Here is a 144179-nt window from a genome sequence, read left to right on the forward strand (position 1 = left end):
TGCACATACTCTAAAGTTGTAACTGTTTTTCTCTGGGTTGTGAGTAATAATTTTTTTTTTACTTTTTATTTGTTGCACTTCATATGTTATCTAAAACAAAAATTTGTATTTTATGAAAAGAATTATTAAGATGCATAGTGTGTCTGTATGTGTAAATATATGACTATTTAATTAATTCCTTCTAGGTATTTATCCAGAATAAATTATCAGAGGTACTGAGAATTATCTGGCTTACTGATTTTTTATGATGATATTATTCATAATAAACAAAATTTGAATATATACTTAATCTAGTAATTTGTTCCACAATTGTTTGTAATACCTATTTTATGGAATGCTATACAGTCATTAAAATTTATATTCTTCTATAATTTCATGGCTTTGGGAAAATCCTGAAAAACCATAAATGAGAATAATAAGTTCAAAAATAGTACAAATTTAAAATATTTTTTGAATTTTCAACACTTAAGTGTGAGACTAGACTCTCTGAATTGAGAGAGAAAGATGAAGGAAGGCAGAATGTGAGGAAGAAGAGGAGAAAGTGTGAAGTGGATGCTCTGCCCTGGGTACCAAGGCCCAGGTGTGGGAAAGGCTTCCCTGGGACTGGTCCCCACTTGAGAGGCCACCTGGAGAGCAGAGTCAACAGCACACAGTATTTGTGGAAAGAAGAAATACCATGAGAGGATTCGAATTTCAAAGAGAAGCACAGAAAGGTGGAGGAAGAGCTCTGCCTATCCTGCACACAGCCGTGGCAGCTGGAGAGCCCAGAGGCAGGACTCTGGGTCTCAGGAAAACCCTGCCCCTTCCTTTGCCTTCACATGGTAAAAGTCCATACTTGTATCGATGCCCAATTCCTGCCTGATTTTATGGCGTACTGTTTTCCCATCAGATGTCCTCCCAGGTAATCACAAGATGATACACAAAAGACACTAGCAACAGGTATATCTCCCCTTTACTATCAAACAGTGTGTGTTACTACACAGACTTTGAATATTGCCAGGTCTCCAAACCTACCAAGAATTCTTAGGGTTTCTTTCACTCCCTCTCTCCCTCCCTCCCTCCCTTTCTTCTTTCCTTTCTACTGGCAAAGGGGTGCTTTACTGCTGATCTACATCCCTAAACTCTTTTTTAATTTTTTAGAGAGAGGGTCTCCCTACATTGTTCAGGGTCTCGCTAAATTGCTCAACTGGCCTTGAACTTGTGATCCTCCTGCCTCAGCCTCCTGAGTCACTGCAATTACAGGCATGAGCCACTGTGCCTGATGGCATTCTATCTTTAAATGCCTACTCTTTACTGAAGGTCACCAGCTATTGTGGGACACCAGCACTGTTTTGTTTTGTTTTTAATTTAAATCTGAACTCTCACACATACTGCTTCCTGCCTCATGCATTCAATTCCCCTAGTTTTCATTTGCCTGAATTGCAGATCCCAGATCTTTACTTTTCTACTACTGAGGCCATATTTAAGCAGATATTTGGTGTTGAGACCAGTTCTGGAAAAATATCCTGAGCAGAATGAAGAGTAATTCAGTTGCATGGAAGTTTAACAAGGGAGTCCAGCTTTTGAAAGATGAGTTTAAACACACAACAAAAACAGGAACTTCTGAAATAAGCCAAAAAATCAAAACATGCCTACATCTACATACAGATGAGCAATGCTACCACATTGACAGTACTTCTGGTGGGAAAGCAGCAATTTTTGTCGCAGCATTTTCTCCATAATGATCATCATTTATCTTAAATACTGAATATGGATAGAATTCTCTAATACAGAAGCAATCTTTTCAGGAAAAACTTGCGGCTTCATTTTTTTATGGGGACCCTAACCAGTCAGAGAGATGCTATGGGAGGGTTTCTGTTGATAAACCTCAGATGCAACATGCCTTTCTGTTTTGCTTTTTGTGCTTTTGTGCCTCAACAGGGTACATGATTGTGATGTGCATGCTAACTCACCACAGCGCCAGGAAAAGACGCCAGATTTGCTTCTTGGCATTTGGCCACACATCGTTAACTACAGGGATATGTTTTAGGAATATGTTGTTGCATGATTTCATCATTGTGCAAACATCACAGAGTTGGTGTAAATCAACTACAATGGCGATAGTGTCACTAAGGCCCACTTTGACACAGGTAGTCCATGGCTGACCAAAGTGTTGTTACAGAGGATATGGCGGTTCTTAGTGCTAAAACGGAACGAGATAAAAGGATTCATCTCCGTGAGCCTGTTGTGCCATCTCTGCCCCCACTGTCCACACACTGTGCCATCCCATCTCTGTCTTCCCAAACTATCAGTAGCAATAACCACAAAAGGAACCGCAAAGATTTTTCAAAAGTTCCCAAAGTTGGCTAGCTGTCCTCTTAAACACATTCAGATCTATTCAATGGCAATTTTACTCATTTACCTCATCTTGCATAGACACTTTTCCATCAGAAAATTCGATCAAATGTCCTGTCACCGCAGCCAAGTAGTTCCCACCTTCATCTAACAAAAATCTCTCCCACTTTCATCTAAGTTCATTTCTTCTTGCAGTATCTCCCTGGAAGTTAGTTACTCCTGAAAAATAATTTAAAGACAGTCATCAGTTTATCATTAGCTTCTTTTTTCTTGATAAATCTACTTCATCCCCTTTTATTGTTATTCTTAAAAAATGAATCTCCTCTTCCTTAATCATGCTTTTATTTCTTGTTAACCCTCTTAAGGCTGAGTTAATCAAACCTGAACAAAATGCTCTCTATGGATCTCGCTTAAGCAGTGTATAAAAGAACTACGACTTCACGTTCATGGCTCATACTTCATTTTAATACATCTCAGAATTATGCTGGCTTTTCACAACAGCACTTGCGTGTAGCATGTTATCTTTAAATTTATATTCAACTCTGCATCCTACTTGGTACGGTTATAGATTAGGATAATGGGATTATGTATGGAAAGTCATCAGAGTGCCTGGCACATAGAGAGTACCCCAAAAACGGCACCTATCATATTCTTGATACTTTGGACTTGGGATATATGGGAGGACAGGACTTGTTCAAAATGTATTGTAAGATATATTTCAGTAGAGCAGAGTAAACTACCTCTGAGTCCTGCTTTAAGACCACTCATTATATGAAAATTGAAATCCATGCAACTAATATGACTTGGTGCTTGGGAATGAGGAGCCCAGCCCTTACTCAGGCTGTCCTGCATCATTTCCCAGGCCACTGGCTGTCCTTTTCCCAAATGTTAAGACTTTAGCAACCAGCACCTGAAACTATACCTCCCAGATCACCATTTGAGGGCTGGAGTTGTAGCTCAGTGGTAGAGCCTTGCCTAGCATGTGTGAGGCACTAGGTTTGATTCTCAGCACTGCACATAAATAAATAAATTAAATACAGGTCCATCAGATCACCAGGTGGATAAGCAAGCAGCCAGAAATGAAGTAATCCACCAGTGCCAGATATTAAGGATGATGGTACAGGATTCATATATTCCTGGAATCTTTATTATTATTTTCAGTTGTTGATGGACTATTTATTTGTTTATGTATATGTGGTGCTAAGAATCAAACTCACTGCCCCACACATGCTAGGCAAGCACTCTACCACTGAGTCACAACCCCAACCCTATTCTTGGGATCTGAGGCAGGTTCAAGTGGTAGCTGTATTTCTGGCTAAGGTTTCCATATCAAACAAATCTGAGATATGACAAATATTATAGCATGAAGGTTAATGACTCTAAACTGCGATCCATTTAAAAGAGTAGAACTGTGATCCAAGGCTAATAAAAAGGGAATTAATGTATGTACACATTATTACATGGAGGGTTTCAATGAATTATTAAATGCTTATCTAGTTCTACTGTGTGTAACAATTATAATGGCTTCACTATGTCATAACTCTGGCTTAAAATGAATAAAGTACCCAGAATGACAAAGAAAGAAACATTTACTTAGAGATATGCTTATATGTTGCCTTAGAAATTCTTTAGATGAGCCAGAAGTCCCAGGTTTCTTTCTAAAAAAAGCTTTGCAGAGAAATTTAAGGAGATGCCTCCCCTCTTCCACCCTGGATAAACTGACCAAAGCAAGCGGAAGCAGCACTACCTTCCTGCTGACAAACAAGCTGGGCTGAGCATTAGCACCTATAAATGTTTAATGACAGCAGTCTTCTTTCCATTGAAAACATGTCTTTTCTAAGAGCTGACTCTACACTTGCCCCTTCACAGCTTCCTCAGTTATAAAGCACTATGGCAGAGCTGCATGGCATTGGTAGGGCTCCCAGGGAATATTTGATGTTCTGTATCAAAGGTTCCTATGAGTGCTAAAGGGTTCTTGTCACATGCACCTGAAGAATGAAGTGCACAGATGACAAAAGGTGAGAATTCAGTAGCAGATTTATTACAAGCCAGTAAGGAAAGCACCTACAGCCTGGGAAGGGTACCAAAGAGGATGATTGGTGGCTCTCTGGGGGGCTCGTGGATTTTTATATTGTTTTGATGAGGAATTAACCTTTATTAGAAAGTACCTTTTGATTGTTCTCTTTTTCTGACTCAATTGAAAATGTGCATTCTTAATTTCTTATTCCCATAAAGGGATGGTCCAATGTGTTTATTAACCAGTCTCTCCTGTACTTGTTCCTTAAAAGAAAAGAATTGCGTAGGTTTGAAACGACTCTCTAGGGTTGACTCTTAGGGTTGTCCATTGGAAACCTGGGGCAACAAAAATTTATGGGCATCCAAGAGTGAGTGGGGCCTTCCAGTAAGACAGTCAAAAATCAAACAAAAAGACAAGCCTTAGTCTAGGGTTTTAATCTGGGGTGGTGGGACCCCATTCTCCAAGGTCCCCATTTCTGCCTATCTCCTGCTTCAGTTCCATCTATTTTGGTCCTAACTCCCGAGAAGTGACAATGTTTGATATCTCAGAGAAGGTCACACCACAGGGAAAGATAAAAATTTTCAGATTAATTTTTAGACATTACCTCTTCATAAAATATGTACTGAGGGACCAAGTATAGAAAAGGACAATGATCAGACTATTAAAAAGTCTATAAAAATAGAATTCTAGCACAATCTGGAGCAGCCTGCTCATGCCTTATCTACAATAACCAGCCCTAGAAGTCAGCCTGCTAAGAGTCAGACTTGCAGGGAGCCATGTTATTATCTCCAATAGTAATTTAGGAGGCTAAAAAATATTCCTTCAACAATTGGCCCCAAATGACCAGAAATGGACTAATAACCCACAGCTTTCCTAATTTCTATTCCCACTTCCAATTTAGGACCAGTCAGAAAGAGCCAAATAAGCTCCTCTAAGCAATCACAGAGGCTGCCCTGCTTCTACTTAGCTGCCTCAGTTTCCCCAGGCCAAGAGCCTCCTATAGCTGCCCCTTTTCTACCTGTGTCTCCACTCTCTTGCCCACCTTTGAGTGTCTGCAAAATTCAAGAGATGGTGGTGACCCCCATGCTAGGCACCCTCTGAATCAGAAGCCTTTGCTTTTCTCTTGCTTTGGTTGGTCTTCCTTTATTTTGTCTCCATGTGTGTAAGGCTTCCTACCTGCTTCTGATTATTCATTCCTCCCTGTCACATTGCCTTAAAAATCCCTTCGCATTCACTTTTCCAGTGGAGGCCTGCTTAAACCACCTGCCTTCATCCCTCCTCAGACTTCTAATGACAAAAATTCTCTCCTAAACGCCAGTCAGGCTTCTCCACCAGGCCCCAACCTTAGTCTATTTAAACTACCTACTCTCAGAACATGATTTTGTCCACCACTTTCCTCCTACATGAAAAGACTGAAACAAACACTAATGTAGTTTCTAACAGCTCAAGGCCAAATCCCTAGGATGACTCTAACCCCTTAGAATGCCAGGAAATCCAAGGTTGCTGGGGGGAAAAAAATCGATCCAACATCTGAGCTAGGCCCCTGATCACTTTCTCAGAGCTTTTACTAAAAAAAGGGCTTCCAATCTTAAATCCTTCCTATGTCCCTTTGAGATGTACATATATCTGCACTGCTCAGAAAGTGTCTTTCTCAAGGACCTGAAAGCCATTCCTTTGAAATGTATCCTCCACAAGGATAAGGGCCTATCTCTCTAGGTCTCTGTGGGAGGATTGAATCCTAACCTCAATAATTACCATCTAACAGACACAGCTGGCCTAATCTGCATTTACAGTGACCAACTCTTTGAAATTTTTTACTTCCCTGATTGCCTAAGCTTCCCCTAGTCCTTCCCCTTAATCCTTCATTCTCTCTTTTAAAAGGCACTGTCACCTCTACAAATGGAAGTTCAGTTCATGCCAGACCCTCTTCTTTACTGCAATTATTATTACTTACGTAATTATTATTGTTACTGATTAAAATCTGTCCTTACAGATTAACTAGTGTCTGGCTTTGTTTATTTTTGACAAAACCAGGTGCATCCCCCCAACCTGCCCCCACAACACCAGTAGCTAGTCCCTGGTCTTAGTTTCCTAGTCAGGGTGCTTAGGCCTATTTGGTTGTCTGAAAGGAACAGTCCCTCTCATCCTCAGCTCCCACATAGTTAGACCCCTAATAACTAGTTGTATTCCAGTTAATTTTTTCCATATTTAAGAAATCTCTCTAGGTGAGAACCTAGTCAAGACTCACTCCCCCACAGAACCCTCTCTGATTAACCAAGGCTTTTAGTCCTCTTATACAACTATCCTCATGTTTAGGCACACAGTCCTTAACTTCCCATCCCTACAACTAATCACATATGGTATCATTCAGGAGGTAGCAGATGTTAGATGCCAGAAGTGTACTATGTTCTGTTATGGTTTGAATCTAAGAATGTCCCCCAACAAACTCATGTGTTCGTCAATGCAGCAATGTTTAGAGGCAAAAAGATTGAATTATGAGAGCTGTATCTCACCAGTGGATTAATCCACTTGATGGATTAATCATTTAAATGGATTACTCTATGGTAACTGTAGGCAGTGGAGTGGGGTTGCAGGATGTAGGTTACTGGGGGTGTACACCTGGGGACTATACTTCGTCCGCGGTTATTCACACACTTTCACTGTTTCCTAGCTATGATGAGATGAGCAGTTTTCCTCTGCCACACCCTTCTGCCATGATGCTTCCAGTCATGGTTAGAATCTCTGAAATCATGAGCCAAATAAACCTTTCCTCTTCTAAGCTGTTCTTGTCACGTATTTTGGTCACAATACGAAAAGCTGATTAACAGTGTTAAACCTTGCAATTCCAAAGTGATTGTTACATGTAAAACGAGGAAGACAACAGCTACTGCATAGGCTGGTAATGACAAGCAAAATATGTCCCTCACATAGTTGGAGGTCAGTAGTTAGTGTCCAGTTAGTGAAGGAATGAATGCTGGAGAGCACATGGTACTTCATAAATCTAAGTTGCCTTTTGCTTTCAAAATGGCAAAACAGAAAGTAAGCCAGGTCCAATGTTTGGCTCATAAATGATTGTCTTTCATTTACGTCTGCTGACTCACCACCCACTAACCTGACTAGTTCGTTTTCTAGGTGATTCCAATAGATTGAAATTTCCTCTTCCTTTAATTCAAATCTGCATCCCTGTAATTTCTACCCCTGCATCCTGGCTCAGTTCAGGATGAACTTTTTATGTTTTAACAACATAAAATCAGGCGCCAGGCTTCCATTTCTTTACTTCTCAACACCTGGTTTGGCCTTGGGGTGGGCTCCTATCAGTTAGTTGGGGAAGCTGATGCCCTCGTGTACCCTCCCCGCTTCCCCCACAATATTAAAGCTAAAATACTAAAATAAATAAATAAATAAAAAAGTGCGTCCAAGTTTTACATCACAATTGTAGAGCAAACAGAAATGCTAGTAGAGAAAGGAAAGTGTGAATCAGTGGATCTCAAACTTGAGCACACGAGACCCCCCCTAGTGAACTGGTGTGAACAACTAATGTTGGGCACAGTTTTAGTGTGCCTCGGACGGAGCCCAAATGTCACATTTCTAACTAGTTTCCCAGGCTGCTACTGGTCTGGGTACCAACTTTTAAGATCCACCGGTCCAGACACTAAATAAAGTTGCGTGGTTTAAAAGGTTAGCGGCTGTAGAGCTGCCACTCCTTTACCACTGGACAAGAAAACGTGGTCGCGCCACCGGAGCCAGAGCCCCCGGCCCTCCAGCCAGAATGGCTGCCTCCCTGGGCAATGCCAGAGGGGCCATCCGCGTGCGCCGGAGGGTTTCGCTGTTCCTTCAAAGGCGGAGGCCTGCGGGGAATGGAATGAACTTGGGGACGGGGTTGTCCCGCTCGCCCCCGGGACCGCGCAGTCGTAAGCTGCCGGAGCCTCCGTCCTCTCACCCGCCTGGCCGCCCGGTCCCGTCGACCCCTCGCATGCCCGAGGCGAGGGCGGGGCGGCGGCGGCGCGCGCCGGGACCGGGACGTCGGGGTCTCCCGGGCGCAGGGCGGCCCCTGGGCGCCGGGGCTCCTCACCGCGCACGCGCGCCAGCGCCTCGGACGCCCGCGCGGAGGGGCCCGGAAGTGACCGTGCGGAGCCGCTGCCGTTCCTCCTGGCTGGGAATCGCGGTGCAGTTTCTCGCACACCCTCTCGGCCAGAGCTTTAGTAGCTGGAACGAATACTCCAGGACACTCTGGACGTGAGAGTCTTCTGAAATTTGAGTCCCTTCCGATTAAAACCAAAAACCTGGCTGCCGAAACCCGGGATCGAACCAGGGACCTTTAGATCTTCAGTCTAACGCTCTCCCAACTGAGCTATTTCGGCGCCTTTTTTGCAGGCCTTTGGCTAAGCTATTACTGAGCACTCCACGCCCAACTGTCGCACTTGCTCTTTCTCATAAGCACTTAGAAAGTTCCGGTTTTGTTCTTTGTCCTGTTCAAACGGTCACCGTTTTCCCGCCCGTCGTTCCCCAGCCAGGATTAGATCCGCACAACCTCAGCGCCAGCAGCCCCGGCAAGGGCAGCGAAGGCGGCGGCGCGGCGGGTTCCTGGGAGACCCGAGCTGGGGGTCCGCTAGGGACCCGAATTCCCAGCTACACATTCCTCACCATGCGGGAAAGTTCTAGGGCCCCACCGACGAGCAGTGTTGGTGCAAAACTGTTATCTGGAGTGGATGGGGCTTTGCAGGCAAGAATGATCAGCCGGCCTCCGGTGAGGAGTTTGCACACTGCTGTGCACCGGGGTGCTGGAATGCCCACCTTGATTACCATCCCTTTGCGTGGAGCCTGCTTGGCAAAAGCTAGGCCAGCTCATGAAGGACAAGTGCTCAATGTCAATGCTGCTTCTTAACACAAGTCGCAGATATTCCTCAAGTACCCCACTATGTGCCAGGCTAGGACATTCTGCAATTCCCAGCATCCTATTGTTATGTTCTGTTTTTCATCCTCTCCAATTACATTGGATTTATCTCAAAGCAAGAATCTTTCACGTTACCGCCCTTTTAACCTGCTCATTAGAGCTTTGCAATAAAGTGGAAGCTTCGCAACCAATTTGGATGAATGGATGGATGGATTCAAAGGGGAAAGAAAAAGAAGTGTCTGAGTCTCTGTTGTTACCACCAATTCTTCTCTCCTTCTGGAAAAGTCTCTTTCTGAGCTCCTTGGTTGTGCCATATCCACACACAAAGAGCCTGGGATTTAGAAGTTAGTGGCTAAAAGAGGAGAAACCCAAGAGAACTTAGAGCTGGAGAAGTTCAGAGAGAGGTTTAGGGGGCGTAGAGTTGAAGTCTGGAGTAGACGCCTTGGTGAGCACGGTACCTTTAAAAGGAGGCAGGAAAAGAGAACTTTTACAGGTTTTCTTGCATAGTCACAATGTCCCCTTCACATTCTGAAAATACTGCAGGAAAGACTTGAATTACTTTCAGCTACTCTTTGAGTTACCAGTTGGCAGCTCTTTACTGTTAACTGCCTGCCTGGATTGAATCATGCTGTAGCTGAGCTTCTTAAATTTTACAAGTCATGTCTTTCGGTTAACATCTAATCTAAGAATGCTGTCCTGAAAATAAGCATGTATGAGATGGAGGAGGGCAGTAATACACGTGGGATCCAGGACATTGTGTTCGTGTTGCCCTTTCTTGCTCTGCTAGTCACCCAAGCAAACAGGTAGCTTCACATGTTGTCACCTGGAAAATCAAATCCTGGGTGACTAAGAAAGTGGCAGGTGAGTTTTGATGTGATTTGGGGTGGGGACAGGAGAAAGAAAAAGTGCAGGGTCTGAGGACAGGAGTAAGACATGAAGAAGAAAGAGTATGACCAATAACATTGTGTTTTGCAGTTTAATAAGATCCTGTGGCAAATTATGAGACAATGGAAACTACATCACAACAGGGATCATATGTTGAGTAAAGGCTGATTTCAGAGTGTAAGGTTGTGATGCGTGTAGTGGGTAAGGTGGGTACCCACAGTGTTCTGGTTTCCCCAGGACACTCTTTATTGCATGGAGTGTCCCAGAATCCCGCTACGGTAGTACCCTTTCCCCACCAAAAGTTTAAAATGTCCTGGAATGACCAGAAAATAAATAGTATAATAGCTGATTTATACTGTGAAAAAGAACTTCAGTTTGGTATTATATAATGAATTACACAGGTTTTGTGAAGAGTTCAAAGATTTTTTTAATACCAAGCAAATATTTGCTGTTGCTATTTTACAAAGGAAACTGAAAGTTTCTGGGACTTAGCACTATGGTTCCTGTATTAGCCAACTTTCCATTACTGTAACAAATACCTGAGATAAATAAACCTGATAAGATAAAAGGTTTATTTTGGGTGACAGTATTGGAAGTTTCAGTTCATAGTTGGTGGACTCCTTGCTTTGGGAGTGGCTGTGCATCATGGGGGAGCACAGGAGGAGGAAGCCCATTTACCTTCTCTCAGAATGAAGAGGTAGGGTTTCACTATTTCCTTCAAGGGTAGGCTCCTAATGAGCAGAAGACCTCCCTCTGGGCCCTGCCTCTTATGGTCTATCACCCCCCAATAGCTCCATTTGGGAGAACAAGCACCTGCCTCTTATAGGTCTATCACCCCCCAATAGCTCCATTTGGGAGAACAAACACATGGGTAGTTTCAAACTATAGCAGTTCCCAAACTACCTTGCCATGCCCCCTGGGCTGCCGCAGTGAATCCACAGGGATTCTGCAGAACACCTAACATTTTTGAAGGAGACAGTCCTATTGGACATACTGGGGACCCTGCAAAGTTTCAGGCAGTTGAAATCTTCCACAGTAGATCACTCTACATTTCTTTCAGGGATGCCATTTCTTTGCAAAGCTAGGCTGTCTACAGTCATGATAAAAAGCAAGTGCCCATGAAAATCAATGAATGGGATATAGGAAATTCAGGTCGAGGTATTCAGTCCTCTTCCTTGAGAAATTGTGAAGCTGGCCTGAGAAGCTTTGTACCCAAGGTGCACACACATCCCAATGATAAGTAATTGTGGTTAAGAATTAAATGAAAATACAGCATTTCTTTCAATTTATAATTTTTTTCAAGAGGCTACATAGCTGTGGGATATAAATGCTTATTGGTTGGACCCAAGTACTTAATAAAAGGAAGTGTTGGGTATTTCTTTTGACCTGGGGGCATTGGAAAAAACATACCAAGATACTAAGAACATTGTGAGCAGAGAAAGTTTGTGAATGAAAATTGTTACTGAGTTAGAAAACTTGGCTTTACTCAGTTGCAGAGGCAAGAAGAACTATTAGAGTGTCTATGAAGACCAAATGCTATGTGCCAAGTGAAGCAAAAATGTGATCATGTGCACACGTCATAGTAAGAAGCGTCAGATGATAAAGAAGTTGGCATTCAAAAACAGGGTTAAGGCTGTAGAAGAAGACTCCAGGTTGGAAAGAAACTCATAGGCTGCAGTCCTGTCCTCCCAATTAGCCCAAGGATTTTGGCCAGTTCCAGTCTAATTACCTATGATAACTATGAAAACTATGAGAACTAACTAAGCAGATCTAATAAAAGTAAAGAGTATATTGTACATGGTTAAAACATCTGATAAACTTTTGAACTGTTGTCGAGTGATTATCCATCCTTAATTTTGCTCCTGAGACCCCACAGCATGTATACACACATACACACAGAGCACTTACTTTTTTTTGCCTCTGATATTAGCCAATATTTCTCAAAAAGTTTAAAAATATGATGTGGGTATGTGAGAAGGACAAAGAGCCAGTTTGAATGGCTCCTATTGGCTCAAACTGGGACTTTCTGAACATCACAATAAACAAGGAGAATAAACAAAATAAAGTGAGTCTCAACCCACGAGCACAAGTACAGTATCTAGGCAGGGAGTGCTTCTACTTGTCCCTGAGTTGAGCCAAGTGATATATGTGGAGGGAGTGGTGGCTCTGGAAATCATTATTTTCCAAGCACCAGGAAAGATTGATCTGTCCAAGAATCATCAGTGGATGTTAAGTCTGGGGTAGGAAGTTTTATGAGGCCATCAGTGCACAGTTTCAAGATGTCTCTCCATAACTTGCTTAATAACTACAAAGGGGAGCCAGGTTTGGTGGCACACAGCTGATCCCAGTGTCTTAGAGGCTGAGGCAGGAGGATTGCAAGTTCAAAGCCAGCCTCAGCAATAGCCAGGCCCTAAGCAATTTAGTGGAACCCTGTCTCAAAATTCAAAAATAAAAAGGACCGAGGATATGGCTCAGTGGTTAAGCACCCCTGAGTTCAATCCCTGGTACCAAACAAACTATAAGGTGGGAATAGCAGCTATACAGTGGGGAAACTGCACAAGCCTTGATCTGATCATCAGAATTCACATCACCATCAAAGGGGCATTCAAATAGCGTGATCCCCCTAATGCAATGCCCTAAAAAGAATACCACACACTTAGAGAGTATCCAACCAGGGAAGCAAAAGATGAATTTAATCAGGAGGTAACAAAACACAAATAAAGGTCATTTTAGTAAATAAGCAGCCTGTATTCATCAAAAAGGATTAAGATCATGAAAGCAAAGCTGAGGACCTGCCCCTATGCAAGGAGGCTAAAGAGACGGCGGGTCAGACCATTGCAATGTTTCATCCTGTACTGACTTCACTCCCAAGGGGAGATGTCTTTAAGGATGTTATTGGGGCAGTTGGTGAAATTGGAACATGAGTTGTGGATCAGATAAATATTATATCACTGTTCAGTTGCATGAAGTTGGCAACCACAAGCAGGAAAATATATTTGTTTTTAGGAAATACACGTGAAAGTATTCAAGGGTAATTATCTCCCAAATGGTTCAAAAAAATAAATGTGTGCATATTATGTGGAACTACATACTCAGAGAGGAAATATGAAAAAATAAATAGGGACAATATTAAAGTTGGCAAATCTGGGTAAAATCTGTATGGAACTTCTTTTCTCGTGCCATCTTGTAATTTTTCTGAGAATTTGAAACTCAGATTTTTTTAATACAAATATTTTTTACTATCTCCTGAAGCCAAGACTGTTTCAGTTAGAGCTTGAAGAAAACTTGGACTTATTTAGCCTGATCCACATATTTTACATATTAGGAAAGTGAGGCCCAGAAACATTCTAAGTAACTTGCTGCAATTTATTGTATTAGCTTGCTTGAGCTGCCATAACAAAATATCATAGACTGGGCGCCTTACACACATCAGAAGTGAAGTTTTTCACAGTTCAGAGGTTGGGAAGTCCAAGATCAAGAGCTAGCTGATTGGGTTTCTAGGGAGAACTCTCTTCCTGACTTACCAACAGTGCCTTTTCTCTTTCCATGCATGTGTGTGCACACAGAGAAAGCTACTTCCTCTTATAAGGCCATCATTCCTATTGGATTAGGACCCCACCTTTACCACCTCTTTAACCTTAATTACCTCCTAAAACCCTATCTCTAAAAATAATCACATTGAGGGTTAGGGCTTCAACTATGCATTGTGGGTGTGGGGGACACAATTCAGTCTGTAGTAGCTACACAATTTGCTACACAACTGCTCACCCATAAAACATACTCTTCACCTTACATCAAATTCTTTTCCTTTTTTTTTATAAAGCAGACTCTGTTTCAATTGATAATTGGCATGAGAATCTAACTCGCAAATTGGAATCTAGGGCTAGGGCCCAGCCTTTTTTTATAGATGCTTTTTTATGTGCATGACTATGCATTTCGAAGTTTGTTGCATGTAGAAAACAATACCTTTGCTTGATGGATGCAAAATGATTTCTCCAAAGTTATATATTAAAGTTGTGACTTATGGGAAAAGTATTATAAAAAAGTTAATAGACTGCAAATATCATCAGTGTGCTGAATTGATCCACAAGAAGTTAATTTATTTAAAGCCATTAAACCACAAGTCGATGAAGACCTTATTGTTTTTTATTTTTGTTGAATCACATGCATCAATATAAAGCCTCTGGGTATACTTACCAAGCCAGAAACAATTAAGTAAATTATACTCAAGAACAACTTACCAAGCTTTTTTAATGTTCTAATCCAATCCTCCCACATCCATCTACCAAACACCTAACCAACCATGTGGATTTTGCACAATGCCCTAAAGGCCAGAAAACTTGGATTCCAGAACTTAAATTTGAGAGACTCAGTGCTCTTTAAATACTGCTTAGTTTAATTGCTTGTCTCTCCCTTTTGATGAAGTGGGCCAGACTCCCAACTGTATTCCTCCCAACTGTCCCCATCTCCCCATCTGCCCACACTCAGCCACTGATTAAGTCCTCATTATTCACCCAAAGAAATCAGATGAAATAAACTTAATATAGGAGTTTCCTAAATCCCTTGATTTTTTAAAAAGTGGAAGAAACCATAATTAAATCAGTTTTTTCTTTTGTCCTAATAAGGTGCACAAGATGGTATTCACTTGTCACAGAGCTGGGACCTTCTGAGAAACTGAGGCAATGCAAAGACCTCCCTTCATACCCTGATTCTTGTGACCAAGTCATAAATTTTCAAATGTGTCGCTCAGAGTAATAGGCATGAATTTATTGAAGGGAGGGGATGCTCTGAGGGAGAGAGTGGGTCCTCTCAGAGAGGAGAGGGACAATGTGCCTCTCCTGTACTCCAATTTTATTGGGAATCCCAGAGAAGTTTCCAGAGAGTTCCTCCCAGGTCCACCTCTTGACTTTGGACCGACGGCAAGATGTCAGACTTTCAAGTACCCACTGCCATGGCAATTCTAGGTCACCTTGGCCCATGCTGACCAGTTCTAATTGGATTCTTAACCATACATTCTTACAGCTTCTATTTCTAGGAGAAATCATTCTTACTTCTCTGAGTTTCCAAATCTGGTCACAAAAGTCTCCTGGGCTCCTTCCATTGACATTATCTCAGACCTGCATTTCTCCTGCAGATAACAGGTAGTTGCAGAGCTTGGCGTAAATTGCTTCTTGAAGCTTGTGTGGGCCTGTTTTATGGAATTATTCTCTTAACCTTGTTAACCTTGTGTTCACACCATTTATATCTGTCTGTCCCTTAACACATTGACCATTGACATTGAAGCTCAAAAAGGAAGGTGCCTCACATTCCTTGACTTGTAGGGTCTCACAACCCTAAATGGTCTAAATATTACTTAAAACTAAAGACATCTGAGATGCAGACGTCTAGGCTTTCCTTGTAAAGGCACAGCCTTCCAAGAAGGAAAGCTGTCCTAAGTCTCCTCTCTGGGGAGCTTACAGCAAGAAAGGAGACTAATAGCAGCTGGATAAGAAATTGCATAAGCCAAATTGTAGTACTTTTCATTTATGCACCTAAAAACTGTTTGTCTCTCTTCCACTCTCCTCATTAAGTTGGTGCACAAACTTTTGTCCCTGTTTAGCCATTCTCTTCATTTGAATGATCCTATATGCATGTGAATCACAATTTTCTCCATTAATCCATCTATTGTAAGTTAATTTGCAAGCCCCCACTACTGTACCCTAAATTAGTTAGGAGGAAAGTTCTCCTCCCAACACTTGCCACTGCTTTCATTTTCTTCTACAGTTCTATCTTTTTGTATCCCTACCCCCAACTCCATCTCCTCCCATTAGACAAAGCTTACATCCCCTTGCACCTGGACTCAGAATGTAAAAGTTTGTTATAAAAAAACAGATAAGTCAGCTCTTCTCTACCCTTCCTCCCTGCCCTTGCACACAGAGTGTATCAAGGGGATGTCAGTGGATGGGTGGGATAGGTGAAAACAAGGAAGAGCAAACCTGTGCTGCTTCCTGCGGTCAGGATTTTTGCAGGAATGCAGGGTGAGGCAGGAGCCTCACCCGACAGACTCACTTTCCTTCTGTGGTTGGAGAGGTCAGGGCACAGGTCCAGAGCTTTCCCAGACTAGGAGGACAGAAAGCAGGGCTCTAAGCTCAGATTCCCCCCTCAGCATTCCAGCCCTGTCCCAACATTAACAATTGGAAAAGTTAGCTTAGATTTTTCCCAGAAAAAGCAGAAAGCTGCATACAGTTCCAAAGGGAATCAAGCTGGAGCCCAGCCCCATCATTCTGTTTTTCCCAAGGATGATGCAATATCTGATGCTTTCCTGACAGGCAGGTAGGACTCCATCACACCACGGACAAAAGCCCCTCTTCTGACAATACATTCTGCCCTGATGGCAATAATTGTCTAGATAACAGAATAAAGATCAATGTTTCAATCTGAGAATAATGGATACTTTCTTGCTTGTTCCACAAGGAATACAAGAAGCAAAATCAAAGTGCTATTCTTTACCTCACTAAGAAATATATCCTGGCATTCAATCATATTGGCGCTAGAGTAATATTTACAAAATAGAAGCAAAGCGTAGATCAGCTGAGACAGGGCCTCTACTCCAGGTGTGAATCCATGGAAGCCCAGAGAGATGAATGATTCCCAGAGACACACAGTTTTGGGGGACAGAGGTAGGACTAGAACTTAGGTTTCAGGTCCCAGTTCAAAGCTGCTATGCTGCACCATGCCTGGAATACAGGTTTGTTTAGATCTATGATCAATATATATTTTGGGAATAAAATTAGTCCTCTATAGCAGAGGGTTCAATTTCCTTGAATTCAACCAACCACAGATTGAAAAAATTTTAAAAAGTATGTCGATGCTGAACACGTACATTTTTTCTTGCCATTTGTCCATAAATGTTGCAGTACGACAACTATTTACACGGCATTTACATTGTATCATAAATAATCTAGAGATGATTTAAAGTATACAATGTGTAGCAGCGATATTTAATACAACATTGTATATCAGGGACCTGAGTAGCCTTATGTCCTTGGAGGTCCTGGAATCAATCGCCCTCAGACAGCAGTTGTCATGACCTTACTCAGTACTCAAGTTTTGCTACTTACACTAAACTGGCAAAGTCCCTGAGCCCCTAAAGAACTTTTATGCCAACTTTGCTCTGAGAATCTTGAGGTCTAATTGCTTCCAAATAAAAGTCTAGCCCCAGAAAAGGGCCTGCTAAGAATGATTTATATGTCAGTGTAAATAGAAGTCCTTCAACGTGACTCTGTGAGTCTCTGGATGTATTGTGTATAATACACACAACCCTATGAAGAACTCTCTGGGGGCTGGGCTTGTGGCTCTGTGGTAGCATGCTCGCCCCGCACGCGTGAGGCCCTGGGTTCGATCCTCAGCACCACATAAAAATAAAATATTGTGTCCATCTACAACTAAAAAAAAAAAAAAGAATCCTCTGAAGGGTTCTTGTTGAAAATGTTTGACCTGAAGCCACTCAAGCCTCTAGGTAGACCTAACTTCCAGTTTGTAAATGCGATTGATGACACCACAAAGAAATGACCAGATACACCCAGAATATGACATTCTCTAAGATAGCTGGCCTCCTGTCTTCAAAAGGTGGAGGATGGGTTGGGAGAGTGGCTTGGCGGTAGAGTGCTTGCCTAGCATGTGTGAAGCCCTAGGTCCCATCCTAGGCAAAATAAATAGTCAATGTCACGGGAAAAAACTAAAACATCAAAAAGATGGAAAGATAGTTTCTATATTTAATTGACCAAAAAGACATCACCAATAGTAATGTTTGGATCATTACTGGATACTGTGTGAGAAAAACAACAACAAATATGGGGAGAGCTGAACACGTGTATGAATAGTAGGAAATGACTCAATTTCTTAAGTATGAAAATGATGTGGTCATTATTTATGCTATTGTTTTGCTGAAGTATCTTGAATTCAACTGTCATATCTAACACTTTCAAATCACTCTCTTGCATATAGAGATAAAAGTCATTATAGCAAAATGTCAACATTGTTGTATCTAAGTGGAAACTATATCTCTCAATTTTTCCTGTATGTTTCAAATTTGTCATAACAAAATTTGAAAAGAGAGGCAGGTATGATGGTTCATACCTGTAGTCCAAGCTACAGGGTAGGCTGAGGCAGGGCTTCAAGTTTGAGTCTAGCCTGGGCAAATTAGCAAGACCAAAAGTGTTTTTAAAAAAATTCTTTTTAAAAGGCTGAGCATGGTGATAAAGCACTTGCCTAGTACATGCAAGGCCCTCAGTTCAATCACCAGCACTACCAAAAACACTTTTTTGAAAAAATATAAATATTAAAATATTAGTCTATCTTACAGATCCTAGGAATTTCTGAAATTTAAAAAAAAATATTTTAAATTATAGATGAACACAATACCTTTATTTTATCTGTTTATTTTTTGTGGTGCCGAGACTTGAACCCAGTGCCTCACATGAGCTAGGCAAGCGCTCTACCACTGAGCTACAACCACAGCCCCCCAAATTTCTGAATTTTAATACTACTTTTCATTAAAGACTGAAGAACACTGTTTCTTATTAATGGGATTTTAGGCATAGGAAGGTAACCAGGGATACATTTTGCAAGAGAGGCCTTTCCCCAAATACACAATCAGCCTTAGTAGCCTCTTTGTGCCTTTATTGCTAAGATTTGGTTATGTACACACAAAGCTGTATTTTTTAAATCATCAGATCAGAATATATAGTCTGACAAAAAAAAATTTGTCTTGTTTTTACTTTGGAAGTCTTCCAAAAGCATAAAAAATGTATATAAAGCTTTTTATTTAGTGTAAAATTAATCATCTTTCTTGAAAAATACAATTTATTGAAATATACAGTTTCAAGGATTTGGAACCAGAGTTTCCATACCTTGTAGTCAACTCCAATGTGATTTATAGCGAAATCTTTAACTTTACAAGGTCAACTTAATAATCTATCATGACATATGCTGAGTATAAAAATGTCGTCTTTTATTCTTAACTTTTAATTTCCTTTTTGAATCAAGCTTTCAGTTTTGACCTTCACAATTACTAAGGGAAATCAGATTGCAGTAATTAGAATATTGCAGTAACATCATCTAAAACTATGGTTTGATTAGTCCATTAACTTAGGCAACCACAATCCAAACGCCTGAGAATTTTAAACGGATTTAATTTTAGCTGTGCAGTACACTATTCTTTTTTATGACAACTGAAATATTTGGGGAGTAAGTCAGAGGTAGTATACTTATTTAGAATGTTACAAGGGCAACAGGAAAATTTGCAGAAGATTAATTTAAGGGAATATACATTTCACTAAAATTTTCATTTGATATGTAATAACCAAATAGCTCAAATGAACATTTTGCTGTGGAGGGCATTTTTTTCTGGGCAAAGAAAAATTGCTTTGTATTTTCACCCAATTTTATTTTTTTTAAATGTGGACGAAACTCCAGAGTCAATGATTCAAGTTTAGATTTTTTTCTAGAAATAGGTTTCTCAAGGGCTTATTTAATATTTATTTAATATCTATTATTTTTATTCAGCATTTAATCTGTAAATGTGTTTTCCCTCTCCTTACACCTCATATATATTTCTCACAACCATCTTCATTAAGAGAGCAATGTTTTCATTACAAATCAATAGATGAGGGACTAAGCAAAGTGCAGAAGTGTTATCACACATTGATTTGGAGGACTGTCCAGTATTTTAGAGTTGAAGGAAAGAAACCAAGAATTAAAATTGTTTTTTGGGCTCCTCCAAATTGACTTAAGTCAAGATGACGAAAGGGGCTTCCTGCTTTCAAAATTTAGGAAAGAAAGGTGGTTATGTTGGTCGAAGAGAATGTCTTCTGTCATTGGGGAGAAAACTTTTTAAAATTGTGGAGAGGTGGCACATGCCTGTAATCCCAGTGGCTGGGGAGGCTGAGACAGGAGGATTGTGAGTTCAAAGTCAGTCTCAGCAAAAGTGAGACGTTAAGCAACTCAGTAAGACCCTGTCTCTAAATAAAATACAAAATAGGGCGGGGATGTGGCTCTGTGGTCAAGTGCCCCTGAGTTCAATCCCTAGTACAAAAAAAAAAAAAAAAAAAAAAAAAAAAAAAAAAAAAAATTTTAAATGAAAACAAAAAAAGTTTAGCTACAAACACAGCAGTATTAGAAATACTTGGAATTGAACCATCATTTGATCCATCTACCCAACCCCTCAGCCTATACCCAAAGGACTTAAAATCAGCATACTATAGTGATAAGGCCACATCAATGCTTGTAGTAGCTCAATTCACAATAGCTAAATTGTGGAACCAACCTAGATGTCCTTCAATATATGAATGGGATAAAGAAACTGTGGTATGTATACACAATGGAATATTACTCACAATGGAATAGGCTTAAAGAATAAAATTATGGCATTTGCAGGTAAATGGATGGAGTTGGAGAATATCATGCTAAGTGAGATAAGCCAATCCCAAAAAACAAAAGGCCAAACGTTTTCTCTGATAAGTGGATGCCGATACATAATGGGGAGCGGGTAAGGGAAAAATGGAGGAACTTTGAATTGGGCAAAGGGGAGGGGAGGGAGTGGAGGGGTGGGAAAGATGGTGGAATGAGACGGACATCATCACCCTATGTATATGTATGATTGCACAAATGGTGTGAGTCTACATCATGTACAACCAGGGAAATGAAAAGTTGCACTCCGTTTGTGTACAATCAATCTAAATGCATTCTGCTGTCATATATAACTAAATAGAACAAATAAAAAAAGAAATACAATTAAAAGTAAGAAAGACTCAAATAAGAATTACTCAAAAGTTTCTACAAAAAAACCCCAAAGGGAGGAGTAAAGAACAGTCTTTCTAAATAATAATAACAAACAAATAGGAATACATAAAATCAGAAGCAAGCACAAGACTTGCTAAACTGGTTGACCTCTTTCATGAAATGAAAGATTTAAGGAAGAAAGTGAGTTTTGGGTACACAGCGGCGTGTAGAAAAGCAAAGTCCTCTGCCTGTGGTGGGGTTAGTGGGGGAGATGAGTTTATTAGGAGAAAGGACAGGGAGAGAGAGGCAGAGAGAAACCTAGACAGACAACAACAAAGACCCTGCTCCTTCACAAACCTTACATATGAATGAGCATGCTGAGCATGCAGCCCAGGGATGCAGAGGATTACACTCCCAAGCCTAGGAGGGCAAACAAATTATAAGCACACAAATGATATGAGTGAAGTGTGGTTAACACAAATGGTAGAACCTCAACATCTGCAGGTGAGGTCAAGTAATATTTAAACTGTTATCTGTTGCTATTACAAAATGCCTGAAACTGGACAACTTGTAAGGAAGAGATTTATTTAGCTCACAGTTATAGAGGTTAAAAGTCCAAGAGAGGGTAACTGTGTTGTTTGGGCCTTTGTTAAGGGATTTGTGACCCTTGTTATCACAATGGCAGGAGTGTGTACAGATCATATAGTGAGACAAAAAGTCAGAGAGGGGATTCAGGGACCACTTTCAGGAGCTTACTCTTTTTATAACAACTATTATGGGAACCAACCAGATTATCAGGAATTACATTAATTATTTCTAAGGGCAGTGCACCCAGTTACCTAATTGCCTCCTACTAGGTCCTATCTCTTAAAAGTTTCCACTCTTGGGTGTTGATAACCATTTAATTCTCAATTATACACATCTATATCTTAACCCTTGTCCACCAGATTGAGCTTGATTCATATATTTGACTGTTTGCTAGGTACCTCCCTTGGATGCCCCGTAGACTCCTAAAACTAACCACCTTCCAAAGCACAGCATCTTCTAAACTTACCATTCTCCACTCTTTCCAATTCAACATTCAAAATCTTAAAATACCACCCGGGTCAAGAAACATCATCTTCATGAACCATCAATCAACAAGTTTTTTAATCTAAAAGTTCTCACATCTGTCCCCAGCTCTATCCCTGTTTGTAGTGTTGTGCTTTAGGCCTTATCATTGCTAGCTTGATTTACTGCAACAGCTTCATAAGTTGGATCCCTGCAGGAATTCAATCTTTTCTTCCTTAAATTCATCTTCCATACTGTTCCCAGAATAAGCTATCGAAATGTAATTCTGCAGTCAATAAAAATGGCAAAAGTTCTCATAACATGTAAAAATGTTCATGATGTATTGCTAAGGGGGAAAAAGCAGGTTCCAAAACAGTATGTCCACAATGATCCCACATTTGGTTTTTAAAAATGTGCACATGTGCACCAAAAAGTGAACTGGAATACACCAAAATAATCAGAGATCACCTTCCAGTGGTACATTAAGGATGACTGTGTTAGTCAGCAGTCAGCTTTCTGTCATTAACCAAAATACCTGACAAAAACACCTTAAGAGGAAGAAAGATTTATTTTGGGTCATGATTTTAAAAGTCCACTCCACAGTCAGCAGGCTCCACTGCTTTGGGCCTGAGGTGACGCTGGACATAATGGCCAAAGGGTGTAGTAGAGGAAAGCTGCTCAGCTCATGTCACCCAAGAAGCAAAGAGAGAGGCAGGAAGGAGTCAGAGACAAGATGTAGTCCCCAGGGTATTCCTCCCAATGACGACTTCCTTCAGCCATGCCCACCTGCCTCTAGTTACTATCCAGGAATCCTTTCAAATTATAAGTCCATCAAAGATCAGGTTAGAGCCCTCATGACTCACTCCCAGAGGTTCCTCCTCTGGACATTACAGCATTAGGGCCATCTCTTCAACACATGATATCTGAGGGACATTAGAGATCCAAACCATTACGATGGCTTTCTGGTTTTTATTTAATTTTCCAAGATTTCTGCAAAAAGCACATGTTAATTAGAAAACAGATAAATCCACAAATCTGACAATGTCCATTTCTTCCTTAAAATCCAGAATCAGCACCTCACTGGCAAGATTAGCATCCTACCACATTCCCCTCTAGCGTTTTTTCCCCGTCTCACACTGCAGAGCAGAGGCTCTCAAACATTATGGCTCATCTCAATTACTAGGCCCTACCTCCCGAGGTTCTGATTGTCAGTCTGAGGTGCGGTCCAAGAATTTGCCTTCCTAATTAGTTCCCTGGTGATGGAGGTGACTGGTTTGGGAACACATTCTTTACAATTATTAACATGGTTAAAATGTACATATTGTAAAATTGCCATTGTATCTACTTTTAAGTATATAATTCAGTGGCATTAAATACATTTCACAACATTGCACGAACATCGCCATTATCCACTTCCATAACTTTTTCATTTTCCCAAACAAAACCTCTGTATACATTAAGCAATACCCCTTCTCTCCCTCTCTGAGGCTTAGTAAACCTCTGTCATATTCTTTGTCTCTATGCGTTTGCCCTCTCTAGGTAGCTCATCTATGAGGACTCATACCGTATTGCTCTTTGGCTCTGCTTATGAATAATGTCCTTGCTCAAGGTTCATCCATGTTTTTCATGTGTAAGGATTCCCCATTTTGAATAATGTTCCCTCTGTCTGTACATAACTGCATTTTATTCATCCGTTCTATCTATCCATGGACACTTGTGTGTTCCCACCTTGTGGCTGTTGTGAGTGACGATGTTATAACATAATGATGTTATAAGCCCTGGTGTGCATGTATAGTTGGGTCCCTGCTTTCAGTTCTTTTGGATATAGACCTATGAGTCAAACTGCAAGATGATGTGGTAACTCAATTGGACTTTTGGGGAACCACAACATATGATTTTCCATGGTGGCTACATCACTTGACCATCACCAACAATGCATTGGGATTCTACTTTCTTAATGTCCTTGACAACACTTGTTAATTTTTTTTTTTAATGACAGCCATCCTTATGGGTGTGAAGTGTTATACTTTCAATTTGCATTTCCCTAATGACCTGGGGACACATTTTGAGAATGACTGCTAGATACTGAGGATCTGCTATTGCCTCAACAGTATTATTCACCACTTGATGTTTTCACTCTATTCCCTCTGCCTAGACTCACCCTCTGCTTCCTCTTCTAACTCCCTTCCATCCTTTAAGACCCACTTTAAATATCATCTCCAGAAATCCTTCTGGGAACCTCAACCTCATAGAAACCAGAGAGGCTCAGGACAGGGCCATGGGAGGTACTCACATGGGAGGTGCTGGCAGGAGGGATGGGGGAGAGTAAGGTATTGGACTAAAAGATAATGGTTTGGTTGAAAATCTGTACTGAGAGTGAGTAAATCCCATGATCCACTTCTCTACTACAAACTGGTGGCAATTATAAAGGATTTCCTTGGAGAAAGAGCTTGCCACTCCACTGCCAAGAATGCAGTTGGCTGACAGCCTCACCCTGCCAAGCATTCTGGATTAGCACCTCAGCTGCTGCTGAGCTCACGTAGCCGTGAATGAGCATATCCAGGAGCCTGGCCATTTCTGCCCAGTGGGGAAACTCACCAACAAGTGAGCTGGCTCCAGGGCTCCCTGTTGGGTTATCTGACATCCTGTCAGACCTGCAACAGCTGGAGGCTGTCTCTACCAGCCCTTCTTCCTCTCCCTTCTCTTTACAGCTGTTAGATCTGTTATGCTGCCTCAAGATTTCTCCTGCCCATTAAACATTCTCCCTCCCTGTTAAGAAACCGCTGTGCCTTTAACTCTGTCTCAGTCCCTTCTTTTCAGAGGATCCAAATGACACAGTTGGTTCCAAGAGTGATACAGCAAGGCAGTTGGTAAGACAGATTTGGAACTGAAACACTCCCTGCCTGGCTGTTCAAGAGTACCATCCTGTGTATGAGGTACAAGTAGTCCCACATGCAAGGCAGTCACCTGACTGCTAAAACTTTCAAGTATGGTGACTAAGGAGGATGTCCCATAGAGGGGACCATACTGCCAAGGCTGGTGCAGTAATTTGGGCTTTTGAAAAGGTCAGGAGAACAGGTCAGACAAGGGTAATGGCATTGATTGGTCTTTAATAAGTTGTACTGGTACCTACAGAAGGGACAGGAAGAGAAGGTAAAGGAAAAGCTGAGTGTAATTAACAAACAAGTGACAACTAAATGAGTACCTTATCACCTGAGGTATAGAGAAGACAAAGTCCAACACCAAACTCAGGACTTACTAGTTAAAAAACTTCAGTTAAAATCTTTAAAGGCATCCATCCAAATACTTCCATGCACATATCAGGGTCCTAGGTTTTCAATCAGTGCCCTGACCTTAGCTTAACAGCCTTGCCTCTACTGGCCACTCCCCTGGCCAAATAGTAAATCAAAAACAAAATGCATATTCCAGATGGTGAGGATGAGGTCACCCTTGATGATGTCAAGGATGCAGGGGTGGGTCCTCATCACATCTCTATATATCTCATTAATCTGGTCCCTGCTGAAACCGGGTATCCTGGAGAACAATTGCAGACAACCGCAAGCTGAATCAAGCAGCAACTCTCATGGCAGCTGTGATGCCCATGTAGCATCTTCCTAGTGAGGGTACATGGTATTCAATCACTGATTTGGTGAATGTGTACATTTCCAGCTTGATCACAAAAGATAAGGAGACAGATGCACTCAATTACACCTAAGGACTATATGAACTAGTTCTCTTCTCCTGGGAGACTTGAATCTTCTGAACATCCTGTAGAGTGTCACATGGATCTATCACATTGATGGCATCAGGCAGGATTAAGGGGAGGTGGAGAGCACATTCATGCACTGATAATTCACTTTCGACCTGATGATGATTCAGGGGTTTGCCACTTCAGTAATGTTTTTAGGAGTCTGATGATCCGGGTATGCCAGGGCACACGCTCCAAAGTAAGTCAGATGGCTGTTTCTTACATCCTCTTCCACAAAGAAGAAGTGGTACCTTGTAGGCTTCTTGGGGTTCAAGCAACAGCACATTCCACATAAAGGAAAACTGCTCGAGCCATATGTCCAGTGATCCAAGGTGGCCAGTTTTGAAATCTGTATTCTTGATAATTAGAGGGTCAATCAGCTTCCTCTCCCTTTCCCAACCTGATGTCCAGTCAGTTATTTTCAAGTCATCTTATGGTCTTTAGGGCAGAGTGATTAAACATACATAATCAAGCATTTTTTTAAATTCCTCTAAAGCAAAATAAAAATATACATTACTTAAAAATGTCTCATTCTACATTAAATACATTAAAATACTGATTTTATAAATAAAATAATTATAAACAGTAAATACATGATAAAATTTCCCTGATACAGGTTATATATGGGTCAACAACTGATTTTGAAAATACAAAAATTTTATATCCTTTTTTAAAAAGCATTTTACTTAATTTTACAAAATTATCCAAAGTTAAAAAGTGCTAGATATGCTTCCATTTTGTTCCATTTTTAAAGCAATTATAGCACAATATCATATCTTGAGAAAAAGCTGAATTATAGCACAATACTCTCCTACTTTGCCTATAAATGAGAACTTGGAAGACTTTCTAGGCACTGGCAAAGGCTGGGAAGCCAAATGAGTTCCAAGCCAGTCAAGGCTGCCATCCACCTACTGCTGCTACCTGACTTTGTTCTCAGAACCAGGAGCCTCCCTCCTGGCCCACCCCTAGATAGTCTATGCCTACTATTTCCTAATTTCCAGGAGATGTTTTCTGAGAGGATTCTGATAATTAAATCCTGTGCCAATCAAAACTCTTCCAAAGACCGAGGCACTTTGCATTTGAATTTAATACAAAAAATGATGAATCTAATTCCAAATGAAAAGAGGGCACTTCATTTGGTCACTTGATTTCATACCACTTGTTGAGGTAGGATAATTTTCTTCTTCTCTGAAAACTACGCCGAGTATATAAATGCTGACTATACAGGAAAGGGTTCTAGTGCCTTTTCTGCATTCTTCCAGTTGTGAAAATTCTCTCTGTACCACTCAACTGATAGAAAAACAAAAGACAAAAATAAAAAATGAAAAACTAAACATTAATTAATGTTTACTGAATTCCTGCTACATAAGTTTTGCTCATCAGCTCAGCAGCAAAGGCTGTACATTAACAAAGCTATTTTGAATTTAACAATGAAGTTAGAAGACATTTTATTGGCTGAAAATCTGCGAATTTAAAATTAACTCTTTTCTCTTTAACTTAAAAAGTCCTATAATACTGAGCTGGCTGATAGCAACTGTTTAAGACATTTTAATTTTAAGGAATTTGAGGTAAGGGGGAAAAGTCATTTGGTTTTACGAGTTATTTTATAAAAACGTGTAATCTCTGTTCCTATAAATATGGTAATACTGCATCAGAGGCAGAGTGAGATGATGTTGAATGTTCTTTTACTAATATATGAAATTATTTCATGCCATACTATCAAAAGAAGCATTTTCAGTTAAAAGACATCTAATAGTTTAAAGGTTTCTTTGATTTTGCTTTGTAATATTCAATCCAAGTTTATTATATTTCAAGTTTTTTGTTTTATTTTTTTAAACTGGGGATGGACCCCAGAGGCTCTCTACCATGACTTATATCCCCAAACCTTTATATTTATGTCGAGGCTGGATCTTGTGAAGTCATCCAGGCTGGCCTTGAACCTGCTATCCTCCTGCCTCAGCCTCTGAAGGAGCTAGCATTATAGATGTGTACCACCATGCTTAGCTATATTCAAGTTCTTTTTTTCTTTGTTAGTTAAAAAATTTTTAATTTGTTCTTTTTAGCTATTCATGACAGTAGAATGTATTTTGACATATTGCACATACATGGAGTATAATTCCCATTCTTGTGGTTGTACCTGATATGGCGTTGCACTGGTCATGTGTTTATTATATATGAATATAGGATCAGGTTCTTAGTCAAGCCTTTTTTCTATTTGGATAGATCTTTTCTTATGAGTACATTTCTAAATAGAACTTTTTAACACAGATTTTCTATTTATTTCAATAGATTTTTCTGCATATACTGAATTTGTTTGTTTCAATATAAAATGACTCAAGATACTCAAGGATTATAACTATTTATATTACATGAAATCTAACATGCTACTGACCCAAAGATGGATGATTACTTAACACACCACTAATAAAGGGAAAGAAAGCTGCAATAATAATTATAAGACATCAGCAATTATAAAACAAATAGATATCATGAATATGAAGAAAGTAAAAAAAGTGTGTACCTCACAATCAATTAAATAGGTATTTGATTTAATGCTGATAAGATAAAGAAAGACTCATAAGTTAATCTATGAACTTCAAAATGTTTAGGAAACAGTGTTGTTAGAAGTATATTAAACATTACAATTGGAAAAGTGCTAGTAATTCATCACAATATTTTGTTGAATTTGTATGGTGTTCTAAAAATGCATTACTTTTACTTTTTTTGAATTGCTCCCAGAATATCAAGTCATAACATACTTGTTTTCTTTATTCCTTCATTCCAAGGCACTTTAGGTTTCCATCCTAATCCATGAATTTTTTCTGACTTCATTGGATACCTCATATCATTGGTAGGTCTTAGCAAACAAAAGAGATTTAAAATAACACTGTAAACACTGTAGCTATATATTTACAAATTTAAATACTAAGAAATATAATGTGTTTTCATGCATCTTTACCACAATAAAAGTTTAAAATAATTCCCTCTAATGATGTGCTTATTGTAGAAAATTTATTTTAAAAAAACCAAAACATAATCCCCAACACTTAACCCTCTCCGTGGTTTATCCTTTTTGTGATTTATTTCAGCCACAATTTAATTCTAGTGCCTGGCACACAGAAGGAATTTAAGAAAAGTGTGATGAATGAAAAAATAACTACATATAACTTAAGGTTCTTAAGTGCCAGGCCCTGATCCAAGTACTTTATATACATAATTAAACCTTAAAATACCATCATAAGTAAGATCTTATTATCCCTATTTCACAATGAAGGACACCTCAGACTTGGAAAGGGTTGATAACTTTCTTGTCACATAGCTAGTAACAGTGCTGTGCCTAATCTATATGACACTTAAAATTAGGAAAAAAAAAATTTTTACCAGAAAATTAAAAACAGATAAACTAGTTTTTGGTTAAGCCCATATCATTTATAATTTTATAAGTACCTAAAATTTCACAACCTTTCCCCAATGTTTTAACTTGTTACTCACCTATCATTAACATAATCAACCCAATTTTCCATTTCAGACTCTGAATTGGTTTCTTTGATCTGTCAAAATGGAGAAGGCTTTAGAGTCAAATAATACAAGGAGACTAGAGAATAACAATGGTATTTAATAGTAGATTAAAAGACAAGAACAAACAATTGCCTCAAAGCAGGGGAAACAGGAAAAATACTTTTTACACCTTATATAAAAATGTTTCCTATACTTCATAACCTAAATTTTACCTGAAGCCCAAAAATAATACACATTATATAAACCATGGGAGAAAATGAATTTTCTTGACCTCTGGTTACTACCTAGTTCCTCTTTCTACTAAATCCTGATTTATAATTGATGACTCTCTCTCTCTCTCTCTCTCTCTCTCTCTCTCTCTCTCTATATATATATATATATATATATGTATATTCATATGCCTAGATATATTACATATCATTGTTTTTTGGTTCTAGGATACACAGTCTGCGCTTACAAAATTGTGTTGTCTTACAATTAGGACATGTACATTTAATGAATTATCTTTTTCCAAAAAAAATGTTACTAAATGAATGATAGAACTTCAAGTGAAGACACATATGGGATACAAAATTATGGATTTCATTTTCCATTTGCTCATTTTATAATTAAATCAACTGTAAATTATTGCTACTGACTAAATTAGTGATTAGTTACAGTTGTGCAAACACTGTCTTTTTACAAAAAATACATACCAGTTGGATTAGTTCTTTGGCAAGCTGGACAACTGACATTTCAAAATTGGTTCCAATGTTGTAAATTTCACCTGGTTTTCCCTTTTTGAGGACAGTAAGAAAGGCTTCTACTACATCAGTAGCATAAAGGAAATTTCTTGTTTGAAGTCCTGATCCATGAATGCAGCTAAACAGATTAAATGAAGCAGAATCATGAAGTATAAAAAAATAAGCTCTCCCAAACCAGGATGAAACAACAACTGGGTACAAATACAGAGAAGACAATTCCTACCAAGATCCTAGAAATCTGTTACGGAAAACACAAAATCTTAATAGCTTTTTTAAATTTTTTTTTCTTTTTTTTTTTTGTGGTCCTGGGGATTGAACCCAGGGCCTTGTGCTTGCAAAGCAAGCACTCCATCAACTGAGTTATCTCCCCAGCCCAGCTTTTTAAAATTTTAACCTTAGTTTTCAATAATGTCCAAAGCACCTGAGATTACTCAGTAAAAAAAAAAAAAAAAAAAGGCAGCAAACATGGATACTTGATGATATTTGTCAATTTTACACTACAAGTTCATTTTGAAGAAATATCTATAGTTCTATATAAATTAATCTCTGAAAAAGTAATATTATGTAAGATAGATACCAAATTTTAATGCTATAACTCAAAGTTCTATAAGTCATTTAAAAACAAATTATTTTAGTAAATCATGAAGATAAATTACAGTTTATAATTATTCAAAAAACTACCACACTAAATGAAGAAGGGATTCTTAAATTTGGTGGGACATTCAATTCTATAGCCTCCAACTCTAAGACTATGATTTTCAAGAGAGACTGTTACCAAATACTATCAACATATCGGAAAAGCATACAGATACAAAAGTAAACAACATACCATTTCCTGTTGTGTTGCAGTAAAGATATAAATTTTGGAATGACCTAAAAGAATATTTAAATATCATTTTAAATGATGGATATTCATTTATTAATATAAATCTGAACTCATAAGATTAAAAATTATTATTAGAAAAATAGATATATTGATAAATTTGAGTTCTTTTTAACAAGGAACTCATGAAAGAAGCCTAAAATACTCAATAGGTGAAAGAACTCCAAAATACCTTGCTATTTCATAAAAACCAGTTCCCTGAAGATAAAATGATATCAACAGTGGAAAAACTCAGAAAGTCTTCATAGACAGTTTTCTGTCATCTCAAAGTTCACTTCTGTGTTGATTCCCCAAGAGCAGGAATTGAATCTTATCACTTTACATGTAAGCACTCACTCAATAAGTGCTTGTGGAATTTATAAAAAGTCAATTCCAGTGCCCTTGAACTCAAAGAAATGTTAAATGTGGCAAGCAAGAAATTACTAAATATATATTAAACTTGCTAAGGATAATCCAAAAATTAAACAATATGAATAGGAAGACCAGCACACCATGATACGGCCCTTTTTTCTGAGCAAATAGATCAAAACAACCGGTGGAAGTGAGAAAACCCAGAATCCAAATTTAGGCAGGCAGGCAGGCAACAGTTACCTAAAAACAGGCTGAATGATACAGAACCAACTGCACAGGGATTCCCAGCCACTTAACTACATTTCTTTATTCACTACTTTATTATTTTCTGGAAGACATTCAGACATATCACAGTCAAACTGAGTTGGGAGCTGAGCATGGTGGTGCACACTTGTGCTCACAGCTGCCCAGAAGACTGAGGCAGAAGAATGGACGGCATGTTTGAGGCCGGCCTGGGGCACTTAGTGAGATTCTGTCTCAAAATCAAAAACAGAAAGGTCTGAGGATGTAGCTCAGAGAGTTCAATACCCAGTTCTAGAAAGGAAAAAAAAAAAAAAAAGAGCTGGGGCACAGTTAACCTGACAATATAATCCAAATTTACCTATAAGCTTCTGTGTCAATAATTAGCTTTCCACTTTCCTACATCCTGACATAATGGTGTGACTGCAAACTGAGAGCATTAACTGCAGCGTGGTGGAGGGGAAACTGTTGTAGTGCTTTAGAGTCCCAGGAAGTACAAGGCATGTTCACATACATCACCTCACTGGATCCTTCAAAACCCTGAGCATTTTCATTATCCCTCAATTGAAAGACAGTGCTCACAGAGCCTTAGGTGATGGCAGCTGGTGAGTGTCAAGTTGATACTTAAACTCAAGTCTTCACACTCTAAGTCAGAGGAGATCTGCCTAATTCTGTAGCCTGAGCAGAATAATTATGTATAATGACAGCATAAATTTTTTGGACAAATAACTGACGAGAAGTTATTTGAAATACTGAGAAATTACAATCACTAAATCACCATGAATTCAGAATAAAATTACCTTTTCTGGATATTGATGAGGTCCATAAACATTACTGCTTCTTGTGATGACAACTGGAAACTTAAAAAGAGTATTCAACATGAAGGCAATTATAACAGTGATTATTTGAAAGCTACACAGAATTTTAAAATAGAAACACCTTTGCCTAAATAATTTCACACATCCTGAAGACAGAGCAAAGACACTCTTTCTAACGTATGGTTCCTAGAAAGGCAAGAGAGGTTCAGATAAGAGCAGAGGGTCCAAAAGGAGGACAACGACATGTCTTCTCATTGGGACAAGGGAGAACAGGCATAAATGGATGTGGGTTTAAAATTCTGCTAGCAGAATACTGGGGACTCTTCCATCTGACCATTGCAAGGACCACCTCTGGGACTCGAAGCTTAGCTAGGTGGTAACCAAGCTGGCTTTCTCCACTGTATCAACCCTTTAGAGCTACCACAAATGGGAAAAGGACCAATGCTACCAAAACATAAAAGGCAGGAGGATCTTGAATGCCTTTCTGATCTAGTCCCTAACAACTCAAAGATCAGTGCGAAGCCAAATGTAGGAGCAAGGGAGGCCTATCTCCCGTGAGAAGCCAAGAATGTTGAATCACGCAGAGAGAAGCACACAGCAGGAAAGAGAATCTCTCCTCCCTCTCTCTGTCTTCCTCTACTCATGGGCTTCCAACAGAGCCCTTTATTATACCTGTAACACTACTTATTACTGAAGTAAGAAAAAATATATACTCAAATTATTCCTTTAATAATCAAGGAACTGAACAAGGAGTTAAGTTGCATCTTGGCACACAATATAAAAATCAATTATCTTACGTTCCTTAGTATGTAAGGTTTCGCAAGCTGTCTTCTACTCTAAAAATAAAATGCTGCTAGAGTTGAGTTGGAATTTTAACATTTAGATCCAACATAAAGCAGTACAAGAGTTTCTACAATCAGTTCTTACCTTGTATCGTTCCCAGTAAGACTGTACAAAACACTCAGCAGCTGCTTTGGATGATGCATAAGGATTCGTAGGTTGTTTGGGTGATGATTCATCAAATTCCTAATGTTAAAAAGATGTACTTAAGAGAGTAAGTATTATACATACTTTCTAAGTAGAAAACAAATTACAAACTTGAAATGTTAACTACATTTTAAAAAAACATTTCCTGACCCTATGTATCTGGAATCTTTCCAGGCATCCATAATAACTTCTTTAATGGTCACAAAAACCCCCGTAAGGCAGGCAGAGAAAACAGCCAGTACCAAGACTCTAAGACAGAACTGTGTCCAAAGGACTTACAGGAAGGCTGATGTGCAGGAAGAGATGGGAGATGAGCTTAGAGAGCTGGATGGAGGGCAGGGTACCCTGAACCCTGGAAAGTCACTGTGAAAATACTGACAGATTTTGAAGAGAATACTGCCATGGCCTGACTCCTATTTTAAGAATCATCCTGGCTACTGTGCCAGATCTGATACAGAGTGGAAAGGGTATCAAAAGGAAGAAGTTTATGTGATTAAAAACTGCAGAGTTGAAAGTGATCACTTTTCAGAGAACTAGGGATCCAGAAGTGGTCAGGGTCTCCTTTTTGTCATTAAAGGACTTTTTAAATTTGGATTTTTTTTTTCAATATGTATGTGTTTTGGTAAAATTAAAAATATATATATTAAAAAATAAAATGAGTTCCCTATCAACACTGATTATAAGGAATAGAGCTTTCTGCCCATGGTTAAGTCTCTCCTCTCACGAAGCCATGTCTGTCACCGTCTCCTGGAGATCATGGGAGGCCTGCACTTTTGAAACAACCTATGGGAGCTGGAGGAGCCATTCTGAACAACGTGGACCACTCAGACCGTGCGGTGATGAGACACAGACATGACACGCTCCAGGGGCTTTGGATTTGTTTGTCACTGACACCTCTGTGGAGGAGGTGGGTGCAGCCATGAATGTGAGGCTCTATGAAGGAGATGGGATTGTGAACCCAGAGGGCTATCTCAAGAGAATATTCTCCAAGGCCAGGTGCCCATGTGACTATGGAATAGATCTCTGTGGGCAGCATTATAAAAGACACTGAAGAACATCGCCTAAGAGATATGTGGGGAAAACTGAAGCCACTGAAATCAGGACTGACTGAGGCAACAGCTAGAAAAAGGGCTTTGCTTTGATAACCTCTGACAGCCAAGACTGTGGATCAGTCTGTCACTGAGAAACACCGTCCTAGGAATGGGCAGTGTGAGGGGAGGAAATCTGTTTGGAAATGAGATGGCTAGTGCTTCATTCAGCCAAAGAGGATGAAGTGGATCTGAAAACTCTGGCGGTGGCTATGGAGGTCATTTTGGAAGTAGTAACAACTTCGGTCATGGAGGAAGCCATGGTGGTCATGGTGAATTTCATGCCAGCCATAGTGGTGGCAAATATGGTGGCAGTGGTGAGGTTACATGGATCTGGTAAAGACAGAACAATTCTGGAGGTGGTGGGAACTACAATGATTTTGGCAAATGCAACAATCAATCTTCAAATTTGGGATCCAAGACGGGAGGTCTCCCAGACACTTTTCATCTGTGGACCTGTGGGGCAGCATCAGCCAGCTGCTAGTTTCTACTCTCTGGCAGGGCTTTGAACTTGTGCTGTGACAGACACATTTAATATTATCACCCATTGTAGTGGTCAGTACTTTGTCAAACCATGAAACCCTGATGGCCATTAGGTTTCAATTCCTGCCAGGAAATGAAGCTTAGTAGAAGAGGTGAGAGGAGTGACAGGGAAGCTACAGGTTACAGCGGACTTGTGAACTCAGTAAGCACAGTGCTGACAGGGCCTCGTTGCTACAGAGATATGTCTTAGATAATCCTCATTTATCGGGGGCGGGGGGGGTATCTTTTGAGGACTGTATTTTTGACTACTTGTATAACAGGTTATTTTAGTTTCTGTTCTATGGAAAATGTGAAGCATTCCAACCCAAGGTTTTAATGTGGTTTTTTTTTTTTTTTTGTACCCACGCTGACTGCTAAATGTAATAGTTTGAATAAGTGTCTCTTTTTGTAAATGTCTCTTTTATACACGTGCTGTGTGTAAAGTTAGTCTACTTTGAAACTACCTTAGTAACCCTCCCCAACAATGTGAAGTAAGAATTTCTTTGGGGTGATGCTAGATTCCATTTGAAATTTATTTACAATCTGCCTGGTGGAGAAGTCACTCCCTCTAGAAATCTTGGTGTAGTTGAACTGATAGTTACTGTTGGGACATTCTGAAGTTCACCAGTGTCGGGGTCACCCAAGCAAAGTCAGAGAATGATTTGGTGGTAAAAATGATTGTTGGCACATCCTATGCAATACATCTAAATTAAAAAATGGTACTAAATATATGATATGTGGGAATGAAGCTTCTGTCCCATCCATTATAATGTATAATCAACGAATAATTTAAATCTCTTGAAAGAAATGACAACTGTAGGAATTTGGGACTGGAAGAGATTTGGACGTTCCCTATCCACTACCCTGATAATGTTGAATGCTTCTATCACAATGCAAGTTCAGAGCTCTGCCAAAGAGTAGAAACCTGTAGCTGGCTGATGCCGCCTCACAGGTCTACAGATCAGAAGCATCTGGGAGACCTTTTAAGTAGACAAGCACCAGTAAGAAATTCAATTAACATAAAAATAGGCCTACTTGATAGGAAAACTGCAGTTTTTACTGGGTCAAGGCTACGTGGGTCTTAAGAGTTTTATAGGTCAACAACAGTAGTTATTTGGAGATTAAAACTGCAGAAATATGGGGAACTTCATGTTTTCTACATAATTTCATGTTACCTGCAGTTTTCCTTTAAATATGGCACAAGAACACACAACCATCCTAAGTATTAACTGTAAAAAGATAGACCTTTAAAACAGTTAATAACCTTTAACAGTTAATATCCAATAATGTTACTTGTACATATTCTTTTGAGATTTCCCTTTGGTACCTTCTTAATTTCAGTGCCTTTGTACCTAGTAGCATAGATATTTGTTTATCAACAGGACTGTATGTTCCCCAAAAAATGAGAGAAAAGAAAAAAATATAAATTGGAGAATGGAGTCATCTTTTGTGCAAAACAGTATAATATTTAGGAATAATAAAAAAATAGATTCCACTTTCTACAATAATTTCACACTTGCCCCTGGATACTCCACTGTACTTTGCCGACTGGCAGAGAATGGCACATAGGAGTCTGCTGCAGCCTAGCACACTCATGCTTTGATCTGTCTCTTCTGAAGCCATCTTGATAAACTTACATGTTTATAAGGTTGAGACCAAAAAAGTTAGATCTGCTGCTCTCTTGTGATCTCTCAGGCAGATTATGAATAAAACTGTATAGAGACTAGGCTGTTCACCACTTGGAGTGGCATTTGATTTGACCAGAAGAGACCATGGCATGAAATTCTGGAGAGTGAGGATGAGAAGAGCACAGGAGAGGTTTAATAAGATGGATCTGCATCATGTTACATGGAAAACCGGTGATGTGTACATTTTCTAAGGCAAACTGAGAAAAGGTAAACTTATTTACCTTATCAAGACTGCCTCCATATACTTCATCTGTGCTGACATAAATAAACTTCTCCACTCTGGCTTCATGAGCAGCACTTACCAAAACGTGAGTGCCATAAACATTAACATATGTAAACTCAAAGGCCCGGACAAATGACAGATCTAAAAGAAGAGAAAAGAGACTAGAACAATTTCACCCCAGGACAAAACAAACACCAAAAAATGAATTCCTGTTTTAAGAGAGGACTATTCCCTTCTCTTCGCTCATCATAATTAAATAGTTTTTGGAAATGACATACGCATGCATTGATATTTATGATTTTTGTACATGTACATTATACAGTACATGTACATTTCTTAGAACCTAGAAATTAATGTGTGGTAAATTTTCAAAAAACTGTTTTGTCCCAAAAAAGAAGAAAATACAAAATGATGCATCTAAATTTAAAGTGTTTTCAAAATTCTAAAAAATTTCAAAACTTCTAGTTTCTGTCATTTGAGAGCTATGCTTTTTCAGAGCAACCTGTTACTGATAAAAACAATAAATGTGATCCTGTAAAAATTCTTTCATGGTAAAACACCACCTCACCCCCTGCCAAAAAAACACAAAAACTAGACTAGGAACAAAATAAAAAGACATATGACAAACTGGGAAAAATCTCTGAACTTATTAGAGACAAAACACTAATATATTCGACCTATAAATTACTTATGGAACTAAATAAGAACAATCCTACAGTAAAATGGACAGGCAACAGTTTAGATATAAAAATATACATAGTCCTTAAGCTTAAGAAGCTCAACCTCATTTATAAGGAAAACCCAAGTTCCAAACTCAGAGATGCTATTTCTAACATCATAATGGCAAAAAATAAAAAAACTGACAAAACGTTTTGTTGGTGAGACTCTGTGGGGCGGGGGCGGGGGATTACTCTTGCACACTGGGAGTGAGTATGGAAAATGTTAACAACCCTAAGGAAATTTGGCAATATCTAAACAAATTAACATGCATATATCCCCTAACCCAAAGATATGGACTGAAACTGTTGCATAAAATTTATAGTGACACCTAACCTCCCTACGCCCTGCCTGTATTTCAGAATGTGAGCATATTTGGAGTTAGGGCCCTTAAAGAGGTGATTAAGTTAAAATGAGGCCTTGAAGGTGAACCCCAGTCCAATCTACCTAGTGCCAAGGAATCTGGACCTTAAAAGAGATGCCAGGGATGCACACAGAAGAAAGGCCCTGTGAGCACAAGAGTAAATGCAACAGAGCTGAAAGCCCAAGAGGTGGCCTTAGAGGAAATCAACCCCACCAACACTTTGACCTTGGACTCCCAGCCCCCAGAAAAATAAATTCTTTAAGCCCTTAGTCTGTAGTACTTTATTCTGGCAATTCTAGAAGATTAATGTCCCCAGCAATTCAACTTCTAGGCATCCCTTCCCAGGATCAATTAAAAATATACAAAAAGACACAAGTACAAAACCATCTACTCTAGCACTATTGAAAATAGTGGAAAATACACTTAACCATTGTACATATAGACTGATCTCCTAGATACACTGTCAAATAAAAAAAGCGAGAGGGAGAAAGCTGTATGTTGGAGATTACCATTTCTCCAAGAGGGGCACAGAATACTGATTACTTTAAAAGAAAGAATAAACTAAAATTAAAGTATATAAAGTGGTCTATGGGGGAAAACACAGAAGAAATGTTAGGGCCAAAGACTTCTAAATATACCTTACATGGTAGATTTGACTTTGGAAATATTTTATATTTTTCATCACTGAAAAACAATAAAAAAAGGAAAAAAAATTCTAAAATTCAAAAGCAAAATGGAAGATAGGAATCAAACAATGAATTTACTTGTAACATTGCCAAGCAGAGGAACTATTTTGAGTAACTTTAAAACAAAATAATTTGTATACCTCGTGGGAAGCTACTGAAGAACAAAATGAAACAAAACAAACAAAAAAACCCAGGTTGTCGTAGACAACGTTGCTGTTGTTATTCTCATATTCTTGTATTGTGGGATTTAAAAAATGACAAACAAATGAAGTGCTACATGGCTGCACTCCCAGAGACTCTGGAGACTGAGGCAGGAGGATCGCAAGTTTAAGGACAACTTCAGCAACTTAACAAGACCCTGTCTCAAAATACAAAATAAAAATGGCCTGGGGATGCAGCTCAGTAGTAAGGCATCCTGGGTTCCTTTCACCAAGAAAAGGAAAAAAGAAAAGAAAATGAGAAATTGTGATGGTACTATTGAGGACCAACGTATTCAGAAAAAGGGAAAGGAAATACAAGACCCATGGAGTTAAATAACAACTTTGAATCAGGCATCTTAGTTGTGAACTCATGATGTACCTAACCTTAAATAATAGGCAAATGAGTAAATATTCCTTAGCTCTGTTCACAGAAACAATGTTCAATCAGCAGCAGCGAGAATGCCTGGTGCCCAGATTGTGGCCTATGACTACCATTTCCCACTAAAGGGAACCACAGGTCCTCAGAAGAAGGGTTGATTTCAGATCCTGGGAAGAAACCTTAAAGATAAGCCCAGAACATCCTGCTATACTAGAGAATAAGATCGCTACAAAGATTATTAGGGACCCAGGAAGCAACTCTGGCTCTCTATGGCTAGTGGTGGGTCAATCTGAATATAAACTGAAATTGATTAAAACAAAATAAGAATCAAATGTGGTCAACTCTATGGATTTATAATGATACTAAAAGAAAGAGGACAGTAGAAAACCAAGTCAAATAAAGCTTACTAAAATAAAAAGTATCAAGCAGTTAACCTGGCTTTTCAGCATCAATTAAATCTCAAATCATCCTAATAATTTATATGGATAGCCCACTTGCATATAGATATTCCACATATAAGTGAAAATAAATGACATGATTAGAATATTATCTATAAACCTCTAAAAAAATGAATATTGACTATACAAAATAGTAATACTGACCACAAAATAATAGGAATGAATATCTAATGGGATTGAAAAACAAAATAAAACAAGATAGACTTACAATTCTAGGTTAAAAAAAAAACAAAAAAAAAAAACTTGGGAATAACTAAATGGTGTTAAAGTGATTACCTGAGAGGAGGGCAAAGGATTTAATGAACTTTACACTTGAATAAGCTAATTACACATGTGTAATTCCTAAGGTAACCACTCAAAGAATACAAAGAACATATATCTTTCACACTAGCAGAGGGAGAAAAAGAGAAAAATTTCTTAGTTAAGTCCTTAAAAAAGCAAGCAAGAGAATGACTATCAAGGACGTTCAAATTAATTAAAATAAAAACCATGATCCAAATATATATTGTTTATCAGAAATGCAGCTAAGCCATAAAGTCAGAGAAAGGGTTGAAAAAAGAGACTGGAAAAAGACATGTTATGTATAACTATAATGCCCTAATTAAAAAAAAAAAAAAAAAACCTACACAAGAAGGTGACACAGTCATATCAACGTCAAATAAAATGGACTTCGAAGTGTACATATCACCTAGGAAAATGACTGCATAAAGGTAAATGGCTCAACCACCCAAAATGATTACTGATTCTCATTTTTCATTTTGAAACATCTCTTTCAATGAGAAAAAGGTAAACCACCAAATTAAAAAAATGGACAGACGATTTCAACAGCATTTCACAGAAGAAATTCAAATTACCAAAACACATAAAAAGTACTCAAATTTACTAGCAATCAGGGAAAATGCAAATTTAAAACATAATAAAAGACTAGTCACATTGCTGAGATTGGAAATAATGAAAAATCTGAAAAAAAACTAAGCTTTGGTGAGATCTAGAGCAATAGGAAGTCACATATTACTGGAGGAAAAGAAATTAATATACTCTGAAAAATAATTTGACATTATTTTTAGGTTGGAACAGACAAATCTGATGATCCTAATTATGTATCAGAGAATGTGTACTTATGTGTACCATGATACATGCATAAGAATGCTCATGGTAGTACAGTTCAAAATTGTCCAAAAGCATAAACAACCCAAATGTCCATCAAGAGTGAAATATCTATGTAAACTGTGCCAATTCTTAATTAGAATATTATACAGCACTGAAAACAAACAAACTGAACCTACACCCAAATGTGCAGATGAATCTACATGGATTTTGTAAAAGTAAGACAAGAAATATCTATATATCACCTTATATGTTTTTTAAATAAAATTTTAAAAACCAAAACTTATAAGGCTTAGGGATAATAATATAAACAGCAAAACTATAGAGAAAAGCAAAGGAAATAACTTATACCAGGCAGCAGGCAGTTGCAGTGCACTACCAAAGAGGATTTGACAACAGTCTGATTTTTGTTTAGGTGATGGCTATATTATCATTATTTATTTTACTTCTAAATTCTTTTGCATATATGTTGTATCATACTGTAAAAATGTCAGAAAATTATTAGAAAATATCTCAAATTCACAAAACAGTACAGAAAACAATATAATGTTCATCTGTGTGCCCTCCACCCAACGTAAGAAAAACAACATGAACAAAACAGCTGAAGGCCCATTTCCTCACTACTACCTTTCATAAGTAATCACTAGTTTGAATTTGGTTTGAATCACTAGTTTGAATTTGATTTAACTCTATTCCCGGTTACATTTCAACTCATACTAATCAAAGTGATCTAAAAAGTGCCAAGGATACCAATGATACACTTGTTTTTCTGGTACAGCATGTATACCCTCTTTCAAAGATGTGTATTAGGTAACCAGTTTTATTTCTGGTCTTTGGATTTAAGCTAATTAGCCACAAGAGGAAAAAGAAATGCCAATCACATCTATAGCATAAAACAATGCTTACCTACATGTGTTTGTGCAGCAAAATGTAGTACTATGTCTATTTTCTCTGTTTCAAAAAGCAGCTTCACAAAGTGAGAATCACAAATGTCACCCTATATGAGAAAGCAAACATGAAAACGCTAGGTTTCTTGGAGCACTGTCCTCACCAAAACCATTTTCTGCTACAACATGCCCCATCTCCCACATCCCAGTTTGATAGAGAATATCGAACATCCAACCACATGGTCAGACGAGTAGACTAATGATGTATTTCTCCAGCATCATAGAATGTAATATATTCAATTCAAAACATTTTTGTAAATAAGTATAAAACAATATTTTATTGAGCACCAACTACTTCTACAGTTTTTTCATTACACTCTTGCCAACCTAAGATTATCATATGAAGGAAAAGAGCATTAAAAACTTTGAAAGAACCATTACTGAAATATATTTAAAGTAAGGGTAACAGTTGAAATCAACATTGGAGAACAATTTTACCACAATTAAGTAAAATTATAGTTTAATTCTTCTAAAAATACATATTCTCAACAAACCTTTAGTAATGGAAAAAAAAAAAACACTTTCACATAGAACAGAATTATGAACTGATTGCTCAGTATATTCATTAAGTTTTGTGGTTAAAAGAGAGTTTTTAAAATCACTTTGTAAGAAAAGAATATAAAATCGCACATAGTTTCATTTGAAAGTAACATTTCCCCTTGCAATAATTGGATTGGCTCTGGTTTATACTTGGGACTTGTTTAAGAGTGGTGAGTTAAGAACCAGCCTTCCAGAGGCAACGTGCCTTTGTGGGGAGAGACTATCCCATGTGCTTCATGGTGTGGCTAGCCTTTCGTGGGGACACCATACTTCACAGCAACCACTTTGAATCCCAGGTAGGCCCTATTAAACAGGCTAGTGAGGACCTAAAATTAAAAACCATATAAATTCATCCAGCTACTTGTAGATTTGCCAAAGTATCAAAACTCACATGCAACTTTTTATGTGGAATTCTAAACATAGAATTCTTTAGAGTATGCGGTACTTCTGGAATTTAACTATCTGATCTTTTAAAAGGCCTTTAGTAGGTGTGCCTGCCAAGTCCCAGACACACAAGCTTGTAAGTAGGAAGCTATTATAATTTCTGTATGACTAAAGAGACACAGTACAATAATTATAAGAAGACTTCCATACCTGTATGAATTTGTAGTTTTGTTTGTTAGAAATGGTTTCAAGATTCTTTAAGCTTGCACAGTAATCCAGCTTAAAAACAGAGAGGATGGCCAGGGGCAACACAAAAAGTGATAATTAGCTTTTCCTATAAAATGCCAATTTATTTTTAAAACTATAGATGTTAATGATTGTAAAACAAGAACATGTTCTCTTCAAGTGTGTTTGGTCTGCACTTTTACACATTCTAAGCTTCTGGCAAACGTGGATTGATCGTGGTGCTACAGAACCAAACTTTATGCATGCTAGGCAAGCACTCTACAGCTAAGCTATATGCCCATCCCAGCTTCTGACATATTAAACAAACAAACAACAAAAAAAGTAATTTTGATACCTTTTCAAAATACCAGACTCCAAAACGAGTCTTTTTATAAATGTGTACTTTAAACTATGTTCCTGCCCAAATTTGCCTGTGGCTACTGGTGTTTAAAAAAGTTTACTATTCCTGACAGAAAAGTAACTAGTGATTAAAAATAATGATGCCTGTTTTATACATATTACAATTCATTATACCTAATCCTGAGTTAACTGTTGCTAAATCAGTATACAGATGAGAAAAAAAAAAAAAAAAAATTCCTGTTCACTAGTAAGGCAGGCAAAAATTCCTAAGAGTTAAGGGTTATTCTTTGCCTGTACATCTTTACTATTAAGTTTTAGGAAATTAAGGTAACCATCTTCTGTTCAGACTCAAAAAGTCCATGATTTCCAACCATGGCTTTCAGATTCTTTAGGGAAACTCTAATTATTACTGCAGAATTCTCAACAAAACCAAATTAATTTAACTGAATTTTATTTTAAAAAATAAACACACATAATTTTCCAGGTGATGACAATTATAAAACCAAATAGTAATTATGACATTTGCAGGCAAATGGATGAAATTGGAGAATATCATGCTAAGTGAGATAGGCCGATCTCAAAAAGCCAAAGGACGAATGATATCGCTGATAAGTGGAGGATGACACATAATGGGGGGGAGGGAAGGGTTAGAGTTAGGGTTAGGGAGGGGGGCAAGTATGGAGGAAGGAACTACTGTATAGAGGGTAAAGAGGGGTGGGAGGGGTGGGGGAAGGGAAAAAATAACAGAATGAATCAAACAACATTGCTCTATGTAAATTTATGATTACACAAATGGTATACCTTTACGCCATGTACAAAGAGAGAAACAACATGTATCCCATTTGTTTACAATAAAAAAAAAAGAAGAAGAAAAAATAAATAAATAAATAAAATAAAATAAAACCAAATAGTTAAATAATGGACTTAATTAAACAAAAGCATGTAAACACCAAAAAAAAAAAAAAAAACCTGCTAGCCACATTTTACTAAATGCTGAATCTAGAAAAGGTGAAGAATTTTTTTCTGGTAAAAATACTGCACTTAAGGGCTGAGAATGTGGCTCAGTGGTAGAACACTTGTCTAGCATGTGCAGGGTCCTTGGGTTTGATCCCCGGTACTGCAAAAACAAAAAACAAACAAACAACAACAACAAAAAACTACACTTAAAACTTTGACTTTATGGCTTAGCATAAGTTAAAGTTTCCAAAGATCCTACATAGGATTAATATAGCATGAGCACATAATCATACAGACCCCCAAGTGACTAAAAAAGACTGCATAAAAAAAGGAACAGGATTCTGGTACTTTAAAAAAATGTAATTAAGCTGAAATGTAATTTCAGTGCATGAAGCTCATTTTTATGAAACTCACCTTGTCTAGATTTATGATCATATAATTTGGATAATCTTCTACTAAAGAGACAATCACATGTGATGCACTATAAGAAAAAAAAAGAACATCTTTTGAGTGGAAAATTTTAACCCCTTATACTTAAAATATTTTCTTATGCTGTTGAGCAGTATGAAAATAATCAAAGATAACTTCAAATGTTTTCAAGAAATAACACAACACCAAATATACACACGTGCACACTTTCACCAACATCTATAAACTAACTTATTCTCCCTTTATACTATGTAGAATAGAGAATTTAGTGTTTCTGGATATAAAGGAAAAAACCAGTTCAACAAATCCTACTATCCATGCGTTGTTTTAAGGGTGAAAGTAACGCTGGATGAAAAACACAATGGTGCTACTCAGAGCGACTGCACTGAAACTATAATGTGCCTGTTCGGAAACTGCAGATGTAATGACATAAAAATTAAATCAGCGTGAGCAGTCATTTGTCAAGGTTTACAGCAACTTCTGCAATTGTTGTCTCTTGAAACAAGAGACAGAATCCTCAAGGGGGCCCCTGACCAAATCTAGGTTTCCCAGGCTAATAATAGTTGAAACCAACCCTGTTGGTCCCTGGGCTTCAGAGGGCCCTGCAGTAGAACTTGAGGCATATTCGACTTAAGACGTTGGGCCCCCTGAGCAAGGGCAAGTGTTGACCAGGCCATGAAGTCAGAATGTGCACCGGGGAGCCTTTCACAGCATTTTCCAGGTCACACCATTCCTGGGCCAGCACTCACACAAGTGCCGTCCTTTATGTTCATGCTCTTCTCATAGGTGAAACTTGCCTGCCTGCTACTCTCCACCAAGTGACCATCAGATTAGAAGGGATGATTAATGTGCTAATGGGCAATAAACAAGAACCAATCCCCACAATTCCTCTTCTTCCACTAGACACTGAGTTCCTTGAGGGTAGGAGAGTTTCCTGTTCATTATTCTTGCATTCATCCATTCAACTATCACTGAAGACCTTCATAAAATGGGACCAGGTATTCTTCCAGGTGCTTAGTGATCTGCAGGCTCTGCCCTCATTGAGTTTACATTCTAGAATGGGATGCAGACAATAAGCAAGGAAATACAAATATGCAATATAATATCAGGCAGGGATAAGTATATTAGTTGGGAAAGGAGTTATTTTAGATAGGTGGTCAGGCAAGAACTTTTTTGAGGAGGTGATATTCAAGGAAAAACCCTAATTGAGTGGTGCAGGCAGCGGAAGTAAAGAAGCAAGGGCAAAATGCTTCAAGACAGAAGAGGGCACCAGCCTGGTGTGCTCCAAGAACCGTAAGAGGGTAAGCGTGCCAGAAACAGAAAAGCAACAGGTCAGGTTAGAAAAGTAGGGGTTGGGCAAAGGAGTTTTGTAGGAGTTTGAATTTTAAACTGCTGGAGTGAAATTCTATGCACTAACATGATCTGATTTAGTCAAACACCGACCTCTGTGTGAGGAACAGACTCTAAGAGAGTAAGAGCAGAAGCAGTATGACCAATCAGGAGGCTACAACAGCAGTCTAGGCAAAAGGCGGGGAGGGTACTGAGGACTAGGGTGGAAGGCGGAGAGTGAGAGGTGGTCACATCGAGGACATACTTTGGAATTACAGAGAAAGGACTTGATCGAAGGTAGGTATCAGAAAAAGGCAACAATCGTCTAAGTGCAGTTCAGCAGCAACCAAGGATTTTTAGAAGTCTGAAGAATAAATAAATTCTATCATAATCCCCAAATCGTTTGGGGGGTGCTTACACGTAAAGGCCTGTGCATCGTGGTGGTGCAGGGTGGGGTCAGGCTGGGGGTGGGCGTGGGAAGCAGTGGGCGACCTCTTAACTTGTGCACACCGCAGGGAGTGACAGGTAGGAGCGGAGAAAGTACCACAGTACTCTTGCTTTGGGAAGGAGGCGTTTTAAAGAAGTCTTCAAAGGAACACGTCTTCGCAGGCCAGGGAGAGAGGAAAGGTAGGATGGTCCCGGAGGTGCATTAGGACCCTTCCCACTTGAGACCCCCCACAGAGGTGGACCCACAATGCCAAGGGCAAGCGGAGTCGCAGGAAAAGGTTGGGGCTTCCGGGGACAAACTGGCGGCGCTGTTACCTACATGAAACCAGCACCCCCGGTCACCAGGACCCGCTTCGCAAAGCTGCCGGGCGCACCCAGGAGTTCCGCCCGGCCCTCCGCCGACATCGCCCAGCTCAGCAGTGCCTCGCACCGTAAAGCACCAGGTCCGACGGCCAGAGGAAAGTATCACCGCGACTTTTTGCGACACACTTCGCTCCCCTGACACGTTACGGGGAAGTCGGCGCAGCTTCCGGAGAGAGGCGCGGCCGCGCGGCACCAGCGCGCAGGCGCAGGTCCTCTCCGCCAAAGCCCGACCTGCTGGGAATAATTGAGGGAGCTGGGGTTGGGGGTCTGTCTGGAACGTCTTCTAGGCAGGCGTCACCAGCCTGGGTTAGGCTTTACTTAAACACCGAAGTTCGGGGTTTTGAACGAATGCCTTCTGTTCCGTCTTGCACTTCTCTCATCTCCAGGGACTACTCAGCAGTTAAGCCAAGAACTCTATAGAGTTCTTACTGCAGTGTGGAAATTGGAGGTTGCAATTCCAAATTCACTTTTTCATTGTTATTACTGATATTACAGATAGAAGGCTACTTGCCCTCATGATAAAGATGTTCCCTAGGCCTTACTCTTAGGTATTATCCTAATCTCCCCCTTGCTCACTCCTCTCCAGCCTCCCGGTCCTTGTCCTTGAATTGGCCTGGCAGTTTACTTAACCTGGCCTGGATGCACTTTCCTCCCATCCGTGCCTAGTTCTTGCTGCTTTAGTTCTTAACACGAATGTCATCCTATTAGAGTCTTTCCCTGACCACCCCAATTAAATAGCAATCTCTACTCTAGCCTTACAGAACCACCTTGTCCTTTCTTTTATTTTATAGCACTCATCAACACATACTTTGATGAATTATTCGTTGCTACCTCTCCGTGAGGGTAGGGCCTTTTTGTTTACTGCAACAATTCAAATCTCTAGGACCAGGCCTGACATAGAACAAACAATTAGTAAATACTATCAAACAGAAAATATCTTTTTTTTCACATAGTATTTTAGCAAAGGTGAAAAGAAAAAAATACCCACTATCTATAGAAGTATATTTGCTACAAACTTTTTTTTGAGGGCAAAGAGATAATATAAATGAAAATCTAAAATGTACATAGTCTGTTTCCCCCAAATTTCATGATGTATAATACAGATAATTGTTCATTGCTATATTGTTTATGAACAATCTGTGTGTAAGATTGCCTAACTTTTTAAATACAATTAGGCTGACTTTAAAAAGAATGTACTACAATGGAATACAGACCAAAATATATTGAAGTGAATACTTACATTCTTTTTCTGACCAAAATCCCTTGCCCTCCATGATTTCCACAAGTTAATCCACCCACAAAAGATGGGGATCTTAGGCCAATTGAAGCCTCTCCTTGGGATGTCAAATCAGACTAAGGTTCAAGAACAGTCTGGTAGTTCATGAATTCTGAGGGCCTACAAATTTTGGACTCATTAGTGGTCATATTCTTTCAAATGAACTGAGGTACCAAAAAGCCTGTCTTCAGTGGGAGAGAAAAAACTGTTGATCAAGAAGGGAAGAAAGTCAAGAGACAAGAGAAGTCCCCCAGCATTCAATGCCCATGTTTGGCTTCTCCTTTGGTGCCAATTTTATCCCGTCCTTGACTTAAAATTAACAGTATTAAAAGGCACTTTGGACAAATTAAATTTAGCAGAATGTATGTGAACAGAGAATGACTCATGAGTTGGGCAGCACTCAGAAGAAGGAAAGGTTCAGCAACATGGGCAGGAAGTGTTTATAGAAGGAGAAGGAAGTGACATTCAGAAAAAGCTTAATTGTTTACATTTCCAATTTTGTCTTATCAGGACTTGGTATGACAGTGCATTTGCCAGATGTGACCATAGCCTCTGATCAGTTGGCAGCCTGTGATTGGCTGAATCTCTCCTGCTATATTTGGCTGAGACTCAGCTACTTGTTAGAAGAATATATTTCTGCTTAAGTTGTTGTTTGTTTATATACTATATTAAGTTGCAATTCTCTATGTATTAAAGTATTGTAGGTAGCTTCAAGTCTAATTTAATTTAATTTAACACCATACTATTTGTAATGACTGGTCTGAAAGGATCCACCCCAAACTACTAACAAGGGTAAACTTTGAGTATTGGATATGGGTGGGAAAAGGAGGAAATAGAAACTTTAATTTTTAATTTTGCTGTAAATTTTTCTAAGCTGCGTGAATATCTTAAGAGCTAGTGCAATTTTTTAAATACCCAAATATTAATACCTCAAGTTTGTTCTTGGTCAGCCAGAGATACTGAAAATGCTGGGTATACTACAGATGTTGCCCTGGTTTCTTTTTCTAAATTGGGAGGTGTGTTGTGAGAACTTGCTTATATGTTTTTAAAATTTGTTGTGGAATGAGAATAATTTATGTACACTTATTCCATGAAATAATTTTGAGTTCCTACTTTCATTAAGACAGGAATAGTCTCTGACCCACTGGACCTAAAAACATAGTGAGGGATTCAGAAAAATCAAAAGTCATATACAATACAGTGCAGTAAGTGCCCTGATAAGGAAGTAAAGGATTTCAGGTCCAGGGGCAACTAACACAGAGTTAGGAGTTGGAGAAAGGCTTCCTAAAGTGCAGGGGTATGGGGGATATAGTAGGGACAAGCAGGTGACATAGGGTTGAGTGGTAGGGTAAGCAGAAGTATTCCAAACAGAGGGATTTGCAAATGACAAAGACGTAGAGGGGTGAACTTGGGGTGTTTATGGACTGGCAGTGATAAGGATGGAGAGTAGTAGAGAGATGGAAATTTGAAAGACTACAGAGCCATATCCTAGAGTCTGGGCTGTGTACTAAAGAGCCTTTGAAGGAAAGTGATGCAATCATATTGTTTCCTAAAGTTTTCTGTGTTTCTAAGATAGAGGTAGACCGTAGTCTATTAGAGAGATAAGCCTGGAGGAAGGTCCCCTGCCATTGGCTGCTGCTTCCTACTATCACCAGAAGAAATTTGCAATTGAATTGATGGGATGCCAAGGAGTGATGAGAGTAGTCGCTCCATTTCTCAGCCGTCTGTCTTGCTGGGTGATGATATAATTCAAGACGGGGAACTTAGGAATGAAAAATCAGTTGGGTGCCAGAACTCATGTCTTATATTTTGGACATGTAAGTGTCTTTGAAACATTAAAGCGGATGCGTTCAGTAAGACATAGTGGCATGGAGGAGAAAAATAAAATGGTTCCAACTCTAAGGGAATCTCCCTTTCTTGACCGGAATGGCCCTCTGGGTTTTTCAGCAATTTCCTAATCCTACAAACCGCTCCAAGGTGCCACCGACCTGTGCCAGCGCGTACGCATGCGCATTGACACCACGCGCTGGGCCAACAAGGGCGAAAGCTTTTCCGTAACCCGAAGCAACATCCTCCTAATTCTCCATGAAAAAAGGCGGGAACTAGCCAAAAGCCTGGGGAGTGATGGGACGCACGGATCTGCATGCCCTGCCCACTTCTGCCTCTGATTGGTGAATATGCTGGGCTCGTGGCGGAAAGCTCGCCTCATTGGCTGTTGGTCTCCCGAGGGGTGGGCCCGCTGCGCTGGCCCCACCCATCCTCCCGCTGCCGACGTGGGGCTGACGGCCGCAGGCGGTTAGGGCCCGGGGTGCGGGTGCCGATCGGGAGGCGGGGATGGGGGGGTTGCGGCTGCTGGCAGTGGCCCTGACGTGCTGCTGGTGGCCGCAGGGCAGCCAGGGTAAGACCCTGCGGGGCAGCTTCAGCAGCGCCGCGGCCAGAGACGCTCAGGGCCAGAGCATCGGCCACTTCGAGTTCCACGGTAGGTCCCCGGGGCGGGGAGAGGGATGGAGGCGCGCGGGCCGCCCCTCCAGCAGGGCCCGCGGGGCCTCTCCTCCCCGCCTCCGGGGTAGGCCCAGGGCGGGCGGCGCCCAGCCCCTCCCCGCCACGTCGGGCCAACCCGGCCACTTCGCCCGCCTTACCTGCACTTCGGCGTCGCCGCAGCCCTGCCCCCTCCGCAACCTTCCGGGATCGTGGGATGCGTTGGCAGCCCACAGTTGCTGCGTCCCAAGCCCGACTGCAGCCCCTGGCCAGTAGAGGTTGTGTCCTGCACCTGAAAGCCGGGGTCCGCTGTCCCAGCCCGCCCCGTGCAAACGATACGCAGATGACTGGTCGGCTGCATCTTTTTGAGATCCTTCCCCCGAACAAGCATCGTTTGTCCATTCCCGATCCGCCTGATTACATTCACTTGGTCACTGTTTAAGGGTGAATGTAAGCCAGGAACTTGGATTTCTTTTTTTTTTCTTTTTCTTTTTCTTTCTTTTTTTTAAAGACCAGGGTGGTAAAACCTCTCGGAGCAGAGTGATTGTGATCTAGTTGACTGCCAGAACAATTTGTTACTTGGGTGATTTACTATGGATCATAGGGCCTAGAAAAAAATTGATGGAAATTGCATAGTGTATAGTGTCCTGGAAATTTCACCGTTGATATTCTCTTTGGCCCATCTGAAATCAGAGTTGCTTTTGATTGGTACAGTCTGGTATTCCGCAAAAATCAGCGATCATTCCTTCAATGAATCAATTTGCAATTCACTTTAATTTTTGTTACATCTACTTTTACCCTCAAAATAGCAGTGCTTTTCTTGATACTCTTAATTTGGCTAGTACTGTTATTTCAAATAATTTGGTCTTGGGGAACTTAGGATCTTTAGTTTAAATAACCTTTAGTTGCATTAAAAGAGAACTATGGGGATCAGAATATTGGCCAAAAAAGGATTCTTAGGAAGAAGATAATAGAAATGAAAAGTACTTTTGGTGTGGAAAAGGAATATAAAGTCCTGAGAAAGAATTGGTGGCATAAAGGCAGGGGAACACAAATGGTGTGAATCTACATCGTGTACAAACACAGAAATGAAAAGTTGTACCCCACTTTGTACAGTGAATCAAAATGCAGTCTGTAAAAATAAAAATAAATAAAAATTTTTTTAAAAAAAGCAGGGGAACCTGGTTTTTTAAAAATCTGATTTTTAATATACCTGACAAAAGAAAAAATCCAATATGAATATATACCTTCGGTGAGTAAAGAAGAAACCCTTTAAACAGTTTTATTATTTTTCAGATTTTCAGTTTCTTAACTCACTGTAACAGTACTTTGAGTGTTGACAGTGATAGTAATATCACTATAATAAATGGCACAATCTGGACAGTACTGAAAAATCTAGACTGTGTGGATGCTGTACCATCAGACTTAGAAGACAACCTAATAGTTTTTAATAAGTTTATGATAATTACCTGGTACACATGGAGGAGAAACATATGCTAAATCTAGATTTCTCAAGACAGATTGGAGATAGGGTTCCAAATACATTTTCTTTTTCTCTCATTATACATATATAATATATAATTATATTCTCATATATTTAGTTATTACCAATTTTTTGTGAATTACACTTCAATAAAATAATACTAAAAATATACTGAAATAACAACCTATAACTCAGATTGCAATTTAAGGTGTTAACAGGGCTTTAGAGTCACTTTTATGACTTGACAATTTATATGTAACCAATTTATTCAAGAGAGACATTTATTGTGTATATTATACACAAATTTATCATCAAAATATATATTATAATCAAGATACTATGTTACCAAAATGAGAAATCTAGTAACAAAAGTTAAAAAAAAAAAGAATGCAAGATTTTAAAGTGAAAAGCAGTCTCCTGCTTTACCTCTCCTCACCCAGTATCCCCCTACTTTTTGCCATTTCTGTTCTGGGTCTTCACTGTAGTTATTGTGTGCAGTCAGGCTTGTTTTATGTTAATTACTCAACCTATGTTGTTCTGAAAGTTTTTTTGTGAAAGTCTCATGCAAAATTTTGTCTTAGGTGTAAAATATGTACCTCAAAATACATTTCTTTAAACTTTCTTAGTATTTCCTATGCTTATTTTCTACATTAAAAATAAATTGAAATATTAAACCCATGTTAAAAAACAAAAGAAACTTTGGCAGGAAATTTCTATAGATGATGAACAGCATAAAAGGTGTGTAGTGATTGTAAAGTGAGGCAGAAATTATATTACAGTGAATGTCCAAATACCCCAGATATTATTGTTTACTTAGTGAAATGTTATCATTCATCAGATGAATTATAAGCACACTTCACACTTTAATCTCTTGCATCTGAATGGAATGTTTATTCTATTGTGATCTACCTTGTTAAGAGTTAAGAATTGTTTTTGCAATACATGTGTTTTTAAATATTAAAAATTGTGTTAAAGTAATAGGTATTGAATTGTCCTACCATCTCAGTTCTATACAAGACCAAACGAGTTGATCATTTTTGTTTTAATGTTAAGGTGATCATGCTCTTCTGTGTGTCAGAATCAACAACATAGCAGTAGCTATTGGAAAAGAAGCTAAACTCTACCTGTTCCAAGCCCAGGAATGGCTAAAACTGCAGGAAAGCAGTCATGGTTATAGTTGTAGTGAAAAATTATCCAGAGCTCAGTTGACAAGTGAGTATTTCCTTTTTTCTTTGACTATTAGATATGGTTTTTTCCTTTGTATGTTGAAGTATATTATGGTACATATGTACATACCAAGATATTTCATGTTTGCCTATATCACACTGTAATAACACTTTGGTACATTTTAAACTGAATTTTAAGGAAAATAACCTTTTCTTGTTTAAAATGCATACCTCCTCTTTCTGCCTTTATCATTCAAATTTTTTAAAAATCCAGATAATTTATAAAGGATTCCTTTCCTTCATTCAAACTCTTTACTTTGGTATAATTTTATGGTAATGAGACAAATGTATTTTTACCCAGCATCAGCATGGAAACAATGATAGCATTTTTTGAATGCATATTATCTGCCAGCACTGAGCTAAACACTAACATGTATGTTAGTTATTAATAAAACTTATTAGGCCAAGGGATGCTGTTTCATGTCATTGACTTAGTCATATGGTGACAAAATACTTAACTTTGGGATATATTAGCACCACATCATTGTAAACCTCTGGGTTTGCCTCCGGATAGGCTTGCTTTTCCTCTCATCCATTTTCATCAACATTGTCTCATGCGTTATGATAGCCATCCAGACCAAGTGCATAGCTTTTATAATTTAGAAACGAAGCACATGTGCCATTCTACCCATTTTACCCCTTGGGAGTTAACTGACTGTAGAAGACATGAGAAATTTGAAGCATCCATGAGAAAAAGTAGGAATTGCCTTTTTCCCTCTTTATCCCCCTTTCATTCTGTGATTCATCTGGAATGTGGTGGTTCTTCTTTTTGCCTAGGCAAGTAAAACACTCCCCTTTCTAAACATCCATTCCCAGTAGCTATCTGGTTCCCACATAAGGCAGCCAATCAGGACAGGCATAAAAGTACAGGGCGCCAGTCTTTGCCATCCATTGCAGCAATGCCATAGTCCTTTGCCTGTGCTGTTGAAATTGCCTCCCACCTGGCCACTCCATAGCCATATTGGTTCCACTTCTGTAACCAGAGTGATCTTTCTAAACACCAGATTTGAACATGATACCTTCAGTTCCTTACCACTTTTTGTTTTTGACACCTCAAAGACTTTTTCCTTTCTCCAGTAAAAAATTATTGTCTTCCAGGAAGACGACAAGGAGCCGAATTGAGCATATATGATCCTTAAAATTGAGGAGTATATTATCTTGGAGTTTTGTTGAATTGTGTTATTAACCATTTGCATTCCTTATGCTAATAGCTTATTTATTACCCTGTCCATTTTGTATTATTTTGCTTTTTATTATCACTTAGGAGGAATTCTTCATGTATTTTGGACACTAATCTGAATAGATTTTTTCCTAGTGTCTGATTGTTTGTCTGCCTATAATTTTAAATTGGTTAATTTCAAATATGGTTAAATTTAGCATTCTGAATTAAACATCCTGGTTTATGCTTTTTAGATCTGTTTTAAATTTTTTTTCCTTATAAACTAAGCTATTAAAGGCATTTTCCTACAGTTTTTTAACCCCCTAAAAGCAAAACAAACTTTATTAGGCAGTTTAAATCCCTGGGCTATAAAAACACCGATTTATTTTCTTGTTATCGTGTGGTTAGTATTATACCATATATTACATACTCTTAAAAATATCATTTTCATATTCCAGCATTCCCAGACCTTCTGTATACAGGGCGAAAGTATGGGGCAATAAGAAATGCACTGCACTGGGAATCACTGCTGGTGACTTATAACAAGGACTTGTTTTGAGCCTCACTTTACTTACCTGTTCCACAAATTGGACTGTTTCTAGGCTCTTGACCATCCTAAAATGCTGCAATTCTAAAGGTTACTCCGGGATAGAGTTATATGTAGGACTATAACTTATTGAAGTCTTTTGCTGTTGTATCTTCTCTTATTTTCTTTTTCCCTTTCTGTAGAGTGCAAAAGTATTCTTTGTAATTATGGAACAGAAGATATCAGGAAACAGGAATTTTAGAACATTAAAAATTGTTTTGTTAATATTAGGGCCTGAAATAAATTAAGTACTTAATATAGATAGATAATAGATACATAGTTATAGATATATTTCATCAATTATTTTCCCAATAACAAAATCCAAGTCTTGAGAAAATATGTCTTGAATTTTTATATGTTAGTTCTCATATTTTATATGTTAGTTCTCATATTATTATTTAGGTGCTTAAGTACATTGAAACAAAATGTATATTCTTAAATTTATGACCCTGTAGTAATATCACATACTTAAAAATAATTATTTGTAGGAATTGAATTTCCTGGCTATTAAGAAGACTTTTAGGAATTAGTAGTCTTTTACCTGTTTGGTAATGAACTCATTAATGATGCCCAACTCCTGTGCACTGTGAAGAGATTAGTAGATTTGAACAATCTCATGGTACTGAATGTTTCTTGATTATTTCAGATTAATGTTTCAGAAGTTAATTTTCAGTCTTCCTTTGTCCTCGAATATTATAGCATATCATATTTCTTTTTTTTTCTTATGTGTGTATGTGAACATGGTGGTAGGGATCAAATTCAGGGCCTTGCAAGCCAAGTGCCCTACACTGAGTTGTGTCTCCAGGCCAGATTTTTTTTTTTTTTAATGATAAAAACTATTTTGATGGTTTTAAAAACAAGCAAACAAAGCACTTAAAAGCACTGAAAAAGGTGAGTTTTTGTTTATATCTAAAAGAAATCTCATGAAATTCAGGATAATTTGCTATTAGATTACAGGAGCTAAATATATGTAAAACATTTTGATATTGTTTTTTACATCTTATATATATAATTCTTTTTGTATATTTGGTGTATTAAAATTCTTTAAATGTATTAACATTTTATTCTGTGTATTTTGGTTAATAATATTCATTTCCTTTTTAATATGATTGGGAAATTAGCCATTCAACACCGTTCTCAGCATTTCAGTTTTTGTTAATATTTGAGGTACTAATTACACCAACCTAGAATATGCGTGCTGTGCTATAGTCTTTTGTCTCACAAACAATGGACATACAATTTTGTCAAGAGGCTCACTTCCCAGGCTTGCTGAAAAAGAAAAACTAAAGGCCAGTATCACTTTATGAAGCACATTTTTGTTTCCACATAATTTAAAATGAAACATCAAAAAGTATATTGATGAAAATATAATGAGTTTTTGTATTGTCTTGTCTAAGAGAAACAGTGCAAGTGATAGAAGAGCAACACAGCAGAACCTTTATAATGAGGTCCAGATTATGTAATTGCACGCCTCATATTTAAACAGTCTCATTTCTGAACTATCGATTGACTGTATTTTTATTAAAGGTCTTCAAAAATTTATCAGAAAATAGAGTCTTAGCTACATTTTTCTAGTAACTGTATAGTTAAAAAAAAAAAAAAGTAATATAAAGTCTGCTAATTTATATTAACCAAAAAAGCAATGTTGTGTTATTATGAGTCAGATCCTCTTATTCATTTTAACTAATAATGGGTGTAAAGTTCGGGTCCTCAAAATTTGCATCTTGACTAGGTACATCTGTATCTCACTCATAAAAACACCCTATATGTAACATTTCCTCAATTTTCTATTAGGAAAAATTTCCAAGGTACAGAGCAGTTCAAAGTAAAGTATGACCAGAAAGGTAATCTGTACTTTAAGAATACTCTACTTTGTATAAAACCACATATCTTAATATAGAATTTTTTATGTGTCTCATTTGTCCTCAGAAGAACTCTGAGCTAGATAAGACAGATATCTTTATTATACTGTTGAAAAAGAAAATTTATAAAAATATAATTTATTTGCTGAATCACAAAGCCAAGACTTGCTCTGCGAACTCTACTGTTTGGCAAGGTATCTGGAGTTTGAGACACTACTTTCCCACAGCTTCACAGTAGCATTATTCAGTACCTCTTAGGGCAGATCATAGTTTTAGATCTGGAAGAGCTCATAGATATTATTTTGTACCTCTCGAAAGAGGGTGCTGTTAGCATTTTAGGGAGGAACAGTTCTTTGTTGTGACTTTACCTGGCTTACATGAGATTTAGCACAGCTTCCCTCCAAGTTCTTCACGGGTATTGTGACAACAGAATTGTCGCTACACATTTTCAAAATGCCCTAGAGGAAAGCAGGATTACCCTAGTTTGAGAACCCTTATTAGTATACTTGTTTTAAAGAAAGAAGGAAAATCAATTTATTGAGGAACTACTGTGACAAATACCATGCTGGGTGACTCATATAACTTAGCCTTTGCATCAGCTCTTTGCTATAGGTATTATCTTCATCTTACAAATGAAGAAAGTGAGTGTTATTGTATATGTAACTTGCTCAAGGTCATCTGAAGCCAGAATTCAAATACAGATCTGTTTGATGCCAATTTTTATGAGTTTTCCCTGATATGTCGTATTACCTTGTATGGACTTGAACCAGCGTAACTTTCATCTCATCTTCTGTAATTTCTGTTTTTTACTTTAAGTGGCTATGGTTTTTTTTGTTTTGTTTTGTTTTGTTTTTGGTTGTTGTTGTTATTGTTATTTTATTTGGTTTGATGTTTGCTGGGAATCAAACCTAAGGCCTAAGAAGCACTTTGTCTTGGAGCTACACTTCCAGCCCAGTACTACTATTAAGAATGACCACTCAGAAAAATATTTTGGAAAAATTTTTTGAAAAACTATTTGTCAGACATAATTTTTAGATATAATGATTTTCTAAGTTGAATGCTCCATTTAAAATTTATCTGAAGTAACTTAAAAATGTCAAATGTCATAGTAATTGTTGCACAGCATTGTGAATGTGCCTAGTGTCATAGACTGTTCTCTTAAAAGTGGTTAAAATGATAAATGGTGTGGTGTATCTTTTTTTTTTTTAACCACAGTAAGTTCAGTTTCAGTGAAACCATTCTCATTTGTGATATTTCATGTATTTTAATAGTGATTTCTTTGTATAAAATGCAACATTTTAATCTGCTTTAAAATTTACACACCTTATTCCAGTATTACACCTGGGCTTGTGTTTCTGAGGTGAAAAAAAAAAAAAAAAAAAAAAGGATTCTAACCCCTAGATTGATTATATGACTGGAAAAGTGAGCACATTTAAGAATTTTGCTTTGAAAGGTACTATTTTCTTTCTCTTTAAAGTGACAATGAACCAGACTGAACATAATCTGACAGTGTCCCAGATTCCATCTCCACAAACATGGCACGTCTTTTATGCAGACAAGTATACATGCCGAGATGACAAGGAGAATTCTCAGGTGGAAGACATCCCCTTTGAAATGGTGTTACTAAACCCAGATGCTGAAGGAAATCCATTTGACCATTTTAGTGCTAGAGAATCTGGTAAGAAAACCTATTTAAATATATCCTAAATACAAAAAAGGACATATGCAAAATACCTTCATGTTGTGTTTTTAGAATATTAAAAATTTAAAGCAATCTGTGTGTTCAACATTAGGGAAATGGCTGAATGAATTTTCTGATAATATTTTGATAGCTATAATATTAAGTTTAAAAGGCAGAACACTAAATTTTATATTGCATGACTTCAAGTGTATTTAAAAATGCAGAGAATAAAGCAAAAATCACAAAAGTAAAATTGTTTATTTTGAATGGTAGAGATGTGTAGGGTTTAGTCTGCTCTGTACGGTCTACATCTTTTGTTTTATGATATCCTAGCATTATTTTTATAAACAAAAATGTTAAGAAAGCACTCTAAATTGATATTTCAGAGGTTGAGCTTAGAAACAATTACTTTGTAAGGCTATCCCTTCACTAGGTTTGAACAGATTTAGGAACTGCCTTTAGTGGTGCGTAGGAACTATAAAGTTTTCTGGAGTCAGATTTACTTCCATAAGACTCATTTCATCAAATTTTAGGTGACTCTGCCCTACTGAAATGAGATTCCTAGCCCTAACAGAAATTAAGGGCTTCTTGTGATTTCAATAAACACAGTATGAAGTATAATAGACTTGTTGGTTAACATGTTGGAGTACGGATTTACATAGGCCATCTGTCAAAGAAAAGTGTTCAGGGTTTACCTCTTTGTGAGTTATTTTCCCACTTGAAAAAGTCAATCAACTTAGAGAAGAATTTAATTCCATTGCATCTCATTGGCCCTGAAGAGTATGGGTGGAGGGTGGGACAAAAATGAGGCCATGTTAGACTTAACCTACTGTTTAGTTCAAAGTATAGGTTTGCCACAGCTAGAAAAGCAAGTAAAAAAGCATGTGTAATAGACAGTAGGTCACAAATAAATGTATAAAGGATGCATATAGCTTTATAATATTGGTTTGAAAAATTTTGTAGAGAGATGGGGAATGCTAATGTTTTAAAGTAGTTTTAAAAGTTCTTTCTGTGAGGGAAATGAGTCTAAACCACTCATGTCGTTTTTGAATGCAGATGAACTTAAAGGTTAGATTTCACTAATGATAACCTTAGACCAGTGTGGATCATTATTGAACACTAGTCTGACCATTTATTTTATCTTTATAAAAGATGTTGACATTTATTTTCCATATTTTGAAAAGGCATTGATGAAATCCAGATCTGATGTCTTGGATGAATGACTGGACTAAATGACTTTTAAGATCCCTTTTAACAGGCACCTTGAAAAATGGAAGGGAGATCTATGGAGTAGAGAAGGGGGTTGAAAGGGAGCTGGGAGGGAAGGGAAAGGGGAGGAAAAGAAGAATGATGTTGACCAAATTATGCTGAGTGCATGTGTGAATGTACCATGGTGAATTCCACCTTTATGTATACCTATAAAGTACCAATGTATAAGAACAATAAATAGACGGGGGGGCGGGGGAAAGCCAGTGGAGTAGAGGAGGGGATGGGAGGAAAGAGGTATAGAGACTGAAATGGAACAAATTATATTTCATGCGTGTGTGATTATGTCAAAATGAACCCCACTATTATGTATAGCTATAATGCACTAATAAAAACATTTTTTAAAAAATGGATTGTTGCCTGGAGTTGAGAGTAGGATTGAGAGTTACTGCAAACAGGTACCAGGAACTTTTTGGAAGCAATGGAAATGTTTTAAAACTAAATTGTAGGCTGGGAATATAGCTTAGTGATTGAACACTTGCCTAGCATATTCAAGGCCCAGTACTGCCGAAAGATAAAACAAAACCAAAAAACTGAATTGTGGTTGTTGCGCAACTGTATAAATATACCAAAAATTATCATATACTAACCTTGAGTGCATTTCATGATATACATCAGTTTTGCCTCCTTAATAAAGCTGTTCTAAGAAACCAAGGGAAAGAAAGATCACTTTAACTGTATGACTTCATTATTTCTTGTGACACCAATTTTTAGGGCCAGGCAGGGCTTACCAGGAAGTAATACTCTGCTCTAATCATTTACATGCCAATCCTACTGCCTCTAGTGGAGTCCAGATGCGCTGTCCTTTCGCCCACTGCCTTCCAGGTAGATCTTTGGCTCAAGAGGTTGTCTTATTTATTGTGTGGCTCCCTGGGATTTGAGAATCATGATATGCTTTTTCTTGTTTCCTTTTCTAGGCCCCCATTTCTGGTCTCTTCCCTCATCCCAATTTCACATCTGAACTTAATGCAATCACATCTCTGCCCCGTGCTGTTCTCTGGTCACTAAATGCCACCCATACCTACCTGCCTGTTCCTGAACCTTGCTCATATCTTCTAGTGTTTTCCTTAACATCCTGAGTTGTAGCTAACTTTTAGGATTTACATTCTGCTTTACTTCTTAGTTCTGACTCATTCTAATTTAACTTTTCCTGATTTTTGTCACTGGTGTTGATTTGATTCTCACTTTGATATCTTAAAGTTCTTTCTTATTCTAAAATGGGGAAAGTTATATTGGTTATGTAGCTGACAATATTTAAATAAGGAGCAAAACCTCACTGTAATGTGTATTTTCATTAAGCATGAGATTCTGTGCAGGATTGATTATTCAAAAATACCAGAAGTACCCAAAAGTACTCAGCCTTAATTTTGACTACTTTTAATTCCTAAAGATCATGTCATTGTATTGATTAAAATGCCTGCAGTTCTTTGTCATTCTACATTCAAGTCCAAAGTGTTGGCTCTAAACCTATCACTGTGTTTATAGCTAGAGAAGCTTTTGTAAAAAATCCACATTTACAGCCCGATGGATTTGGTTTGGAGGGGATGCCAGGCATTGGTTCAGAGCTCTGCAGTTGATTCTGTTGTCAGGACCACTGACCTAAAAGTCTATACTCCACATTGTTTTGGTGATGTGTTGGTTTTTTTTAAAGGCTTAAGATGGATTCTTTTTATTCAGTACCCTCAGGTATTTGTTTCCAGGAAATAATCTCCAATTAGCTCATTTCAGAAACGTTTGCTAGCTTATCTCATTATCTGCTCCAAGTCAGGAGAATTGATTTGCTATGGTTTTTTTTTTTTTTTTTTTTTTTTTTTTTTAACTAAGAATTGACTATTACTGAATGTCTGGGAGGTTTGAATTAGAATAACCTGCTTCTGATTGCTGCAATTAATGTTACATGTTAACATGGTTAAATTTTATAATCTGTTTTCTTTCAAATCAATTAGAGTATTTTATATCTAACAGACTTTGGTTAATCCTCTATTCCATAGGGTAGGTCTGATTTTACAAAATGAACTGAGGCAAGTTTGATGCCACTGGACAGAGTACCAAATAGGATCTTAATGTTTTAAGGTAGAATAAAATGAAATTCTTTTGTAAATAGATTAAAATCCTTGTTAACTGTATTTGTGCTCTTGTTAGAGACCAAAAGAAGCCCCGAGGATGCCAAGAGCATTGTTACCTAAAGCAGATAGACTGGTTTTCGTTGGAATATTACAGGCTCTCACATCTGCCATCTCACTGTATTTAATTTTAGCATATATGTTTATGCTTTTCTGTTTTCCCTTTTCCCCTCCATGTTCCAAATGATAATGGATCGGATCTTAATGTTGCATTGGTAACATGTTACTAGTAATATGTTTTAATGTTTTTAGCTTAAAGTAATAGAAAACTCTAAGGCAAGTGGTATAATTATTTCAAACAAGAAGAGATTCCAAGGCTTCTCCAGAGTGGATTATTTAGTGTCTGTCTACCCTATTATCCTCTGACTGTCAGCTTTTCTTTAGGCTGGCTCCCTATAGCAGTTCTGGGCATCCCATCTAGGTATTGGCAATTTGGATATCTCTTTTTAAGAACAAGGGAATCTTTCCCAGAAGCTCCCATCACATTTCATTGGCCAGAATTAGGTCACATATCTTTGCTATTTAGCATTATAAGAGAAATGTTAGTTATGATATCAGAAAGATGGTATGGGTAAACAAATCTGTCAGAGGGGTTAGGTTTACCTCCTGCTGGCAAGGGTATTGGAATTTCTGATTGTTTTGGGGGCACATAAGGGAGGGTGTACATTGGGACCAAGACAGCAAGGATAGTGGACAGGCAGGCAGATCTGCTGCAGTGCAGCAGTTCAAGGTCTCTGCTTTTCTTACCCTCCTCTGCTTTCCCATCAGTTAGCTGGGACTGAAGTTATTGAAGCTATTCACTTAAGTTTTCTTCCTACTTAATTTTGCCAGTTCTTTCTTTAAGCTTGCCTTGTAACCTACACATTTCCTTATAACCTGTGTCACCAGGCTTACATTTCATTTAAGAATGTGTTTCTTCCTTAGTGTATGTTGTTTTAAGTAAGACACTTAACACTTAGTATTCACCTATTTTAAAATTAGATTTTCATATCAATGTGAACAAACACAGATTCTTTTGGTCTTGTGAAGCCTGGTGGCATAACAAAAGTAAAATTGGTAACTGAAGAGGAAAAAAAAATCAGACTTTTGCCGGGGGGTTGATTTATTTTTAAAATACAGTGCTTTATAGATATATACTTTGATACATTTATGTATGTACATGGCATATTTCCGTCTGTTTCATTCCAGAGTTCCTCTCTTCCTACCTTTCTTCACCTCTATCTTCTTCCTCCACTCCACTGATCTCCTTTCCTTTTTCGTGGGATCCTTCTGCCCCGGAGGTTTTTTCCTTATTTTGCTCGAGCTTCTGTAAAGTACCAACTTAAAAAACAATAAATAAATAGAGGGAACACCAATAGGTAGAGGAAGGGGAACAGCAGGAAGGAGGAAGAGAAAGAGGAAGTAATGGGGACTAAAATGGAGCAAATTATATCCTATGCATGTATGATTATGTCAAAATGAACCCTTATGTAAAACTATAATGTACTACTTTAAAATATTAAAATTTTTAAAAACAGTGTAGACACAACCTTTTATCTTTAAAGTGTCTCATGGATGGGCTCAAGGAAAGAATCGTTTATCTAAAATTTAGTGAACAAAGTATAGGGCAAATATTTTAGTTTGATTCCTTTAATACATTATTTCTGTGAATAATTTACTTTGTTGGCTATAATGTTGGCCCTTTCTGAGAGACACATTTAACATTGAATAATCCTAGGATATTTTTTTGCTGGTGATAGATGTCTTATTTTTAAAAGTACCTCCTCCCACATTATTCTGATTTCTTAGTCTGAGGGTTTTCTTTTCATAGTAAATTCATAACCTAAGGGAGCCTGAAACTTTATCCTGTAATGGATGTTCTATAAAATATTATAAATAAAATCTTAAATAGAATGCTTTAATTCTTTAATACAAAGAAGGAAAGATAAAAGCTAAGATCCAAGACACAGGATAGCAAAAGGAATTTTACTGACCCACAGCTGTTATAATATGGTTAGCATTTGTATTTTGTATTGTTCCAGTACTACAATAATCTGAGGATTATGGTCCCATTATTTCTAAAACTGCAGTGCTTTTCTGTGTAAGGAATTTAAAAAGAAAGTATGCCCCTTCTGTTATTTGATCTTCTCTTCCTGAAGTCAACATACTTTTTCACCTGCTCTAGAAAGTGACTGTTATTACTTATATAGGTAGAGCAGGGGAGACACCCAGTGGCTGAAGAACTTCTTGCTGCTTTTTTTTTCTCCTACCCATGCCCCCAAAATGATTGAGGTTGAACTATTTGTCTTTTTTTTTTCTTTTATTTGTATCTTCAACATTGCTTTTCCAAAATTATTTTCCATATAATATAAATGTTCTTTTTCTGCTCATTAACTGGAGTTTACCCCGAGGGAAATTGGAGCAGGCTCAGGGTTCACAATAAGAAGGGGAGCGGGTGCAATTTAGACTCTTCATCACAGATTCTGTGGAGATGGCTTTATTCACAGCTGCTGTCATGACATTCTCGAATTAGTTAGGATGTAAACGTCCTATATTAGGGACTATCTTGAGTGTGACCAAGTACTGTTGGCCCTCTGCATCCACAGATTCTATTTCCATGAATATACAGATCAAATATATTGGGGGAAAAAATCGCACTGAACATGTGCAGACTTTTTTCTTGTCAGTATTCACTAAACAATACAACATAGCACCTAGTTACATAGAATTCACATTGTATTGGGTATTATAAGTAATCTAGAGATGATTTAGAATATATAAGAGGATGTGCCTAGCTTTTATGCAAATACCATACCATTTTATATGAGGGACTCCATGTATCTTGGTATCCCAGTGGTATCCTGGAACCAGTCCTTTTTGGATACTGAGGGATGACTGTAAATGTAAGCAATAAACCTCATTATTATTAAAAATGTTCTAAAATTTCTGAAAGATGAACACTCAGGGAAAGATTCCAGGTATCCCAGAAAGGTAGTGTTTATCATGAGGTTACATGAAGACTATGGAGAAGACCTGCTTCTGGGAACTAGAGGTCACTGTAATGACTGGCAACATTTTAATATTAGCATCTGCACATTCTTACTTTGTTCTTGTCTTTGCCAACCAGTGCTCTCTGCTCATAATTTCTGCTCATTCAAAACTTTTATTTCATTATATCCTCGTTTGACTCATCTGGCCTGTCCCAACATCAACTCTTTTATGGCCTACTTCATTTCCATGTTTCATTGTTTGAATTTCCAAAGAATAAGATTCACCTAACTTGCCTTTGAGAATAAAGTTATGTTGTTGGCAACTTGGTTTGGTGGCCAGTTATTTGGTATCACAGTTCCAGTTAAATGTAGAGTCAAGTCACTTGATCTCCATAGGATTTCCTCTTTGGCAAGACCTGCAGAAAGTTTACCTTTGGATATGACATGTGTTTATCCAAATGGAAATTCAAGGTAATGGAGCATTCCAGAGCTATGTTTCTTACATGTTGATTCAGAATCACCCTAGGGCTTACTAAAACACAAATTGCTGGGTTCCACCTTCAGCGTTTCTGATTCAGTATATCTGAGGTGGGGCCCAAGGTTTTTCATTTCCAACAAGTTCTCTGGTGATGCTGCTGGCCCAGAGACCACACTTTGAGAAGCATCGTCAACGTATAGCATACTGTTAGTGACTGAATAGATCCATTTCTAAACTTCTTACAAAAGAATCCACATTTAGGGTAAAAATTATATCTAACTGAATATTGAAATCTTTGTTTTCATTTGCTATTTTCAAACAAAAGTGTGATTTTATGGTGAATCTTTGGGCTTCCTCTATGCTGGTTTTTTTAATAGATTGACTGTAAGTAGTTAGTTTAATCTAGCTTTTTATAGTTAAAACTTTGTCCTAAAGCAAAAAATTGGTTTTTAAATAATTTCCCTCTTTATTTCCTTACAAAAATAAATGCTATGACTCCAATTTAAAAAGTCTAGAAGTATATTGACAGGAAGACTTGAAAGCAGCCCAACACTGCACTGGCTTTGTTTTACTGAAGCAAACTCCCTTTCTTCTCTTCACAGGGTTACATGAGTTCTTTTTCCTACTAGTCCTAGTGTACTTTGTGATTGCTTGCATTTATGCTCAATCATTGTGGCAGGCTATTAAGAAAGGAGGACCCATGCACATGATTTTAAAGGTTCTGACAACTGCATTGCTGTTACAAGCTGGTTCAGCTTTAGCTAATTACATTCATTTCTCCAGGTAACTCAAAACCACTAAAACTGTGTTCATCATTACGTCTAATTAATCCTAATTAGTCCACCACAATTATGCTTGCTTTGATTATAAATGCTTTTTTTCACACTTGTAATTTACACTAATACGTTCCTCTTCAATTCCTCAGGTACTCCAAAGATGGAATAGGGGTACCTTTTATGGGAAGTTTGGCAGAATGTGAGTATTGTTCTGAGCACTTTTTTATTTTTTTAAGATAAACTTGCGATCTGCTTGTTCATTTTCCTCTTTCAAAAATTATTTTGGAGGGACTGGGGAGATAGCTCAGTTGGTAGAGTGCTCGCCTTGCAAGCACAAGACCCTGAGTTCTATCCCCAGCACCGAAAAAAAAAAAAAAAAAATTTTGGTCTGGGGGAAAAGCTCAGTGTCAGAGCACTTGCCTAGCAGGTGTGAGGCCTTGGATTTAATCCCCAGCATTACAAAAACCACATAAATACGTAATTTTTTAATCATAATACAATTTTTATGTCCAATGTTGGTTAGAACTCAGCTTGACTGAAAACAAGGTTACAGAATTCTCATATATCCTCTCTAGTTTCTTCTTAATAACAAGTAATATGTGTAACTCTTCATTGTTTTGAAAGCATATGGATTATATAGTCTCTGGTTTTATCCTCACCAAAAAGTAGATATGCTTATCCCTATTTTGCAGATAAAGAATCTGGACTCAGTGACATGAAGCACATTTCCACATGTCAGTCAGCTATTGAGCAGTAGAGGTCATACTCAACTGGTTTTCTGACCCCAAAGCTGAAGGTTTTTTTCCCTACTGTAATTCCATTTTCTGTTACACCAACTTTTCTTCTGTTTCTGACATTAGGCCACATATGCATCTATAATTGAGCTGACCTCACATCTTTGTTCTTTTATTTATATGAGAAACTCTTATGAAGTAATTTTTCAATTAAGCATGATAGGAAAAAATAGTTAAAAGGTCCTGTAATTATAACATTTTAGAGAACTTCAAAGGGACATTAAGTTATATGCCACTCAATACTGGAAAACAGATTTGCTCTACAAAGCAGGTTTTCAATATGAAACTCCTTTCATATTTGGATTTACTACTGGGATTTACTTTTCTTTATATTTCCACATTTTTCTTCTAGTCTCATTACTGTTCTAGAGGTGTCTTGTGATAATTGCCATTAATCATCTTTGGATCCACTCATCCAGATGTTGCCAACTGTTTCAAAATTCTGAAACTTGAAGACCCTTTCATTCTCCTTGTGAGGGGGATATTTTCAGGGCACCTCCTGTGCAGGAACAGGAGGAGCTTAGCCTTTCTAAACGTCTAGAGCTCTGGCTTCTCCCTTTTGGAAATCTTTTGGATGTTTAATGGAATTGTAGATTGATAATGTTGGACAGAACCTTAGAAATAATTCAGCTTATGCATTTTAGATGAAGAAATTAACATCCAAAGGGGCAAAGCACACAGAGCGAATCAATGGTAAAGTCATTACCGAAATGAAAAACCGATGAATATTTGTGAATGTCTGCTAATATAGTGTTTTAGGCTGTCTGGCATTTTTATGGAAGACTAAGAAAAAAGTATCATTTTAGAATTGCAATAAATTGATGTTGCTAATTTTTGGTAGTTCTTATAGCAGAAGATTTGGTTAAAGTAATTAAAATTCAAGACAGAATGGAGTTTTTGTGTGATCTGTGTATTGTTTATGAAATTAGTTATTTTTCAACAACAAATGAGCTGTGTTCTACCTATCCACTTATAGTATATCCATCTGTGTATTACTTAGTACATAAAGAAATAAGCCAGAAAATTAGGGGGGGTTTCCAGGTATTTGTTTTTGCTACTTAGCAGCTTATGTATTATTTCCTGCTTAATAATAGCTTTCTTTCACATTTTCTATTGCATGGTAAGTACACTGAATGAGTGAATCAATTCCTACATAAGCTACTTAGCAGCTTATGTAGGAATATTCCTTTAGCCAACTTCTTTATGTAATTAACTGTGTTTGTGAAAGGTTTAATAAAATTAATTGGTATCATAGTGATTTTAAAAATGTATGATGAAAGAAAAGTGTGCTTGATCTGATAGGCCATGACATTTTATAGTATTCAAATGTAATGGCAATTCATTATCAGAATTCATTACCACAGATACATTAGTATAAATGTAGAGTAGCCAGTTTTAATTTAGATGACAAGGGAAAATCTCTCAAAATATATTTGAAAAGGTGTATCAGTAATAGAGTTTTAGCTTTCAGTTTTCAAATATGAGCACTATATACTAGAGCTAGTTTTCTCTGTTTCTTCAAGAATATCCTTACATAAAAGAATAAAAGTCATAAATATCAGTGTTATGGGGGACACTTTGTTAAATTATGATCACAAATTTATTCCAAAATGCACATCAGAATACACCACTATGAAAAATTATGGCCCTTTAAAAATCAATCACTACTAGTTTATAAAATAAATGTGCATGGAACTTGAAGCATCTATAGATTTTTGTTTCCCTAGAGTGCTGAACTGAATACAGGAAATTTTGTTACTGTTTTTTAAAGTAGCAGGCTTCCCCTGCAGTTCAAGTGATGGCCACGTGGTGGCACATCGCACTAATTAACCAAGCTTTCCATTTGTCTTCAGGACTTTGAAACTAAAACTGACATAATTAGATGTCACAGTGACTATGTACTTTATTGTCATAGTGTTTCTTACTCATAATTTTAGGAAATGCTATTCATAAAACAGTTCAGTCATCAAAAAGATTAACAAATCAGAATTAAAGATTAATTTTCCACATTGCACAAATTATATTATAAATTTGATTATTTTGATCAGGATTATGTGTGGTTATAAAAGCTTAGAAAAATGGGAAACAAGAATGTCTTCAAGGTTGAACTTAATAGAGGTATTATATGGGCATATATATAAATATATATATAAAATATATGTCTATATATATTTTAAAGTAGTATTGCCACTTTTAATGTTTTTATAAACATTATGCATTGTTTGGAAATGTTGTAATACTTTAGAATTATTATGCATGAATATCTCTTATTGAATTTCCTTAGCTACTCTTTAAAAAAATGCCTGTGCTTTTGTGACTCACAAAACAAAACGAATGGTAATCTTACCCGAACACAAAAAGCGTACCAAATTCTATGTATTGTGAAAACTTGGTTGACTTCGACTTTCATTTCCCTTTAGTTTTTGACATTGCTTCCCAAATTCACATGTTATACCTACTTCTGAGTCTATGCATGGGTTGGACAATAGTCAGAATGAAGAAGTCTCAGAGCAGACCTCTCCAGTGGGATTCTACCCCTGCATCCACAGGCATTGCAGTGTTCATTGTCATAACGCAGGTGAGTAGTGAGTGCTGAGACTCAGTTTTATGCTTTACAATATTTAGAAATGCAAATTTCAGAATTGAAAATTGGAACCCATGAGGAATTTGTATCGTTTTGATGTATGGATTTAAGGATCAAATAATCCGTTAACCTTGCAGGTGCTAATATATATAGATTTGTGAGATTTAATTGTAACTTACCTGAATTTGAGCATCCTACCAGCCTTTTTAAAGGGTATTTACTTAATAATAACTTTCATATTTTCCATTACATGGTAAGTATTGAACATTTAACGAGTGAATCAATGAATTTGAGATTTCATCCACTGGCAAGGATCTTTACAGTTGGTTACTTAATACATAAAAATACTCAAGTGACTATAGGAGATTAATTAAAAGGCCAAATATGAAATAAGATAGAATGTTTTGTATTTGTTTCCAAGAACAAATCTGGTCTGATGTTGAGGACATAGGTTTTGAGGACTTTCAGTAAGGTGATATGGGTATTCTATACCCTTTTTAAATTTTTTCCTTTTCCTCTATAGTGGTAGCATTGACATTATTCTAGGATAGCCATATACTGTGTGCATTGGATTTATAAAAATTAGGAAGAAAGGTATGAACAAAAATTTACACTGAGTCTGTGACCAGGAGTATTCACAGATAATAATGAATATGTATGTGGGCTCTGTAAAGGGCATTATGATGTAAGTTTTAATGCATTAAATAAATCAAAAATTCACTAATGAATGATAGAGCCAGTGCTGTATTCATCTTTTTCCCATAGTATTTATGTAGTACAGTAGGTGCTGAGTGACGTAGGAGTATTGAATTTACATGATTGATTTGAGGAAGATTATTTCCCAGAGGGTGATATTTAAAAAGTAGACAGTGCCAGGAAGGGGCCTATCGAGAATGAATTCAATTGGAAGTGATTAAAATAAGGGGAAGACCAACTTAATGTTTTCAATCCAGGATATGTGGAGAATATTATTAATTTCCATTTAAATTCTTATTTCTAAATTCATAGCTTTGTTAAAAATTCAGTTTTAATTATTTTGGTATAATTTTAATTCATTACATAGACAAATACAAACTGAAAATTAAGATTTTGACACTACACTAGAGTTTAAGTGCACATTTGTGAAGAATGCATTAGATATAGCTCTGATCTTCAATAGCCATACAAGGTTGATGAGACAGGCAACCAAAGACTACATATATACATAATTATACAGATTACATATCAGCATGTGGATATGAAAATAGGGAGTTCAAATATGTAAAAATGTGAAACATAAGAAATGGTAATTTTATAATAGTACTTCTGTGTTGTAAAACTTAAGTTTAGAAATGTGGTTAAGAAATCAGAGAGGCATAATCTGATGGAAGGAATAACACTTTCAGTAAGAGCAAAATTTAAACTCCTTAAGAAAATTTCACATGGGCAGGATGACAGCGTTCACCTACTAAGAGTATTAGCAGGACTGAAATTAGGGTATAGGGTGTGAGAATGAGGAAAGGAAAAGGTTGCTGATAAACCCATAAAATCTAAGAACTGAATTTCATTGTGAGTTTTTATCTGAACTCTTTGCAAATCACTAAAGACTCAGTTCTGAGAGCTGAGTTGACAAATAAATGAAGCCCAAAGGTATGTTTGATGCTAAAATATAGTAATTTAAGCAGTTGATATTTGGTGAGGATGGAGCAAGTGTGGACACTGATTTTTACTGAATGGCAGTGAACAGAACATCACAATGAGAACTTGCTGGGCTTTTTGCTGTTGAAATAACAATATGGGAGAAAAGGTCAACAGACAAAATAAGGATGTGTAACAGTGTCCTGAGCGCTTATGGTGAATATTAAAGTTGTGTTTCTTTTACCTACAGAGATTACCTTGAAAAAGAGTGAAGTCTGAAATCAACAGTTCTGACTTGTTAATTTCTGGATTACAAAGGATTCTGAGACATTTGAAAGTGACCTTGAGATTGTAGACTGGAATGCAGAATAGTTTGATTTCTAATGATGATATTGAATAAGGGGTTGGATTTAGAAGAAAGTTTACATTTATTCTCTTAACCTTTTCTGTCCTTAGAGATGTCATATCTGAATCGTGATAGCATTAGTTTTTTTTTGTTTTTGTTTTTTATTTGTTTTGTTTTTTAAACTGGGTCTCACTTGATAAAAAACCCCTTTTCTCTAACTTAAGGTTATTAGGGCAAGAAAAAAACTATGCCTGTACTTACTAATTGACAGCCTTTATAATCTGATAAATCTTCGCATCCCTTAGGAATTTTTAAAGGAAAGTTCGCAAAAGTTGAAAAAAGAATTTTAGGAAGGTATCATTTTTTATTCTCTAAATGTAATTTTTAAATTTTTAAAATTTTTTTGCAGAGTATTTTACTACTTTGGGAACAGTTTGAAGATACTAGTCATCACAGCTACCATTCACACCACAACTTGGCAGGGATCCTCCTAATCATTTTAAGAATTTGCCTAGCATTGTCTTTAGGATGTGGACTGTATCAGATCATCACAGTGGAAAGAAGCACACTCAAAAGAGAGTTCTACATCACATTTGCCAAAGTATGATCTGGGGTAGAAAGTGACTTCTTCTGATAATAAATGTTGTTCTGGTTTCTGCGGGAAGTTAATAAAATCCACATGCTAACTTCTGTTTACTTACTACGCACTAGGCACTACTGTAAGCCCTTTATTTGCATTACTCATTTAACTCTCGCAACCATAATGCTGTGGGCATTATTATCCCAATTTTAGAGAAACTATGGAATAGTATTTTTCACATAATCTTTGTCAACTTTGCCTGGATCATAGTTTCCTTTTATCAATAGGGATTTTGCATTTTCTCTGTGGTAACAGAATATTTTTAAAATGTTTAATAATATTCTAACTTATTATTCTAAATCGAATACAGTTTATAAATTTTCAACAGTTTATTGATTGAACTGTTTCTTTCAGAATTATTCACTGTTTTATAACACACTTGGAGCTATCCTGCAGATGAAGCCAGGAGGCTGAGTACCTATTGTGCTTCAGCCACTTCATCCACATAAGATCATGTCCACTTTATTCTCCCTTTCTATGTCCTTCTTAGGCCTGAGAGATCCAAAAAAAAAAGAAAAACTTGATTCTTCCTATACAGTTAGTCAAAGGAAAAATCATCAAGAGAAGGGTTGAAGCAGTAACTCACAGAAGCCTCCCTTCCTAGAAATTGTATTTGTCTATCTGGTTGAAAGAATCTGCATCCCTTCCTCTTGGGTGCAGTAGATCCAGCCTGGCCCTGCAGCATTCTGAGGTAGCCATACAAGAGGACCAAATCCCTCCCTATTTCTGGTGTTGAACTTTGTAAAACTGCTGGGTGGCCCTATAACCCAACTTCAGGCTCTGAGTACCAAAAAGGCAAGAAAATTCCATTTTGCTTTTGAATTTTTCACAGGGGCAGGGTGGATATTGTTTGGTAAGTTAGTATATATTTGAGATATTTGGGCCCTTTTTTTGTTCAAAACAGTATTAAATATTTTTTTGAACTTAAATAAAAATTATTTTTATTTTTTAATTTAACTTTTTGAATAGGATCAAACATCTAAAAATGTTCAAAGAGTAGCAAAAAGTATTTCTTACCTTGCTCCCATCTACTCAGTTACCATAATCATCTCATGGCATTACTGATATTAGTTTCTGATTTATCCTCCCAAAGAATTTAATTTCTTCCTATATATGGTTTCCTCCATTTTCATTCATGTAAAAACATACTAAACACTTTTTTCCCCACATATTTTTAACCTCAATCTTCAGTGTACCCTACAACAGCTATACATTAACTTATTTGTTTCAAATTTAATTTTTGGAGAAGATGCTATGCTAAAATAGTTCAAGGAAAAACAAAAAAAATACTTGGAAAGTATAATGTAAGCATTTTTCCATTCTTAACTGCCCAGTTGCCCTTCCTCCATACTACCCCCAAATTGGTAACCACTATTAATCATTTTTTCCGTGTATATTTTACAAAGTTTCTTTGTGTATCCACATTCAGATATGAATGTGCATTTTTATTTTGTCTTTTTATAGAAATATATTTTTACCTTGCTTTTCTCAATTATTTTGTTTCTTATATTAATGTATTTATAATATCAAAATTTGTATATGTAATAGATTTATGAATAGGTTATAAATACTCTTAAAAAACACATATTTGGTTGAAACTGTATTAATATTACAGCAATAGTAAATTTTTTCTACATTTTATTGCAAGCTCTATTCTAAAGGCTTGAGGCCAATGAGCAATTCAGTGCTAGTAACAATGTTTTTGTCTGGTACATTCTATAAATAAAGACAAAGCTGTACTTATTTGACTTATTATTCATTTGTTTCAGGGATGTATCTTGTGGTTTTTATGCCATCCTGGTCTTATGTGCATTTCTATCCTTTTCAGTGACTACCAAAGAGATAAGGTAAGTAATATAATCAAAATAGTCTTTTTAAATGAAAATATGATCTTTTTTGAAAAATATTAAAGTAGGAAGAACCTGTTCATTCTGAAGTTTCTTAAGTTCTTTTAAAACTTTGAAATGAAATATTGAATTGGTAATTATATAAATTTGTTTAAAATATAAAAGAATTTTTAGAAGTTAGAGTTTGTAAGCAAAGTGATGGAAATATCTTTTCTTGTTCTTAATTTAGCCTATTTCAGAATAATGTTTTATACATTAAATTATACACACATGTGTATATATATATGTAGATATATATATATATATACGCATACATATAATTACATTTTATTTATTTATATATATAAATAAATATTCATCTTGAAAAAAATATATATATATATATCCTGGTTGGTGCTGGGCATTGAACCCAGGGCCTTGTGCATGCTAAGCTAGTGTTTTACCCTGAACTACATCCCCAGCCACACAGTGTACAATTTATAACACATCTTTGTTAAGAAAAAGATTAAATTTTTTGCTCCATAATGGTAAAAATCATGATAGACTTGTAAAAATCAGTCTAGTTTCTCTAACAGACTGCAGGCTGGAGTGCCATGCTCAAGTATGCCGAGTCTTGATTGTGTGGATTCCTCCCCTCTTGGGCGAACGGCTCCGTCATTTCAAAGTGGAGTTCTGCCAGGAGCCCTTTACAAAGCAGTGCACTATGTGCTTGAATGCACAAATGTTTATTGAGCCTGAGGTATTCACAAAGGGTAAATAAGTAGGAAGGTAGTATATAGAAATAGGGAAGTGACTTGAGAATCTCTGAAAGGGCTTTTAGAGCACTCTGGCATTTGGTAGTGGCATGCTTAATTCCTATTACTAAATTAGCCAGGAACCTGATTTTTCTTGTGAGTTACTAAACTCCCGTCTATAGTGTGCATACCCTTAAGAGAATGTTTTAGCAAGTTATTCTTTTGTGTCTTATTTTGGCATCTGTAAACTGTTAAAGGAATTTTACCCTTGAACAATTCCGGTTCATAACATAAGTCATATTTTCCTGTTGAAAATTTCTTTGATAAAATGTACACATGGTAAAGATGAAGGATAGAGTACTGAATATAAAAAGTATATATGGGTTCATGAAAAATTGAATATAGTTTTCTGCTTGCAGTAAAAGCATTCCCTTTCTTTTCTTTTCAGGTTATTACAATAGGTGTTATCCTTTGCCAGTCTGTTTCCATGGTTATTCTCTACAGACTTTTTTTATCCCACAGTCTATACTGGGAAGTCTCTTCTCTTTCCTCAGTAACACTACCACTGACCATATCATCTGGACACAAAAGTCACTTTCATTTCTGATACTTGATTTTTGTTGAAAGACAGTGAATTGGTTAAAGGAGTGCAATAAGGATCCAAATACAGTGACTCTTTTTTCATATGTTTGGTATGAAAAATTGAACTTTGAAACCAGAGCATGTTATTTATATAACTGCATTTAAGCAGTACCAAAACTCAGAAAAGGTAATAAGTAAAATGTTTTGAAAGAAACTTAAACAATAAACTTTCAAGAGTGTTGTTACAAGGTGATTGAGCAATTTCCATATGGAATAAATGTGAAAAAGAACCATATGATACTTTGGTAAAATATTTGCCACTTATAATGCCTCATATCTATAGTAACTCAGGTTTGATAGTGTTTTAAAAAGTAATCATTTAAAGGATTACTTGTATATACATATCTAAACTAGTTCAGTTATGAAATCAGTGTAATATGCTGATTGAAAAGCTTCATTTTTATGCTTTAAAGAAAATGCATTTCATATTAGAGTTTAAAGAATTTGAAAATGAAATTACTTCAGGAAATGAATATAAAATATGTTCAGCTACATAAATAAGGTTTTGTTGACTTGTAGGTGGGTTTGTTTGCCAATTTTTTCTTCCATTTTTGGCTCTAGTTCAGGTTTAGCTTGATTAGCAAAGGATTTTTGACAAATTTATGAAAAAGAAAACCTAGACACTTTACATGGGTTGTAAGGACAAAGGATTTTAAAATTTGAGCACTTAGGTAAAGGGACAGAAAGGTTTATATGTCTGAAAAGAAAGAAGGAAAAGGTACTATGTGATATGGTACTAAAATTTTAATCCTGATATAATTCATTTCTCTTACATTGAATCCCCAGTCGTAATTAAGCCATATACCCAGATTAAATTAACAGAAGCATTTCACATAAATGTTGGTTTCAGTCATCAACTACCCATGAATTCTTGCCCAAGGATACTTAATCAGGATTAAATTTTCTATGAATAATTGAAAAACAAAATACTCACTGGGTTTGTTATAATCCATGTTGGCACTGGATTCTAAGTAGTTGCCATCTTGAATCCTTTGTAATAAAGCCATATTTGTGTGTGTGTGTGTGTGTGTGTGTGTGTGTCTGTGTGTAGTATGAGACAGAGAGAGAGATGCCCTTCTGTTGAGTATGCTAGTTTAAAAATACTTTATAAAGTGCCTGATTAAAGATTTGCTAGATGGTTGTCAATGCCTGCTGTATAAAGTGAATATTCCCATTCATAATAACTGACTGGAACTTATTCTGTTGCTGTTTGTCATGTTGTTCAGGCCTTTTTATTTTTACCTCTGGTTATTTAAAAATTATTTTTATCTTCTTATTACATTTTTAAGCAAGAAACGGTGCAATAATTTGATAATTAAACTTATAATCTAGTTAAAATGATGTAACTCAACTTAAGGATATCTGTGGCTTTGTGTTTTCCCCTGGCACACAGTCTCACTGGAAATGAATACTACTCTACTTTATTCTAAAGCAAAATATTTGTGTGTGTGTGTGTATGACTAGCAGAATGCACAGTAACAAAGTTCAGCCCACTGATTTAAATCATCTCCCTGACAGTTCTTTGTATATCGTTTAATAAATGAGTGCTACAGGTTAAGACTAGAAAGTCTGAAGGATGTTTTAGGTTTATAGGATCTGCTGAGTGGTCATAACTTTTTCTTTTATCATATCACTAATAACGCCAGTTAAGTCTCCTATGTTCAACTGAGTCACAGTTCATTAAGCTCAAAAAGATACAGAAATCTTTTCATACAATTTGTGAAATTGCAACAATGGGAAGGGAATAATCATTTGTTATTTTATACGAAGAATGCAGTAACTGTAGTCAACATATGAAATGTACTACTATGCTTGTGTTTATTTAACAGGGTTTTCACCTTTTTTTTTAAGTGTAGCTGAAATTGCAGATAATTTATTTTGTTATTTGAAAGCCATTGTTACATGAAGGAAAACAGTTTTAATAAATGTATAAAACTGTCCTTGGTTAGTAATCAGGGATAAAATTTATGGTTTATAAGTTATGACACAGCATCCCCTGTTTCTTTCTGACTTACATGACTTATTTACATGGAGATTCTTCACTGCAGATTACAGGAAGATAAGCATATCGTGCAAACCCTAAATGAAAGATAAAAATTTTCTCCTTTTCTTCCTCTGTCAGATAAATCCTTGCTTATCCACTTGTACATTTTTTTCTTAGGATAAATGTTCTGCCACTTCTTCCTTTTTTGGGAAGCATTTTTTTTCCTTATTGACATGTATAATAATAATAGTGCCTGCTGTGCATCAGGCATTTAACCCTCATTATCACTGAGTCCTCCAGTAATAACCAAGCTCCCAATTAAATGAGTAGGAGACAATGATTCTCCCATCCATTGAGTTTTTCTACTCTACCCTTATGATTAATGAGCATGTATTAGGTGCATATGGTTGTAGTGAGAATGGTCATCTGTGTTAATTTTACTATTGGTATGAACATTAAATCCAGAATTGTGCTGAAATCTGAAATGAGCTTGAATGCCTAGAAGAACTCAGTACACTTCAGTATTTGAACATGGCTTTCAACCAGACTGTCTTGCTAGCAAGGAGAGTTAATCCAGGCAGAAGAACTTACTTAAGGGAAATTTTTCATGATCTCAAGTAAAGTAAACCAAGTCTCATGAATGTAGAAGTGATACAAGTCTAAGGTCAACTCCAGAAAGACTAGAATCTGTACATCAACATGAACATGAACCCCTTCAACAGGTTTCCCTTGGGAGACTGCACATTCTCTATAAATGACTTGTGAAACACTGTTTTGCATAGCTTCTGTGGTGTCAAATCATTGAGGATCTTGTTTTTGTTTTGAGGATTGACATGCCTGTTAGGAACATCCAATTGGACAGAGGTTAGATCTGAAAGGTTAATGCCATTTTATCTTCCAACACGGATTTTTGAGGTCTGAAAACCAGTGTGGAAGCCCTATCGTTTGAACCCTTGTAGTGGCTTGCTGAGTAATGATCCTGTCTTCACACGGGGCAGGCGTCTGCATAGCCCCGAGAGCATCGTGCACACTGCTCTAGGGGTGCAGTGAGGCCTGGAGGTGTGGGAAGACAGCCCTGCCACTGTAGCCTTTCTCTTCAATGCAGCCAAAATAGTCTCTTAAAAACAAATCAGCCATGTGATGGGCATCCAGGAATTCTTTGTGCTAATCTTACGGCTTTTTTGTAGGTTTGAAATTATTTCAAAATAAAAAGTTGAAAAAATATTGAAATCAGATCCAACTACTACAGCCCTGATAACTCTATTTGCCTCTCGTTGCACTTAGAAAAAAGAAGTCCCCATGCATTACCATGTTCTGCAAGACTCCATAGGTTCTACTTAGTCCCTACCTCTATATGTGATCTTATTAATGTGTATCATTCTTCCTTCTACGATACCCCAACCTCGTTGTTCTTTGTCAAAAAGTACCCAGTTTATATCCCTAAACTGGTACTAGCCATTTCCTCTGCCTAGGATATTCTCTTCCAAATCATTGTTGCATAACCAGATCCTCATCCTTCAAATTCTCTGCACAAATGTCTTTTCAGACACCTCAGACCATCTGTGGTAGATTTATATGGTGCCAATTAAGTTCCCCAGAGTTTTCATCCCCATATAACTCTAAGAATAGCCTACGAAAAACATTTGATAGAAGATTTAGAAGGCAAAAGTAAAGGAGCAGTCGGGTCCAGACTGTCATTAGAAGGTCCAGGGGAGGCACTAGGCACCACTGCAGCTCACCTACATTGCTGCTTACCCACATTGTTGGCTCATCTTCTTGGCCTATGGGACAATAGCCAGGAACACAGCTTCCTGCTGGATCATCTTAAGCCTGCGATTCCTGGGCCAGGTGTGGATTACTCTGTGACAGAAGGTATCAGCTTCTACAAAACAACACGGTGCTTAAGTTTGGACAATTAAAGGAAGTGAGATTGGTGTGAGTTCCAGTCCATCCTTGTAAGTTCCATTCAGTCCCCATGGGTTTTACTCTTCCTAGAAGGTTCCTGGCTTCTCCCATTTTACATCATCTTTCCTTCCCAAGTGCCATACATGGAGAAACAGCTTCCTAAAATCCCTATAAGAAGAGCCTTGTTTTAAATTTTAAAGGAGTGTATTACGTCCTAATGGTTCTCCTGATCAGACCCTGATATACACCACTGTATCTGATGATGAACTCTGATCATAATTACTCTCACATTTTCCTCATTTTTCTTTGTTGTACTCAATTGCTTTATCTTCTTTGTTGTCCCTCTTCAATTAAAATATGAATTCTAAGGGAGTTTTCCCATTGTTTTGCTCATCACTGTATGTCTAATTCCTACCTAGAGCAGCCCCTGGTACACACCAGGTGCTCAAAGTTTTTTGGTTTTGGTTTTTGGTTTTTGGTTTTTGTTTTTTTGAGTGAATGAAAAAAGCAATCCTGAAAAAGTTCCAGATGTATTTATAATGTGGCATTAGTTAAATAATGAAAATGTCCATGGTGATTTTAGTAACGCTCTACCTGTTTTCCATTGAATCATATGGAACTTGGAAATGTGTAAGTCCTAAGTAGTCAAGTACTTATAAAGGCTCAACTGTAAAACTCTCCAGTTATGAGAGGATGGCACGGTTGTCACAGGGGGTTTCCATTTATCCCATTTTCATAGAATTCCATTATGTTGTATATATTACATTAATTATCAGTTCTCTGTTACTGGACTTTGTTGTTTTCAGTCTTTTGCTATTATCAGTAAGGCTAATGTTAAGACTATGTAATCAAGAATTTGCCAAGCCTTCTTCCAACCTGGTTCCCAGGTCTAAATTATTGAAATTTTCTGGGTTACTGAAGTGTCTTTCATTCATGATGGGTCCTGATAGTTAACTAGTAAGATGACACAGGATGAGGTTAGCCACACCAGAAATACCAATCATCTGATTGGAGTTTTGGGGCACTGAGTCACATGATCACAGCCCAACACCTCAGAAGTGGGAAGAGACTGGAGATTGAGTTGAACCTTATAACCAATGATTCAATTAACCCTGCCTATGTAATGGAATCCCAGTAGAAACAACAGTCCAACTCTGGTGAGTTTCCCTGCTTGTTTGGCAATACTCAATGTCATTCATCAATGTGCTAGGAAGGTAACATGTCTCGGAAGACACAAACGTTGTGTTTGGGATCCTCCAGACCTTACCCAATGCATGTCTTCTCTCTTCAGCTATTTTGATTTGTATTCTTTTCCTGAAATAAATTATAATTGCATGTATAGCACTTTCCTGAGTTCTGTTGATAGGTAACAGACATGAGCAGTGGGAACACGGGTTAAGGGGACAATTCTGTAAACTAGGTGTCTGGTCTGACTCCCACATGCTTTCTTTCTAAAAGCTATTCACCTGCAGCCTGGCTTAAGTCAATAGGATATTTTACATTCCTTAGCAAACAACCTGTTTTCTACAGGAGAAATGCAGGCTCAGAAGGCTCTTCTCATTCAATAAGACAAATCACCCTGAAGTGGGGAACTTTTGTAACCTTTACACAGACCAGATTCCAGAACTCAGGGAAGTAGGATCATTAGCAGCAAAGCCCCCTAATGGTAAAATCTATAAGAAAAAATTCTAATTAGAACCCATCGATGTGGGCCAAAGTGACGCAGACTCACCTTGGATCTTTAGCATGTCATTATAATAGTAAAATTTCTCTTCCATCTGGTAAGACCATATGTAGTGGGGACACAGAAATCTGATGCAATCCTGCTGTCAGCCAAAAATCTAAAGGTGGACTTGGCTGGGACTCTAGAAACTTCCCTGGGACCCCTAATAGAACTGGAGGGCACAAGGGGTGCACCATCCCTCTGAGTGTCCCTCCTCCCTTTTCGCTTTTTCCTGTCCCTTCTAATAAACTCATACCTCCTACTATATATGATGATCTAAAACTTCCTGGTGTGATCACATGAACTATGAGAGGACATCCGTGGTCACTTTGGTGCCATGGATGCTCTTACTTTATAACACTGAGTTGTTCTAGTGAATTATTAAACCTGAGAGGTTGTGGGAGTTTCAAATATGTAGCTAATTGGTCAGAAGTGAGGATGGCCCTGGGAATGCCCAGAATAGCTGCTGGTGTCTGAAGGGAGGACAGTCATGGAGGACTAAGCTGATGTTCGCTTTAACTTCAGGAAGCTGGTATGGAAACCATTGTAAATATCCTCGTGCAGCATAGGTTGCCAGTATGATAAACAGTAACATTTCATTGTAGTTCTAATTGACATTAAGTAATTTATTTTTTAAACCATTTTCTTTTTAGTTCTGTTATCTCTCTTCATGTCCTCTGCCCACTCTTGTTGAGCTGGTTATCTTTTTCTTACCTGTCTATTGAAGCTCTTTATAAAAGAAATTGGTCACTTGTGGTATGAATTTGAAATGTGTTTTCCATTGTTCTTTCTACTTTGTTGATGATGTTTTTCTGTTGGGATGACACGTTAACTAACTTGGGCTGACTCCTTACTCCCTGGCGAATGAGCAAGATCAAGTCCTCAAAGGTGGTTTCAATAGTTAATGAGGATAAATCGGACCACCATCAGAGATTGGTTAACAACAGTTCCAGGAAGGATCAGCTCGTGCTTGCCATATAGTCCTATGGGACTCTCACCTGCATGAAACATCCCCACCCCTTGCTGACCTTTAAGCTGATTGGTTCCCACCTAGCCCCCACCCTACATAAAAGCTGTGTGACTTCCTCAATAAACGAGTTCCTGCTGTGACTGGTCTCCCTGATGCGTCTGATTGTCCTCCGCCCGGAGGGCTGGGAGCGGGTGGTCAGTCGGCCCTACCTATCCCGGTCTGACCTTGTTGGGGAGTGTCCCCTTCCCTTGTCGCTGGTCGAGAAGAGCAAGGAGGCTTAAGACCCCAACATTTTTCCTTGTAGAATTTTTTTAATATAGGTGAAATTATCTGGTTTTTTCCCCTAATTTCTATATTCTACCTGTCTCAAAAATAGAAAAGCCTTACTTACCAAACAGCATCCGCAATCTACCTTTTTGAGATTATGATTAAATCACTCATTTTCTTCTAGTAGATTTATGATTTTATTTTATATGTTTAAATTTTTTTTCCACCTGGAATTTTCCCATAAAATATGAATTAGAGATCCAATTTAATTTTTCACATTATATATTTATTCATATTTTCTTCACTGATTTGATTACTTTTAAGACTGTCCAGTAAGCCATTGATTCATGCTCTAGTACCATAGTGTTTCAATTTTTGTAGTTTTAAAATGGGCTTTACTCTATGGTTGGGACAATTTCCTGTAAGTGCTCTTCTTTTACATAACTTTTCTAGTCATTCTTGATAGCTTTTTCATATGAACTTTGGAATTAATTTTTTTCTGATTTTCAAAAGAAAAAATTCTTGTTGGTATTTTTAGGGCAATGAATTAAATTTCCATATTAATTTAAGGATATTTAGTTTTCTTAACATGGTGGGTTTTAAGCATCCCATTGGCTCATTGGCCAAACATATCATCAGCTGTCTGAAAGTATGGAGGTTCTCAGAGAGATCCAAGAAACCAATAGATAGTTTGAGTTCTTCTTTTCCAATTCGTATCCCATTAATTTCTTTGGTTTGTCTAATTGCTCTGGCCAGAGTCTCAAGAACGATGTTGAATAGAAGTGGTGAAAGAGGGCATCCCTGCCTTGTTCCAGTTTTTAGGGGGAATGCTTTCAGTTTTTCACCATTTAGAATGATATTAGCCATGGGCTTAGCATAAATGGCCTTTACAATGTTAAGGAATGTTCCCACTATCCCTATTTTTTCTAGTGTTTTGAGCATGAAGGGGTGCTGTATTTTATCAAATGCTTTTTCTGCATCTATTGAAATAATCATGTGATTCTTGACTTTAAGTCTATTAATATGGTGAATTACGTTTATTGATTTCCTGATGTTGAACCAACCTTGCATCCCTGGGATGAAACCCACTTGATCATGGTGCACTATCTTTTTAATATGTGTTTGTATGCGATTTGCTAAAATTTTGTTGAGAATTTTTGCGTCGAGGTTCATTAAGGATATTGGTCTGAAATTTTCTTTCCTTGATGAGTCTCTGTCTGGTTTAGGTATCAGTGTGATATTGGCTTCATAGAATGAGTTTGGGAGGGTTCCCTCCTCTTCTATTTTATGGAATACTTTGAGAAGTATTGGAATGAGCTCTTCTTTAATGGTTTTGTAGAACTCGGCTGAGAACCCATCTGGTCCCGGACTTTTCTTTGTTGGTAGGCTTTTGATGACTTCTTCTATTTCAGTACTTGAAATTGGTCTATTTAAATTGTTTATGTCCTCCTCATTCAGTTTAGGCAATTCATATGTCTCTAGAAACCTGTTGATGTCTTCGAAATTTTCTATTTTGTTGGAGTATAGATTTTCAAAATAGCTTCTAATTATGTTTTGTATTTCCATCCTGTCTGTTGTGATATTTCCTTGTTCATTCCGAATTTTAGTGATTTGGGTTTTCTCTCGTCTTCTCTTTGTTAGTGTGGCTAAAGGTTTATCAATTTTGTTTATTTTTTCGAAGAACCAACTATTTATTTTGTCAATTTTTTGTATTGTTTCTTTTGTTTCAATTTCATTGATTTCAGCTCTGAGTTTAACTATTTCCTGTCTTCTACTACTTTTGGTGCTGTTCTGTTCTTCTTTTTCTAGGGCTTTGAGCTGTAGTGTTAGGTTGTTTATTTGTTGAGTTTTACTTCTTTTATTAAATGCGCTCCATGAAATAAATTTCCCTCTAAGTACTGCTTTCATAGTGTCCCAGAGATTTTGATATGATGTTTCTTTGTTCTCATTTACCTCTAAGAATTTTTTAATTTCCTTCCTAATATCTTCTGTTCGCTGATGACATGATTATATATTTAGAGGAACCTGGAAATTCCACCAGAAAACTCTTAGAACTCATAAGTGATTTCAGTAAAGTAGCAGGTTACAAGATCAATGCCCATAAATCCAACGCATTTTTATACATAAGTGATGAATCTTCAGAAAGAGAAATTAGGAAAACTACCCCATTCACAATAGCCTCGAAAAAAATAAAATACTTGGGAATCAATCTCACAAAAGAGGTGAAAGACCTCTACAATGAGAACTATACAACACTAAAGAAAGAAATTAAAGAACACCTTAGAAGATGGAAAGATCTTCCATGTTCTTGGATAGGAAGAATTAATATTGTCAAAATGGCCATACTACCTAAAGTGCTATACAAATTCAATGCAATTCCAATTAAAATCCCAATGACGTACCTTACAGAAATAGAGCAGGCAATTATGAAATTCATCTGGAAGAATAAGAAACCCAGAATAGCTAAAGCAATCCTTAGCAGGAAGAGTGAAACAGGGGGTATTGCAATACCAGATCTTCAACTCTACTACAAAGCAATAGTAACAAAAACGGCATGGTATTGGTACCAAAATAGAAAGGTAGATCAATGGTACAGAATAGAGGACACGGACACAAACCCAAATAAATACAATTTTCTCATACTAGACAAAGGGGCCAAAAATATGCAATGGAGAAAAGATAGCCTCTTCAACAAATGGTGCTGGGAGAATTGGAAATCCATATGCAACAGAATGAAACTAAACCCATATCTCTCACCATGCACGAAACTAAACTCAAAATGGATTAAGGACCTCGGAATCAGACCAGAGACCCTGCAGATTATAGAAGAAAAAGTAGGTCCAAATCTTCAACTTGTTGGTCTAGGACCAGACTTCCTTAACAGGACTCCCATAGCACAAGAAATAAAAGCTAGAATCAACCACTGGGATAGATTCAAACTAAAAAGCTTTCTCTCAGCAAAGGAAGCTATCAGCAATGCGAAGAGAGAGCCTACAGAGTGGGAGAATATCTTTGCCAATCATACTTCAGATAGAGCACTAATCTCCAGAATCTATAAAGAACTCAAAAAACTCTACTCCAAGAATTCAAATAGTCCAGTCAACAAATGGGCTAAGGAAATGAATAGACACTTCACAGAAGAAGATCTACAAGCAATCAACAAACATATGGAAAAATGTTCAACATCTCTAGTAATAAGAGAAATGCAAATCAAAACCACCCTAAGATTCCATCTCACCCCAATTAGAATGGCGATTATCAAGAATACGAGCAACAACAGGTGTTGGCGAGGATGTGGGGAGAAAGGTACACTCATACACTGCTGGTGGGGCTGCAAATTAGTGCAGCCACTCTGGAAAGCAGTGTGGAGATTCCTTAGAAAACTTGGAATGGAACCACCATTTGACCCAGCTATCCCACTCCTTGGCCTATACCCAAAGGACTTAAAATCTGCATACTACAGAGATACAGCCACATCAATGTTCATAGCTGCTCAATTCACAATAGCCAGACTGTGGAACCAACCTAGATGCCCTTCAATTGATGAGTGGATAAAGAAACTGTGGTATATATATACAATGGAATATTCCTCAGCCATAAAGAATGATAAAATTATGACATTTGCAGGCAAATGGATGAAATTGGAGAATATCATGCTAAGTGAGATAGGCCGATCTCAAAAAGCCAAAGGACGAATGATATCGCTGATAAGTGGAGGATGACACATAATGGGGGGGAGGGAAGGGTTAGAGTTAGGGTTAGGGAGGGGGGCAAGTATGGAGGAAGGAACTACTGTATAGAGGGTAAAGAGGGGTGGGAGGGGTGGGGGGAAGGGAAAAAATAACAGAATGAATCAAACAACATTGCTCTATGTAAATTTATGATTACACAAATGGTATGCCTTTACGCCATGTACAAACAGAGAAACAACATGTATCCCATTTGTTTACAATAAAAAAAAAAAAGAAGCTTAAAAAAAAAAAAAGAAACCAATAGAAAATACCTATTTCTTTAATGTAATTGTGTGTTTGTGAGTCATCTTTTTTAAAGACTTCTTTTTATGGATCTGTGCATTTCTTGATGCCCCTATATATTTTAATGTTTTATTTCATTATATTTTGCATATGATTGTCTTGCACATGAAGACTATTGATTTCTATGTCCTAGTTTGCTCCCAATCACCTAAATTCTCCTAATAGCTTTAAGACATTTTTAGTTGGTTCTCTTGTCTTTTCTAGGTAAACAATTATGTCCTTTTCAAATAATGATCATTTTTGTCTTCTTTCCATTTTATATCTCTCACTTTTGCTCCTTATTCCTGGTATCTCCATAACTACGTTAAGTAGTTTTGATAAGTGTACACAGTGGTAAGATTTCTATATTTCATATGTAGTAGTTCCAAGTAGACTAAAAAGTTATGTATACTACAATCCCTAGATCAGCAACTAAACAAAAAAGCTATGCAACTAGAGATTGTCAAAACTGCAATAGGAATATCAAAATACAATAATAAAAAAATCAAAATACCACCCTCAAAAAGAGGAAGGTGGAAATGAATTAAAACAAGAAAAAATTTAATAAAAAAAAGGAGAAAATAATAAAACAGTAGACCTAAATCTAAACATCTATAACTATATTAAATGTAAATGTTATAAACACACTAATTAAAAGGTTTTTAAAATTTTTACAGACTGCATTTTGATTCATTGTACACAAATGGTGCACATCATTTCATTTCTATGGTTGTGCACAATGTAGGTTCATACCATTCCCAATTATATGCTAAGTGCGTGCACACACACACACATATGCATACTTCAAATATAATGTAGGTAAAATGATGGGGAAAGATATAGCCATGTGTCTTAGTCTGCTAGGTTACTATAGCAAAATACCTTAGAATAGTAATTTATAAATACCAAAAATTTATTACAATTCTGGAGGATGGGAAATCCAAGATAAAGGAATCAGCATATTCAGTATCAAATGAGGGCTTGCTGTCTGCTTCAGAGATGGTGACTTCTTATTGCCTCATGACAGAAGGGGTGAGGTTAGGTTGCTCAGGTCTATTTTAAAAGGGCACTAATCCAATTTTTAAGGGCTTAACCCTCATGATCACCTGCAAAGACCACACCTCCCAACACTATAAATACAGCTGGGAATCAGGCTCCAACATGTGATTTGGGCAGGGGGCCACCAACATTTAGATCATAGCATCACGCAAACAATAATCAAATGAAAGTTGAAATGGTTATATTGATATCAAAGTAGACTTCAGAGTAACAAAAGTTGCCATCAATAAAAGATAAAAGGGTCATCAATTTACCAAGATGTTAATGATGTTAAATGTACACACCAAACATGCAGTAAAAAAAAAAATGACAGAACTGAAAGAAATAGACAAAGACATAATTATAATTGGAGACATCAATACTCTTCTCTCAGTAATTGGTAGAACTTAAAGACTGCAAATCAGCTAGAATATAGAACAACTGAACAGCATTATCAGTCAACTGTGTATTTTGACATTTGTAGATCACTCAACCTGTAGCAGGAAAATACACATTCTGTTCAGGTATACACGAACCATTATCAAGACAAACCATATCCCAGGTCATAAACCATGCAAATCTAGAATTAAAATCATACCAAAATATGCACTCTGGTCATAATCAGTAAACTGGAAAATCTACACACACTTGAGAACCAAGTGTTTGAGAATCAAATGTTGAGAATACTTAAAAATTCTCCATGACTTGACCTGGTTATACGGCACACATCTGTAATCCAGCTACTCAGGAGGCTGAGGCGGGAGGATTCTGTGAGCCCTGGAGTGGGAGGCCAGCCTGAGCAACATAGTGAGACCCTGTCTCAAAAGAAAGCATTCGTGGCTTAACAAATATAATTTGAATGGACCAAAAATGAAAATAGAGCATATCAAAATTTGTGTTGGTGGGGAGAGCAGCTAAAGTATTTCTTAGGAGGACATTTATAGCATTAAATACTTAAAGGAGATCTTGAATCAATAAGCTTCCAACTTAAGGAAATAACAAAAGTGAAAACTCAAAGGCAAGCAGGGGAAAAGTGATAATAAAAATAAGGGCATATATTAATGAACTTAATCACAGAAAAACCATAGATCAATGAAAACAAAAGCTGGTTCTTTGAAAATATCAATAAAATCTATAAACCTTTAGCAAGATTGACATAGGAAAAAAGGGAAAATACAAATTACTGATATTGAGATTTACAAAGGCAATACCAAACTCTGCAGAGCATTGAAACAAAGGTGGGGGGGGGAGTAAAATCCTTCTAATGTGTACATGTCAATTTAGGTGAAATAACTGATTTCCTAAAATCTGTATGTCCAGAATCTGAAGGGGCTGAGATTTTACCCTACTGATAAACTGAAAAATTGCTATCTTTGGATGTGTCCCCTGAATTCATGTGTTAGAGACTTGATCCCCCAATGAAGCAAGATTAAGAGCAGGGGGCCTTGAAAGAGAGAACCAGGCCACCAGGGTAGAACCTCCTCAAGGGATTAATGCCAGTATCTCGAAAGTGTTTGTTTCAAAATCAAGTCTGCCCTCATCAACATCCAAGAATAGAATATGACTTTTCTTCTTTTGTTCTATTCATTGAGTAGTCATGAATTTCGTGATGTTGAGTGTATCATTCAATGCATTTTTGGAAGTTTTACCATATCAAACTGAGAAAATTTAAACAACTCTGGGGATATTTAATAGACTATAAACTTTAGCAACTGGAGAATGAGAATATTTAAATTCACTCCTTGAGAAATTCTGTTGAAAGACTCATTTGTGTTTGCTCTGAAAGGTGTATTTAAAATCAGTTGTACTATTTTGAAGTTTTGCTTGATACATCACTTCTATTTCAGGTGCTTTAGAGTATGGCTAGTGAGGAATAAGTTACTGAAATCTTTCATGATTAGAAGATATCATAATGTACTGGAAAGAACATGGATTTCGTGGCAAGACAGAACTGATTTCAAAACCAGGCCCGGCCAGCAGTGACTTCCCCATATGTAATCTGGTTCAGAGCGAACACATTCTTTGCGTACAGAGTGCTATGGCATAATATTAGGAATAAAAAAGGAGATGGGAATCACAGGGCTATTTGCAGGATAGATGGGTTCTAATATTACTACATCAGGATTGTGGGAGAGAGAGATGACAGATGGCATTTGTGCCTACTCAGTGCAATTAATGCTTCTTATTTATAGGGTTGTGTGTAAAATTTTCAGTGAACCTGAGGTTATTTCTAATCTCTCCATTCATGGAGATAATATTTAAATGCCCCTGAGATGAAATGTTTATTTTAAATAATCATACATATGTGGTTTAGAACAGAAAGTAGGTGTGATTGGAATATGTTCAAGATTCTAATTCACACATGACTGCATTCCAACTCACTCCCACACAAAGAAACTTACATCTCTTGCCTAGCTTGTGAGCCTTACAGATCTTTCAGAAGATTAGTTTTTAAGACTATCCAGAAGTCAATATTTGTAAAAGTTGGGTTTTTGTTTTGTTTTTGGGTTTTTTTTTGTTTTTTTTTTTTTTTTTGGAATCAAGAGAGGTGGATTTTTTTAAGTCAAAAGTGTTTTTTCTTGGAAACACACCACAAAATCTTATAATTTATGTTCCTCTCCAAATTAGCAAACTGATACATAGTAAGGACATTGAGTTTGTGGAAATAAATGATATTTTATATTTGTTACAATTTTTTTCAAATTAATAATCTTTTTAAGCCCTATAAATTTTACTTCTGATGATTCCTCATAATATGTAGATGGTTCATAAAGTTAGCCTGAGAATTCAAGATAGAAAACGCTCCTGATGTAAGAAGGTCTGATTTTAAACAGAGTAAAAATTGCAGATTATGGCTCTCATCCAGATTTAGAGGTCTTTATGACTCACCTTTTTAAAATATAAATTCCCTTCAGAAAGCAGCCTTTCACTGCCTGTTCTTCCCCTTCCAGGAACCCATCTCTCAGATCTGGCCACGCCTCACTCTATCCAGTGAGACCCTTTCCCTAGGCTGAAAGAATCACTGTTTGCTCTCAACCAGATGTTTTCCCCCAGGGCTCTTAAGTCTGGAAGGCAGCATTTTCTGCCCTTCCTTGTCTTCTTTTCCCATGTATACTCTTTATCAATGTTGTTTTGGTGTTCCTGGTTCTTGATGATGTACCACTGTCAGCTCAAGCTCATGCTGAGTTTCCACAGCTGTGACATGTCTAAACTGCATTATCTTGAAAATGTTGGCTCTAGTGAAAACTAGAAAGGAGCCAAATTACTAAAACAAAACATTTCAAAGGGTTCCTATGGATACCTCCTGAAACCAGGAAGTATACACGGGGTTGAGTTGACTCATTCAGCCAGTAATAGGCTCTTCTACATGGCCGCATCATTGTGTACACACGGCGTAATACACGCTTGAGGAGAATTTGAGCATCTGATGATTGCAATCACATCACTAAGGGTGTGCCTTTTTGCCTATAAAATCCCTTCTTAAACGGATTATTGTGTTTGAAGTGATTTATTACAATCTTTAGAGATAAAATATGAATACTGTACAAGGGGGTGTGGAAACCAAGGTAGGAAATTGTGTGTTTTATGTAGAGGGGTAATCAGAAAATAATGAGTATGCATTCTAATAAGGGTAAAGTCACTAGAGCAGATTGAAAAGACTTCCTTTTATTGCAAGCTGAACCTGTGCAGAGCTGGACTCCAGCAGTAATAAAGTGAGGCTATGTTTCTTTGCATCTGATTTTATGAGATCTTTATGTGTCAGAGTGACTTTCCTCCTTATGTATTCATGTTTTAGTTTTAATATATTTGCTTTGAGTTTGATTTTTTTTAAATGAGGTAAAGCTTACAGACATGAATGTAAACACCGCTGGCTATTCCCTGAGTTATGGGTGAGAGGGAAGGGGCAGGGCAGGAGTCGGGAGAGGAGAAATATATCCTGAAGTGAAGATCAGCTTATTTTTCATTTAAAAAGGAAATGCTTTTTATCTCTCTATATATAGTGACTTATTTTTCTGGCGATTTACCTATACTTGGCCTTTTCCATTAGTTCTTCATCTTTTCCTTTATATTCTCTAAGAGCTCTGTCTATAATGCATATTGGAAATATATGCCATACTTTATGACTTGCTTTCCAGTTTTGTATGTGTATATGTAAACACACATTTTGACATTCAGAAATTTTAAAATTTTATGTAGTCAAGTATACGAATATTTTCCTTCAGAGTTTCTACCTTTGGCTTTCTTTAGTACTCAAAGATTGCATCTACATTTATATTTTTTCTCACTAATTCTGTGGTTTCGATTAATTTTGGTTACAATTCTTTAATCTATGTGAAATTTAATTTGAAGTCAAACAATAGTTCTCATCCAGTTGCATGCACTAAAATCATATAAGAAAAATAAATTGTGCCTAAATTCTATCCCAGACTAATTCATTGAAAATCTCTGAGCATGGGGTCTGACCATTATATTTTTTCAGAATTGCTGCAGGTAATTTGTGATAACAGAGTCAAGAACTTCTGTGTAAAGATTCAGGCAAGAATCCAACATTTGCTTTTTCAAAATTATTCTCATCCATGTTATAAAGATGTTTTTGAAGAATATTTACTGATATGAAACTAGTCATCATAAAATGAGCATAAGTGCCATTGTGAATATAAACTAAATATGCCAGTACTAACTCCAATTGTATATACTATACATAGGACTAAATAAACACTGAAAAATTTTTTTTCTCATTTATCCTTTTCTGCACTTTCCAAATTCTTTACAAGAACCATGTAATACTCTTTTTAATGAGAAAAAAATAATTACAAAATAATGTTAATTTTTTAAAAACAACGATTAATTTCTAGTCATCATTTTTAAAAATACATAGACTAATACTTGAAGTACCTATGTTATTAGAGTAAGTTCGTAGCTTGCAAAGGTGGCTTACTAGATGAAAACACATACTTGCGTGTGTAGGTTTTACTATGTTTGTTGCTTACGTTTTTATAAATAGATAAGCATTATTTTTAAAATGCTTACTTTATATACATATGTTGATTTAAACTATAGCTGATTTTAACTTTATTTGACTGCTCTATTTTAATTCTAGCTTACCTCAGAGTTAAATAAGGTTTTGAGAAGGTTAGTTGAAGAACCTATGTATTTCAGCATTTGATTTCTTTGGTGGATGGGGAAACTGTTTTAGTCAGCTTTTTTGCTGCTGTGACTACAAGATCTGAACAGGACAATTTTAGAGGAGAAAAAGTTTATTTGGGGGCTCATGGTTTCAGAGGTCTCAATCCACAGACAGAGGCTCCATTCCTTGGGGCTCAAGGTGAGGCAGAACATTTTGGCAGAAGAGTGAGGTGGAGAGAAGCATCTCACATGAGGATCAGTAAGCAGAGAGAAACTTCACTCACCAGACACAAATATATACCCCATAGCCACACTCCCAACGAACCACTTTCTCCAGCCACACCCCACCTGCCTCCAGTTACCACTCAGTTAATCCTATCAGGGATCAATTCACTGATTAGGTTAAGGCTATAACCCAATCACTTCTCCAAACTTCTTGCATTGTCTCACACGTGAGCTTTTGGAGGACACTACATCTAAATCATAATAAAAACGATAGTGGCCAGTGTGATTTTATCTTAGTTTGTCTTTGCACACTACTCATTTTGCATAAGGAAAGCAATTTCATAATAAGATCTTGCATTCATATGGAACTTCTATGGACATGGAGACTAAGAACTTAAGACAGCATTTAGACCATTTTCCTCTTTTCTATTGATAAAACTTTTCCAAGGCTGTTTATTTCACCTGAATCTTACAAAAGTCCTGTATTGGGCAGACAGAATTTTATTATATTTAGTTGGATGTAATATTCCATTGCTGTTAAGACTCACCATTAACTTTACTAAGAAAGAAAAAGTACTACTGATCAAATAATGACAGAGTGCTTTCCAAACATTTGCCGTTAGATGCATCCAATTTCAGGGATTTTAAAATTTGAAAAATACATGTATCTTAGAGTCCATGAAACATAGACATATTCTCTTCAACCGATAGTACAGAAATATAAGACAATTTTCTTGTCTTACATATCCAGGACTTGACTCTTAATATCCAGATGGTTCTACACCAAACAAATCATAAGTGTTATAGCTGAGATTAGCGAAAAAGGTTTTATATGACCATTTGTTAGAAGGTCAACCTGAGAAGTCTTAGAGGCCAAATGTCCTAGCCATATAAATGACACTCTGAATGATCTGTGTTTGTTCTGACCCGTCACATGTTCTTATAGCAGCGAGAATGCTATACAAGCTTTCTGACTAGGGAAATTACACAGGCACCTCATTTGGCCAGACTGACAGGGTGCATGAGGTGAAGTGAAATGTTTTGTCTTAAACATTTGACTACTGAGATCAGAGCAAGACTGGCAGTCAAATATTAAAATCTTAGATCTAAAAGGAATCTTAGAAATTCTCTAAAAACAATTGCTTCTTGGCTCAGGCTGTAGCTCAGTGATAGAGCACTTGCCTCGCATGTGTGAGGCACAGGGTTCGATTCTCTGCACCACATTAAAAAAATGAATAAATAAAGATATTGTATCCATCTACAACTAAAAAAATTTTTTTTAAAAAAATAGCTTCTGCAGATAAGAAATCTAAAGTCTCCAGGGATACATACTTAGCTACAGGCCACATAGTTACGTTGAGGCAGAACCCAACCAGAATCCAAGCCCCTGAGTGCAATCTAATGAGCCTTTTCCACTTTTTCATACTCTTGGTATTCAGGGATATAATGAAGATTGTGATTATTAAGTACACAGTAATTGGTAACTATGTGCTTATTTTGGCATTTTTTTTTTTTAATGTTTACTTCACCAACTTTGGGAAAAGCCTAAAGAAACTAGCAGTGACAACTTACTCATCACTTTGAGAAGTCAAGGCAGTGGCCAAGTATGTATTATTTAGTGTAATCCTTTCAACAACCTTGAGAGTAAATGAGTTCAAGTAGAGTAGATTAAGTAATTCACCCAGTGCTACATGGTTAAGTGACAGAACGGAGAATGTGTCCGATTCTAAAGCTTGCCATTGCTATATTCTACTTCCTTCTCTTGATTGAAGCAAAATTCAGGTGAAGTGCCTTGTGCTGCCTGAGACAGATATGTGGAGCCTCTCATGTTTTTAAGATACTTTGACAGATTTGCCAGAACTCTAATGGACCCTCTGGGCAGGGAGGCACTGGTTGAGAGGAATCTTCTGCGATGCCATTGTGCTGTATTTGGGGGTGAAGAGGAGTGCAGTCACACCTCCCAGGTCTCCATGTGGCTGATTTTTCTTGGTAGCACAGCTTCTTTCTCAGCAACTAAATTATCACTCATTTTTATTAGGTATTGTACTTTTCCGAAGGAATGTTGAAGAAAATAAGAATCTTGTTTTACAATTAGTTATTTTTTAAGTTGTATATTTCTTCATCTTATCCTTAGCAAGTTTAATTTTTTCTCATTTTTTTTTATCCTTTGCAAACATAACCCTGAATTCCACCAAAGGGTGTTGATCTTGGCTACAAAAATAGATGTGACATTAATAAGAGCTAAAAATAGTACATAGCATTAGAATGTAACTCACCGCAGTGTTTTTTCAAAAAAAAAATTTTTTTTAATTCTAAAATTTAAGTCATGAGTCTTGTTCACATTCATCCCTGAATGATTTTATGTATAAATGTCATCTTAGGATATAAAACTGCTGGTCTACCTGAATAGAGTTGGCAGGACCTCAGGACAGAGAGATTGTGCTGGTTATTATTTCTTTGACCCAAAGAAACCATTGTTTGCTTAATAAAATTGACTTTTTTCAAGTATTATATTTATTAGAATTGGATGGTATATAATTTGAAAGATGCAGCCAGAATAATCTTGAGGGGAAAAGAACAAAATGGTTTCACATGATTTTATTTTATAACTTACTACAAAGCCTACAATAATAAGGATGAGATGGCTTTAATGTAAAGACAAACAGATCAATGGAATAGAATATAGAGCCTAGAAATTAACCCCCATTTACATAGTCAATTGCTTTACAACAAAAATGCCAAGACAATTAAATGAGGAAGTTTTTTCAGCAGATGGTACTAGAAAGACCGGGCAAATATGTGGAAAGACAGCAAATCTTGACTTCTATTACCTATAACAGTAAAAAGAATTTTTTTTAATTTGAAAAGAATGATAGGCCTAAAACCTAAAAGCTAAAATCACATCCTTCTTGAAAATTTTGTGATCTTTGGGTAGGCAAAAAATTTAAGACACAAAAAACACTAAGCGTCAGAGAAGGTGGATAAAATAGGTTTCATCAAAGTTAAAAGTTTATTCAAAAGACACCATGAAGAAAATGAACGGTACGTTGCAGATTGGTATAAAATATTCACAGTACATGCATCCATAAGAGAATTTAAACCAGACTAAATAAGTTCTACAAATAAGCAAGAAAAAAGCATAACCCAATTTATGAAAAGGGGCACCAATCTCAAACTGACACTAACAAAATGAGATCAGTAAGCACATAGAAAGGTGCTCAACACCACTAGCTACCAAGGAAATACAAATCAAAACCACATACTACTTCACATCCTCTGGACTGGCCTAAATTAGTAAAGCTGAGTCTCCAACTGTCAAGAATATGCAGGAATTCAAAACTCAAATACATTGCTATTGGGAGGACAAAACAAAACGACGACTTTGGAAGACTTAGTCTCAGCTTCTACTAGAGTTAAACATGCACCCCAGTACCCAGCAATTCTACTCTTAGGCCTTTAGCTATGGGAAAATATCCCTACGGATCCACAAAACACTTGATTTGAGTAAGTGTTCATAGACACTTTATTCATAATAGTCAAAACTTAGGAACAACCTAGATATGCATAAACAGGAGAATGAATAAGCAAATGGTAGTATATTCACGTAAAGAAATATTCCCCAGTAATAAAAAGGAATGAACTATTCATATATTCAACGATATGAATGAATCACTAAAACATTATATTAGGGTTGGATTTTTTTATTCTAATTAGTTATACATAACACTAGAATGTGTTTTGACACATCATATAAATGGACTATAACTTATTCTGGTTGTACATGGTGTAGAATCACACCAGTCATGTAGTCATGTATGCACATAGGGTAATAATGCTGGATTGATTCTACTAAACTCCCTACCCCATAACCCCCCCCCCCTTTCCCTCCCCTCTGGGGAGTTAGGGGACTAGGGTTGAATCTTTTTCTCTTGTGCAGAAGCTAGAGAGAAAAAAAGAAATTATGAAAAGGGATTCCATGAAAACAGAAGGGTGATCAGTAGAGTAGAAACCGGGGGACCAAGGGAAGGAGGAGAAGGGGAGGGGACGGGGAAGAACTGGGGAATGGAGCTGACCAAATCGTACAGTGTGCACATCTGAAGACATCACGATTCATCCAATTTTATATAAACCTATGATGCACCAATTAAAAAATATAAATCAATCAAATAGGAAACCAGAGGAAGGGGCTGGAGAGAGGAGTACTAAGGAATGAAATGAAGCAAACTCTTATGTGCATTTTTGAATATGTCAAAATGAACTCCTCTGTTATGTATAATTATAATGTACTTATTAATTTTAAAACACTGTTAAGCAAAGGAAGTCATGTATTAATGTGAAAGTGTGTGCTAACTCTAACTTCATGTGAAGTTTTAGAACAGGCAGATTTAATCTAGAATGATAGAAATATGAACAGTGAGAATTGATTAGAAGGGGAAAAAAAGGGAACTCTCTGGGATGCCAGAAATATTCTCATCGTGATTGGATACTCATTACACGGATGTATGCATTTATCAAAATCACCAAACTGTATGCTTAAGGTCCCTGCGTGTTATTCTATGTAAATTTTATCTAGATTGTTTTAGAGATGCCATTGTAATGGCAGCTATGATGGGAGGTAGCGAAGTTCCTTCACATAAGATAAGGGCATAACTAAGGTGTGGGAGCAAAGCTCACATTGCACTGTGGTTGAATATGACCAAGTAATAGAGCGAATTTTCCTCCATATGACAAGAAAGGACTGGAAATGTGGTACTTAGCCACAGGGCTCAACCCCTGTTGGAATGTTGGATTCTGTTGGATTTTAGTATTTTGAGAGGACTATGGATATGTTGAAGAGGAAGATAATTAGCTAAAACCATGTGGAGTAGGTCCTGTAAGGAAATGTGGAAGGCGGGATAGTGTTTTACTCAGCTTTTTTGCTGCTATGACTAAAAGATCTGTAGGGGAGGAAAGGTTTATTTGGGAGCTCAAGGTTTCAGAGGTCTCAGTCCATAGACAGTCAACTCCATTCCATGGGGCCCAAGGTGGGGCAAGACATCATGGTGGAAGAGTGCGGCAGAAGGAGGCGGATCACATGATGATCAGGAAGCAGAGAGAGACTCCACTCACCAGATACAAATATAGACCCCAAATTCATGCCTTCAATGCCCACCTCCTCCAGCCACACCCACCTGCCTACAGTCACTCACCCTGTCAGGGGATTAATTCACTGATTGAGGTGAGGCTCTCGCAACCCAGTCACGTCCCCTCTGAACCTTCTCGCATTGTCTCACACCTGAGGTTTTGGGGGGCACCTCACATTCAAACCATAACAGGTAGTTGTAAGGATCAAAAGAAAGGACAATGGGAGACAACGGGACTTCCTAAGAACAAGCACGTGAATGAGGGGAAGGTATGACATGGAGGAAATAGCTCTTTGGTGTGTCACAGCTGACAGAATTATTTGCAATAATTCAAAACTCCAGGGAGAGTGATTTAGTTGGACTTTTGGAAAGTATTTAGTGATGTCAAAAGCCTTCCTGCTGAAGGTCAGGCACAGGAGGCTTATGAATTCCGTGATGCTGGTGCTGCCTAGAAGTGCGGGAAAGCCCTCACAGCCCGAGCCCTCGAAGCAGGGCATCTGGAAGTGTGGGTGAGCAGTTGAGGGAGGACCCGGGTCAGGACACATCCCTATTCAACTTGGCTCTCATCAACCATGGAAGGAAGGAAGGTGCTTGTTAGCTTTTTAAGAATTATTAGTCCCATCAGACCTTAAACTCTATAGAGCAATAGTAACAAAAACGGCATGGTATTGGCACCAAAATAGACGGGTAGACCAATGGTACAGGATAGAAGACACAGAGACAAATCCACATAAGTACAGTTATCTCATACTAGACAAAGGTGTCAGAAATTTACAGTGGAGAAAAGATAGCCTCTTCAACAAATGGTGCTGGCAAAACTGGAAATCCATATGCAGTAAAATGAAATTAAACCTCTATCTCCCACCCTGTATGAAACTCAACTCAAAATGGACCAAGGATCTAGGAATTAGACCTGAGACCCTTCACCAAATACAAGAAAAAGTAGGCTAGAATCTCCATCATGTTGACTTAAGACCAGACTTCTTTAACAAGACCCCCATAGCACAAAAAATAAAAGCAGGAATCAATAAATGGGATAGATTCAAACTAAAAAGCTTTTTCTCAGCAAAAGAAACAATCAATAATGTGAAAAGAGAGCCTACAGAGTCGGAGAAAATCTTTTCCACACACACTTCAGACAGAGCACTAATCTCCAAAGTTTATGAAGAGCTTAAGAAACTTTACACCAAAAATACAAAGAACCCAATCAATAAATGGGCAGACACTTCACAGAAGAAGATATACAGGTGTTCAACAAATATATGAAAAAGTGCTCATCATCTCTAGAAATTAGAGAAATGCAAATTAAAACCACCATAATATTTCATCTAACCAATTAGAATGGCTATTATCAAGAACAAAAGCAATAACAAGTGTTGGCGTGGATGTGGGAAAAAGGCACACTCATACCTTGCTGGAAGAGTTGCAAATTGGTGCAGCCACTCTGAAAAGCGGTATGGAGATTCCTCAGAAAACTCGGAATGGACCCACCATTTGATCCAGCTATCTCACTCCTTGGTTTATACCCAAAGGACTTAAAATCAGCATACTACAGTGATGCAGTCACATCAATGTTCATAGTTGCTCAATTCACAATAGCTAGATTGTGGAACCAACTTAGATGCCCTTTAATTGATGAATGGATAAAGAAGCTGTGGTATATATACACAATGGAATATTACTCAACCATAAAGAAGAATAAAATTATGGCACTTGCTCATACATGGATGAAGTTGGAAAATACCATGCTAAGTGAAATAGGCCAAACCCAAAAAAAACCAAAGACCAAATGTTTTCTCTGATAAGTGGATGACAATACATAACGAGGAGAGGGTGGCAGTGGGGGAAGAGAAGAATAAAGGAACTTTGGATAGTGTAGAGGAAAATGGTACAGTACAGTTAATGTTAAAAAATGTATTAAAAGTACAGTTGTATCTGGCTGATGGACTTAGATTTTTGTTTGTTTGCAATATTCTTTTCTTGATTATAATTTCTAATTATTCCTCCATTAAATTCCTCTGGTTTTTCTATGTATTTGTTTTACAATGGGATATATGAAAACAATGATTTTCTAACTTAAAAAAATAACTGCTGGTGGGGACGGGTGGGGAAAGGAAAGATAGTAGAATGAGACAGACAGTATTATCCTATGTATATGTATGATTACGTGAATGGTGTGAATCTACATTGTGTACAACCATAGAAATGAAAAGTTGTACCCCATTTGTGTACAATGAATCAAAATGCAGTCTGTAAAAATAAAAAAATAAATGAAAAAGAGAATTATTAGTCCCAACTTTCGATTTTCAGGGCTCAAGTTCAGCGTTAGCTCCTCTAATTAGAGCTCTCTGCTCAAATTAGAGCATTTCCCATTTTCTTCCTCTACACAGTGAGTTCTTTGAGGACAGGAATTATGTTTTATCACCACCTCATAATTTAGCAGTAGACTTAGCACATAGCAGGCACTCAATAAAAACTTGTTGAATGAAGTTTGTTTTCAGCAACGATGATCTCCCAATGACCATGTGCGTCTCTGGCTAAAAGTAGTTAATTTTTTAAAAGTTAGAAAATCATTGTTTTCATATATCCCATTGTAAAACAAATACATAGAAAAACCAGAGGAATTTAATGGAGGAATAATTAGAAATTATAATCAAGACAAGAATATTGCAAACAAAAAAAAACAACAAAAAATCTAAGTCCATCAGCCAGATACAACTGTACTTTTAATACATTTTTTAACATTAACTGTACTGTTAATACATTTTTAAATATTCTTCCAAAATTTCCTCCTTAAGGTTAAATATAAAATAAATATCACATGCACATTAAATAGGATAGTATTATAATATTCTTTCATCACAGTAAGGATATGTTAACTCGGGGACCAGTTAAAATACCTGAGTTCTGTTCCACTGTGTGCACGTACCACAACTTAATTAACAAATGCCTGGACATTCGGGTCTGATATTTAGATTATCCCCTGTTTCTCACTGTCATAAACAAGGCTTAAGTCTTTATTTCTTGAAGATTTACTAAAGCAAGTCTGCTTAGACTTTTTTCATCAAAGGAGAAAGTAGTGTACACAGAAATGTATCTTCAGTAAAAGTTCTGCCAGGCCGGAGCGGACACACTTCATTGTCAGGGAGTTTACATCATGACAGCAAAGAAGCAAAAGGAGAGGAAGCACCCGGGTCATGGCATGGGTCTTTCCCCTCTGCAGGTGAAGTTCTTTCTCCCTCTGTCCTTCCTTCTTCCTTCCCTCCCTCTCTTCCTTCCTCCCTCCCTCCCTCCTCCTCCTCCTCCTTCTTCCTCCCCTCCCTCCCTCCCTTCCTTTCTTCCTTCCTTCCTCCTCCTCCTCCTTCCTCCCCTCCCCTCCCTCCCTTCCTTCCTCCTCCTCCTTCTTCCTCCCCTCCCTCCCTCCCTCCCTTCCTTTCTTCCTTCCTTCCTTCCTCCTCCTCCTCCTTCCTCCCCTCCCTCCCTTCCTTCCTCCTCCTCCTTCTTCCTCCCCTCCCCTCCCCTCCCCTCCCTCCCCTCCTTCCTTCCTTCCTTCCTTCCTCCTCCTCCTTCTTCCTCCCCTCCCCTCCCCTCCCTCCCTTCCTTCCTTCCTTCTTTCCTTCCTTCCTTCCTCCCTCCCTCCCGGGAAGGGAACCCAGGATCTGTCACACGCTAAGCAAGTGCTACATCCCAACCTCTGAAGTCCCACACTTCTTATCTAGTTCTGGAATTAGAACTAGAAATTTTATTTCATGCCCAAACTAATTGTCTTCCTTTCCGGTGCATTCAATTCTTAATAGCATAGATTGATCACCTTCCTGCTTTGGGTCTTGTGTTGTAGTTTCCTTCTTGCTTGTGGTGTTTCTGGGTTTGTCTGTATCAGTGGTGTTAGTTTATGATCTCTACTCAGGGTTTCTTTTAGACTTGCCTGACTTGTCAGATGCCAAGCTTACTGGAAGTTTCATGTCTGATTCGGTTACAGTAGGAGTGTCCCTGTGTCTTCTTCCGTTGAGGTTTTACTGCCTGCTATGTGCCAAGCAGTCGCAGAGTGAAGATGCAAAGGCATGAAGATGCAGATGGAGCCTCTGTCTTCAGAAAGCTCCCTCAGGGGAAGCAAAGTCTCGAGTCCAGTAGTGGCGTTGTGTCGAGTGTCCAAGACCACAGGGAAAGCACCTGCAGGCTTCAGCGGGCAGGGAGGGGACGGGGAGATGAAGGGTGAGGTGAAAAATTAGGACCTTGGAGAACGGGAGCTGCAGTTTCCCAGGTGGCCCAGGAATGAAGGGCATTCCATGGAAAGTGAGAAGCCTGTGATGCTCAGAGGTCTGAACAGGCACGTGTGGGGAAAACCTGACTGTTTTGTAAGGCCAGGGAGCAGGGCAGGCATGGGAGAGTACCAGGAGAGGGGGGCAAGATGGCCAGCACCAGCTCCTAAAGTGCCTTGAGTATCAGACTGAGGAAAACAGTTCGATCCAGCAGGATCTGAGAAGTGTGCCATGGAGAGTTTCCTGCCTCCGATTCAAATATCGGTTGCTGAGGTTCGAGTCTACAGTCGGAACCTATCCCAGAAATCCAGTTGGGAAGTAAACAGACCCGAGAAAACAGGGGGCAGGAACGGTGTGTTTTGGAAGTACAGTTGACCTTGAGCAACGGTCATGGCAAAAGAGTGGGTAAGAATGATTTCTGCCTTGTTTTGAGAAACTGCATCGATAATGTACTCGTTTTCTATTGTTGTTTAACCGATTACCACAAACGTGGTGATGGCTTTAAGCAGCACACAGTGGTGACGTCACAGTTCCCGTGGGTTGAGTGTCCTCTGCCCATCATCTCACAACTCAGGTGTGGAGCTGATGTCCTCTTGTAGGTGTGCTTGTTGGCAGCATTCACTTCCTTCTGGTCATAAGACAGGTCCCTCCTCACCTGCTGCTTCTCACTCATGGGCCACACTTCGCTCCCAGGGTGCTCCCAGACCCTTGCCTGGGTCCCTTTCACAGGTCCTCTTTCAGTGCAGTGGTTTATTTCAGTGGCATTAGGAGAATCTCTCTGACCTCTAGATCTTCTTTTAAAATTTCATTTGATGTGACCAAGCCCACCCAGGCTCAGCTCCCTTTTGATTAACTCAAGATCAAACAATTGGGGACTTCATTTACATCTGCAAAATCCCTTCACCTTGCCAGGTAGTATAACAATCACCAGTGTGACATCCCATCATATTCACAGGTGCCGCCCAAACTTAAGAGTGTGGGGTCACTGGGAGACACCTCAGAATTCTGCCTACCGTGTATAATGTGTCATGAATTGAAACAGAAAATACAAGAAGAGGGACAATTTCATGGGGGTTATATATTAAGTTTAATTTTGGAGGTACTGAGTTTGCAATGCCTACGTCATCTAGGTGAAATGTATGTACCTGGTGACTTCTACGTAGCGTCTATGGGCTGTCCACATGGCAGCAAAATACTACAAAACATCTTCCCAATTGTACTCACCCAACCGAACAAAAGCAGTAACTGAATGAATGACAAAAGCATCTTAAAATTTCTTTGCATCATTGCAATCTTAATGTAAAATGTTCCATTTTGTGTGTTTTAGTCTTACTCATAGTTTTCTGTGTATGTGTTACCACACATGTCTTGATATAATATAAAATTCTTTCCCATTGTATGTTTGCTTCTAAGTGATGTGTGAGACATTTCCGTGGAGGTGTACACACCATTTTTAAAAAAACATATTTCATCATATATTTATTTTCCCAATGCATTCTTGATTCTCAGACTTCAGGAAAGAAGCTAAACACATTCTGTCATGTGTTTTGAATTCTAAGAAGAAGCAGTAAAGGAGGTTTGTGGGATACCTGATGTCATATAGTGGACATCCATAAATATTGTCATATTTTGCATTCACAGTATGTGGGCTGGTATATCACAGGAAGATTCTGGGTTCCAGCCGCACAGTTGCCCCACAGAGGTTAAGACAGGTGCCAACTGAGAGCAGGCACTGCCAGAGGCCTTTCGGGCACCCTTCAGCTGCAGAACCACATCAAACAAGATGGTGGATGGCTTCATCGGCAGCCTGTTTGAATCGTGTCTTCACACGTGTTCTGAAGAATTTGTTTAGGTCTACTAATGAATATTTCATCCCAGCTGGAGAAAGCACCCAGGGGTACACTGTCCAGACAACCCCTCCAGGAACTCACCCTTGGAGTTCAAGTGTGTGGGCATCTGGGAAGGACGGGGCTGCTCCTTGGACAGCACGGTCCCCTCTCACGGACAGCTTTGCTGTTGGCGTTTGTCTTTCCTTGCCATGCGAAACACCCTGCAGTCTAAGACTATATAGTACCTACATGAGAGAGTAAATTAGACCAATATTTATTTACTAAACATCTAATTTTAGGATTTAAAAAAACATCCCTCTTAAAGGTATTTATTAGGCTAAAACTTTACATGGAATATAAAATTAAAAGGTTTACAACTAAGTATGTTTTGCTGTGTTGTATGATGATCTTAATTTATGAGTTTAAAAAAATCTTTGAAGTGTATCAGCCCTTACATGTTCACAAGATCTGGAGGATCAGGCCCTTCATTTGCATTTTTGTATTTTCTTTAGCTCAAAATAGATTTGATTAAAAAACAAAATTTGGCACAAGATTAATCCAAAATCGGATTTTATTGCTTCTGTTATTTTAAAAAAACAATGTTATGCTTTGAGGTGTGATTAGCTCGTGAGTACAGCAGCTACTTTTCAGATATGTCTCATTTCATTTTCTTTTGTGTTCAACCATTGGATTCCACATTTTTGCAATGGTGTGTTGGAAGTATATGGTTTAATCTTTTTTCCTTGCATCTATCAAGAAACAAAATTTAGCACCATTTTCTTTTGCCAGATTGCAACAAATGAATCTTCAGAGTCACTAGGCGTGAGGTGTAACATATTACAAAACAGGTTTGCCTAATAGTATTTCCAGTAGATACCAGAATTGTAAGACATATTATAAAATAGGTTTGCCTAAAATATTTCCAGTAGATACCAGAATTGTAAGAAGTTTACAGTTATGGTTGAAATGCTAGAATAGAGTTGCCCAAACCAGTCTTAGGACCAGATTTTGCTGTATTAGTCATCTGTGTAAGTAGAGATGATGGAGGAAATCAGTTCACTTCCTGTGCAGGGTAATCTATTTCGAACATTGTTCTTTTTCTTAGAGTCTATTTTGTTGGAAGAGTGAGATCAGAATGATTGTTGCTTAGTTTTCCGTAAATGACTAGTTTGATTTTTCCTTTGATGACTTTTGATTTTGAATTGTTTGTTTTATTTTCAATAACATTATGGTCAGATTCAAAATGTCTTGAGCACAAGTTGCAAATTAAAAAAGGCTCAACATTGGCAGGTGAACCAGGCCCTTAGATTTATGATATAAGTTGCTATGTGTCTCAAAGACCAGTCGTTTACACCTGTAGTAAGTAGTGAACTCATTATCTGAACAAGCTGTGGCAGGCATACATAGGCATTGGGGATGTCCGTGAATAATATACATGCCTAGCTCTCTACATACTCATCCTTTACTTCTTGATATGTGTGTGCACATGCATATATGTGTGTATGTTTATGTGTGAGAAATAAAAAGTTAGGTGGTCCATTTTTTGGAATATAGTATTTAGCCTTAATTGGATCCAACTTTAAATATAGCCCTTCCTGTTGCGCGCCCCAATTTTAAAATTAACCAATCACATAGATTGTAACCTGAGCTCCTCCAATCAGGACAAAGGGCTGTGCGGTATTAGGGAGAAAAGTAAGCAGAAAGTCTGCCCTGGTGCAATTGCTAGCCAGGTTCCAAAGCTCATCCACCTGGCAGGAGTAAATGCCTTGCCCACCCACTTTAGAGCACGTTTGATTTCTTGATTTCTTGCCGCACCTTGGTATTTCTAACACGTACATTCACACATGTAGATGTATGCCTACATGTACAAATCTGATAAAGCACAAGTATGTAGAGACAGGTGTGTGTGTAGTTCACATACTTTAAAATCACAGCATGGGTACATGGTGGGAAGACCATGCGTGGGCAAAGCCTTTACAAAGCAAGGATGCCTGCAGCTCCATCAGTTAATGCTGTAACTTTGGACAAGATATTTGACTTCCTAGGTCTTCTCTGAAGGGAGAAGTAACAAGGGCCCACTTAGAAATGTACTCTTCCAAGAGTTTAATCCTAAACTTGAGTTGGTCCTAACTCCCCACTAACCTGCTAGGTAGGGTTGGTTACAGGATTTCTCTTACTGAAGAGGAACTGAAAGGGTCGATCCATCTTCCTATATGGTGATGCCATTGCCAAGCTGTCTTACAAGACTGGTTTTTAAATGCAAGACAATCATTACTCTGACTGAGTATCACATGTTTTGTATGTGTTTGTGAAAGAGAACATCTCTGTGTGAGTATCCAAAAGTTATTTTTGGGTTCAAACCTCCAACTGGAAAATATTACCATTACCAGCATTACATATCGCTTACCTTACTAGAAGAGAAATAGAATGTCCTAATAACATTTTGAACCAGTTAGATATAAAATATTGCTATTTCAATTTTTCTTTAGGAGAAGAATGATACGTTTAAGATCATTTTCTTGTGATATGTATATACACAGTGGTATATTATTCAGCCATACAGAAGAATGGAATTATGGCATTTGCTGGTGAAGGGATGGAAATGGAAAACATCATGCTAAGCCGGACCCAGAAAGTCAAGGGCTGAATGTTTTCTCTGATAGGCAGAAGCTACACAAAATGAGGCGGCGGGGGGGGGGGGGGGGGGGGGGGGGGGGGGGGGGGCAGGGAAGGAAAAGGAAATGTGAGGGGACAAATTCCATGAAAACAGAAGAGAGGTAAGTGAAGTAAAAGAAGGGGGATTGATGGGGAGAGAGAAGGGACAGGAAAAGGGAGAAACTGGAATGAATCTGGTCAAATTTCCTATGTACACATATGAATATATCCCAGTGAATCTCACCTTTATGTGTACCACAAAGCGCTAATTTAAAAAAAAAAAACTAAATAAATAGAAGAAAGATCAGTAGAGCAGAGGAACGGGAACAGGGAATGGAGAAGGGAAGGAAAAGGAGAAATTCTGGGGACTGAATTAGAGCACATTATATTTATGCTTATATAATTATGTCAAAATGAGCCCTCATATTGTGCATAACTAAATTTAACTAATAAAAATGCAAAAGATCATTTCCTTTGAGTTAGTTTAGTTAGAACAATAAAACCAACTGAGACATTACTGCCAACTAAATTGACCAATGAGAAAAAATGATCAATAATTAAAGGCAAGTTTTTTCAATCACATTTTACATGCTTTGAGAACTTCTATTTGCACTGTGGAGAAGAGAGCTACAAATGGAATACAGGTGAGATTAGGTAAACCTCTCACCCTAAACTCCACCTGGAAGTGTGGTTATCAACTCTTGACTAGTTTGCTTGTCATGTGTCCCCCTTCCTATCGCTGACTGCAAAGAAACAAACAATGGCGACTAGCTGTGAGCATCTCCAGCACGCAGTATGTCCACTCCATCTGTCACATCTCACTCAGAGGAACCAGGGCCCCTGGGAAAAACACCTCTGATTCCAGGTTGGGAGCAGCAGGTATTCAAGATTAAGCTAGAGCATCTTGTCAAACCAAAAGCAAAGCAAATGATAACAGAGTGCTAGGATCTTTTCTGATGGAGCCAACTCGGAAAGATTCCTAATAGCAAAGATGCAACACCTTGGAAATAAGAATAGTAACCGCAGTGGATTGAAATCCAGCAAACCTGATTAAATGCATCCCTTCATAATGATACCAAAAAAACTGGTCACTGTTGAAGGAAAACAATCCATGATTTTGAAAATGGGGGGCAGGGGATCAAACATTTACCCTACCTTTCCTGTATAAACTATTAGTAGACTAGGAAATGTTTCTCTTTATATAAGTATTATAGCTAGAAAATGAGGAAGAGATGGGCCACAGGTTGTCACCATTTTGCTCCAAATCACAAATGAAACAGGCGTTAAGCACCAATGCCTGCTAACATCACACAAACACACACACACACACACACACACACACACACATACACACACACACACAATTGTGTGCCTCCTGATAGGAAGACTCAACTACTCAAAGTTGATCCATCAAAGAACACAACATAAATTGGACCAAGTCTCTAGCTCCATCAGTCCATCTACTAGAAAACCAGAGGACAAAGGAACAGATAAACTTACCACAGAACAGTCATCAAAACCTGGGATATGAGAAACTCTACAGGAAAGAAGAACCTAGTTTCCTCAACAACAGCAACAACAAAAATTGCAAAGGAAATAAAAGGTGGAGAAAGGTTACTGAAAACAACAACAACAGAGACTTAATAGACATATCACTAGACCAAAAGCTATGACCTTGTTTGAATCCTGCTTTAAAAATCTGTATAAACAACTTTTGACGTAAAAAGGCATTTGAATTCTAGATATTTTATGATAAGAGTTTTTGTGGCTTTAAAAAAGTGTAATAACAGTATTGTGGATTCCTTAACGGTCACTTTTTAGAGGTATATATTGAAATAGTTGTGGGTGGATATTATTCTGAATAACATCAGTCATATCAATATCATGAATATCATGAAATGATAATAGTACATGGATATTTGCCCCAATTTACGTGGGAGACGGGTAGTAGGTGGAGGTGTGGGTGGAGATTACCACTGGTCAAGGGTTGTTATTGCTGGCTAATGGATACATGTGATTTAGTTTATTCGTCTGTCTACCATTGTATATTCTAAATTATCCACATTCATTTTTAAAATATATTAAATGACTAACAAAATGAGAGCATTTTTCCTTTCAAAGAAAGTAAGCAATAAACAGGTTTTCAGGAAGCACAAAGAAATATTGAAGTTCACATATTTTGTCTTTTCTTTTTTCACTCCTGAAGCTATGTCTAAAAGCACTTATACCTTTTATCATGTCACATTTTATAAATACATCTTACTCCTCCACAACATATTGTCTGTCTTGTGGTTTTGAGCTTTGTATACATGGTGTCAACCTGGATGTGACTTTTTCAGTCACATTAAGATTTATTCTGCAGTTGCATGTCTACAATCTTTCATTTTTCACCACTATACAGTATTTCATCATGTGACTGTATTACAACTGTCAATCAACCAGCTGCTGTCAATCAACTTTGTGCACATTTAAAAAATTTTTTTCTAACATACACTGAGGGAGCAGGACTACACAATACAAATGTTCAACTTCACAAGATGCTCCCTAATTCTTTTCTGAAGTGATTTGCCAAATTATACTCCAACCAGAAGTTTATAAAGATTTCCTTTGCTTTGTAATTATTCTTCACATTTTTAGGGGATGGTACTGGGGATTGAACCCAGGGGTGCTTTACAACTAAGCCAAATCCCCAGTCCTTTTTATTTTTTATTTTGAGACTGTTTCACTGAGTTGCTTAGGGTCTTCCTAAGTTGCTGAAGCTGGTCTTGAACTTGTGATCCTCTGCCTCAGCCTCCTGAGTCACTGGGATCATAGGCATGCATCACCAAGCCTTGCTACTCCTCACATTTTTCTATTAAAAAATGGAAATAACTGAGAACAACAAATACTTTGTATAGTTAGACTTTTCTCGGTAGACATTAATACAAGTATTTTTTAACAATTTTTTCAGAACCTCTCCAGGACAGCTTCACCTGGGTGAGCTTATCATTTTGTTTTTAGGTACATTGCTCTTCCTAAATAGGTAAAAACCATATGAGGGCTGGGAAGTGCGTCTAGTTATCTCTGCCTTCCCAGTACCTGTTCTCCATACTGGAAATGGCACCTCGGTTTCCCTCTACAGAGATGATTCCTAGTGTTTCCTCCATCCATGCAGTTTCTCAGTCCAGTCGTCTGCCCCTCCCCAGAGTTGCACATGGTCCAGCTCTGGCAGTACCTGGCACCAGTCAAGGGGGACATACCACTTAGGTTGTGTCTTAGGTCAGCCCAACGGGACACAATTTTGTAACTTCTGCTGGAAATATCAGGAAACTGAAGGTTCGTTTCATTTTTTATTCTGGGGCTTCTGAACTAATCGAATGTACGCTTAGAGGTGCTGAGGGTCATCAGGCAGCTGCATGAATTAGACTTGAGTGAGTGAATCTCACAAAAAGAAGGAGAAGTCAGTGGAGGAAGAGGCCAATTTCTGGATCAAGCTAGAGAATTTAGGAGGCAGCTAAATCCCCATGGCTTTTCATTCACATAAACTAATAAGTACCTCTGTCCATCCTTAACCCATGCTGACCGATTCAAAAAGTAGTTACCACTTCTCATGTTTGCGTTCGAGATTCAGCAATGAACATGTTCCATGACTGCTAGCTTTGATTTTTATGTGAATGATCGTGGTATTGGGAAATTACAGTTTTAGCCTCTATTGATGTATGATACACTTAAGTAAACGAACAATGTTCAAACTCCCTCCAAAGAATTTGGTAAGAATGTTTGCTCAATGTGTTAAGAATATTATACCAGTGCTCTTCTGTTTTGCTACTCAGTACTCAGAGATACTCTCTATTTTGGAATGACTAACTCTATCATCTAATGAAAAAGATAACACAACTTCAGGGGGTAAATTTCTCAAGCTCCTAAAACTGCAATATATAGTTCAGGGAGGTAGAATGAAGAGGTATGGGTGCATATCCTAAGAAGATTCTGAACTAAGTGCTCACACCTAGGTGAAATTACAAAGGAGAAAGGCGGGTGTAGTTCCTGATTTTGCAAGGCCCGAATCTCATATAATTGTGGAGCATCCTCCTTAAGAGGACAAATGCAGAAGTAGAGGTAAGGACTTAGAAGTGGCTCGTGCAAGCAAGGGCCCCGAAGTTTCTGACTCATGAGCCTGGTGGTGAATCTGCCGCTGCAGAAGAGGTACATGTAGGTGTCAAACCCTATGATGTGACTTAAAGAAGAGTGGACAGGTTTAACTAACTAGGGTGGGAACTGAAAGCTAGCATATAGAGGAAGGTAATAACTGGATAACTAAATGTTCGATTGAGAGGATCAGTCCTTTTAAGACACCTGAAAGCTAAGGAGATTAAGTTTCATGATGAAGCAGCTGGGAACTAGAACAGACTTCTGAGAGGAAAGTTGCATGATTAAGTAAATATTTCTTGCCGCTGGGTTTAAGATACATTAATAAATAAATAAAAGGAGGCACTAGGGCTCCTGGAGATATTTCAAGCAAGAAACGGTGGTATTATGGACTGGGATGGAGACTGCAAAAACTGAAAGGAAGAAAATGAAGCCAAGTCCTAGTGATATTAAAGAGTCTAAACATTTAGAAGAACTGGACTTAAAAATCTGCAAGCTTTCAAGGCTGTAGTGCAAAGAGGTTAGCAATGGATTCAATTTTATGTTACTTCTCCCTAACATCATAAGCTTCTTGTGGGTCAGGGTTGAGGACTTTAGGATAATTTTGCAATTTTTTTTGGAGGTGCACATTTAGGAAATACCTAACGTTCATCTTCTCTTATATTCCAATGATATAAAAAAAATCTGGATACTGTTCTCATCTGAGCTATCGAGGAGACAAAATTGTAGCCTCTTCCAGGCTAATTACTCCAGAAGAGGAAGATGGCTGGGAACATGGCCAGGGGAGAGGAAGCTTGCTCTCAGAGGAACAGAATCTCTCCTGGCCTCCATATTCTCCACTTGAAATGCATAGGTGGTTTCAGCTCAGACGCAGCCTACCTTGGGTGCAGGCCTGGGCTTGGGAGGATTCAGAGGGTGATGCTGGACAGTTCATCTCACCTGTACCCCCTGAGGGAAACAGCCCTACCCACCCTTTGTGTGGAAAAGAAAGGATTACACACTAGAATGGGAATGATGGTCAGGCATTTTCTTAGTGGTTACACTTGAAAAACATATAGAGTTTTTCAATCATTTAAAGGTAATTCTATCCTAAAGGATTGAAATAATCCAGTTTGGAGCAAATCTTCCTGAAAGAAAGGCATAGACCGTTTCTATGATTTACTCTTTTTGCCTTCCAAAACCCAAATCCACCACCAGAAATATTGAAAAGATGGAGTGCATCACACCCCCCTCTATTCAGGGATTTCGGGGACAGAGTGTGAGCACTGGAAACCCAGTTTATTAGTCTTAAGAAAACCCCCGAGATAGAAAGCTGGCTCAATAGGAGGTGTTAGTTTGCTCGCTCCAGGAGCAATGGCCACTGTCTGGGATCAGGAAGGAGGAAGCCTCTGCTCAATTCTAAATGGTCTGACTTTGGCTTTATCTGCACTTTCTTTGCAATGAACCTATAAACAAACCAAGTGGGCAGTTTGGGAAAGGATTGTTCATAAATCACCGTTAACAGGAATCAGACCACTAGGGGGGATTGTTAAGCCATTTTGTGTGAAAAGAATGACTCTTAACTTTTGAAAATGACTGGAGTCTTGTTATTTTCAAATCGTCATTAGTCAACTTTAAGCAGGCGCCAACACACCAGAACTGGAATTCAATCTCTGTAAGCAAATGCCTATCTCCACCTGAAGCGATCAAATGCCTGTAAACATCCCTTTCTTGTTTTAATTGCGAAAGGATTAATGTGGGCTTTGAAGTAATAGCGGCTCCCACTACCTGCTTCCAGAGGCGGCTGGTCCCACAGCATCACGGCAGGTGCAGCCCAGAAGCTGGCCCTGCCCTTACCATGTAGCAGGCGCTATATTTGCAGAGTCCAATGTGTGTTCAGTCCGGAATTAGTCAACTTTGTTATCTAAATTCTCCCAAACCCAAAGCCTAACAAGAAAATAGCGAAGAGTAATTCCCCCACAACGATTACGCAAGGACGGTGATCAGAGGGGCATGCGACGGGCCAGACTAAATGAAGATTTTTTTTTTTTTTTCTCAGACAAAGAGGCAAAATTCTAGATGCAAAAACAAGAGAGGAGGCTGAAATGCACTCAGGGGGGATGGTTGAGACAAAGTGCCAGTGATTTTAGAACAGCTTCTCCAGACGGTGAGACATCTTGCCTGTACTGTGTTAATCATTGTTTTCAAATCAGTAAGTAGAAGTCAGCGCCCCAGCTTGATAGCAGTGGAGAGGCTCCGTCTGGGATGCAGGGGAGGACAGTGTGCTTGGAAAAGGGAAGGGACTGGGGACACATCCAAGAGGCTCACGATTGTTTCAGTCATTAAACACCGATATTTAATTTGAGCTTAGTAATCCAGGGCACTATTATTTGGGCCTAAGGGAAAGGGGGGGGGGCGCAAAAAGAAAGAAAGAAAATTAAATAAGTCTAATAAAAGCAAGGAGGGGCCAGCTGCTTTGGGCAAAGCAGGGCAATAAAAGGAATCTTTATAACTGCCGGATGGTGCAATAGGCTTTCTTCCCTCCCCGTCAAGCAGAATGTCAAATTCTGTCCCCCTTTTTTTCCCTCTTAAAGCATGCTAAAAGGAAAATTCTTCACAGAATCTTAAAGAACTTTTTTTGACACAACAGCTGCAAAATCTATTTTCTAAACAAAGATTTATACATATTTATATGAGCTTAATCCAGATTTTTTTTTAATAAATCATCCTCAGAACTGCAGAGGTAAACTATATGTAAATACCTCAAGTAATAGGCTTGTAGTGCAAATCACATCATTTTATCTTCAATTTTGCATTCGTTTTTCTGGCTTAAAGGTGCATCAGAGATATGCATTTTAGCATATTCAGAACACGGGGCGTGAAATTAAATGTTTGACAGAGTGAGAAAAATATACAGACTTTGGAGATGCCTTAAAAATAGTAATTTATGCAGATCTAGAGGAGTGAAATCATTTGCAATGGAGTGACCCTCTCTCCAGGAATTTTGTGCTCAGTGTTCTTCCCTAATCTCCCGCTGTATCTTCATTTTTCATTGAACTAGCCAGTTTTCTGCGAAGCCGTCTTGTAGATAAGGGGAGTGCTAAAGAAGAAGAAAGAGGACGCTCGGTGGGTCCGTTTCCATTGCACTTTTACCCAAGGCAATGGGCAGAATTTAACGGATTCCTTCCAACATATGTTTTTGCCAGATAAGTAAACAGTGTGTGTCGGAAATGAAAAAGCATTTGCAATTTAATGACATTACAGCTCTCAGCTTAGGCTGGCGTGCTGCGAGGCGAAAAGCAGAAAAAGAGAGGAGAGTAGAAAGAGAAAAAGAACAAAGTTCATCTTCCCTTTTGTGCATTTTTATCAAGGAAAATATTACTTCTTTCCCCCTCTTGTTCTCTTTTTCTTTTTCGTCTTTTGGCTTTTTTGTCTCACTCATTTACATTTTTTTTCTTTTCTGCCTTTCTGTCCTCTGTTCACTTTTACCTTTTTCTTACATTGCCACTGACTCGTTTCTTTTTTCTCTCTATTGTGTCTCCTTATTCATCTATTTGGGCCATTCAGTTTTACCTTATAAGAAGCTGTTTATCCCACAATGTATCTTTTTTTCTGTGTTGTACTCCTAGTGCTATAGCTCATAGTCAACAGGATTGTCAGAAGGATTATAACGTTTCATTTCAAAGCACTACAAATCTGCTCTCTTGCTTTCCGTCCCTGCTCCTCTTTCCTCTGATACCTGTCATTTTATTTCACATTCATCTCAGCCTTTAGTTTCACCTGCAGACATAGCAGCATGCTGATGTCTAACCACTGATGCTCACTGTCTTTGCATTGCACGTTGGCGCTGCAAGGTTCTAGAAATGTAACCTTGGCACGGCAGAACCATTCTCTCAGACCCTTGGTTGGGTTCAGTTTGGTGTGGATGATGAAACTGTCAATGGGTTGGTCCTTTCCTCCACCTGATGGCTGGGACAGGGCGTCATGTAGTTGATGCTTGTGGGCCATCTTGCATCAGAAAATGAGCCCCAGGTATTGCCTCCACGTTGGCTGCTGCTCTTCCTATTAAATATTGTTCTCAAGTGACTATTCAAACTCGTGTCTATTTGAGTTTTGTGATTGTGTACTTGAGTGTTCCTGTGTTCTCAGTGTATGAACCAGATGATGTGGAAGTGTACACTTTGTGAGTGTGAGTTGCAAATACAGGCATATAGGAAGATGTGACTGTCTTCTGGTATTGATTTTACCTTGAATTCCAGAAATAAAAGTTGAATGGAAAACCAATGTTCTCCCTATTGAGGTCCATAGCATTTTATTTCTAGGGTTAATATGACCACCACTTTTAGGGGTAGAATTAAGAGTTTCCCCAGATCTCCCTCTCATGACACACTACAGTTTGGTGGCTAAGTAAACCCCCTTAGGAGCAAGGAATGTCTCCAAGTCCCTTTTGCTGCCTTGGAGACATTCAGTCTGTCAACCTAAGCAGTTCCTAAAGAAACAACTTTTACATGAAGATTAGGATGCACTGTTGCCTCTTTATTTTTGCAAAACAAGTTAACATATTTTCATTATTGTTATCACGAGCATTTGAATATTAGCATTTCAGATTTTTAACTTGAATTCCATTCCAAGAATGCACTTGAAAGTTACTTGTTAGATCCTAAGGTTAACCTGCAGGTTGAGCATAATTGAAAGAACCATAATCAAATTGCAAGTCCTATCACAGAAGTACTGTACAGACTTTAAAAAGATGCTTAAATAAAATGCTCTTGTCTAAAGACATGTGCATGTTTTCACCATAAAATTACATCTTCCACATCTTCCAGATCCGGCACTTGGTAAGTAAAAAGAAAATCTATTTGGACATAAGGATGTAAAGTAGCTGGAGGTGGTAATTTAATCAACCAAGGATATATTTCAATGTTTTTCTGGTCTTCTAGGCATTAGCACTTTAAATTCATTATGTCGGTTTGACAGATATATGCAGCCTTAAGGATCTAAAAATGAAATCCTAGAAGTATAGCCTGCTAGAGGATATATATTGAACTTAAGAGATTAAAATGGTATAACCATTGCAACAGAATGGAACATATCGCATTTCTCATTTTTTCCCCACTAAGCATGAGTATTTTGCAGATGTAAAATACAGCCTTCTCTAATTATAAAACCTGGCTCAAGAGCCAGAGCTTTCTAACTTTTATTACTGATGAAGTGGATATTAGAAAGAAAATGTTGGCTTCATATAGAGTCTGAAGATGAAGAAGTCTTCCATTTGGGATTTTCTGTATTAATAATTTATTAAGGAAAATAGTATGAGTAGTTATATGCAGCCTACTGTAAGAGGCAAGCGTTGTGCCTGCTCTTTCTATTTAAGGCAAATAACAAAAGAGCCAAATTACAAAGCAGGTCTTAACGTAACTGGGACGTTAAATCTACTGTATCATTATGCCAATTTAGTAACATTAATGATCTGTAATATTAATTCATCATCCTGAAAAATGGGGAAGAGTTGCCATAATTAACTGTATTAAGCCACAATTAAAAAGTCATCCAAGCTGTTGTAAAGATCCCCATGATGATAAGCGTGTTTGTTATATTACAGACCTTTCTGACCATGTACATTTTGTATATAGGACTTTGTTACAGACAGCGGCTCACTCCGAATTCAGATATGTCAAAAGAGCAGCCACCCACGGAGCAGTGGCATCCACTAGGCGCCTTATCAGCCATTTCCATCACCGACTACGGGTTAACACTTTCTTCCAGGGAGAATCAGCTTTGAAAAAGGTACAACCTTTTAGCATATCTACTTTAATTCCTCACAGAGAAGCAAAAACAGGCTGTCTAGTGAAATTCCCATATGTCGGACAGAATATCTACTCCCCTAAGATTAGGGTCATCTTCGAAAGTTACATTTCGAAGTGCACAAAATGAACATTTTGATGTTGTAGAATGGAGATCCCATAACGTCTAAGCCTAAACCCAAGTTACCTCTCCCCAGATGTTTGATAAGCTCTTAATTCCCCTCCCTACCTATTTGAAGTCTCTATTGTGAATGGGAGTCTTTAGATCACAGACAATGTCAGCAGAGGAGATAAATGGGGCCACGCAAGGGCTGAGATGCAGCCAAGATGACAACCCCTCTAACGTTCCAGGCCAGAGAACTCCCTTTGTCTTTGATGGGATGGACCAGCTGGTGATAAAGGACAATTTCCTTTTTCACTCAGAGATACGATAAGCCCCAAATTTCTTTACATCAACTGTCATTATCCTTGCCACTAATGATCATGAGTTCTTCCTCCCTAAAACAACATTTATACGCTGCTATTTCTATGACTAACCACCCCAGAATGCATCTATAATCAGTGAGAGCCATCGCTATGGTAAACTGAGTGACTGAGGAAGAGAGGTGGTGACTTGTACACACGCAGACCTGAAATTAGCTTATGACAACTGAAAAAGAAAGCACAGTCATCAGCTTGTCTTAATAGGGTGCTAAGGGGTTTATATTTGCAGGGATTCGTAAAGGACACCTCTGTCCAATGGGGTGGCCCGTCTTTTGGTTGCTGAGCCTAAGTACAATTGCAACTTCAAAACACACTTGACTTTGTGCTGCTTAGCACGTGCTCAAGATTTCCACTGAGGAGAAACTGCAGCGAGTTCCTCAGCATTCTCTTCCCACACCATGTGCCTTCCTATCAACGCGAGGCCTGTTCTTTTGGAGGAAGACACGTGTACTCAGCGCTCTGATCCCTATAGTGTGCCTTGAGCCAGAAAAGCCTCAACTAAAACAAGCACACTAATTAGTGACGGGGGAAAATCACTTGGTGCCCTCAGCCATTCTGATGAGAGGAGTGACAGGAGATTGTCCATTCCAACAAGGACTCTTTGGGTCAGCTTTTTCTCCGCTGCAACCAAGAGACCTGACAAGAACAACTGGAGGAAGAAACGTTCATTTGGGGGCTCACGGTTTCAGAGGTCTCTGTCCATAGAAGGCTGGCTCCATTCCTCAGGGCTCAAGGTGAGGCAGAACATCATGGCAGAAGGAAGGTTGTGGTGGCAGGACACAGCTGGGAACATGCACCATGAAGGAGAGAGAGAGAGAGAGAGAGAGAGAGAGAGAGAGAGACAGAGACAGAGACAGAGAGAGAGAGACAGAGAGAGAGAGAGAGAGAGAAAGAGAGAGAGAGAGCTCTCCTCACTAGGACAAAATATAAACCCCAAAGGCATGCCCCCAGGAACCCACCTCCTCCAGCCACACCCCTGCTTAAAGTTACCCCCAAGTTAATCCTTATCAGGGAATTAATGCGCTGATTAAGCTAAACATTTTATAAACCAATCATTTCATCTCTAAACTTTCTTGCATTGTCTCACATATGAGTTTTGGGGAGACATCTAATCTAAACTATAATAGGGACCAATGACTTGTTCTCAGAAAAACAAAACAAAACAAAACAAAAAACCCCTTCTGTTCAGGAAGCCAGTTTCAACATTAGCCAAAGAACCATTTCTCTCTGGGAACGCTGGAAGCATCATCACTGTTGCCCAAAGAGGAGCCCCTTTAAATGTGGCACTGCACAGGGAAATGGCTGTCGCTGCTCTCATAGGAGAGAGCTCCAAAAAAAATCCCTTCCTCTAGTACGCATTGCCAGAGGAACACAGGCCCTCACATAACTTCGTGATAGCTCAAAGACGCCTACCAAACCTCAGCTACCTTCTCTCCCACCCTCTCTCCACCAGAGCAATGACAGTTACGAAACTTGTGGACTTTTGTCAGCATGGTGTGTGTCAGTAGGAAGGTAAGACAACAGTTTTCTAGTGAAGTTTATGAAGTTCCCAGCATGAGGCTGGCTACAGTTGGAAGAGAAAGGGACTTGACAAGTCATCTGTAGATGTACCTGGGTCCAGCTCAGTCCTGTCTGTTTTGAAGACATACTCAGGGACTCAAAGGGAGCCAGAGTTGGGGTCTTTCCTGATGCTCTCAAGACACTTTTCAATCTCTGTGGCCTGTGATTCTTGGGCAAACACACTAAAGAAGTAGCTCAGCTAATGGCTGCTATTAGTGCCTCCACATTCATTCACAAGAAAACACCAAGTGTCACGATGCTCCTCGGTAGGAATCTTGCTCTGAGAAGACAAAACTCAGTCCCTCAACCCACCATTAGGCATTTCTGAGTCATTCTGGTGACTGTGGCTCATGTCCCACACTATTTAGAATGGCTCTTCCTCTATACGTAGACAGATACTTGTCAATGTGTTCATGTGCCTTTTAGTTCACATCTGCCATTGACCCTTCCATACAAACCACCTTCCTCAAAGGCAAAGTCCTTGGCTCATATTTCCTTTGTAGTACTGTTCAGACAGGGACACCCCATGAGCTCCAGTGAGTGGAGAGGAAGTTATTCAGAGGAAAGAGGAGCACTGCCAAGTAAGAGATGTTCCAAGGTTTTCCATTTAGTATAATCAGTGAGAATTCCTATGAACCCATAATACCGCTGTGTCAGGGCTAAAATCAAATCGTTTGGTTACCTTTTAAGTCAATGGAACACCAGCGTGAAGACAACATGGAGCATGGTGTAAACACACGGAGGAAGCCCTGGAGATCTTACCCTGGAGCATTAGAAAGAGTTTCTTCTTCCCCATCTCAGGCCCACAAGAACACAGCACAGCGGATCCTCAGTGTTCGGTGGTCCCTGGTGACTGACGCAGGTCTGGGAAGGAACTTAGGGACCATTTTCCAACTCTTACGAGGATAATAAGACCAACACAAGTTGATTATCTGCCCAAAGACACTGGCAACCTGAGGAACCAGAACAGGAAGACAGAGCTCCTAACTCCTGCTAAACCTTATGGTCCTTTGCACTGCATACCTAGGTGACCCACCGTTATAAGGAATCTTCCTTTCCTGGGATTGTCTAGATTACGATGCTTTTGGACTCAAACATAGACTTCTCACTATCAAAACTGAGGTTAAGAAAATCATACTTGTTTAGCATATTTCCTGTTCTCCTCTTCCTCCCTCTCCCTCTCCCCCTCCTCCTCCTCTCCTTTTTAACCAGGAGGCAAGTTGGTTAGGGGTTAAATTGTGTCACTCCAAAAGATACTGAAGAACTGATCCCTACTACCTACAAATGTAACCTGATTTGGAAATAGGGTCTTTGCAGATGATCAAGTTAAGATGAGATCACTAGGGTGAGCCCTAACACCATAACTGTGTCCTTAAAAAAGAGGGAATTTAGACACAGACACGTGTAGAGAGAAGATGTAAAACGACACAGGGAGAATGCCACACAAAGACGGAGAATTAGCCTGCTCATCTGTAAGCCAAGGGACAGCAGTGATCACCAGCACACCACCAAGAGCCAGGGGAGAAGCAGGGCGCAGTCTTCCTCAGCCCTCAGAAGGAGTTAACCCTGCCGACACCTCGATTTCAGACTCCCGGCCTCCAGAACGGCGGGCCAATACACTTCTGTGGTTGAAGCCACTTGGTTTGTGGTTACAGCAGCCATAGGAAAATGTACCTCCAAGAGGAATATGGAATGCAGATTTGCTTTTGTGAGTTACTTCCTTCGATGACTTTAAAAGGCAGTGAGGAAAGATAGTGGACTGAGACAGACATCATTACCCTACGGACATGTATGATTACACGAATGGTGTGAATCTGCACCGCGTACAACCATAGAAATGAAAAGTTGTACCCCATTTGTGTATAATAAATCAAAATGCAGTCTGTAAAATAAAAAAAAAAGAATAATGAGAGGACACTACTAAATATCTACATAATCTAACAGGATGTTCACATGTGCTTTTGATAATGAGGTAAATCAGGAGCAGAACAAATATTCTGCTGGCTACTTACAGAACAATTTCATGCAATATCTAATCCTAGATTAAATCCAATACTCAAGGGAAAAAAATGTGCTTTCTATCAAGGGTCACCAGGTCAACATATGACACTGCAATATCAATGTCAAAGTATTGGCCTGTGTTAAATTATTGAGGTTAAAAACTGTATTATGCTTTTTCAAGAGAATATGCTTATTGTTATGAAATACACATGGAAGTACTGAGGGGTATAGAGCCATGAAGTGATTCAGAAAAATTATATGTGTATATATATGTATGTGGATATATATTATATATTATTATATTAAATAATAAATTATTCTATAATGCAAAAAAAAGCCATGAGGTTTGTTACCATTAGTTTGTACCAATTTCAACTCTGTGCTTCAGGAATTCTTTGAATTTCCAGTATTATTTTATTTCTTTTTCTAAATATGATTTAAAAATACCCCTAGAATTTGTCCTTGTTTTTTACTTTTATCTAAGTAGACTCTCAGTGAAGAGTTTTTTAGTTAACTAGTAAGTTCCTAGTTAGCCTTCTTTTGGAAAGTGCTAGAAAATACATCACGGGGCACAGAATAGGAGCTTTATAAATATTCAATGAAAAAAATTACAGAAGAGAAGAGGCACACATGTCTAGATAACATGCCAGGAGATTTCCTAACAGCTGGAGTTAATTCATTCTATTTAAGAAGTTTGCTCTTTTTCTATTATTTTCTATATCATTCCAGGGTTGGAATGAAAGATCTTGTGTGTGTGCAATCTTGGGGATTGAACCTAGAGTCGCTCTACCACTGAGCTACATCCCCATGTCTTTTCATTTTTTATTTTAAGACAGGGTCTCTCTAAGTTGCCCAGGTTGGCCTCAAACTTTTCATCCTCCTGCCTCTGCCTCCCAGGTACCTGGGATTACAAGCACACACCACAATGACTGGCTTGTGATTTTATTTAGCTGTTTATTAACAAAAAGCTACCAGCTAAATGTCCTGAATAAACCTGATACTTGTACTTTTGGGAGGGATGAGAAAGAGATGGGTTATATAATTATATGATTTCTAACACCAGGTAGAAAATTATACAACAGAAGCTAGGATGTTTACTTGACTCAAAGATCTGAAAAGATTAAATTATATGTGCTACTCGGAGTGGTTTATGTGAGACTACCTGAGGGAGCTGAAACGGACAGCTTTCTATAGCAAGAGTTGAGCCAAAGGCCTCCATGGGGCCCCTCTGCCTGCCAGCACATGTAATTCCTCAGAAAGCATGTGGCTTAGTCCATTCGGGATACAATAGACAGGTTGACTTCAAAAACAGGAATTTATATCCCACAGTTCCCAAGGTCAAGATGTAGGGCCCTGTGGTGCCTGGTGAGAGCCACTTCCTGGTTTGCAGATGACCGTCCTCTCACCTGGTGAGAGAGGGATGATCTGTCTCCTGTCTAAGGTCTCTTATTAGAAGGGCACTAATCCTGTTCATGAAGGTGGAACTCTCATGATCTAATTCCTTTCCAAAGGCCCCATCTGCAAACACCATCGCATTGAGGATTTGGGGCTCCAACATCTGAGTTTCAGGGGACACAAGTATCCAGTCCATAGGAGCATTTTCCAGGACCCCAACATGTACATTGACCATTCAGGCCTAGTGAAGATCCACAAGCCACAAGGAAAGCAGAGATCAAACATGTATAGACTTTATATATTCTTAAATCCTTGTTTAAAGTTGTCTTTCAAGACAATTAGCACCTCTTGCAGGAGTTTAGAGTTCTTACATTTGCTGAGAATATTTCTCAGATTCTTATATTAATCGGAAAGCTATCATATTAAATTGGAATTTGCCTCTGACCATTGTGCTACACAATTTTGCTTTAAGTACAAAGGTCTGAAGGAAGGAAACCAACAAGCCACACTGTAGCCTCAGTCTCCTGGACCTCAACTCCCCTCTTCCATCACTACATGCTAGCTGCCTCATGCTCTCCAAAGTGGCTGGGCCTGGCCCACCTCAGAACCTTCCCAGTGGCCTCTGGCTCAGCTATCCACCTGAGATTGCCTATCTAATACAGGATGCCCCATTTAAGTCCAATTTCAGAGAAGTTGTCTCAAATATCATAAATTTATACTAAGAAAACATGGATTGCTTACTTCCTTCTACCTCACTGGTTACTTGACTGTTACTTCATTCTTCAGGTCACTTAAAGGTCACTTCCTCACACAGATCTCTCAGAAGACCCATTCTGAGGTGGATTATTCTCTTATTCTTCAGACAACACCACGGTTTTCCACCTCGCTCACATCGATTTATAACTTTATTTTTTGTTTTTGTGTTTGTTTGACTCAAGTCTGTCTTCTCTATGAAGACAGGGATCATGTCTCTTGTTTGCTGTTAAAATATTCAGTTTGGCGCTTACTAGATAATATATATTTGTTCACTGACTGGATGGATGAATGAATGAATGAAGCAGGGGAAGTCTTACTGAGAAAAATTCCATATCTCACTTTTTCTAGTTAATTTATTTGATGGAAAAGCTAATGAGTTAAATAGACTTCAGAGAAAAATAGAATTCCACAGGAGGTTAAAGGAATTTTCACAGAACATGCTGAGATAGTGTTGGGTTACCTTAGATCATGCAGTACCTATTTAGTAGATGTTTAAAGAATTACAGATTAACCTTACATAGCTTTTTCTAACTTAATAGATCTGCTGTTTGGATCTGTTGCTTCTATTCTAAGGTAAAATCCTGAACAGAAAGCTTATTAGCTCCAATTCAGTTGTTAAAAATGGTCAAATTAAACCAAACAGCAGTTCCATCCATTAAATGGAGAATGAGCTCCAAATAATTCATTCACATGAACATATGAACCCATCTAGCATTTATTAATATATGTATTATCATAATTTACAGTCACCTAGAACAGAACCTAGAAATTGTTACACTATGTCATGAAGAAGCTAAGTTTTCCCCAGCTATCAAGATTCAAGCAACCAAATGCAATCAAAATTTGTACTTCCAGAGAAAATAACTTCAGAATCATGTATCTACAAAACCACAGATTTTATCTGCTTATAGCGCTAGCAAAATGAAGTAAGACCCCAGTGTCAAATTCTGACTGACTTGTGGGGTTTTCTTTTTCTACTTAAGTGATCCATTACTAATTGTAGTATCACAGTGTTGCTCTAAGAACAATGGTAGGACAGGTGGTTAGTGTTGGGTCAACTCAAAGATGACGGCTGATCAACAGATTACATGGTGTACTTACCTGAGTTTAGTTTACTAGAGAATGATTTAATTTCACCTCTTTTCAGCTTTTAGTCATGTGACTAGATTTATATACTGCATATTATTCAACAGTTGCAATCATACATAATTTCTCTTTTATTAAAATTAATACCAAAACCAACGGTCTCTCCCCTTAGTTCACTCTAACATGTAGGATAATTGCCTTGATCTTGGTTCTATCTTATTTCATTGCATTTAAATAAGTTCACAAATTTACATGGTCAATGTTAGAGATGTGTATAGCTAAAATCTATAAACATCCTCATTTTAACTTGTTATTTTTTACTTTTTTAGGTGTCAGTTCCTATTCTATGTAATACTTTAAGGGAATGTAACTTAGGAAAAATCGTGAACATATGTCATTGAAGAATTTTTGAAGTTATTTATTTGCCATTTTCTACAGTTCTAATCATATGTACATGATAGAAGATGGTCTTATATTTGGCATTAGGCAAACCAACTCATGTTATTAAGGTATGATTATGTTAAGGTCATAATTTGTGTTCAAATTTTTGTGCAAAAATCCCAAATCTATGCTTTCATCTTCTGTAATCATATTTCAGTGTGGCAGAAATGCAATATTTTCCCCAATATTCATCCAAATGTAAATTGCAGTGAAATATGGTGGTGATGGTGTGGTTTTCATTCACTGAAGAGCTGGCTAAAAGTTCAAAACAACTTGAAAAAAATTGCATCCACTTACATAGTAAAAGTTGTCAAGTTTGCTGTGTATTGTTTTATTTCCATTCAATGGAACCAGTTTTGGAGTCTCCAGAGTCTTGTAGCTAACCATAACATAATTGGTGGACAGAAAAAAATTCAACCACAAATAGAGACTAAAAAGTCTTCAAGACTACCTGATAGTTTCCCCCATTTCTAATCAGACAATTAGACTTTTTATAAAATAAACTTAGATCAAATGATCATATTTTCTGAGGTGTGCCAGAAAGGAATGTGGTGGTCTGCCACTCCCAAACACAATAATGGTGGCAGAGTATCACAGGAATGTCAATATCACCCAGGCTGATGGCTTCTGGGTTCCCATCTTTGTCACAACAATAGCCACATTGGACACAGGATTCCACACATCTCTTCTCCACAAATGGCAGAAGATAAATGGAAGTCTTCTTCCAGCAGTCGTGGCAACCTGAAAGACATGTTCTTTGGGATTTGTTTTGTAACTTGTGACACCTTTTTCTTTTTTAGTTAGTACACTGAAGGATCAAACTAGGTAAAGTCCTTGGTAGAGATTGTCGTAGGAAGTTGAGTATCATTGGCTTAAATGTTGTTTTCTAAATGGGTAGCTGAGATGTCTACCTATGTATAATGTAAGAAACTCAGAAGGTGTGTGTGTGTGTGTGTGTGTGTGTGTGTGTGTGTGTGTTGGGAGAGAGAGAGAGAGAAACATTCTGTGTGTACCTGTCTACAGTTAGGAGACATGTACTTTTATTAGGAGAAAAGTCTTCAATTTCATGGGAAGAAGCCGTTCTTTTTTTCAAATTAGCAAATCAATTTAATATGACTGGTTATCATCATCATCATCATCATCATCATCATCATCATCATCATCATTTGCAGTATTGGAGATTGAATCCAGGGTCTCACACGCTCTACCACTGAGGTACATTCCCAGTCCTTTTAATTCTTTGAGACAAGGTCATGTTAAGTTACACGGGTTGGCTGGCTTTGAACCCGTGCTCCTCCAGCCTCAGCTGGGATTACCAGGATGTGTCATTGGTGGCTGGCTGGTGATACTAGTTTTGCTGAAACGAAATAGTTGCTTTCAACATGAATATATGCTGGCATCTCTTTTTTTAATTAAATTTATTTTGTTAGTAATACATTCGTAGGGTTCAAAACAAACAATATATAGCACATAATAAAAGTCCATATTTTGTCCCTTTCCATTCTCTTCCCAACTCCTCTCCTCTGCCTCTTTAATTTTCTTTAATGTCTTTAATTTATTTAATTTGAATTTAATTTGAAGATCTTCTGTATATCGAAAAAGCAATGTATCAAACTTTTGAAAATACACGATTGAAAAGAAATCTGCAGCATATTGTCAATAATACAAAGAGTTGGTCAAATCTTTGAATTTCTTAATTCTCAATTCATTTGGTCTGCTCTACTCTTCTGACTGCAAAGTCAGAACTCTTTGTTAAAATATTTAAAACTATAGGACTGTCAGTGTGAAGCGCAAGTAATTATTTTCCAAGGGAAAGTGAAAGGAATGGAGTTGGTGGTGGTTAGGTTGGAAAGTGTTGAAGGGGACTTCCTCACTAGGTGGCGCTCGAGTGCCTAGAGGTCATGGAGTGAGTTGCCCGGGTGGGCAGAAGCACCGATCACCAATTAGCGCCCGGTAACTATGGAGACACCCAAGATCACACTCTGAAGAATGATTGTTCTACTCATATTTCTGCTCTGCGCTGGAGATGACCTTCCAAGGGGGGTGAAATTGTTGCAGTTGCCTCATTACTCTGGGAGCTGTTACATAAGGTTTGTGTCCAGGCAAGAAAGCATTCTGGGAACTGTTGCTCCCACCTGGGGGAAACCCTGGGAAAGTTGAATTGTGTATAAAGTTACCTATCCCACACAGAACGATTTGGAAGATGTCCTCGTCCTTCCTCTGAGGACATTAACAGCCATTCAATCGCAAAAAGCTTTTAAATTGCTTTGGCAAATTTTTCTTGGGTATTGACTTTGCTTCTCTGTTCTGAAGCTTTATCCATTCTGACTCTTCCACTCCATGTGGTGAACATTACAGGTATGCTTAGATAATCTAGGCGTCCTTTTCTTGCTTTTCAGTTGAACTCAGGGACATTCAACCACTGAGCTACCTCCCCAGCCCTATTCTTTATTGTATTTAGAGACAGGGTCTCACTGAGTTGCTTAGTGCCTCACTTTTGCTGAGACTGGTTTTGAACTCTCCTTCCAAGCCGCTGGGATTACAGGCGTGCACCCTTGCACCCGGCTCAGTTCAGCTGTTTTTTTACACCACTAAGGCCTCTTTGGGACATGTCACTTATATTCCAATCAGAAGTAAAATTCAAAACAGAATTGGCAGAGTCCTCTGAAGCTTCCTGGTGCCCAGTGTATGTGCCTCAGTCCAGTATGGTCCAGCTTAAGTGCAAAGAGGGCAGAGCAACACCCAGGTGATCACTTCAGTGGAAATGGTAACCTAGGTGGTAGCACAACTGCACCTTCCACCTCTCTGCCATTCTACAGCTGGGTACTAGGCTATCCCACAGTCCTCCTGGGTGTAGGGTTGTACAGTCTTACCCTGCAAACAGTTTTCCATAGCATTTCTCCTTTAATTATATTTCTTTGGGGGTGGCTAAATTTAACTGAGCACCTATTCACACCCAGAAAATTACCTTTATAATCAGGCATGCCAGTTACCCTTACAGTTGTCCCAGATGAAAGGACCACAGAGACAACTACAGCAGTCATTTCCTTTGGCCATCAAACTCCAAACCCCTTATAATCAATTGTAGCCTCCTTATTACTTATTGGGGATGATGACAGGCAAAGTGTGGTCATGTGTTTATAAACAAAAGGGAAATGTAAAGATATATGTGGAGCATTTTCTGATCTGGAGACACATGTAGTCTATAGAGGCAGAAAACACAAGTACTTCAAAGTGAAATAATGACTCATGGCAGACTATGATAAAGGGCATTGAGCATTCTGGGATCTCTGAGGAGGATGCAGTTATCTAGGGACAAAGCTGCACAAAAGGCAGAAGGACTTGATGGGGACCTCAAAGGAGCTGGAGGAGCTGTCCCAGGTGGATGAATGGTGTGGCTAGTCTGGTCTTGGTGGAATCTGAAAAAACGGTGGAAACTAGTGGGCAATAAGCTGGAAATGTGGATTGAGGCCAGATAGTGGAAGGAAACTAAGGCGCTTGGACTTTATCCTGGTGGTAATGAAGAGATAATGAAGATTTTTAATTAAGGGTTTGGCGTGATTAAATGGTGTTTTAGGGAGATTACTGTGGCAGCAGTGAATTGGAGGGAGAGAAACAAGTAAGCGATTAGTTAGGATGCTATTAGAATTATCCAGGCTTGAAGCAGCAGGGGTCTGGGGCGATGGGAACAGAAAGGAAGGGTGGGGTGGGAGAGATAGAGCGAGGGAATGCCTGGTCAGCCTTGGTGACTCACAGCTGTGCAGGACCAAAGAGAAGAGGGTGGTGGTGAGTGCTGGTGATGCCCAGAGAGGGGATTGGGGAGGGGAGCCTTTATGGGGGAAAGGAGATGGAGCAGTGAGCTGACTGGGCTTTGGGGTGACCATAGGCAGGCAAGTTCGGATGTCCAGCAGGTGCGTGGACATGCAAGAGTATATCAGTGGAGTTTCTCTCTTATGAGGACATGTATAGGCTTGCACAGGGAATCAACTGCTGTGAACAGGACTTAACAATACTTGCAACCAGATGATAAGACATGGTAGTTATAATTCCTATAATAGACATGGCTCCTGCTCTTGGGACCTGCCCCCCAAAATTTATTTCTTAGATTAAAAAATATTCTCCTTTAGATTTTCACATGAGAGCTCATTTGTCTCACTTCTTTAGAGGGACCTGACCTCTCTCTTGTAAAAGTCGCCCTGACTTCTTTCCTCAGAGGGGATTGAAATTCAGTGACTAAGGAATTTTGATAGGATATATTTTAGGATATGTCTCTACATACCAACAGGAAAGAAGAATTCAGGTCATTTGAAGAATATTTTAAACTTTTGGAAAATAGCTTTGTGATAAATCACCCAAGTATTTCAAAAGAATATTTTTTTTCAAAAGAATATATTTTTCAAATGAATATTTTTTTTCAAAAGAATATTTTTAAAAGCCAAATTCCCCAGATAACATTTCTAAATGTTTAAATGTCTTCCTTTAGGGAGGCTCAGCCTCAGTGTCTAATTCAGTTCAATTACAGAACCGTTTTCTTATTGATATGGTCGAGACTATGTTGTCCACAAAGAGCTCTGTAACTGCCACATGACTCTGGATAAATGGTACAATAGTCCTCATAATCCTCGTAAGGACCTTTGTTTAATTTGTCATGAAATTTAAAAGGAAGAGAGGTTTTCAGATTTCATTTATCAGGAAGGTACACCCTTCTAGCAAAAGGAACCAGCAAAAGGGGGCATGTGCATCCTCTAGTGTGTGTGCATACGGGTGGCACATGGCCACTTGGAATTCCACCAGCCTAAATGTCAACTGGCACAGCCCTTCAAAAGGTAGGGCATTATGGATCAAAATGAGACTGTGGTTGAAATAAAACAGCTTTGGACTTCACCCTTCGGTGTGTATGCTCAGTTGCCAAAAACTCCCCCATGTGACTCAAATCTTAATGAGCACTTAATGAGTTTTGCTATAAAATTCAGGGAACTAAAGAAGTTAGACAAATGAGCTCTCATGTGAAAATCTAAGGGAAAATATTTTTTAATCTAAGAAATAAATTCTGGGGAGTGGGTCCCAAGAGCAGGATCCATGTCTGTTATAGGAATTATAACTACCAAGTCTTGTCATCTGGTTGCAAGTATTGTTAAGTCCCGTTCACTGCAGTTGATTCCCTGTGCAAGCCTATACATGTCCTCATAAGAGATAAACTCCACTGACTACTCTGGAGTCCTTTATCAGCTCCTTGAGCCATTTCTAGCTGGACAAGGAAGATGGTCATGTGATTCCCCCCCCCCCCCCACACACACACAGAGGAATAGCTTCTAAAATCTAAGCTCAGCTCACCAAGACCCCCAGGAAACCTGACAGGGTTACTGAGATTTCTTGGACATCCCTAGAAGAATCTGCTCCTCTCCCTGCCCCAACCCCTCCTCACTCAAGAAGCATCTGAATTTAGCAAATATTCATGATTCTCAATCCCATGCATTCCATTTAACTCATTAACAAAAAATCTCACTAAGAATTGCATTTTATTTGTGATCAAGATTTTTTCATTAAGTCATCAAGAAGTTGACAAAACAACCCAGCCAGACTGGATCAGGTTGGGGAAGAATGTCTTCTTCCTTCACTTCTCATAAGATAACAAGTTATCAGGAGTAAATACAGAGTAGTGGAATTAGGTGAGCATTGAGGGCCCTTCCAATCCTGAGATCTGTTCCTTTGATTAAGATTAATTACATTTGCACATTGTGCTCTGTTCTTTGGTTCTGCCATTCAGCTAAAATATTGCCTTTGACCTTCCTAGCAATGACCTCAGATCTTGATTTGGGAAGCCCTAAGTAAATAACTGCAAAATCCTTCAGACTCAAATAGAGGGAAAAACACTCATTCACACATATTTTACTTTTTTATGTAAATTGCAAATTGATTGAATTGATTGCAGATTTTCTGATGTACCTAAGATTTAACTTTCCCCATATTTAAATAACTTTAAATTTAGTGTATTAAGGTACTTACACCTGTGTATGTTACAGTTTCTTAATAAGCATTTCTAACCAACATATAAGAAGATTTTATGCAAAGAAATCTAACCTTGATCATTTCACACTTACCAACGTTGATAGTTGGGTCTTAGTTTTCCCTCAGTTAAAAAAAAAAAAAAAAAAAAAAGGTCAAAAAATAATCTTTTTCTAGTCGTTCTTGGTTGAAAGCAAATTCTGAACTTCTCTCTTATGAATATGTTGCCCTTTATTATGTGTCAGAAATAGAAATGGTAGAGGGCTGGTCTGTGATTGTGATATATGACTTCACTGCTCTTTCTACTAACTGTTGAATTATTATCATTTCACAAAAATTACACCTGAAAGGGAGGGATGTGTTTTTAAATCTCATGATTCCCAAAGAATAACCTTTGAGAAAGTGATTAGTAATTTCTCCCAGACCTTGGAAATGCTCAATTCCAAGGATCCATAACCCTTCTGTTCTTCCTCTCCTGCCGTCGCACATGGAACGGAAGGCTCAAGAATGTCTACAGTCCTTGAAAGCGTCTCACTTCACTAGGTTTCAGGAAAAGGTGGGGTAGGGAAAAACCAGAAAGTTACTCTGGGGGAGGAACAGTGTGTGGAGTGGGGCGAAGGCACTACTGGATGCTTAAATGACCAAAGTGGATTCCCCAGGGGTGCCTCTGTGCATTAATTGCATTAGTGCTCCTTCTCAGGCAAACTTAACTTCAGGAAGTGACTTAGGCACTGAGGAGAATGGGCCACGATATTTCATCAACTGCAGTAAAAACAAATTACCTCAGACTCAGGAACCCTGAGGCCACATTTTTTTTTTTTTTTTTTCTTTTTCAAGACGTGCTGCTTGAAGGGGCAGGAAATCACTTTCGTGGGGAACCATGGTGGCAGAGGCCAGAGCTCCACTTAGCCCACCTTATCAGGGGACCTCATAAGTGCCAATTGGCATCCCTGCTCACAGCTGAAGCTGACTTATGCTACTGCTATGTGCTGGGCATTCTGTGCTTTGCTTCTGGTCCAAGTGAAGACAAGGCTGCCTTCAGTAGACTTCTGCCTTCTGCTCAGAGTTCCCGGGAAGGCTTCGGGAGCAGGTTTGGCCAAAGTCAGTCACGGGCTTGACTGAAGACAGTTTCTACTAGGACATGGGGGAGTTCAAGTGGCTCTGGGAATCCACTTCATTCCACTTCATGGACCCCACTGAGGAGTTTTTTTCCTCCTTGTGTGCTGAGACAGAAGTCACGCTATATCCTCCTTTCTCTTGTCCCTGGTCTTTAATTGTCCCCAGCTCTGTGCCTAGTGGGTGGAGGAGTGCAGAATGCTGTAGTGGTTCAGCTCATGGGCTCTGGAGACCCCTGCCTGGCTTCCAGCCCTGGCTCTTACACCTGTGCTTGCACCTCCTGGGACTTAACTCTCTGGTTCCATTTTCCCAGCTGTAAAACAGGGATTCAGTCATTCATTTTCACCAATGTTTAGTGAATGCATGAGGCGCAGGGGTGACTGCAGCAGATAGACACTCTGCTCTCGTGGAATCTCCGAGATTCCATGGTCAGGAGGGGCAACATGGATCAGGCAGCAAGAAGCGCAGTGAAGAGAAACAGTAGTGGCGTGACAAAGCAGGTGCTTAGCAAAGGCCCTCTGGAGAGGTAGCCAGAGCGACAAGGAGTCAGCCATGGAAGAGATCCTGGAGCAGAGCATTCCTAGGCATTCTAGGCGGGAGAAAAGCAAGTACCAAACCTGGGGCAGAATGAGCTTCGTGTGTTCAAGTCAGAGAAGCTGGTGTGACTGGAGCATGGTGTCCCGGAGGAGAGGGGATGAAGGCAGGCCAGAGAGGGAGGCAGTGCTGGTTGGGCCATGGCTTTTGTTCTGAGTATAATGAAAGCCCATGCAACCTTTCCAGCAGGGGATGATGTTATCTGATCTACGTCCATGCAGAGCAGAAGCAGAGATGGCACTTCAGAGATGTCACAGTGACCTAGGTACCAGGGTACTGGAGCAGGAGAGAAGCAGACATGGATGTGCACGGGAGTGGGGGGGACATCAGGAGGACTTGTTGGATTTGGATGTGGGAATTAAAAGAACAGATGACTCCTAGGACATTGTCTTGAAGAACTTGGTATTGTAGAGGATAATAGTAGTATTTACATAAAACATGTCCAAGTCAAGCTGAGGTCAAGGTCAAGGTGGAGGATGAATCAAGGTTTCTGCTTTGGACATGATGCTTGAGATGAATATTAATGGGAAGTAAAGAGAGATGCCAGGCACAGCCTTGGGTAAGTGAGACTGGATTCTGGGGCTGGTGGTTTACAAACTGAAGGAATTTGTGTGGCATGTAAAGCCCGTGGCTTGGATGAGGTCAGCTGGACAGGAGATACAGAAAGAAAAAGTGAGAAGAGGCGACAGAGGTTGAGATTGGGGAGGAGAAGCAGTCATAGAGACTGAGAAGGGCAGATGGAGAGGCAGGAAGGGAAACAGGGACATGCTGGCCCCCAAACCAGGAGAAGAGCTTCAGGAAGGAGGGAGGAGTTCATTGGGTAAAATGCCACAGGTTTGAGCAGCCCAAGGACTGAGAACTGATGCTGCATGGATTTGCCCCCTTGAGGTCTTTGATGATCCCGAGGCAGCATCAGGGTAGCGAGGATGAAGCTGGCTTGAAAGGAGCCCAAGCATACTACAGAGATACAGCCACATCAATGTTCAGAGCTGCTCAATTCACAATAGCCAGATTGTGGAGCCAACCTAGATGCCCTTCAATTGATGAATGGATAAAGAAACTGTGCTATATATATATACAATGGAATATTGCTCAGCCATAAAGAATGATAAAATTATGGCATTTGCAGGCAAATGGATGAAATTGGAGAATATCATGCTAAGTTGGATAAGCCAATCTCAAAAAACCAAAGGACGAATGATCTCACTGATAAGTGGATGATGATACATAATGGGGGGTGGGAGGGGGGCAAGAATGGAGGAAGGAAGGAATGTATAGAGGGTAAAGAGGGGTGGGAGGGGTGGGGGGAAGGTAAAAAATAACAGAATGAATCAAACAAAATTGCCCTATGTAAATTTATGATTACACAAATGGTATGCCTTTATTCCATGTACAAACAGAGAAACAACATGTATCCCATTTGTTTACAATTAAAAAAAAAAAAAAAGAGAGAGAAGCCCAAGCAGAGGAAGACTCAGGTTTTGTGGGACCTGGTGTTGCTACAATTTGGGGATACTCTTCAGGAAAAATGATACAGAATTAACACAGATTTTGGTGTGAATGTAGATATCTAGTTCTAATGAGAAAGGAAATCATGAATAAAGTGCAAATTTTAAAAATCTGAAAAATTACGTGTACAATAAAATAAAGAAAAATAACAATGTCTTATGAATTATCTTCCAGATGTAACTGTATTTTTCTTACTTTTTGTATATATAACCTTTGATCCCTTCTTCCCATGACAATAATTTTATCATGCTTCCTATTTAAAGAAAGCTAAAATAATTTGTCTTTCCACTAGCATGAACATTAGAAATTTTTGTTTTTATTATTGATCATTCAGTAAAGTTGGACGTGGTGGCCCACGCCTATAATCCCAGAGACTCTGGAGTTAAAGCTGAAGGATATCAAGTTCAAGGCCAGCCTGGGCAATTTAACGAGGCCCTGTCTCAACATAAAATTAAAAGGATTGGGGATGTGGCTCAGAGGTATAGCACCCCTGGGTTCAACCCCAGTACCAAAAAAAAAAAAAAAAAAAATCGTTTTAACTTCACAGTATGTTTGATAATTTTAGGTAAATTTTTAGGTGGTAGACAAATTTGAGAGAACTTGTAACAAGTTTCTTTCATAAAAAAGCACCAAGAATGCAAATGCAGGGTATTTCCAATACCCTTGGGTAATAATTAATCTTAAATCATTTTGAATTGATTACACTAATTAAGTAGTTGAGGTCTTCATTATAACATTGCATTATAAGTTGGGATGCATAAAACATGTGATTTCATAAATAGTATTATCTTATTTGTAGAACACATTTATGCCCCACAAATACAGAAATTCTAAAAAATTCTACTTATGGATAGTATGTTTATAATCATTTTGTTTCATTACCAAACTGAGAACTTACATTTAGACAAAGTGATGATAAGAACAGACTGCTAAAACTCTCCTGACTACATGGAAAAAATTCCAGTCTAACTTTTGACTTCATATATCTAAACTCATTACACAGTATTATGATAGCCTGTCTATTTCATCACCACTCAAGTTAGAAGTGTGAGAAACGCCTCCTACTCAGATGGGTAGCATTTGCTTTATTCCCAAGTGACAGCAAACCAAGTAAAGGTTTTTTACTAAAGGCAAATGAAATATACCCCAACTTAGCCAGATCTCCAACATGCCATCTGACACATGGTGTGACAGGAGGGAAGAGACCATAGTCTCAACCAGCTGTGGTTAAAATATCTTACTTTTACCTGTTTTGTAAAAACACACATGATTCTGTGAACCTATTGCCAGTCACTGTTCCTTCCCCCAGGACCTTGGAAGTATTCCTGCACGAAAGGAGTCATAAAGGTCAGTGGCCTCCTATTAAATCTGCCCCTGGGTTCAGGAGTGGGTGGAGGGTTTGGACAGAAAGGCAGCAAATTAAAACTAGCTCTTAAGAGGGATTCCAAGTTTAGTTGTATGGGCTGTGCATCAAACCATTCCTGGAGGAACAGCTTAGATTGTACATGATATGCACAGTCTTCTGGAGCAACTCTTTGTAACTGGAGGCAGAGAAATGGGACATTAGCTCTAGGACATGTGCTGAAAGACAAATTTTGTTTAGGAAAGAAAGGTATTTAAGATGTTTGACAACTTGAATGACATGAGTATTGACATACCAAATTGGACACTCAGTCAAAAGAACAGACACTGGGTCTTAGGTCACATTGTTTTGAACTGGTTGATTCCAGACCTGGTTTGGGGCATGAGTCGCTATAGTGTTTCAATATAGTCAGAAATAAAGCAATGAATGAGAAACCAATGATGAGTTAGTGGAGAGAATAAGGTTGAGTCAAAGTCTTTGGGAAAACAAGAGGGGATGGGATCCAGGGGGTAAGTGAAAATGTTGGCCTTGAATAACTGCAAATTGAATAATTTGATCCTTTATCACAGGAGCAAATGGGACTCAGGGCTGGCTGCATCCAGGGAAGATGAGGGTCACAAGGGCAGCTGACTTTGGGATTATTCAAAGCATCCAGCCCCCAGGGTTACTATATCCAGGCTCCTTGTCTTGGAATCCAAAAGCTTATATTAGGGAGTTTGCAGTATTTCAAGTGACTGATCCCTTCACTGATATGATGGTTTATTTTATGTGTCAACTTGGTGAGGCTACAGTACTCAGTTATTTAACCAAACATGAACTGAGGTATTGTTGTGAATGGATTTTGTAGATGTGATGAACAGCTATAAGCATTTGGCTTTGAGTAAAGGAGATGACCCTCCATAATGTGGATCCGCCTCCTCCAATCATCCAAAGGCCTCGGGAGCAAACACTGACATTTCCCAGGTGAAAAGACACTCTGCTTGAGGTCGGCAGCATCAATTGCTACCCAAGTCTCCACCTGCTAGCCTGCGCAACTTGCCACACTGCAATCATGTGAGCCAATTCCTTAAAATAGACCTCTCTCTATGTTTCTATATACGTTTGCACACATCTTTATACATATATAAATAAATATCCATATTTCATATATATGAATTTATAGATGGCTAGAGTTTTCATTGCATTAAGAAGTGCAATGTCAATATTACTTGCTAGTAGAAGTATAGAGATCTGAACTTTTCCCTAAATACCACTTGGAAGCTTCCCTGGAGAAGCCAAGCCAGTATGGCTTAGCCAAAGACTGAAATATACTAAAAATCAAAGATAGGAAAAGTCTTCTTTGGTGTCCTATTGCACCAGGATTTCTCAAGCTTCCATTACTGACATTTGGAGCAGGTAGCGCTTCTTCCCCCCTTTCAGCTGGAAGCTGCCTTCGCATCGCAGGATGTGAAGCAGTCTCCCTAGCCATATCGACCAGATTCCAGGAAACTATCAAAAATGTCTTCAGACTTTGCCAAATGTTCCCTGGGAGGTAAACGTCCCAGTTGAATGTTACTATGCTACACTCAGTGTGTGTGGTTCTTGGAATGAGCTTTTTCTGCTGTGAATGTGTGGCCCATAACTCTTTGCATTTATCCCAGGGTGCTTTTGGGTTAGACTCTTATCTCTATGAAAAGTTATGCAGTGACGAAGACCTCAGGTCACCTCCTGGCACCCCAGTTCCTGTGTCTGCAGCTGGAGTCTTCCGCACACTGAAAAACTCAATCCTTGGGAGACAGATCCTTGCAGGGCCCATTCATCCATATGTCCTGACCAGAGAAGAGGGCTGGAATGTGGAAGCCCTCAGCTAAGGGGTTACTAGAGCTAAGAAGGAACTTGTGAAAGTTGAAGCGATTTCCGATTCAAATGCCTAAAGTATTGTTTTAGGTAGAAAGTACATCTAACAAACTTGTCACTGCAAGATGGTGTAGACTGAATATAAAATTAATTTTAAGAATGGTTTAATAGGTGTATTATTAATATTAAGACAAAGAGGATGATGTGAATGTTTGGGGGAAGTATTTCTAAAAGCAATTAAATGCAAATAAAATACTGCAGTAAGAAACCATTCAACACTCACTAAGATGGGTGGAATCAAGGAAATTGAGAATAAGAAGCACTGGCCAGGAGATGAAGAAACTGGAACTTCATATATTGCTGGTAGATATATGGTACAGCTCCTGTGGAAAGCAGTGGGCAGTTCTTGAAAAGGTCAGTCGTAGGATCGCCATATGACCCAGCAATTTCATTCCCAGGTATATGCCCAAGACAACCAAAAACATATTAACAAAAAACTTGCGCACGAATGTTCACAGTATTATTCAAATAGCCAAAAAGTGGAAACAACCTAAATGTCCATCACCTGATGAATGAGAACACAAGATGTGGTACATTCATAAAATACACTATTATTCAATCATAAAAGTAGTACATGCTATAACATTGAGGGACCTTAAAATCATTATGCTAAGTAGAAAAAAAAAAGACACAAAAGACATGTTCTGTATGATTTCACTTTGATGAAATGTACAGAATAGGCAAATCCATAGAAATAGAAAGTAGATTAATGGTAGTCAGGAACCAGAGGTTGGGAGGAGGAGAGAATTGAGATGGCAAATAAAGGCAGGGGTTCTTTCCAAAGTGATTGAAATATTCTGGAATCAATAATAATGGTTGTACAATTCCTTGAGTATGCGAAGAACTAAATTTTAGTAATTCACTAAATACTACACCTTCAAATGGTGAATTTTATGTTATGTGAATTATATCTCGATTTTTAAAAATTGAGGCAATAACAGAATTGGAATTAGAAAGTTCCTTGGAAATCATGTCGTCCAAACTTCAGAGTTTGTAGCTGAGAAACCTTGAGGGTATTGTCCAAGAAATCACCTTTAAAACAAGTTTGAAGTGAATTTTTATTTTACTTAGAATCCACAGATTGAGAAGGACAGCTAACTTTAAAAGCAAGGTGATCCCCAGAACAAGGTGATAAAGGAACATTCATAGATTTGCCCTTTAAACGAACAGCTGTTTACTGAGGGTCTACTATGTACCAGACATCTTTCTAGGAGCAGAGGGAACTCAGGAACTAAACAGACCCCCAAAGCCCGACCTCCACAGAACTTAAACTCTAATGCAAGCTGTTCTTAGCACATTTAAAAAGCTGTGTGTTCAACTAGTGCACATTTAGAAATCGAATCCAGTTTTCCCAAGAAAAGTTTGAATGAACTGAGCACTTTCACCTTGAGAAAGAGAAGATTGAGAGAGAGAACATGATAACTACCCTCGAAAGCTGTTTGGAAGGGACAGCCATTTCATTCTCCACTGCTCCCCAGAGCAGAGCTCACATTAAAGGGGAAAAGTCACAGAGAGGTAGATTTGGGCTCCCATGAAAGCAAGGGAGAAAGCACCCCCTCTGCAGCAGGCATTGGCGGGCAGTGTCTCCCTGCTCTTAGCCCATGTGGTCTTCACAATATCCCTACAAGGTGCAACGATTAGTCTTATTTTCAAAGAAAAGGAAATGGGGCTTAGCAAGGTTACATAACTACCCCAATATCATCACACAGACACTCAGTGGCCATGGTGACAGGCCTTACCCTGGCTGGCTCCACGCTCCTGCCATTGCAGCAGGTAACACATCTTTCCAACACCAGTGCTTCCTACTGGAAGGGAGGGCAGCCTGCTTGGGTGTAAAGGTGGACTGGCCACCCAAAGCTCTTCTGCAAAATACTTCCTTTGACACTTCCCAGCATGCTTTCCCACTGTACTCTCTTATCTGGCTCACCAGCAATCTAGGAGGAGACTTAAAGAGGTTAAATGAAAGTAGTAATAATCCATAGACTGCATGGGTCAGATGAAATGATGTATGCATGCAGAAACCAGTAAGTACAGTCACATGGGCATTATGTAGCAAACATTCCCTGAGAACCTGCTCTCTGCCAGGTACTGGAATGGAAGCTTACAGCGTTGAATGAGGAAGAGAGAGCACTCTGTAAGATGTAAGGACCCAGCCCCTCCCATCTGCAAACCCACAGTTCCCCTATATAAGACAAGCTCTGCTCCTCATTTTATACTCAGGTTTTCAATCAACCAGCCACAACTTTGTGGGTCTATTCTGAGTAAAGTGGGTAAGTCACTTGAGGTAGGGGCAGAAGAGGAACAAGTAGAGATCAGTTTGGGAGCCTGTGGCAGACAGAATGGCCCCCCTTAAAAAATCTACTCCCTAGTCCCTAGAATTTGTGCGTATGTTACACACCATGACAAAAGGGGCTTTGCAGATGTAGTTAAATTTATGGGAAAATAAAGTAACTGTCCTGGATTGTTGAAATGGGTCCAACTTAAACAGGAGAACCTTTAAAAGCAGAGCATTTTCTCTGGCTGAAGTCAGAGAGATGTGGCAGAGGATGTCCAAGAGCCATAAAGCATGAGAGGATTGTAAGCACAAGAAGTTCTCCATTGCTGGCTTTGGACAGGTCCTCATGGCAGGGAATATGTGTAACCTCTAAGAGCCAAGAGCAGCTCTCCACTTAGCTGGGTGGAAAATAAGGACTTCAATCCCACAACCTCGTGGAACTGAATCCTACCAATGACTTAAAAAGCCTCCAGACCAGCTGGCCCTTGCCTTCAGCTTGGAGATGCTGAGCAGAGGACCCAGCCACACCCTAATCCAGACTTCCCACCTGCAGAGCTAAGAGCTACAAATGGGTGTCACTTAATCCACTACACTTATAGGAACTTACTCAGCAGTAATAGAAAACTAATAAAATCATGGAAAGAGTGAGTTTAGACAGAGTAGGAGAGGACAGAGGGCTGAAGTCTGAATATCCCAATGTTTAAAACTAGTGAAAAGAAGAGAAATAGGAAAAGGGGACTAGGAAAGAGTGACAAGCTCACAGGGGAATGCCAAGAGCCAGTGGGGAACTGGAGGTCAATTGAAGAGTGTTTCCAGGAGACAGCAATTGTCAAGGATTGCTCATAGATCAAGCAGGAGGCTGCCATTGTATAGATAAGAAGACCAAAGTTCCAAGGGGGACTGCGACTCATCCAAAGTAACATCAACGGAAATTTGCAGAACTCAATCTTCTGGCTTTTGACTGTGTTCTCTTTCATTCACACCATACGATCTTCACCAATATAACTTTTTAAATTAAATTGAATTGAGGTCAGAAGCAAAACATTGGCTTCTGTTTATGTATTTGCCAAGATAAATACACAAAAGTTGACTGCTGCATTAAAACTTGATCAGGGTCTGAGTGAGTATCTTACTGGACACTCCTCTCTCAGATCTGAGCAGTTGTCAATCCTGGATTCCAGAATCATCAGGGGAGTATTTTCAAAGTAGAGATGTCTGAGTACTCGTCTTAGGAAATTCTAATTCAGTAGATCTTCAGAGATGCTTCAGTGTCTGCAATGGTTTAAAAGCTGAAATTGATTCTGCTGCTTTGCAGGGGATATATATATATAAAATAAAATCCCAGAACATTTCTTGTAGTCTGAAGTTTGGGGAGGAAGGAACATTATCTGATTGAAGAAGCTCTGTCTCTACCTAGCTTTGATTATTATTTTTTTGAGACTGAATGAATTCTGTTTTATAGAAAATAGAAGGGAGTAGGAATTAATTGTCATGGGGGAGTTTTCTGTTCCCCCCTTATATAGATGGGTGCCCTGTTTGCAAGTCTCAGCATCTTGACATTGAAAAATAAATAAGTGACTTCTTAGGCCTCTAAGAGAAATAGGTTTGAGGTTCATCAACCCTCTTTTCTGTTTCTTGGCACATACGTACACACTATTTCCCAGCATTTCTTGTCCTTAGATTGGTGTGTTGGCCAGTAGAAAATGGACTACAGTAAAGCCATTTTACTACCGTTTCCAGGCTTGGCCATAAAACAAGCCACAAGAGCCATGGGTTAATACTGCTCGTCAATCAGGTGAAAGCAGAGAATCCAGAAAATTCCACGATGGCCCAGTACCAAACTGGAAGAAGTCTAGATCCTGAGTCACTGTATAAAGAAGAGCCACATCCTGCCTTAGACTGTGACAGGCATGAGAAACAAACTTTCATGTGTTGAGCCCCTGAGATTTGGGGGTTATCTGTTATGCAGTTCACATTAATTATCCAAACTAATACATGTTCTTCTTATATTGTGTTTTCAATGATATTCTTTTTTGCTTCTTTATATGTCCAACAAAATATGGACAAGAAAGACAAGCTATGAGTCCAGAAGATTTACTACCTAATCAAGCATTCAAATGCCAAGATTTAGGCTTCTTTGCAGTGGATCTTGCCTTCAGATTGGAATTTACTAAAGAGTACGATCACAAAAGAACAGAAAGCTTGGGGTGACTCAAGTTAGAATTGTTTTCAATTGTCTGCAGGTCCAGAAGGTGCCAGAAGATACTATACCACAGAGGAGAGCAAATTAATACAAGTATTTATTGATGGCCAGAGTCTGGAGGGAAGAAGACTCTGTTATTCACACAACTGTGCAGCTGCAGAACAGATACAGAATTTCTAAAAGCATCTAAAACAGTAGTTGCCTGATTGAAGAACAAAATCAACAACAAAATACCCTGGAAAAACAGAAGGGCATCAAAAGTTGGGTGAGGTGGGAGGTCTAGAAAAAAAATTGGAGAAAGTAAAATCTGAGCAGATCTTTGAAAGCCCCGTGGGACTTTGAAGGAGGGGAACAATATCAGGAAATTTTCAACACACATTCTCAAAGGGGAGTATTTTAGTGGGATGTGTGCATAAAGATGCATAATTGTAGATATGCATGTGGAGATTTGATTGGGAAGATGAAAGGAAAAGTCAAGATCCCAGTTTGTTGCTGCTGCCTCCTTTCTCATCATTTTTTAAAAATATAGATATATTTTTTAGTTTGTCAATGGACCTTTATTTAGTTAAGTAATTTATTTATTTATTTATATCCAGTGCTAAGGATCCAACCCAGGGCGTCACACATGCCTGGCAGGCACTCTACCACTGAGCCACAACCCCAGGACCTCCTTTCTCCTCCTTGCTGAGCACAAGCACTGATAATGCGTTGCAAAAGTACGTCTTCAAGTCCTATGGCATTGGTCATGGGCCTTCCAGAACCCCTCAGCGGCAATGAACTTGCTGTGAATTCAGAGCAGATGGACAGTTTTTTAAACCAAAGCCTGAGTTGAAAAGGTGGGGCTGCCAGTATCCCAAGTTCTTCCCAAATCTGACTGAACCTGCAAAGCAATGTAAAGTTTTTTCAATTATAGAAGGTAAAGGGACGACTGGTTAGGTCAGGGGTGGCTGAGCTACATTTCCTTCCACAGTGTATGTGTCTTGAAAAAAGGAGCATGGTTGATAATTTCTTGGTTGTTTTTGTTTTTGTTGTTATTTTTGGTACTGGGGATTGAACCCAGGTGCACTTAACCACTGAGCCACATCACCGGACTATTTTATTTTTTATTTTGAGATAGGGTCTTGCTAAGTTGCTTAGGGACTTGCTAAATTGCTGAAACTGGCTTTGGGCCTGCAATCCTCCTACCTCAGCTTCCAGAAATGCTGGGATTATAGGCGTGGGTAATGTTTTCCTTTAAGACTGAGGATGTTTAACACAAAATCTATTGGGGCAATACAGAGCAGATAATTCTGGCTCTCCATCTTCTGGGCACATAGAAATATTGTGTTTCTGGGCCCTCTTTGGGCCTTACTTAGGTCAATGACATGTAAGCCGAAGTGAGTAACTTTAAGAGCTGGCCTATGACTGTCCTTCTGTATTCGCTGGGCTGGTAGAGAAATGGAATCTCTGCCAGCCAGGATAAACATGGCCCTGCTAACTCACATTGGAGGGGGGAAAACTTCTGTTGTATTAAATCACTGAGATTTGAGGCTTGTGTTTTCTTGCAGCTTCCCCTTGCTCATAGTGACTGATAAACCTATACTGTCAGTTACAAAGATATGTGATTGACAGAGTTCCTATGGAAACTGTTACACCAATGTCAGAAGACAACTGCAGCTTGTTTGAAGATGGGAGACTATTGCTTAAATTCATACTTTATTGATAAGACTTGAGAGGTCTGAGAGAAGTGGAGAATAGCAGGAAAGGAGTATAATGAGGGGGTAGAAAAACCCAGAGAGAGTGGTTGCCTCACAGCTGGGGCAAGTTTCCAAGAGGAGAGTGATCATCTCCATCAAAAGTGCTAACCAATCAAGTTAGGTGAGAACTGACCACTAGACTTAGTGACAACCCATAGGGACTAGATCTGAGCAGGCGCTGGTGGAATGGTGTCGGGGAAGAGCAAACTGTAACTTGGGATTAGGAGAGAGGAGGAAACAGGAAACAGAGGTAGAGAATATAGATATCTTATGGTTTGAACCTGGAATATCCCCACAAAAGTTCATGGATTGAAAGCATGGCCCCCAGTGCAGCAAGCTTTGGAGGTAGGGTTTTTAGGCAATGGAGGCTCTGACCTCATCATTGAATTGATCCATTGATAGCTGAATGGACCACTGGGAGGTGGGACTTAGTAAGTCACTGGGAGAATGCTCCGAAGGGGTTTATTTTGTCCCCACACTCTTCCTCTCTTTCTCTTTCTCTGCCTTCTGGCTATTATGAGCTAAGCAGCTTTCCCTGCCATGCCTTTCTGCCATGTTTCCCAGGCAGCTGAGCAGGGACTGAGACCTGTGAAACTGGGAACCAAAACAAATCTTTCCACCTCTAAGTTGTTATTGTCAGGTGTTTTGGTTATACTAACAAAAAGCTGACTAACAGCTATATTGGTTTTTTTTTTATGGAATTCATTATAAAGGAGAACAGAGAAGTAGAGTAGCTAGAGGGTAAAGTCAAGGTCAAAAAAATTTTTTTCTTGTTGTAGAGAAAGAATAGGATTTAAAAACTACTGACAAAAATGAGTCAATCAAAATTTTGATGTTGCAGGAGAAAAGGAGGAGAATTTTGGAAGTCCTTGAGTACATCACAGGGCACATTACTTATCTGTTGCTGGGTAACAACTCATTCCAAAACTTACTGACCTGAAAGAATAAACACTGATGATCTCATGGCTTTACTGGACCTAGGCACCCAGGGGCCTTGTTGTTGAGAGTCTGTGGTTGATTCAGGGCCACAGTCATTTCAAGGCTGGACTGAGTGAGGACATCCGTGTCACTCACTCTACTGTTGGCAGGTCTCAGGTCCTGCTGACCTTTGAACAAAGACATAAGTTTCTTCCCTATGGACCTCCCCATATAGCAGCTCACAAAATGGTAGCCGTTCCAGAGTAAGAGTTGAAAGGGAGACATGGGATGGGGAAGGGATCATAACTTCTGGGAGTTGGCATCACTTTGTCATATTCTATCTGTTGAAAGTGACTCACTAGGTCCAACCCATACTCAAGCAGAGGTGTTTACACAAAGGCAGAAGAACAGGAGGACATCATCTTAGAGGCTGCCTACCAGAGAGGGGATGGGATCCAGAATACAAGTGGAGAGAGTGATCCCTGCTGGGAGCAGGTGTTGCTCATCTGCACCACACTTGTGGGTACAAAGAGGCCAGGAAGTGGATGGCTGCATGGTTAGAAATGAGGGTATTTGCTCATTAGCACCAAGTATCCTGGAGT

At 38.5% G+C, this 144179-nt stretch overlaps 2 protein-coding genes across 5 annotated transcripts; one reads left to right on the top strand and one right to left on the bottom strand.

Annotated features, from left to right (window-relative positions):
• Positions 1-22890: 22890 nt before the first annotated feature.
• Positions 22891-46775, bottom strand: TGDS (TDP-glucose 4,6-dehydratase). 3 transcript variants are annotated; one of them, XM_079136696.1, is made up of 12 exons: positions 46600-46775; positions 44490-44556; positions 42744-42812; positions 41569-41659; positions 36750-36892; positions 33171-33269; positions 32226-32285; positions 30781-30824; positions 29904-30069; positions 29182-29240; positions 28449-28546; positions 22891-26979 (listed from the first exon to the last, which is right to left on the bottom strand). In XM_079136696.1, the coding sequence occupies exons 1-12, from the start codon at positions 46683-46685 to the stop codon at positions 26909-26911; spliced, it is 1053 nt and encodes a 350-aa protein (XP_078992822.1). In that variant the 5' UTR covers positions 46686-46775; the 3' UTR covers positions 22891-26908. The 3 variants fall into 3 exon arrangements, with proteins under 3 accessions (XP_078992822.1, XP_078992823.1, XP_078992824.1); XM_079136697.1 differs by having other exon boundaries at positions 46252-46734; XM_079136698.1 differs by lacking the exon at positions 28449-28546.
• Positions 46776-50176: 3401 nt separating this feature from the next.
• GPR180 (G protein-coupled receptor 180) lies at positions 50177-79471 on the top strand. Of its 2 annotated transcripts, XM_079137500.1 has the most exons (9): positions 50177-50398; positions 52934-53092; positions 58191-58391; positions 65833-66013; positions 66156-66205; positions 69221-69378; positions 71757-71948; positions 73757-73834; positions 75017-79471. In XM_079137500.1, exons 1-9 carry the CDS (start codon positions 50254-50256, stop codon positions 75173-75175), a joined length of 1323 nt encoding a protein of 440 aa, XP_078993626.1. In that variant the 5' UTR covers positions 50177-50253; the 3' UTR covers positions 75176-79471. The 2 variants fall into 2 exon arrangements, with proteins under 2 accessions (XP_078993626.1, XP_078993627.1); XM_079137501.1 differs by lacking the exons at positions 65833-66013; positions 66156-66205.
• The last annotated feature ends 64708 nt before the right edge of the window (positions 79472-144179 follow it).

This window comes from Sciurus vulgaris, assembly GCF_902686455.1.
Source record: "Sciurus vulgaris genome assembly, chromosome: 4".
Classification (NCBI taxonomy): Eukaryota; Metazoa; Chordata; class Mammalia; order Rodentia; family Sciuridae; genus Sciurus; species Sciurus vulgaris.

Excerpts from the sequence above, each read along its gene's own strand:
- TGDS (XM_079136696.1), bottom strand. The coding sequence starts at position 46,685 with ATGTCGGCGGAGGGCCGGGCGGAACTCCTGGGTGCGCCCGGCAGCTTT. Across the intron at positions 41,660-42,743 it reads AAAACTACAAATTCATACAG|GGTGACATTTGTGATTCTCA; the intron begins GTATGGAAGTCT and ends TTTCTCATATAG. Across the intron at positions 30,825-32,225 it reads CTCATCAATATCCAGAAAAG|GTCATTCCAAAATTTATATC; the intron begins GTAATTTTATTC and ends ATATTCTTTTAG.
- GPR180 (XM_079137500.1), top strand. The coding sequence starts at position 50,254 with ATGGGGGGGTTGCGGCTGCTGGCAGTGGCCCTGACGTGCTGCTGGTGG. Across the intron at positions 50,399-52,933 it reads CGGCCACTTCGAGTTCCACG|GTGATCATGCTCTTCTGTGT; the intron begins GTAGGTCCCCGG and ends TTTAATGTTAAG. Across the intron at positions 66,014-66,155 it reads AATTACATTCATTTCTCCAG|GTACTCCAAAGATGGAATAG; the intron begins GTAACTCAAAAC and ends TCAATTCCTCAG.